Genomic DNA, 144179 nt, shown 5'->3' with positions numbered 1-144179 from the left:
GCCTTTTGTATTAAATTCGGATGCAATTTCTGTGTTTCATCGTCAATAAGAAGGTCCAAGGGATACAGTAAACCTGAAGTGATGCATCGGAATCTAAAACTGGACTCACATAGGAGGTTCAAATCATAGAAAGTTAGAGTGTCAGTCCACTTGTAATCAAGTCTTCATTGTGCCTTTTGTATTAAATTCGGATGAAAACTCTGTGTTTCATCGTCAATAAGAAGGTCCAAGGGATACAGTAAACCAGAAGTGAAGCATCGGAATCTAAAACAGGACTCACAGGACAGGTTCAAATCATAGAAAGTGAGAGTGTCAGTTCTCTTTTACTTGAGGCGCCATTGTGCCTTTTGTATTAAATTCCGATGTAATTTCTGTGTTTCATCGTCAATAAGAAGGTCCAATGGATACAGTAAACCTGAAGTGAAGCATCGGAATCTAAAACTGGACTCACAGGAGAGGTTCAAATCATGGAAAGTGAGAGTGTCAGTCCTCTTGTACTTAAGTCGGTATTGTGCCTTTCGTATTAAATTCGGATGCAATCTCTGTGTCTCATCGTGAATACGAAGGTCCAAGGGATACAGTAAACCTGAAGTGAAGCATCGGAATCTAAAACTGGACTCACAGGAGAGGTTCAAATCGTTGAAAGTTACAGTGTCAGTCCTCTTGTACTTAAGTCGGCATTGTGCCTTTTGTATTAAATTCGGATGCAATTTCTGTGTTTCATCGTCAATTCGAAAGTCCAAGGGATACAGCAAACCTTAAGTGATTCATCGGAATCTATAACTGGACTCACAGAAGAGGTTCAAATCATAGAAAGTGAGAGTGTCAGTCCTCTTGTACTTAAGTCGGCATTGTGCCTTTTGTATTAAATTCGGATGCAATTTCTGTGTTTCATCGCCAATAAGAAAGTCCAAGGGATACAGTAAACCTGAAGTGAAGCATCCGAATCTAAAACTGCACTCACAGGAGAGGTTCAAATCATAGAAAATTAGAGCGTCAGTCATCATGTGCTTAAATCGGCATTGTGCCTTTTGTATTAAATTCGGATGCAATTTCTGTGTTTCATCGTCAATAAGAAGGTCCAAGGGATACAGTAAACCTGAAGTGAAGCATCGGAATCTAAAACTGGACTCACATAGGAGGTTCAAATCATAGAAAGTTAGAGTGTCAGTCCACTTGTAATCAAGTCTTCATTGTGCCTTTTGTATTAAATTCGGATGAAAACTCTGTGTTTCATCGTCAATAAGAAGGTCTAAGGTATACAGTAAACCTAAAGTGCAGCATCGGAATGTAAAACTGGACTCACAGGAGAGGTTCAAATCTTAGAAAGTTAGAGTGTCAGTCCTCTTGTACTTAAGTCGGCATTGTGCCTTTTGAATTTAATTCGAATGCAATTTCTGTGTTTCATCGTCAATAAGAAGGTGCAAAGTATACAGCAAACCTGAAGTAGTGCATCGGAATCTATAACTGGACTCACAGGAAAGGTTCAATTCATAGAGAGTTAGAGTGTCAGTCATCTTGTACTCATGTCGGCATTGTGCCTTTTGTATTAAAATTGGATGCAATTTCTGTGTTTCATCGTCAATAAGAAGGTCCAAGGGATACAGTTAACCTGAAGTGAAGCAACGGAATCTAAAACTGACTCACAAGGGAGGTTCAAATAATAGAATGTTAGAGTGTCAATTCCCTTGTTCTTAAGTCGGCGTTGTGCAATTTGTATTAAATTCGGATGCAAACTTTGTGTTTCATCGCTAATAAGAAGGTCCAAGGGATACAGTAAACCTAAAGTGAAGCATCGGAATCTAAAACTGGACTCACAGGAGAGGTTCAAATCATAGAAAGTGAGAGTGTCAGTCCTCTTTTACTTAAGTCGGCATTGTGCCTTTTGTATTAAATTCCGATGCAATTTCTGTGTTTCATCGTCAATAAGAAGGTGCGAGGTATTCAGGAAACCTTAAGTGAAGCATCGGAATCTAAAACTGGACTCACAGGAGAGGTTCAAATAATAGAAATTTAGAGTGTCAGTCCTCTTGTACTTAAGTCGGCATTGTGCCTTTTGTATTAAATTCGGATGCAATTTCTGTGTTTCATCGTCTTTAAGAAAGTCCAAGGGATACAGTAAACCTGAAGTGAAGCATCGGAATCTAAAACTGGACTCACAGGAGAGGTTCAAATCATAGAAAGTGAGAGTGTCAGTCCGCTTGTACTTAAGTCGGCATTGTGCCTTTTGTATTAAATTCGGATGCAATTTCTGTGTCTCATCGTCAATAAGGTCCATGGTGAACAGTAAACCAGAAGTGAAGCATCGGAATGTAAAACTGGACTCACAGGAGAGGTTCAAATCGTTGAAAGTTACAGTGTCAGTCCTCTTGTACTTAAGTCGGCATTGTGCCTTTTATATTAAATTCGGATGCAATTTCTGTGTTTCATCGTCAATACGAAAGTCCAAGGGATACAGCAAACCTTAAGTGAAGCATCGGAATCTATAACTGGACTCACAGGAGAGGTTCTAATCATAGAAAATGAGAGTGTCAGTCCCCTTGTACTTACGTCGGCATTGTGACTTTTGTATTAATTTCGGACGCAATTTCTGTGTTTCATCGCCAATATGAAGGTCCAAAGGATCCAGTAAACCAGAAGTGAAGCTTCGGAATCTAAAACTGTACTCACAGGAGAGGTTCAAATCGTAGAAAGTTAGAGTGTCAGTCCTCTTGTACTTAAGTCGGCATTGTGCCTTTTGTATTAAATTCCGATGCAATTTCTGTGCTTCATCGTCAATACGAAGGTGCAAGGTATACAGTAAACCTGAAGTGAAGCATCGGAATCTAAAAGTGTACTCACAGGAGAGGTACAAATCTTAGAAAGTTAGAGTGTCAGTCCTCTTGTACTTAAGTGGGCATTGTGCCTTTTGAGTTCAATTGCGATGCAATTTCTGTGTTTCATCGTCAATAAGAGAGTCCAAGGTATACAATAAAACTGAAGTAAAGCATGAGAATCTAAAACTGGACTAACTGAAGAGGTTCAAATCATAGAAAGTGAGAGTGTCAGTCCTCTTTTACTTAAGTCGGCATTGTGCCTTTTGAATTGAATTCGGATGCAATTTCTGTGTTTCATCGTCAATAAGAAGGTCCAAGGGATACAGTAAACCTGAAGTGAAGCATCGGAATCTAAAACTGGACTCACAGGAGAGGTTCAAATCATAGAAAGTTAGAGTGTCGGTCCTCTTGTACTTCAGTCGGCATTGTGCCTTTTGTATTAAATTCGGATGCAATTTCTGTGTTTCATCGTCAATAAGAAAGTCCAAGGGATACAGTAAACCTGAAGTGAAGCATCCGAATCTAAAACTGCACTCACAGGAGAGGTTCATATCATAGAAAGTTAGAGTGTCAGTCATCTTGTGCTTAAGTCGGCATTGTGCCTTTTGTATTAAATTCGGATGCAATTTCTGTGTTTCATCGTCAATAAGAAGGTCCAAGGGATACAGTAAACCTGAAGTGATGCATCGGAATCTAAAACTGGACTCACATAGGAGGTTCAAATCATAGAAAGTTAGAGTGTCAGTCCACTTGTAATCAAGTCTTCATTGTGCCTTTTGTATTAAATTCGGATGAAAACTCTGTGTTTCATCGTCAATAAGAAGGTCCAAGGGATACAGTAAACCAGAAGTGAAGCATCGGAATCTAAAACAGGACTCACAGGACAGGTTCAAATCATAGAAAGTGAGAGTGTCAGTTCTCTTTTACTTGAGGCGCCATTGTGCCTTTTGTATTAAATTCCGATGTAATTTCTGTGTTTCATCGTCAATAAGAAGGTCCAATGGATACAGTAAACCTGAAGTGAAGCATCGGAATCTAAAACTGGACTCACAGGAGAGGTTCAAATCATAGAAAGTGAGAGTGTCAGTCCTCTTGTACTTAAGTCGGTATTGTGCCTTTCGTATTAAATTCGGATGCAATCTCTGTGTCTCATCGTGAATACGAAGGTCCAAGGGATACAGTAAACCTGAAGTGAAGCATCGGAATCTAAAACTGGACTCACAGGAGAGGTTCAAATCGTTGAAAGTTACAGTGTCAGTCCTCTTGTACTTAAGTCGGCATTGTGCCTTTTGTATTAAATTCGGATGCAATTTCTGTGTTTCATCGTCAATTCGAAAGTCCATGGGATACAGCAAACCTTAAGTGAAGCATCGGAATCTATAACTGGACTCACAGAAGAGGTTCAAATCATAGAAAGTGAGAGTGTCAGTCCTCTTGTACTTAAGTCGGCATTGTGCCTTTTGTATTAAATTCGGATGCAATTTCTGTGTTTCATCGCCAATAAGAAAGTCCAAGGGATACAGTAAACCTGAAGTGAAGCATCCGAATCTAAAACTGCACTCACAGGAGAGGTTCAAATCATAGAAAATTAGAGTGTCAGTCATCATGTGCTTAAATCGGCATTGTGCCTTTTGTATTAAATTCGGATGCAATTTCTGTGTTTCATCGTCAATAAGAAGGTCCAAGGGATACAGTAAACCTGAAGTGAAGCATCGGAATCTAAAACTGGACTCACATAGGAGGTTCAAATCATAGAAAGTTAGAGTGTCAGTCCACTTGTAATCAAGTCTTCATTGTGCCTTTTGTATTAAATTCGGATGAAAACTCTGTGTTTCATCGTCAATAAGAAGGTCTAAGGTATACAGTAAACCTAAAGTGCAGCATCGGAATGTAAAACTGGACTCACAGGAGAGGTTCAAATCTTAGAAAGTTAGAGTGTCAGTCCTCTTGTACTTAAGTCGGCATTGTGCCTTTTGAATTTAATTCGAATGCAATTTCTGTGTTTCATCGTCAATAAGAAGGTGCAAAGTATACAGTAAACCTGAAGTAGTGCATCGGAATCTATAACTGGACTCACAGGAAAGGTTCAATTCATAGAGAGTTAGAGTGTCAGTCATCTTGTACTCATGTCGGCATTGTGCCTTTTGTATTAAAATTGGATGCAATTTCTGTGTTTCATCGTCAATAAGAAGGTCCAAGGGATACAGTTAACCTGAAGTGAAGCAACGGAATCTAAAACTGACTCACAAGCGAGGTTCAAATAATAGAATGTTAGAGTGTCAATTCCCTTGTTCTTAAGTCGGCGTTGTGCAATTTGTATTAAATTCGGATGCAAACTTTGTGTTTCATCGCTAATAAGAAGGTCCAAGGGATACAGTAAACCTAAAGTGAAGCATCGGAATCTAAAACTGGACTCACAGGAGAGGTTCAAATCATAGAAAGTGAGAGTGTCAGTCCTCTTTTACTTAAGTCGGCATTGTGCCTTTTGTATTAAATTCCGATGCAATTTCTGTGTTTCATCGTCAATAAGAAGGTGCGAGGTATTCAGGAAACCTTAAGTGAAGCATCGGAATCTAAAACTGGACTCACAGGAGAGGTTCAAATAATAGAAATTTAGAGTGTCAGTCCTCTTGTACTTAAGTCGGCATTGTGCCTTTTGTATTAAATTCTGATGCAATTTCTGTGTTTCATCGTCTTTAAGAAAGTCCAAGGGATACAGTAAACCTGAAGTGAAGCATCGGAATCTAAAACTGGACTCACAGGAGAGGTTCAAATCATAGAAAGTGAGAGTGTCAGTCCGCTTGTACTTAAGTCGGCAATGTGCCTTTTGTATTAAATTCGGATGCAATTTCTGTGTCTCATCGTCAATAAGGTCCATGGTGAACAGTAAACCAGAAGTGAAGCATCGGAATGTAAAACTGGACTCACAGGAGAGGTTCAAATCGTTGAAAGTTACAGTGTCAGTCCTCTTGTACTTAAGTCGGCATTGTGCCTTTTATATTAAATTCGGATGCAATTTCTGTGTTTCATCGTCAATACGAAAGTCCAAGGGATACAGCAAACCTTATGTGAAGCATCGGAATCTATAACTGGACTCACAGGAGAGGTTCTAATCATAGAAAATGAGAGTGTCAGTCCCCTTGTACTTACGTCGGCATTGTGACTTTTGTATTAATTTCGGACGCAATTTCTGTGTTTCATCGCCAATATGAAGGTCCAAAGGATCCAGTAAACCAGAAGTGAAGCTTCGGAATCTAAAACTGTACTCACAGGAGAGGTTCAAATCGTAGAAAGTTAGAGTGTCAGTCCTCTTGTACTTAAGTCGGCATTGTGCCTTTTGTATTAAATTCGGATACAATTTCTGTGTCTCATCGTCAATAAGAAGATCCAAGGGATACAAAAAACCTGAAGTGAAGCATCGGAATCTAAAACTGGACTCACAGGAGAAGTTCAAATCATAGAAAGTTAGAGTGAAAGTCCTCTTGAACTTAAGTCTGTATTGTGCTTTTGAATTTAATTGCGTTGCAATTTCCTTGTTTCATCGTCAATAAGAAGGTCCAAGGTATACAGTAAGCCTGAAGTGAACCATCGGAATCTAAAACTGGTCTCACAGGAGAGGTTCAAATCATAGAAAGTGAGAGTGTCAGTCCTCTTGTACTTATGTCGGCATTGTGCCTTTTGTATTAAATTCGGATGCAATCTCTGTGTCTCATCGTCAATACGAAGGTCCAAGGGATACAGTAAACCTGAAGTGAAGCATCGGAATCTAAAACTGGACTCAGAGGAGAGGTTCAAATCATAGAAAGTTAGTGTGTCAGTCCTCTTGTACTTAAGTCGGCATTGTGCCTTTTGTATTAAATTCGGATGCAATTTCTGTGTTTCATCGTCTTTAAGAAAGTCCAAGGGATACAGTAAACCTGAAGTGAAGCATCGGAACCTAAAACTGGACTCACAGGAGAGGTTCAAATCATAGAAAGTGAGAGTGTCAGTCCTCTTGTACTTAAGTCGGCATTGTGCCCTTTGTATTAAATTCGGATGCAATCTTTGTGTCTCATCGTCAATACGAAGGTCAAAGGGATACAGTAAACCTGAAGTGAAGCATCGGAATCTAAAACTGGACTCACAGGAGAGATTCAAATCATAGAAAGTTAGAGTGTCAGTCCTCTTGTACTTAAGTCGGCATTGTGCCTTTTGTATTAAATTAGGATGCAATTTCTGTGTTTCATCGTCAATAAGAAGGTCTAAGGTATACAGTAAACCTAAAGTGCAGCATCGGAATCTAAAACTGGACTCACAGGAGAGGTTCAAATCTTAGAAAGTTAGAGTGTCAGTCCTCTAATACTTAAGTCGGCATGTGCCTTTTGAATTTAATTCCAATGCAATTTCTATGTTTCATCGTCAATAAGAAGGTTCAAAGTATACAGTAAACCTGAAGTGAAGCATCGGAATCTAAAACTGGACTCACAGGAGAGGTTCAAATCATAGAAAGTGAGAGTGACAGTCCTCTTTTACTTAAGTCGGCATTGTGCCTTTTATATTAAATTCCGATGCAATTTCTGTGTTTCATCGTCAATAAGAAGGTGCAAGGTATACAGTATAAAAGAAGTGAAGCATCGGAATCTGTAACTGGTCACACAGGAATGGTTCAATTCATAGAAAGTTAGAGTGTCAGTCCTCTTGTACTTAAGTCGGCATTGTGCCTTTTGTATTAAATTCCGATGCAATTTCTGTGGTTCATCGTCAAGTAGAAGGTGCAAGGTATACATTAAACCTGAAGTGAAGCATCGGAATCTAAAACTGGACTCACAGGAGAGGTTCAAATCTTGGAAAGTGAGAGTGTCAGTCCTCTTTTACTTAAGTCGGCATTGTGCCTTTTTATTAAATTCCGATGCAATTTCTGTGTTTCATCGTCAGTAAGAAGGTCCAAGGTATACAGTAAACCTGCAGTGAAGCTTCGGAATCTAAAACTGGACTCACAGGAGAGGTTCAAATCTTAGAAAGTTAGAGGGTCAGTCCTCTTTCACTTAAGTCGGCATTGTGCCTTTTTAATTTAATTCCGATGCAATTTCTGTGTTTGATCGTCAAAAAGTGGGTCCAAGGTATACAATAAACCTGAAGTGAAGCATCGGAATCTAAAACTGGACTCACAGGAGAGAATCAAATCATAGAGAGTTAGAGTGTCAGTCCTCTTGTACTTATGTGGGTATTGTACCTCTTGAATTTAATTCCGATGGAATTTCTGTGTTTCATCGTCAATAAGAACGTCCAAGGGATACAGTAAACCTGAAGTGAAGCATCGGAATCTAAAACTGACTCAGAGGAGAGGTTCAAATCATAGAAAGTTAGAGTGCCATTTCTCTTGTTCTTAAATCGGCATTGTGCCTTTTGTATTAAATTCGGATGCAAACTCTGTGTTTCATCGTCAATAAGAAGGTCCAAGGGATACAGTAAACCTGAAGTGAAGCATCGGAATCTATAACTGGACTCACAGGAGAGGTTCGAATCATAGAAAGTTAGAGTGCCAGTCCTCTTGTACTTAAGTGGGCATTGTGTCTTTTGAGTTCAATTCCGATGCAATTTCTGTGTTTCATCGTCAATAAGAAGGTCCAAAGGATACAGGAAACCTTAAGTGAAGCATCGGAATCTAAAACTGGACTCACAGGAGAAGTTCAAATAATAGAAATTTAGAGTGTCAGTCCTCTTGTACTTAAGTCGGCATTGTGCCTTTTGTATTAAATTCGGATGCGATTTCTGTGTTTCATCGTCAATACGAAAGTCCAAGGGATACAGCAAACTTTAAGTGAAGCATCGGAATCTATAACTGGACTCACAGGAGAGGTTCGAATCATAGAAAGTGAGAGTGTCAGTCCCCTTGTACTTACGTTGGCATTGTGACTTTTGTATTAATTTCGGATGCATTTTCTGTGTTTCATCGCCAATATGAAGGTTTAAAGGATCCAGGAAACCTGAAGTGAAGCTTCGGAATCTAAAACTGTACTCACAGGAGAGGTTCAAATTGTTGAAAGTTAGAGTGTCACTCCTCTTGTACTTAAGTCGGCATTGTGCCTTTTGTATTAAATTCGGATACAATTTCTGTGTTTCATCGTCAATAAGAAGGTCCAAGGGATACAGAAAACCTAAAGTGAAGCATCGGAATCTAAAACTGGACTCACAGGAGAAGTTCAAATCATAGAAAATTAGAGTGACAGTCCTCTTGAACTTAAGTCTGTATTGTGCCTTTTGAATTTAATTCCGTTGCAATTTCTGTGTTTCATCGTCAATACGAAGGTCCAAGTTATACAGTAAACATGAAGCGAACCATCGGAATCTAAAACTGGACTCACAGGAGAGGTTCTAATCATAGAAAGTGAGAGTGTCAGTGCTCTTGTACTTAAGTCGGCATTGTGCCTTTTGTATTAAATTCGGATGCAATCTCTGTGTCTCATCGTCAATACGAAGGTCCAAGGGATACAGTAAACCTGAAGAGAAGCATCGGAATCTAAAACTGGACTCACAGGAGAAGTTCAAATCATAGAAAGTTAGAATGACAGTCCTCTTGAACTTAAGTCTGTATTGTGCCATTTGAATTTAATTCCGTTGCAATTTCTGTGTTTCATCGTCAATAAGAAGGTCCAAGGTATACAGTAAGCCTGAAGTGAACCATCGGAATCTAAAACTGGTCTCACAGGAGAGGTTCAAATCATAGAAAGTGAGAGTGTCAGTCCTCTTGTACTTATGTCGGCATTGTGCCTTTTGTATTAAATTCGGATGCAATATCTGTGTTTCATCGTCAATAAGAAGGTCTAAGGTATACAGTAAACCTAAAGTGCAGCATCGGAATCTAAAACTGGACTCACAGGAGAGGTTCAAATCTTAGAAAGTTAGAGTGTCAGTCCTCTATAACTTAAGTCGGCATGTGCCTTTTGAATTTAATTCCAATGCAATTTCTGTGTTTCATCGTCAATAAGAAGGTTCAAAGTATACAGTAAACCTGAAGTGAAGCATCCGAATCTATAACTGGACTCACAGGAAAGGTTCAAATCATAGAGAGTTAGAGTGTCAGTCCTCTTGTACTTATGTCGGCATTGTGCCTTTTGTATTAAAATTGGATGCAATTTCTGTGTTTCATCGTCAATAAGAAGGTCCAAGGGATACAGTAAACCTGAAGTGAAGCAACGGAATCTAAAACTGACCCACAGGAGAGGTTCAAATCTTAGAAAGTTAGAGGGTCAGTCCTCTTTCACTTAAGTCGGCATTGTGCCTTTTTAATTTAATTCCGATGCAATTTCTGTGTTTGATCGTCAAAAAGTGGGTCCAAGGTATACAATAAACCTGAAGTGAAGCATCGGAATCTAAAACTGGACTCACAGGAGAGAATCAAATCATAGAGAGTTAGAGTGTCAGTCCTCTTGTACTTATGTGGGTATTGTACCTCTTGAATTTAATTCCGATGGAATTTCTGTGTTTCATCGTCAATAAGAACGTCCAAGGGATACAGTAAACCTGAAGTGAAGCATCGGAATCTAAAACTGACTCAGAGGAGAGGTTCAAATCATAGAAAGTTAGAGTGCCATTTCTCTTGTTCTTAAATCGGCATTGTGCCTTTTGTATTAAATTCGGATGCAAACTCTGTGTTTCATCGTCAATAAGAAGGTCCAAGGGATACAGTAAACCTGAAGTGAAGCATCGGAATCTATAACTGGACTCACAGGAGAGGTTCGAATCATAGAAAGTTAGAGTGCCAGTCCTCTTGTACTTAAGTGGGCATTGTGTCTTTTGAGTTCAATTCCGATGCAATTTCTGTGTTTCATCGTCAATAAGAAGGTCCAAAGGATACAGGAAACCTTAAGTGAAGCATCGGAATCTAAAACTGGACTCACAGGAGAAGTTCAAATAATAGAAATTTAGAGTGTCAGTCCTCTTGTACTTAAGTCGGCATTGTGCCTTTTGTATTAAATTCGGATGCGATTTCTGTGTTTCATCGTCAATACGAAAGTCCAAGGGATACAGCAAACTTTAAGTGAAGCATCGGAATCTATAACTGGACTCACAGGAGAGGTTCGAATCATAGAAAGTGAGAGTGTCAGTCCCCTTGTACTTACGTTGGCATTGTGACTTTTGTATTAATTTCGGATGCATTTTCTGTGTTTCATCGCCAATATGAAGGTTTAAAGGATCCAGGAAACCTGAAGTGAAGCTTCGGAATCTAAAACTGTACTCACAGGAGAGGTTCAAATTGTTGAAAGTTAGAGTGTCACTCCTCTTGTACTTAAGTCGGCATTGTGCCTTTTGTATTAAATTCGGATACAATTTCTGTGTTTCATCGTCAATAAGAAGGTCCAAGGGATACAGAAAACCTAAAGTGAAGCATCGGAATCTAAAACTGGACTCACAGGAGAAGTTCAAATCATAGAAAATTAGAGTGACAGTCCTCTTGAACTTAAGTCTGTATTGTGCCTTTTGAATTTAATTCCGTTGCAATTTCTGTGTTTCATCGTCAATACGAAGGTCCAAGTTATACAGTAAACATGAAGCGAACCATCGGAATCTAAAACTGGACTCACAGGAGAGGTTCTAATCATAGAAAGTGAGAGTGTCAGTGCTCTTGTACTTAAGTCGGCATTGTGCCTTTTGTATTAAATTCGGATGCAATCTCTGTGTCTCATCGTCAATACGAAGGTCCAAGGGATACAGTAAACCTGAAGAGAAGCATCGGAATCTAAAACTGGACTCACAGGAGAAGTTCAAATCATAGAAAGTTAGAATGACAGTCCTCTTGAACTTAAGTCTGTATTGTGCCATTTGAATTTAATTCCGTTGCAATTTCTGTGTTTCATCGTCAATAAGAAGGTCCAAGGTATACAGTAAGCCTGAAGTGAACCATCGGAATCTAAAACTGGTCTCACAGGAGAGGTTCAAATCATAGAAAGTGAGAGTGTCAGTCCTCTTGTACTTATGTCGGCATTGTGCCTTTTGTATTAAATTCGGATGCAATATCTGTGTTTCATCGTCAATAAGAAGGTCTAAGGTATACAGTAAACCTAAAGTGCAGCATCGGAATCTAAAACTGGACTCACAGGAGAGGTTCAAATCTTAGAAAGTTAGAGTGTCAGTCCTCTAATACTTAAGTCGGCATGTGCCTTTTGAATTTAATTCCAATGCAATTTCTGTGTTTCATCGTCAATAAGAAGGTTCAAAGTATACAGTAAACCTGAAGTGAAGCATCCGAATCTATAACTGGACTCACAGGAAAGGTTCAAATCATAGAGAGTTAGAGTGTCAGTCCTCTTGTACTTATGTCGGCATTGTGCCTTTTGTATTAAAATTGGATGCAATTTCTGTGTTTCATCGTCAATAAGAAGGTCCAAGGGATACAGTAAACCTGAAGTGAAGCAACGGAATCTAAAACTGACCCACAGGAGAGGTTCAAATCTTAGAAAGTTAGAGGGTCAGTCCTCTTTCACTTAAGTCGGCATTGTGCCTTTTTAATTTAATTCCGATGCAATTTCTGTGTTTGATCGTCAATAAGTGGGTCCAAGGTATACAATAAACCTGAAGTGAAGCATCGGAATGTAAAACTGGACTCACAGGAGAGAATCAAATCATAGAGAGTTAGAGAGTCAGTCCTCTTGTACTTATGTCGGTATTGTACCTCTTGAATTTAATTCCGATGGAATTTCTGTGTTTCATCGTCAATAAGAACGTCCAAGGGATACAGTAAACCTGAAGTGAAGCATCGGAATCTAAAACTGACTCAGAGGAGAGGTTCAAATCATAGAAAGTTAGAGTGCCATTTCTCTTGTTCTTAAATCGGCATTGTGCCTTTTGTATTAAATTCGGATGCAAACTCTGTGTTTCATCGTCAATAAGAAGGTCCAAGGGATACAGTAAACCTGAAGTGAAGCATCGGAATCTATAACTTTACTCACAGGAGAGGTTCGAATGATAGAAAGTTAGAGTGCCAGTCCTCTTGTACTTAAGTGGGCATTGTGTGTTTTGAGTTCAATTCCGATGCAATTTCTGTGTTTCATCGTCAATAAGAAGGTCCAAAGGATACAGGAAACCTTAAGTGAAGCATCGGAATCTAAAACTGGACTCACAGGAGAAGTTCAAATAATAGAAATTTAGAGTGTCAGTCCTCTTGTACTTAAGTCGGCATTGTGCCTTTTGTATTAAATTCGAATGCGATTTCTGTGTTTCATCGTTAATACGAAAGTCCAAGGGATACAGCAAACTTTAAGTGAAGCATCGGAATCTATAACTGGACTCACAGGAGAGGTTCGAATCATAGAAAGTGAGAGTGTCAGTCCCCTTGTATTTAAGTTGGCATTGTGACTTTTGTCTTAATTTCGGATGCAGTTTCTGTGTTTCATCGCCAATATGAAGGTTTAAAGGATCCAGTAAACCTGAAGTGAAGCTTCGGAATCGAAAACTGTACTCACAGGAGAGGTTCAAATCGTTGAAATTTAGAGTGTCACTCCTCTTGTACTTAAGTCGGCATTGTGCCTTTTGCATTAAATTCGGATACAATTTCTGTGTCTCATCGTCAATAAGAAGGTCCAAGGGATACAGAAAACCTAAAGTGAAGCATCGGAATCTAAAACTAACTCACAGGAGAAGTTCAAATCACAGAAAGTTAGAGTGATAGTCCTCTTGAACTTACGTCTGTATTGTGCCTTTTGAATTTAATTCCATTGCAATTTCTGTGTTTCATCGTCAATACGGAGGTCCAGGGTATACAGTAAACATGAAGTGAACCATCGGAATCTAAAACAGGACTCACAGGAGAGGTTCAAATCATAGAAAGTGAGAGTGTCAGTGCTCTTGTACTTAAGTCGGCATTGTGCCTTTTGTATTAAATTCGGATGCAATCTCTGTGTCTCATCGTCAATACGAAGGTCCAAGGGATACAGTAAACCTGAAGAGAAGCATCGGAATCTAAAACTGGACTCACAGGAGAAGTTCAAATCATAGGAAGTTAGAGTGACAGTCCTCTTGAACTTAAGTCTGTATTGTGCCTTTTGAATTTAATTCCGTTGCAATTTCTGTGTTTCATCGTCAATAAGAAGGTCCAAGGTATACAGTAAACCTGAAGTGAAGCATCGGAATCTAAAAGTGGACTCACAGGAGAGGTTCAAATCTTAGAAAGGTAGACCGTCAGTCCTCTTGTATTTAAGTGGGCATTGTGCGTTTTGAGTTCAATTGCGATGCAATTTCTGTGTTTCATCGTCAATAAGAGGGTGCAAGTTATACAATAAAACTGAAGTAAAGCATGGGAATCTAAAACTGGACTAACTGAAGAGGTTCAGATCATAGAATGAGAGAGTGTCAGGCCTCTTTTACTTAAGTCGGCATTGTGCCTTTTGAATTGAATTCGGATGCAATTTCTGTGTTTCATCGTCAATAAGAAGGTTCAAGGGATACAGTAAACCTGAAGTGAAGCATCGGAATCTAAATCTGGACTCACAGGAGAGGTTCAAATCATAGAAAGTTAGAGTGTCGGTCCTCTTGTACTTAAGTCGGCATTGTGCCTTTTGTATTGAATTCGGATGCAATTTCTGTGTTTCCTCGTCAATAAGAAAGTCCAAGGGAGACAGTAAACCTGAAGTGAAGCATCCGAATCTAAAACTGCACTCAAAGGAGAGGTCCAAATCATAGAAAGTTAGAGTGTCAGTCCTCTTGTACTTAAGTTGGCATTGTGCCTTTTGTATTAAATTCCGATGCAATTTCTGTGTTTGATCGTCAATAAGAGGGTCCAAGGTATACAAGAAACCTGAAGTGAAGCATCGGAATCTAAAACTGGACTCACAGGAGAGGTTCAAATCATAGAAAGTGAGAGTGTCAGTCCTCTTTTACTTAAGTCGGCATTGCGCCTTTTGAATTAAATTCGGATGCAATTTCTGTGTTTCATCGTCAATACGAAGGTCCTGGGGATACAGAAAACCTGAAGTGAGCATCGGAATCTAAAACTGGACTCACAGGAGAGGTTCAAATCATAGAAAGTTAGAGTGTCAGTCCTCTTGTACTTATGTCGGCATTGTACCTCTTGAATTTAATTCCGATGGAATTTCTGTGTTTCATCGCCAATAAGAACGTCCAAGGGATACAGTAAACCTGAAGTGAAGCATCGGAATCTAAAACTGACTCACAGGAGAGGTTCAAATCATAGAAAGTTAGAGTGCCAGTTCTCTTGTTCTTAAATCGGCATTGTGCCTTTTGTATTAAATTCGGATGCAAACTCTGTGTTTCATCGTCAATAAGAATGTACAAGGGATACAGTAAAACTGAAGTGAAGCATCGGAATCTATAACTGGACTCACAGGAATGGTTCCACTCATAGAGAGTTAGAGTGTCAGTCCTCTTGTACTTATGTCGACATTGTGCCTTTTGTATTAAAATTGGATGCAATTTCTGTGTTTTATCGTCAATACGAAGGTCCAAGGGATACAGAAAACCTGAAGTGAAGCATCGGTATCTAAAACTGGACTCACAGGTGAGGTTCAAATCATAGAATGTTAGAGTGTCAGTCCACTTGTGCTTAAGTCGGCATTGTCCCTGCTGTATTTAATTCGGATGCAATTTCTGTGTTTCATCGTCAATAAGAAGGTCCAAGGGATACAGTAAACCTGAAGTGAAGCATCGGTATCTAAAACTGGACTCACAGGAGAGGTTCAAATCATAGAATGTTAACGTGTCAGTCCACTTGTACTTAAGTCGGCATTGTCCCTGCTGTATTTAATTCGGATGCAATTTCTGTGTTTCATCGTCAGTAAGAAGGTCCAAGGTATACAGTAAACCTGAAGTGAAGCTTCGGAACCTAAACCTGGACTCACAGGTGAGGTTCAAAGCTTAGAAAGTTAGAGTGTCAGTCCTCTTTTACTTAAGTCGGCATTGTGCCTTTTGAATTTAATTCCGATGCAATTTCTGTGTTTCATCGTCAATACGAGGGTCCAAGGGATACAGTAAACCTGAAGCGAAGCAACGGAATCTAAAACTGACTCACAGGAGAGGTTCAAATCATAGAAAGTTAGAGTGTCAGATCTCTTGTCCTTAAGTCGGCATTGTGCAATTTGTATTAAATTCGGATGCAAACTCTGTGTTTCATCGTCAATAAGAAAGTCCAAAGGATACAGTAAACCTGAAGTGAAGCATCGGAATTTAAAACTGGACTCACAGGAGAGGTTCAAATCATAGAAAGTGAGAGTGTCAGTCCTCTTTTGCTTAAGTCCGCATTGTGCCTTTTGTATTAAATTCCGATGCAATTTCTGTGTTTCGTCGTCAGTAAGAAGGTCCAAGGGATACAGTAAACGTGAAGTGAATCATCGGAATCTAAAACTGGACTCACAGGAGAGGCCAAAATCATAGAAAGTTAGAGTGTCTGTCCTCTTGTACTTAAGTCGGCATTGTGCCTTTTGTAATAAATTCCGATGCAATTTCTGTGTTTGATCGTCATTAAGAGGGTCCAAGGTATACAATAAACCTGAAGTGAAGCATCGGAATCTAAAACTGGACTCACAGGAGCGGTCCAAATCATAGAAAGTTAGAGTGTCAGTCCTCTTGTACTTAAGTCGGCATTGTGCCTTTTGTAATAAATTCCGATGCAATTTCTGTGTTTGATCGTCAATAAGAGGGTCCAAGGTATACAATAAACCTGAAGTGAAGCATCGGAATCTAAAACTGGACTCACAGGAGAGGTTCAAATCTTAGAAAGTTAGAGTGTTAGTCCTCTTGTACTGAAGTGGGCATTGTGCATTTTGTGTTCAATTCCGATGCAATGTCTGTGTTTCATCGTCAATAAGAATGTCCAAGGGATACAGGAAACCTTAAGTGAAGCATCGGATTCTAAAACTGGACTCACAGGAGAGGTTGAAATAATAGAAATTTAGAGTGTCAGTCCTCTTGTACTTAAGTCGGCATTGTGCCTTTGTATTAAATTCGGATGCAATTTCTGTGTTTCATCGTCAATAAGAAAGTCCAAGGGATACAGTAAACCTGATGTGAAGCATCCGAATCTAAAACTGCACTCACATGAGAGGTTCAAATCATAGAAAGTTAGGGTGTCCGTCATCTTGTGCTTAAGTCGGCATTGTGCCTTTTGTATTAAATTCGGATGCAATTTCTGTGTTTCATCGTCAATAAGAAGTTCCATGGGGTACAGTAAACCAGAAGTGAAGCATCGGAATCTAAAACTGGACTCACAGGAGATGTTCAAATCGTTGAAAGTTACAGTGTCAGTCCTCTTGTACTTAAGTCGGCATTGTGCCTTTTATATTAAATTCGGATGCAATTTTTGTGTTTCATCGTCAATACGAATGTCCAAGGGACACAGCAAACCTTAAGTCAAGCATCGGAATTCTAAACTGGACTCACAGGAGAAGTTCAAATCATAGAAAGTTAGAGTGACAGTCCTCTTGAACTTAAGTCAGTATTGTGCCTTTTCAATATAATTCCGTTGCAATTTCTGTGTTTCATCGTCAATAAGAAGGTCCAAGGTATACAGTAAACCTGACGTGAACCATCGGAATCTAAAACTGGACTCACAGGAGAGGTTCAAATCATAGAAAGTGAGAGTGTCAGTCCTCTTGTACTTAAGTCGGCATTGTGCCTTTTGTATTACATTCGGATGCAATTTCTGTGTTTCATCGTCAATAACAAAGTCCAAGGGATACAGTAAACCTTAAGTGAAGCATCGGAATCTAAAACTGTACTCACAGGAGAGGTTCAAATCATAGGGAGTTAGAGTGTCAGTCCTCGTGTACATAAGTCGGCATTGTGCCTTTTCTATTGAATTCGGATGCCATTTCTGTGTTTCATCGTCAATAAGAAGGTCCAAGAGATACAGTATACCTGAAGTGAAACATCGGAATCTAAAACTGGACTTACATGAGAGGTTCAAATCATACAACGTGAGAGTGTCAGTCCTCTAGTACTTAAGTCGGCATTGTGCCTTTTGTATTACATTCGGATGCAATTTCTGTGTTTCATCGTCAATAAGAAGGTGCAAGGTATACAGTAAACCTGAAGTGAAGCATCGGAATCAAAAACTGGACTCACAGGAGAGGTCCAAATCATAGAAAGTTAGAGTGTCAGTCCTCTTGTACTTAAGTCGGCATTGTGTCTTTTTGAATTAAATTCGGATGCAATTTCTGTGTTTCATCGTCAATACGAAGGTCCTGGGGATACAGAAAACCTGAAGTGAAGCATCGGAATCTAAAACTGGACTCACAGGAGAGGTTCAAATCATAGAATGTTAGAGTGTCAGTACTCTTGTACTTATGTCGGCATTGTACCTCTTGAATTTAATTCCGATGGAATTTCTGTGTTTCATCGTCAATAAGAACGTCCAAGGGATACAGTAAACCTGAAGTGAAGCATCAGAATCTAAAACTGACTCACGGGAGAGGTTCAAATCATAGAAAGTTAGAGTGCCAGTTCTCTTGTTCTTAAATCGGCATTGTGCCTTTTGTATTAAATTCGGATGCAAACTCTGTGTTTCATCGTCAATAAGAATGTCCAAGGGATACAGTAAAACTGAAGTGAAGCATCGGAATCTAAAACTGGACTCACAGGAGAGGTACAAATCATAGAAAGTTAGAGTGTCAGTCCTCTTGTACTTAAGTCGGCATTGTGCCTTTTGTATTAAATTCCGATGCAATTTCTGTGTTTCATCGTCAAAAGAAGGTGCAAGGTATACAGTAAACTTGAAGTGAAGCATCGGAATCTAAAACTAGACTCACAGGAGAGGTTCAAATCTTAGAAAGTTAGAGTGTTAGTCCTCTTGTACTTAAGTGGGCATTGTGCCTTTTGAGTTCAATTCCGATGCAATGTCTGTGTTTCATCGTCAATAAGAAGGTCCAAGGGATACAGGAAACCTTAAGTGAAGCATCGGATTCTAAAACTGGACTCACAGGAGAGGTTGAAATAATAGAAATTTAGAGTGTCAGTCCTCTTGTACTTTAGTCGGCATTGTGCCTTTGTATTAAATTCGGATGCAATTTCTGTGTTTCATCGTCAATAAGAAAGTCCAAGGGATACAGTAAACCTGATGTGAAGCATCCGAATCTAAAACTGCACTCACATGAGAGGTTCAAATCATAGAAAGTTAGAGTGTCAGTCATCTTGTGCTTAAGTCGGCATTGTGCCTTTTGTATTAAATTCCGATGCAATTTCTGTGTTTCGTCGTCAGTAAGAAGGTCCAAGGGATACAGTAAACGTGAAGTGAATCATCGGAATCTAAAACTGGACTCACAGGAGAGGTCCAAATCATAGAAAGTTAGAGTGTCAGTCCTCTTGTACTTAAGTCATCATTGTGCCTTTTGTAATAAATTCCGATGCAATTTCTGTGTTTGATCGTCATTAAGAGGGTCCAAGGTATACAATAAACCTGAAGTGAAGCATCGGAATCTAAAACTGGACTCACAGGAGAGGTCCAAATCATAGAAAGTTAGAGTGTCAGTCCTCTTGTACTTAAGTCGGCATTGTGCCTTTTGTAATAAATTCCGATGCAATTTCTGTGTTTGATCGTCAATAAGGGGGTCCAAGGTATACAATAAACCTGAAGTGAAGCATCGGAATCTAAAACTGGACTCACAGGAGAGGTCCAAATCATAGAAAGTTAGAGTGCCAGTTCTCTTGTTTTTAAATCGGCATTGTGCCTTTTGTATTAAACTCGGATGCAAACTCTGTGTTTCATCGTCAATAAGAATGTCCAAGGGATACAGTAAAACTGAAGTGAAGCATCGGAATCTAAAACTGGACTCACAGGAGAGGTACAAATCATAGAAAGTTAGAGTGTCAGTCCTCTTGTACTTAAGTCGGCATTGTGCCTTTTGTATTAAATTCCGATGCAATTTCTGTGTTTCTCGTCAAAAGAAAGTGCAAGGTATACAGTAAACTTGAAGTGAAGCATCGGAATCTAAAACTGGACTCACAGGAGAGGTTCAAATCTTAGAAAGTTAGAGTGTTAGTCCTCTTGTACTGAAGTGGGCATTGTGCATTTTGAGTTCAATTCCGATGCAATGTCTGTGTGTCATCGTCAATAAGAATGTCCAAGGGATACAGGAAACCTTAAGTGAAGCATCGGATTCTAAAACTGGACTCACAGGAGAGGTTGAATTAATAGAAATTTAGAGTGTCAGTCCTCTTGTACTTAAGTCGGCATTGTGCCTTTGTATTAAATTCGGATGCAATTTCTGTGTTTCATCGTCAATAAGAAAGTCCAAGGGATACAGTAAACCTGATGTGAAGCATCCGAATCTAAAACTGCACTCACATGAGAGGTTCAAATCATAGAAAGTTAGAGTGTCAGTCATCTTGTTCTTAAGTCGGCATTGTGCCTTTTGTATTAAATTCGGATGCAATTTCTGTGTTTCATCGTCAATAAGAAGTTCCATGGGGTACAGTAAACCAGAAGTGAAGCATCGGAATCTAAAACTGGACTCACAGGAGAGGTTCAAATCGTTGAAAGTTACAGTGTCAGTCCTCTTGTACTTAAGTCGGCATTGTGCCTTTTATATTAAATTCGGATGCAATTTTTGTGTTTCATCGTCAATACGAATGTCCAAGGGACACAGCAAACCTTAAGTCAAGCATCGGAATTCTAAACTGGACTCACAGGAGAAGTTCAAATCATAGAAAGTTAGAGTGACAGTCCTCTTGAACTTAAGTCAGTATTGTGCCTTTTGAATATAATTCCGTTGCAATTTCTGTGTTTCATCGTCAATAAGAAGGTCCAAGGTATACAGTAAACCTGACGTGAACCATCGGAATCTAAAAATGGACTCACAGGAGAGGTTCAAATCATAGAAAGTGAGAGTGTCAGTCCTCTTGTACTTAAGTCGGCATTGTGCCTTTTGTATTACATTCGGATGCAATTTCTGTGTTTCATCGTCAATAAGAAAGTCCAAGGGATACAGTAAACCTTAAGTGAAGCATCGGAATCTAAAACTGTACTCACAGGAGAGGTTCAAATCATAGGGAGTTAGAGTGTCAGTCCTCGTGTACATAAGTCGGCATTGTGCCTTTTCTATTGAATTCGGATGCCATTTCTGTGTTTCATCGTCAATAAGAAGGTCCAAGAGATACAGTATACCTGAAGTGAAACATCGGAATCTAAAACTGGACTTACATGAGAGGTTCAAATCATAGAACGTGAGAGTGTCAGTCCTCTAGTACTTAAGTCGGCATTGTGCCTTTTGTATTACATTCGGATGCAATTTCTGTGTTTCATCGTCAATAAGAAGGTGCAAGGTATACAGTAAACCTGTAGTGAAGCATCGGAATCTAAAACTGGACTCACAGGAGAGGTCCAAATCATAGAAAGTTAGAGTGTCAGTCCTCTTGTACTTAAGTCGGCATTGTGTCTTTTTGAATTAAATTCGGATGCAATTTCTGTGTTTCATCGTCAATACGAAGGTCCTGGGGATACAGAAAACCTGAAGTGAAGCATCGGAATCTAAACCTGGACTCACAGGAGAGGTTCAAATCATAGAATGTTAGAGTGTCAGTACTCTTGTACTTATGTCGGCATTGTACCTCTTGAATTTAATTCCGATGGAATTTCTGTGTTTCATCGTCAATAAGAACGTCCAAGGGATACAGTAAACCTGAAGTGAAGCATCGGAATCTAAAACTGACTAACGGGAGAGGTTCAAATCATAGAAAGTTAGAGTGCCAGTTCTCTTGTTCTTAAATCGGCATTGCGCCTTTTGTATTAAATTCGGATGCAAACTCTGTGTTTCATCGTCAATAAGAAGGTCCAAGGTATACAGTAAACCTGAAGTGAAGCATCGGAATCAAAAACTGGACTCACAGGAGAGGTCCAAATCATAGAAAGTTAGAGTGTCAGTCCTCTTGTACTTAAGTCGGCATTGTGTCTTTTTGAATTAAATTCGGATGCAATTTCTGTGTTTCATCGTCAATACGAAGGTCCTGGGGATACAGAAAACCTGAAGTGAAGCATCGGAATCTAAAACTGTACTCACAGGAGAGGTTCAAATCATAGGGAGTTAGAGTGTCAGTCCTCGTGTACATAAGTCGGCATTGTGCCTTTTCTATTGAATTCGGATGCCATTTCTGTGTTTCATCGTCAATAAGAAGGTCCAAGAGATACAGTATACCTGAAGTGAAACATCGGAATCTAAAACTGGACTTACATGAGAGGTTCAAATCATACAACGTGAGAGTGTCAGTCCTCTAGTACTTAAGTCGGCATTGTGCCTTTTGTATTACATTCGGATGCAATTTCTGTGTTTCATCGTCAATAAGAAAGTCCAAGGGATACAGTAAACCTGAAGTGAAGCATCGGAATCTAAAACTGGACTCACAGGAGAGGTTCAAATCATAGAAAGTTAGAGTGTCAGTACTCTTGTACTTATGTCGGCATTGTACCTCTTGAATTTAATTCCGATGGAATTTCTGTGTTTCATCGTCAATAAGAACGTCCAAGGGATACAGTAAACCTGAAGTGAACCATCGGAATCTAAAACTGGACTCACAGGAGAGGTTCAAATCATAGAAAGTGAGAGTGTCAGTCCTCTTGTACTTAAGTCGGCATTGTGCCTTTTGTATTACATTCGGATGCAATTTCTGTGTTTCATCGTCAATAAGAAAGTCCAAGGGATACAGTAAACCTGATGTGAAGCATCCGAATCTAAAACTGCACTCACATGAGAGGTTCAAATCATAGAAAGTTAGAGTGTCAGTCATCTTGTGCTTAAGTCGGCATTGTGCCTTTTGTATTAAATTCCGATGCAATTTCTGTGTTTCGTCGTCAGTAAGAAGGTCCAAGGGATACAGTAAACGTGAAGTGAATCATCGGAATCTAAAACTGGACTCACAGGAGAGGTTCAAATCATAGAAAGTTAGAGTGTCAGTCCTCTTGTACTTAAGTCGGCATTGTGCCTTTTGTAATAAATTCCGATGCAATTTCTGTGTTTGATCGTCAATAAGAGGGTCCAAGGTATACAATAAACCTGAAGTGAAGCATCGGAATCTAAAACTGGACTCACAGGAGAGGTCCAAATCATAGAAAGTTAGAGTGCCAGTTCTCTTGTTCTTAAATCGGCATTGTGCCTTTTGTATTAAATTCGGATGCAAACTCTGTGTTTCATCGTCAATAAGAATGTCCAAGGGGTACAGTAAAACTGAATTGAAGCATCGGAATCTAAAACTGGACTCACAGGAGAGGTACAAATCATAGAAAGTTAGAGTGTCAGTCCTCTTGTACTTAAGTCGGCATTGTGCCTTTTGTATTAAATTCCGATGCAATTTCTGTGTTTCATCGTCAAAAGAAAGTGCAAGGTATACAGTAAACTTGAAGTGAAGCATCGGAATCTAAAACTGGACTCACAGGAGAGGTTCAAATCTTAGAAAGTTAGAGTGTTAGTCCTCTTGTACTGAAGTGGGCATTGTGCATTTTGAGTTCAATTCCGATGCAATGTCTGTGTGTCATCGTCAATAAGAATGTCCAAGGGATACAGGAAACCTTAAGTGAAGCATCGGATTCTAAAACTGGACTCACAGGAGAGGTTGAATTAATAGAAATTTAGAGTGTCAGTCCTCTTGTACTTAAGTCGGCATTGTGCCTTTGTATTAAATTCGGATGCAATTTCTGTGTTTCATCGTCAATAAGAAAGTCCAAGGGATACAGTAAACCTGATGTGAAGCATCCGAATCTAAAACTGCACTCACATGAGAGGTTCAAATCATAGAAAGTTAGAGTGTCAGTCATCTTGTGCTTAAGTCGGCATTGTGCCTTTTGTATTAAATTCGGATGCAATTTCTGTGTTTCATCGTCAATAAGAAGTTCCATGGGGTACAGTAAACCAGAAGTGAAGCATCGGAATCTAAAACTGGACTCACAGGAGAGGTTCAAATCGTTGAAAGTTACAGTGTCAGTCCTCTTGTACTTAAGTCGGCATTGTGCCTTTTATATTAAATTCGGATGCAATTTTTGTGTTTCATCGTCAATACGAATGTCCAAGGGACACAGCAAACCTTAAGTCAAGCATCGGAATTCTAAACTGGACTCACAGGAGAAGTTCAAATCATAGAAAGTTAGAGTGACAGTCCTCTTGAACTTAAGTCGGTATTGTGCCTTTTGAATATAATTCCGTTGCAATTTCTGTGTTTCATCGTCAATAAGAAGGTCCAAGGTATACAGTAAACCTGACGTGAACCATCGGAATCTAAAAATGGACTCACAGGAGAGGTTCAAATCATAGAAAGTGAGAGTGTCAGTCCTCTTGTACTTAAGTCGGCATTGTGCCTTTTGTATTACATTCGGATGCAATTTCTGTGTTTCATCGTCAATAAGAAAGTCCAAGGGATACAGTAAACCTTAAGTGAAGCATCGGAATCTAAAACTGTACTCACAGGAGAGGTTCAAATCATAGGGAGTTAGAGTGTCAGTCCTCCTGTACATAAGTCGGCATTGTGCCTTTTCTATTGAATTCGGATGCCATTTCTGTGTTTCATCGTCAATAAGAAGGTCCAAGAGATACAGTATACCTGAAGTAAAACATCGGAATCTAAATCTGGACTTACATGAGAGGTTCAAATCATAGAACGTGAGAGTGTCAGTCCTCTAGTACTTAAGTCGGCATTGTGCCTTTTGTATTACATTCGGATGCAATTTCTGTGTTTCATCGTCAATAAGAAGGTGCAAGGTATACAGTAAACCTGAAGTGAAGCATCGGAATCTAAAACTGGACTCACAGGAGAGGTCCAAATCATAGAAAGTTAGAGTGTCAGTCCTCTTGTACTTAAGTCTGCATTGTGTCTTTTTGAATTAAATTCGGATGCAATTTCTGTGTTTCATCGTCAATACGAAGGTCCTGGGGATACAGAAAACCTGAAGTGAAGCATCGGAATCTAAAACTGGACTCACAGGAGAGGTTCAAATCATAGAATGTTAGAGTGTCAGTACTCTTGTACTTATGTCGGCATTGTACCTCTTGAATTTAATTCCGATGGAATTTCTGTGTTTCATCGTCAATAAGAACGTCCAAGGGATACAGTAAACCTGAAGTGAAGCATCGGAATCTAAAACTGACTCACGGGAGAGGTTCAAATCATAGAAAGTTAGAGTGCCAGTTCTCTTGTTCTTAAATCGGCATTGTGCCTTTTGTATTAAATTCGGATGCAAACTCTGTGTTTCATCGTCAATAAGAATGTCCAAGGGATACAGTAAAACTGAAGTGAAGCATCGGAATCTAAAACTGGACTCACAGGAGAGGTACAAATCATAGAAAGTTAGAGTGTCAGTCCTCTTGTACTTAAGTCGGCATTGTGCCTTTTGTATTAAATTCCGATGCAATTTCTGTGTTTCATCGTCAAAAGAAGGTGCAAGGTATACAGTAAACTTGAAGTGAAGCATCGGAATCTAAAACTAGACTCACAGGAGAGGTTCAAATCTTAGAAAGTTAGAGTGTTAGTCCTCTTGTACTTAAGTGGGCATTGTGCCTTTTGAGTTCAATTCCGATGCAATGTCTGTGTTTCATCGTCAATAAGAAGGTCCAAGGGATACAGGAAACCTTAAGTGAAGCATCGGATTCTAAAACTGGACTCACAGGAGAGGTTGAAATAATAGAAATTTAGAGTGTCAGTCCTCTTGTACTTAAGTCGGCATTGTGCCTTATATTAAATTCGGATGCAATTTCTGTGTTTCATCGTCAATAAGAAAGTCCAAGGGATACAGTAAACCTGATGTGAAGCATCCGAATCTAAAACTGCACTCACATGAGAGGTTCAAATCATAGAAAGTTAGAGTGTCAGTCATCTTGTGCTTAAGTCGGCATTGTGCCTTTTGTATTAAATTCGGATGCAATTTCTGTGTTTCATCGTCAATAAGAAGGTCCATGGGGTACAGTAAACCAGATGTGAAGCATCGGAATCTAAAACTGGACTCACAGGAGAGGTTCAAATCGTTGAAAGTTACAGTGTCAGTCCTCTTGTACTTAAGTCGGCATTGTGCCTTTTATATTAAATTCGGATGCAATTTTTGTGTTTCATCGTCAATACGAATGTCCAAGGGATTCAGCAAACCTTAAGTCAAGCATCGGAATCTTAAACTGGACTCACAGGAGAAGTTCAAATCATAGAAAGTTAGAGTGACAGTCCTCTTGAACTTAAGTCTGTATTGTGCCTTTTGAATTTAATTCCGTTGCAATTTCTGTGTTTCATCGCCAATAAGAAGGTCCAAGGTATACAGTAAACCTGAAGTGAACCATCGGAATCTAAAACTGGACTCACAGGAGAGGTTCAAGTCATAGAAAGTGAGAGTGTCAGTCCTCTTGTACTTAAGTCGGCATTGTGCCTTTTGTATGACATTCGGATGCAATTTCTGTGTTTCATCGTCAATAAGAAAGCCCAAGGGATACAGTAAACCTTAAGTGAAGCATCGGAATCTAAAACTGTACTCACAGGAGAGGTTCAAATCATAGAGAGTTAGAGTGTCAGTCCTCGTGTACATAAGTCGGCATTGTGCCTTTTCTATTGAATTCGGATGCCATTTCTGTGTTTCATCGTCAATAAGAAGGTCCAAGAGATACAGTATACCTGAAGTGAAACATCGGAATCTAAAACTGGACTTACATGAGAGGTTCAAATCATAGAACGTGAGAGTGTCAGTCCTCTAGTGCTTAAGTCGGCATTGTGCCTTTTGTATTACATTCGGATGCAATTTCTGTGTATCATCGTCAATAAGAAGGTGCAAGGTATACAGTAAACCTGAAGTGAAGCATCGGAATCTAAAACTGGACTAACAGGAGAGGTTCAAATCATAGAGAGTTAGAGTGTCAGTCCTCTTGTAATTAAGTCGTCATTGTGCCATTTGAACTTAATTCCGATGCAATTTCTGTGTTTCGTCGTCAATAAGAAGGTGCAAGGTATGCAGTAAACCTGAAGTGAAGCATCGGAATCTAAAACTGGACTCACAGGAGAGGTTCAAATCATTCAAAGTTAGAGTGTCAGTCCTCTTGTACGTATGTCGGAATTGTGCCTTTTGTATTATATTTGGATGCATTTTCTGAGTTTCATGGTCAATAAGAAGGTGCAAGGTATACAGTAAACCTGAAGTGAAGCATCGGAATCTAAAACTGGACTCACAGGAAAGGTTTAAATCATAGGAAGTGAGAGTGTCAGTCTTCTTTTACTTAAGTCGGCATTGTGCTTCTTGTATTAATTTCGGTTGCAATTTCTGTGTTTCGTCGTCAATAAGAGGGTCCCAGGTATACAATAAAACTGAAGTGAAGCATCGGATTTTAAAACTGGATTCACAGGAGAGGTTCAAATCATAGAAAGTGAGAGTGTCAGTACTCTTTTACTTAAGTCGGATTTGTGCCTTTTGAATTAATTTCGGATGCAATTTCTGTGTTTCATCGTCAATAAGAAGGTCCAAGGGATACAGAATACCTGTAGTGAAGCATCGAAATCTAAAACTGGACTCACAGGTGAGGTTCAAATAATAGAAATTTTGAGTGTCAGTCCTCTTGTACTTAAGTCGATGTTGTGCCTTTTGTATTAAATTCGGATGCAATTTTGGTGTTTCATCGTCAATAAGAAAGTCCAAGGGATACAGTAAACCTGAAGTGAAGCATCCGAATCTAAAACTGCACTCACATGAGAGGTTCAAATTATTGAAAGTTAGAGTGTCAGTCATCTTGTGCTTAAGTCGGCATTGTGCCTCTTGTATTAAATTCGGATGCAATTTCTGTGTTTCATCGTCAATAAGAAGGTCCATGGGGTACAGTAAACCAGAAGTGAAGCATCGGAATCTAAAACTGGACTCACAGGAGAGGTTCAAATCGTTGAAAGTTACAATGTCAGCCCTCTTGTACTTACGTTGGCATTGTGCCTTTTGTATTAAATTCGGATGCAATTTCTGTGTTTCATCGTCAATAAGAAGATCCAAGAGATACAGTAAACATGAAGTGAACCATCTGAATCTAAAACTGGACTCACAGGAGAGGTTCAAATCATTGAAAGTTAGAGTGTCAGTCCTCTTGTACTTAAGTCGACATTGTGCCTTTTGTATTAAATTCGGATGCAATTTCTGTAATTCATCGCCAATATGAAGGTCCAAAGGATCCAGTAAACCAGAAGTGAAGCTTCGGAATCTAAAACTGTACTCACAGGAGAGGTTCAAATCGTAGAAAGTTAGAGTGTCAGTCCTCTTGTACTAAAGTCGGCAATGTGCCTTTTGTATTAAATTCGGGTGCCATTTCTGTGTTTCATCGTCAATAAGAAGGTCCAAGAGATACAGTAAACCTGAAGTGAAACATCGGAATCTAAAACTGGACTTACATGAGAGGTTCAAATCATAGAAAGTGAGAGTGTCAGTTCTCTAGTACTTAAGTCGGCATTGTGCCTTTTGTATTAAATTCGGATGCAATTTCTGTGTTTCATCGTCAATAAGAGGGTCCAAGTGATAAAGTAAACGTGAAGTAAAGCATCGGAATCTAAAACTGGACTCACAGGAGAGGTTCTAGTCATAGAAAGTTAGAGAGTGTCAGTCCTCTTGTACTTAAGTCGGCATTGTGCCATGTGAATTTAATTCCGATGCAATTTCTGATTTTCATCGTCAATAAGAAGGTGCAAGGTATACAGTAAACCTGAAGTGAAGCATCGGAATCTAAAACTGGACTAACACGAGAGGTTCAAATCATAGAGAGTTAGAGTGTCAGTCCTCTTGTAATTAAGTCGGCATTGTGCCATTTGAACTAAATTCCGATGCAATTTCTGTGTTTCATCGTCAATAACAAGGTGCAAGGTATACAGTAAACCTGAAGTGAAGCATCGGAATCTAAAAATGGACTCACAGGAGAGGTTCAAATCATTCAAAGTTAGAGTGTCAGTCCTCTTGTACGTATGTCGGAATTGTGCCTTTTGTATTAAATTTGGATGCATTTTCTGTGTTTCATGGTCAATAAGAAGGTGCAAGGTATACAGTAAACCTGAAGTGAAGCATCGGAATCTAAAACTGGACTCACAGGAAAGGTTTAAATCATAGAAAGTGAGAGTGTCAGTCTTCATTTACTTAAGTCGGGATTGTGCTTTTTGTATTAAATTCGGTTGCAATTTCTGTGTTTCATCGTCAATAAGAGGGTCCCAGGTATACAATAAAACTGAAGTGAAGCATCGGAATCTAAAACTGGACTCACAGGAGAGGTTCAAATCATAGAAAGTGAGAGTGTCAGTCCTTTTTTACTTAAGTCGGCATTGTGCCTTTTGAATATAATTTCGGATGCAATTTCTGTGTTTCATCGTCAATAAGAAGGTCCAAGAGATACAGAAAACCTGAAGTGAAGCATCGGAATCTAAAACTGGACTCACAGGTGAGGTTCAAATAATAGAAAGTTATAGTGTCAGTCCTCTTGTACTTAAGTCGGCGTTGTGCCTTTTGTATAAAATTTGGATGCAATTTCTGTGTTTCATCGTCAATAAGAAAGTCCAAGGGATACAGTAAACCTGAAGTGAAGCATCCGAATCTAAAACTGCACTCACATGAGAGGTTCAAATCATAGAAAGTTAGAGTGTCAGTCATGTTGTGCTTAAGTCGGCATTGTGCCTTTTGTATTAAATTCGGATGCAATTTCTGTGTTTCATCGTCAATAAGAAGGTCCATGGGGTACAGTAAACCAGAAGTGAAGCATCGGAATCTAAAACTAGACTCACAGGAGAGGTTCAAATCGTTGAAAGTTACAGTGTCAGTCCTCTTGTACTTAAGTTTTCATTGTGCCTTTTGTATTAAATTCGGATACAATTTCTGTGTCTCATCGTCAATACGAAGGTCCAAGGGATACAGTAAACCTGAAGTGAAGCATCGGAATCTAAAACTGGACTTACAGGAGAAGTTCAAATCATAGAAAGTTAGAGTGACAGTCCTCTTGAACTTAAGTCTGTATTGTGCCTTTTGAATTTAATTCCGTTGCAAATTCTGTGTTTCATCGTCAATAAGAAGGTCCAAGGTATACAGTAAACCTTAAGTGAACCATCGGAATCTAAAACTGTACTCACAGGAGAGGCGCGTAATGGGGCCCCTTAGGGAAATGGCAGCAAGAGAGGGGAAGAAAACCAATGTGCACTCCGTGTGCATACCGGGGGGAGTCATTCCAGATGTTGAAAGGGTCCTTCCGGATGCCATGAAGGGTACAGGGTGCACCCATCTGCAGGTGGTCGCTCATGTCGGCACCAATGATGTGTGTCGCTATGGATCGGAGGAAATCCTCTCTTGCCTCCGGCGGCTATCTGATTTGGTGAAGACTGCCAGTCTCGCTAGCGGGATGAAAGCAGAGCTCACCATCTGCAGCATCGTCGACAGGACTGACTGCGGACCTTTGGTACAGAGCCGAGTGGAGTGTCTGAATCAGAGGCTGAGACGGTTCTGCGACCGTGTGGGCTGCAGATTCCTCGACTTGCGCCATAGGGTGGTGGGGTTTCGGGTTCCGCTGGATAGGTCAGGAGTCCACTACACGCAACAAGCGGCTACACGGATAGCAGGGGTTGTGTGGCGTGGGCTGGGCGGTTTTTTAGGTTAGATGGCCTTGGGCAAGTACAGAAAGGGCAACAGCCTCAACGGGTGCGGGGCAAAGTCAGAACATGCGGGGAACAAGCAGCAATCGGTATTCTAATTGTCAACTGTCGAAGCTGCGTTGGTAAAGTACCGCAACTTCAAGCGCTGATAGAAAGCACCGAAGCTGAAATCGTTATAGGTACAGAAAGCTGGCTTAAGCCAGAGATAAATTCTGCCGAAATTTTTACAAAGGTACAGACGGTGTTTAGAAAGGATAGATTGCATGCAACCGGTGGTGGAGTGTTCATCGCTGTTAGTAGTAGTTTATCCTGTAGTGAAGTAGAAGTGGATAGTTCCTGTGAATTATTATGGGTGGAGGTTACACTAAACAACCGAACTAGGTTAATAATTGGCTCCTTTTACCGACCTCCCGACTCAGCAGCATTAGTGGCAGAACAACTGAGAGAAAATTTGGAATACATTTCACATAAATTTTCTCAGCATGTTATAGTCTTAGGTGGAGATTTCAATTTACCAGATATAGACTGGGACACTCAGATGTTTAGGACGGGTGGTAGGGACAGAGCATCGAGTGACATTATACTGAGTGCACTATCCGAAAATTACCTCGAGCAATTAAACAGAGAACCGACTCGTGGAGATAACATATTGGACCTACTGATAACAAACAGACCCGAACTTTTCGAATCTGTATGTACAGAGCAGGGAATCAGTGATCATAAGGCCGTTGCAGCATCCCTGAATATGGAAGTTAATAGGAATATAAAAAAAGGGAGGAAGGTTTATCTGTTTAGCAAGAGTAATAGAAGGCAGATTTCAGACTACCTAACAGATCAAAACGAAAATTTCTGTTCCGACACTGACAATGTTGAGTGTTTATGGAAAAAGTTCAAGGCAATCGTAAAATGCGTTTTAGACAGGTACGTGCCGAGTAAAACTGTGAGGGACGGGAAAAACCCACCGTGGTACAACAACAAAGTTAGGAAACTACTGCGAAAGCAAAGAGAGCTCCACTCCAAGTTTAAACGCAGCCAAAACCTCTCAGACAAAAAGAAGCTAAACGATGTCAAAGTTAGCGTAAGGAGGGCTATGCGTGAAGCGTTCATTGAATTCGAAAGTAAAATTCTATGTACCGACTTGACAGAAAATCCTAGGAAGTTCTGGTCTTACGTTAAATCAGTAAGTGGCTCGAAACAGCATATCCAGACACTACGGGATGATGATGGCATTGAAACAGAGGATGACTCGCGTAAAGCTGAAATACTAAAGACCTTTTTCCAAAGCTGTTTCACAGAGGAAGACCGCACTGCAGTTCCTTCTCTAAATCTTCGCACAAACGAAAAAATGGCTGACATCGAAATAAGTGTCCAAGGAATAGAAAAGCAACTGGAATCACTCAATAGAGGAAAGTCCACTGGACCTGACGGGATACCAATTCGATTCTACACAGAGTACGCGAAAGAACTAGCCCCCCTTCTAACAGCCGAGTACCGCAAGTCTCTAGAGGAACGGAGGGTTCCAAATGATTGGAAAAGAGCACAGATAGTCCCAGTCTTCAAGAAGGGTCGTCGAGCAGATGCTCAAAACTATAGACCTATATCTCTTACGTCGATCTCTTGTAGAATTTTAGAACATGTTTTTTGCTCGCGTATCATGTCATTTCTGGAAACCCAGAATCTATTATGTAGGAATCAACATGGATTCCGGAAACAGCGATCGTGTGAGACCCAACTCGCCTTATTTGTTCATGAGACCCAGAAAATATTAGATACAGGCTCCCAGGTAGATGCTATTTTTCTTGACTTCCGGAAGGCGTTCGATACAGTTCCGCACTGTCGCCTGATAAACAAAGTAAGAGCCTACGGCATATCAGACCAGCTGTGTGGCTGGATTGAAGAGTTTTTAGCAAACAGAACACAGCATGTTGTTATCAATGGAGAGACGTCTACAGACGTTAAAGTAACCTCTGGCGTGCCACAGGGGAGTGTTATGGGACCATTGCTTTTCACAATATATATAAATGACTTAGTAGATAGTGTCGGAAGTTCCATGCGGCTTTTCGCGGATGATGCTGTAGTATACAGAGAAGTTGCTGCATTAGAAAATTGTAGCGAAATACAGGAAGATCTGCAGAGGATAGGCACTTGGTGCAGGGAGTGGCAACTGACCCTTAACATAGACAAATGTAATGTATTGCGAATACATAGAAAGAAGGATCCTTTATTGTATGATTACATGATAGCGGAACAAACACTAGTAGCAGTTACTTCTGTAAAATATCTGGGAGTATGCGTACGGAACGATTTGAAGTGGAATGATCATATAAAACTAATTGTTGGTAAGGCGGGTACCAGGTTGAGATTCATTGGGAGAGTGCTTAGAAAATGTAGTCCATCAACAAAGGAGGTGGCTTACAAAACACTCGTTCGACCTATACTTGAGTATTCCTCATCAGTGTGGGATCCGTACCAGGTCGGGTTGACGGAGGAGATAGAGAAGATCCAAAGAAGAGCGGCGCGTTTCGTCACTGGGTTATTTGGTAACCGTGATAGCGTTACGGAGATGTTTAATAAACTCAAGTGGCAGACTCTGCAAGAGAGGCGCTCTGCATCGCGGTGTAGCTTGCTCGCCAGGTTTCGAGAGGGTGCGTTTCTGGATGAGGTATCGAATATATTTCTTCCCCCTACTTATACTTCCCGAGGAGACCACGAATGTAAAATTAGAGAGATTAGAGCGCGCACGGAGGCTTTCAGACAGTCGTTCTTCCCGCGAACCATACGCGACTGGAACAGGAAAGGGAGGTAATGACAGTGGCACGTAAAGTGCCCTCCGCCACACACCGTTGGGTGGCTTGCGGAGTATCAATGTAGATGTAGATATAGATGTAGAGGTTCAAATCATAGAAAGTGAGAGTGTCAGTCCTCTTGTACTTAAGTCGGCATTGTGCCTTTTGTATTAAATTCGGATGCAATTTCTGTGTTTCATCGTCAATAAGAAGGTCCATGGGATACAGTAAACATGAAGTGAAGCATCGGAATCTAAAACTGGACTCACAGGAGAGGTTCAAATCATTGAAAGTTAGAGTGTCAGTCCGCTTGTACTTAAGTCGACATTGTGCCTTTTGTATAAATTCGGATGCAATTTCTGTGTTTCATCGTCAATAAGAAAGTCCAAGGGATACAGTAAACCTTAAGTGAAGCATCGGAATCTAAAACTGTACTCACAGGAGAGGTTCAAATCATAGAGAGTTAGAGTGTCAGTCTTCGTGTACATAAGTCGGCATTGTGCCTTTTGTATTGAATTCGGATGCCATTTCTGTGTTTCATCGTCAATAAGAAGGTCCAAGAGATACAGTAAACCTGAAGTGAAACATCGGAATCTAAAACTGGACTTACATGAGAGGTTCAAATCATAGAAAGTGAGAGTGTCAGTCCTCTAGTACTTAAGTCGGCATTGTGCCTTTTGTATTAAATTCGGATGCAATTTCTGTGTTTCATCGTCAAGAAGAGGGTCCAAGTGATACAGTAAACGTGAAGTAAAGCATCGGAATCTAAAACTGGACACACAGGAGAGGTTCTAATCATAGAAAGTTAGAGAGTGTGAGTCCTCTTGTACTTAAGTCAGCATTGTGCCATTTGAATTTAATTCCGATGCATTTTCTGTGTTTCATCGTCAATAAGAAGGTGCAAGGTATACAGTAAACCTGAAGTGAATCATCGGAATCTAAAACTGGACTAACAGGAGAGGTTCAAATCATAGAGAGTTAGAGTGTCAGTCCTCTTGTAATTAAGTCGGCATTGTGCCATTTGAACTTAATTCTGATGCAATTTCTGTGTTTCATCGTCAATAAGAAGGTGCAAGGTATACAATAAAACTGAAGTGAAGCATCGGAATCTAAAACTGGACTCACAGCAGAGGTTCAAATCATAGAAAGTGAGAGTGTCAGTCCTCTTTTACTTAAGTCGGCATTGTGCCTTTTGAATTAATTTCGGATGCAATTTCTGTGTTTCATCGTCAATAAGAAGGTCCAAGGGATACAGAAAACCTGAAGTGAAGCATTGGAATCTAAAACTGGACTCACAGGTGAGGTTCAAATAATAGAAATTTTGAGTGTCAGTCCTCTTGTACTTAAGTCGGCGTTGTGCCTTTTGTATTAAATTCGGATGCAATTTCTGTGTTTCATCGTCAATAAGAAAGTCCAAGGGATACAGTAAACCTGAAGTGAAGCATCGGAATCTAAAACTGGACTCACAGGAGAGGTTCAAATCGTTGAAAGTTACAGTGTCAGTCCTCTTGTACTTAAGTTGGCATTGTGCCTTTTGTGTTAAATTCGGATGCAATTTCTGTGTTTCATCGTCAATAAGAAGGTCCAAGGGATACAGTAAACATGACGTGAAGCATCGGAATCTAAAACTGGACTCACAGGAGAGGTTCAAATCATTGAAAGTTAGAGTGTCAGTCCTCTTGTACTTAAGTCGACATTGTGCATTTGTATTAAATTCGGATGCAATTTCTGTGTTTCATCGTCAATACGAAAGTCCAAGGGATACAGCAAACCTTAAGTGAAGCATCGGAATCTATAACTGGACTCACAGGAGAGGTTCGAATCATAGAAAGTGAGATTGTCAGTCCCCTTGTACTTACGTCGGCATTGTGACTTTTGTATTAATTTCGGATGCAATTTCTGTAATTCATCGCCAATATGAAGGTCCAAAGGATCCAGTAAACCTGAAGTGAAGCTTCGGAATCTAAAACTGTACTCACAGGAGAGGTTCAAATCGTAGAAAGTTAGAGTGTCAGTCCCCTTGTACTTAAGTCGGCAATGTGCCTTTTGTATTAAATTCGGGTGCCATTTCTGTGTTTCATCGTCAATAAGAAGGTCCAAGAGATACAGTAAACCTGAAGTGAAACATCGGAATCTAAAGCTGGACTTACATGAGAGGTTCAAATCATAGAAAGTGAGAGTGTCAGTCCTCTAGTACTTAAGTCGGCATTGTGCCTTTTGTATTAAATTCGGATGCAATTTCTGTGTTTCATCGTCAATAAGAGGGTCCAAGTGATACAGTAAACGTGAAGTAAAGCATCGGAATCTAAAACTGGACTCACAGGAGAGGTTCTAGTCATAGAAAGTTAGAGAGTGCCAGTCCTCTTGTACTTAAGTCGGCATTGTGCCATGTGAATTTAATTATGATGCAATTTCTGTGTTTCATCGTCAATAAGAAGGTGCAAGGTATACAGTAAACCTGAAGTGAAGCATCGGAATCTAAAACTGGACTAACAGGAGAGGTTCAAATCATAGAGAGTTAGAGTGTCAGTCCTCTTGTAATTAAGTCGGCATTGTGCCATTTGAACTTAATTCCGATGCAATTTCTGTGTTTCATCGTCAATAAGAAGGTGCAAGGTATACAGTAAACCGGAAGTGAAGCATTGGACTCTAAAACTGGACTCACAGGAGAGGTTCAAATCATTCAAAGTTAGAGTGTCAGTCCTCATGTACGTATGTCGGAATTGTGCCTTTTGTATTAAATTTGGATGCATTTTCTGTGTTTCATGGTCAATAAGGAGGTGCAAGGTAGACAGTAAACTTGAAGTGAAGCATCGGAATCTAAAACTGGACTCACAGGAAAGGTTTAAATCATAGAAAGTGAGAGTGTCAGTCTTCATTTACTTAAGTCGGCATTGTGCTTTTTGTATTAATTTCGGTTGCAATTTCTGTGTTTCATCGTCAATAAGAGGGTCCCAGGTATACAATAAAACTAAAGTGAAGCATCGGAATCTAAAACTGGACTCACAGGTGAGGTTCAAATAATAGAAATTTAGAGTGTCAGTCCTCTTGTACTTAAGTCGGCGTTGTGCCTTTTGTATAAAATTCGGATGCAATTTCTGTGTTTCATCGTCAATAAGAAAGTCCAAGGGATACAGTAAACCTGAAGTGAAGCATCCGAATCTAAAACTGCACTCACATGAGAGGTTCAAATCATAGAAAGTTAGAGTGTCAGTCATCTTGTGCTTAAGTCGGCATTGTGACTTTTGTATTAATTTCGGATGCAATGTCTGTAATTCATCGCCAATATGAAGGTCCAAAGGATCCAGTAAACCTGAAGTGAAGCATTGGAATCTAAAACTGGACTCACAGGAGAGGTTCAAATCGTTGAAAGTTACAGTGTCAGTCCTCTTGTACTTAAGTTGGGATTGTGATTTTTGTATTACATTCGGATGCAATTTCTGTGTTTCATCGTCAATAAGAAGGTCCAAGGGATACAGTAAACATGAAGTGAAGCATCGGAATCTAAAACTGGACTCACAGGAGAGGTTCAAATCATTGAAAGTTAGAGTGTCAGTCCTCTTGTACTTCAGTCGACATTGTGCCTTTTGTATTATATTCGGATGCAATTTCTGTGTTTCATCGTCAATACGAAAGTCCAAGGGATACAGCAAACCTTAAGTGAAGCATCGGAATCTATAACTGGACTCACAGGAGAAGTTCAAATCATAGAAAGTTAGGGTGACAGTCCTCTTGAACTTAAGTCTGTATTGTGCCTTTTGAATTTAATTCCGGTCCAATTTCTGTGTTTGATCGTCAATAAGAAGGTCCAAGGTATACAGTAAACCTGAAGTGAACCATCGGAATCTAAAACTGGACTCACAGGAGAGGTTCAAATCATATAAAGTGAGAGTGTCAGTGCTCTTGTACTTACGTTGGCATTGTGCCTTTTGTATTAAATTCGGATGCAATTTCTGTGTTTCATCGTCAATAAGAAGGTCCAAGCGATACAGTAAACATGAAGTGAAGCATCGGAATCTAAAACTGGACTCACTGGAGAGGTTCTAATCATTGAAAGTTACAGTGTCAGTCCTCTTGTACTTAAGTCGACATTGTGCCTTTTGTATAAATTCGGATGTAATTTCTGTGTTTCATCGTCAATAAGAAGGTCCAAGGAATTCAGTAAACCTGAAGTGAATCATGGGAATCTAAAACTGGACTCACAGGAGAGGTTCAAATTATAGAAAGTTAGAGTGACAGTCCTCTTGTACTTAAGTCGGCATTGTGCCTTTTGTATTAAATGCGGATGCAATTTCTGTGTTTCATCGTCAATAAGAAAATCCAAGGTATACAGTAAACCTTAAGTGAGGCATCGGAATCTAAAACTGTACTCACAGGAGAGGTTCAAATCATAGAGAGTTAGCGCGTCAGTCCTCTTGTACATAATCGGCATTGTGCCTTTTGCATTGAATTGGGATGCCATTTCTGTGTTTCATCGTCAATAAGAAGGTCCAAGAGATACAGTAAACCTGAAGTGAAACATCGGAATCTAAAACTGGACTCACAGGAGAGGTTCAAATCATAGAAAGTGAGAGTGTCAGTCCTCTAGTACTTAAGTCGGCATTGTGAATTTTGTATTAAATTCGGATGCAATTTCTGTGTTTCATCGTCAATAAGAGGGTCCAAGTGATACAGTAAACGTGAAGTATAGCATCGGAATCTAAAACTGGACTCACAGGAGAGGTTCTAGACATAGAAAGTTAGAGAGTGTGAGTCCTCTTGTACTTAAGTCGGCATTGTGCCATTTGAATTTAATTCGGATGCCATTTCTGTGTTTCATCGTCAATAAGAAGGTCCAAGAGATACAGTTAACCTGAAGTGAAACATCGGAATCTAAAACTGGACTTACATGAGAGGTTCAAATCATAGAAAGTGAGAGTGTCAGTCCTCTAGTACTTAAGTCGGCATTGTGCCTTTTGTATTAAATTCGGATGCAATTTCTGTGTTTCATCGTCAAGAAGAGGGTCCAAGTGATACAGTGAACGTGAAGTAAAGCATCGGAATCTAAAACTGGACTCACAGGAGAGGTTCTAATCATAGAAAGTTAGAGAGTGTGAGTCCTCTTGTACTTAAGTTGGCATTGTGCCATTTGAATTTAATTCCGATGCAATTTCTGTGTTTCATCGTCAATAAGAAGGTGCAAGGTATACAGTAAACCTGAAGTGAATCATCGGAATCTAAAACTGGACTAACAGGAGAGGTTCAAATCATAGAGAGTTAGAGTGTCAGTCCTCTTGTAATTAAGTCGGCATTGTGCCATTTGAACTTAATTCCGATGCAATTTCTGTGTTTCATCGTCAATAAGAAGGTGCAAGGTATACAATAAAACTGAAGTGAAGCATCGGAATCTAAAACTGGACTCACAGGAGAGGTTCAAATCATAAAAAGTGAGAGTGTCAGTCCTCTTTTACTTAAGTCGGCATTGTGCCTTTTGAATTAATTTCGGATGCAATATCTGTGTTTCATCGTCAATAAGAAGGTCCAAGGGATACAGAAAACCTGAAGTGAAGCATTGGAATCTAAAACTGGACTCACAGGTGAGGTTCAAATAATAGAAATTTTGAGTGTCAGTCCTCTTGTACTTAAGTCGGCGTTGTGCCTTTTGTATTAAATTCGGATGCAATTTCTGTGTTTCATCGTCAATAAGAAAGTCCAAGGGATACAGTAAACCTGATGTGAAGCATCGGAATCTAAAACTGGACTCACAGGAGAGGTTCAAATCGTTGAAAGTTACAGTGTCAGTCCTCTTGTACTTAAGTCGACATTGTGCATTTGATTAAATTCGGATGCAATTTCTGTGTTTCATCGTCAATACGAAAGTCCAAGGGATACAGTAAACCTTAAGTGAAGCATCGGAATCTATAACTGGACTCACAGGAGAGGTTCGAATCATACAAAGTGAGAGTGTCAGTCCCCTTGTACTTACGTCGGCATTGTGACTTTTGTATTAATTTCGGATGCAATTTCTGTAATTCATCGCCAATATGAAGGTCCAAAGGATCCAGTAAACCTGATGTTAAGCTTCGGAATCTAAAACTGTACTCACAGGAGAGGTTCAAATCGTAGAATGTTAGAGTGTCAGTCCCCTTGTACTTAAGTCGGCAATGTGCCTTTTGTATTAAATTCGGGTGTCATTTCTGTGTTTCATCGTCAATAAGAAGGTCCAAGAGATACAGTAAACCTGAAGTGAAACATCGGAATCTAAAACTGGACTTACATGAGAGGTTCAAATCATAGAAAGTGAGAGTGTCAGTCCTCTAGTACTTAAGTCGGCATTGTGCCTTTTGTATTAAATTCGGATGCAAATTTCTGTGTTTCATCGTCAATAAGAGGGTCCAAGTGATACAGTAAACGTGAAGTAAAGCATCGGAATCTAAAACTGGACTCACAGGAGAGGTTCTAGTCATAGAAAGTTAGAGAGTGTCAGTCCTCTTGTACTTAAGTCGGAATTGTGCCATGTGAATTTAATTATGATGCAATTTCTGTGTTTCATCGTCAATAAGAAGGTGCAAGGTATACAGTAAACCTGAAGTGAAGCATCGGAATCTAAAACTGGACTAACAGGAGAGGTTCAAATCATAGAGAGTTAGAGTGTCAGTCCTCTTGTAATTAAGTCGGCATTATGACATTTGAACTTAATTCCGATGCAATTTCTGTGTTTCATCGTCAATAAGAAGGTGCAAGGTATACAGTAAACCGGAAGTGAAGCATTGGACTCTAAAACTGGACTCACAGGAGAGGTTCAAATCATTCAAAGTTAGAGTGTCAGTCCTCTTGTACGTATGTCGGAATTGTGCCTTTTGTATTAAATTTGGATGCATTTTCTGTGTTTCATGGTGAATAAGGAGGTGCAAGGTAGACAGTAAACTTGAAGTGAAGCATCGGAATCTAAAACTGGACTCACAGGAAAGGTTTAAATCATAGAAAGTGAGAGTGTCAGTCTTCATTTACTTAAGTCGGCATTGTGCTTTTTGAATTAATTTCGGTTGCAATTTCTGTGTTTCATCGTCAATAAGAGGGTCCCAGGTATACAATAAAACTGAAGTGAAGCATCGGAATCTAAAACTGGACTCACAGGAGAGGTTCAAATCATAGAAAGTGAGAGTGTCAGTCCTCTTTTACTTAAGTCGGCATTGTACCTTTTGAATTAAATTCGGATGCAATTTCTGTGTTACATCGTCAATAAGAAGGTCCAAGGGATACAGAAAACCTGAAGTGAAGCATCGGAATCTAAAACTGGACTCACAGGTGAGGTTCAAATAATAGAAATTTAGAGTGTCAGTCCTCTTGTACTTAAGTCGGCGTTGTGCCTTTTGTATAAAATTCGGATGCAATTTCTGTGTTTCATCATCAATAAGAAAGTCCAAGGGATACAGTAAACCTGAGGTGAAGCATCCGAATCTAAAACTGCCTCACAGGAGAGGTTCAAATCATAGAAAGTTAGAGTGTCAGTCATCTTGTGCTTAAGTCGGCATTGTGACTTTTGTATTAATTTCGGATGCAATGTCTGTAAATCATCGCCAATATGAAGGTCCAAAGGATCCAGTAAACCTGAAGTGAAGCATCGGAATCTAAAATTGGACTCACAGGAGAGGTTCAAATCGTTGAAAGTTACAGTGTCAGTCCTCTTGTACTTAAGTTGGGATTGTGATTTTTGTATTACATTCGGATGCAATTTCTGTGTTTCATCGTCGATAAGAAGGTCCAAGGGATACAGTAAACATGAAGTGAAGCATTGTAATCTAAAACTGGACTCACAGGAGAGGTTCAAATCATTGAAAGTTAGAGTGTCAGTCCTCTTGTACTTCAGTCGACATTGTGCCTTTTGTATTAAATTCGGATGCAATTTCTGTGTTTCATCGTCAATAAGAAGGTGCAAGGTATACAGTAAACCTGAAGTGAAGCATCGGAATCTAAAACTGGACTAACAGGAGAGGTTCAAATCATAGAGAGTTAGAGTGTCAGTCCTCTTGTAATTAAGTCGGCATTATGCCATTTGAACTTAATTCCGATGCAATTTCTGTGTTTCATCGTCAATAAGAAGGTGCAAGGTATACAGTAAACCGGAAGTGAAGCATTGGACTCTAAAACTGGACTCACAGGAGAGGTTCAAATCATTCAAAGTTAGAGTGTCAGTCCTCTTGTACGTATGTCGGAATTGTGCCTTTTGTATTAAATTTGGATGCATTTTCTGTGTTTCATGGTCAATAAGGAGGTGCAAGGTAGACAGTAAACTTGAAGTGAAGCATCGGAATCTAAAACTGGACTCACAGGAAAGGTTTAAATCATAGAAAGTGAGAGTGTCAGTCTTCATTTACTGAAGTCGGCATTGTGCTTTTTGAATTAATTTCGGTTGCAATTTCTGTGTTTCATCATCAATAAGAGGGTCCCAGGTATACAATAAAACTGAAGTGAAGCATCGGAATCTAAAACTGGACTCACAGGAGAGGTTCAAATCATAGAAAGTGAGAGTGTCAGTCCTCTTTTACTTAAGTCGGCATTGTACCTTTTGAATTAAATTCGGATGCAATTTCTGTGTTACATCGTCAATAAGAAGGTCCAAGGGATACAGAAAACCTGAAGTGAAGCATCGGAATCTAAAACTGGACTCACAGGTGAGGTTCAAATAATAGAAATTTAGAGTGTCAGTCCTCTTGTACTTAAGTCGGCATTGTGCCTTTTGTATAAAATTCGGATGCAATTTCTGTGTTTCATCGTCAATAAGAAAGTCCAAGGGATACAGTAAACCTGAGGTGAAGCATCCGAATCTAAAACTGCCTCACAGGAGATGTTCAAATCATAGAAAGTTAGAGTGTCAGTCATCTTGTGCTTAAGTCGGCATTGTGACTTTTGTATTAATTTCGGATGCAATGTCTGTAATTCATCGCCAATATGAAGGTCCAAAGGATCCAGTAAACCTGAAGTGAAGCATCGGAATCTAAAACTGGACTCACAGGAGAGGTTCAAATCGTTGAAAGTTACAGTGTCAGTCCTCTTGTACTTAAGTTGGGATTGTGATTTTTGTATTACATTCGGATGCAATTTCTGTGTTTCATCGTCAATAAGAAGGTCCAAGGGATACAGTAAACATGAAGTGAAGCATCGGAATCTAAAACTGGACTCACAGGAGAGGTTCAAATCATTGAAAGTTAGAGTGTCAGTCCTCTTGTACTTCAGTCGACATTGTGCCTTTTGTATTAAATTCGGATGCAATTTCTGTGTTTCATCGTCAATACGAAAGTCCAAGTGATACAGCAAACCTTAAGTGAAGCATCGGAATCTATAACTGGACTCACAGGAGAAGTTCAAATCATAGAAAGTTAGGGTGACAGTCCTCTTGAACTTAAGTCTGTATTGTGCCTTTTGAATTTAATTCCGGTCCAATTTCTGTGTTTGATCGTCAATAAGAAGGTCCAAGGTACACAGTAAACCTGAAGTGAACCATCGGAATCTAAAACTGGACTCACAGGAGAGGTTCAAATCATATAAAGTGAGAGTGTCAGTGCTCTTGTACTTGCGTTGGCATTGTGCCTTTTGTATTAAATTCGGATGCAATTTCTGTGTTTCATCGTCAATAAGAAGGTCCAAGCGATACAGTAAACATGAAGTGAAGCATCGGAATCTAAAACTGGACTCACTGGAGAGGTTCTAATCATTGAAAGTTACAGTGTCAGTCCTCTTGTACTTAAGTCGACATTGTGCCTTTTGTATAAATTCGGATGCAATTTCTGTGTTTCATCGTCAATAAGAAGGTCCAAGGAATACAGTAAACCTGAAGTGAATCATGGGAATCTAAAACTGGACTCACAGGAGAGGTTCAAATTATAGAAAGTTAGAGTGACAGTCCTCTTGTACTTAAGTCGGCATTGTGCCTTTTGTATTAAATGCGGATGCAATTTCTGTGTTTCATCGTCAATAAGAAAGTCCAAGGTATACAGTAAACCTTAAGTGAAGCATCGGAATCTAAAACTGTACTCACAGGAGAGGTTCAAATCATAGAGAGTTAGAGTGTCAGTCCTCTTGTACATAAGTCGGCATTGTGCCTTTTGCATTGAATTGGGATGCCATTTCTGTGTTGCATCGTCAATGAGAAGGTCCAAGAGATACAGTAAACCTAAAGTGAAACATCGGAATCTAAAACTGGACTCACAGGAGAGGTTCAAATCATAGAAAGTGAGAGTGTCAGTCCTCTAGTACTTAAGTCGGCATTGTGAATTTTGTATTAAATTCGGATGCAATTTCTGTGTTTCATCGTCAATAAGAGGGTCCAAGTGATACAGTAAACGTGAAGTATAGCATCGGAATCTAAAACTGGACTCACAGGAGAGGTTCTAATCATAGAAAGTTAGAGAGTGTCAGTCCTCTTGTACTTATGTCGGCCTTGTGCCTTTTGATTTTAATTCCGATGCAATTTCTGTGTTTCATCGTCAATGAGATGGTGCAAGGTATACAGGAAACCTGATGTGAAGCATCGGAATCTAAAACTGGACTAACAGGAGAGGTTCAAATCATAGAGAGTTAGAGTGTCAGTCCTCTTGTAATTAAGTCGGCATTGTGCCTTTTGAATTTAATTCCGATGCAATTTCTGTGTTTCATCGTCAATAAGAAGGTGCAAGGTGTACAGTAAACCTGACGTGAAGCATCGGAATCTAAAACTGGACTCACAGGAGAGGTTCAAATCATTCAACGTTAGAGTGTCAGTCCTCTTGCACGTATGTCGGCATTGTGCCTTTTGTATTAAATTTGGATGCATTTTCTGCGTTTCATCGTCAATAAGAATGTGCAAGGTATACAATAAACCGGAAGTGAAGCATCGTTATCTAAAACTGGACTCACAGGAAAGGTTCAAATCATAGAAAGTGAGAGTGTCAGTCTTCTTTTACTTAAGTCGGCATTGTGCTTTTTGTATTAAATTCGGTTGCAATTTTTGTGTTTCATCGTCAATAAGAAGGTCCAAGGGATACAGTAAACCTGAAGTGAAGCATCGGAATCTAAAACTGGACTCACAGGAGAGGTTCAAATCATAGAATGTTAGAGTGTCAGTCCTCTTCTACTTAAGTCGGCAATGTGCCATTTGTATTAAATTCGGATGCTATATCTGTGTTTCATCGTCAATAAGAAGGTGTAAGGTATACTGTAAACCAGAAGTGAAGCATCGGAATCCAAAACTAAACTCACAGGAGAGGTTCAAATCATAGAAAGTGAGAGTGTCAGTCCTCTTGTACTTAAGTCTGCATTGTGCCTTTCGTATTAAATTCGGATGCAATTTCTGTGTTTCATCGTCAATAAGGAGGTCCAAGGGATACAGTAAACCTGAAGTGAAGCATCGGAATGTAAAACTGGACTCACAGGAGAGGTTCAAATCAGAGAAAGATAGAGTGTCAGTCCTGTTGTACTTAAGTCAGCATTGTGCCTTTTCAATTTAATTCCGATGCAATTTCTGTGTTTCATCGTCAATAAGAAGGTGCAAGGTATACTGAAAACCTGAAGTGAAGCATCGGAATCTAAAACTGGACTTACAGGAGAGGTTCAAATCATAGAGAGAGTGTCAGTCCTCTTGTACATAAGTCGGCATTGTGCCTTTTGAATTTAATTCCGATGCAATTTCTGTGTTTCATCGGCAGTTAGTAGGTGCAAGGTATACAGCAAACCTGAAGTGAAGCATCGGAATCTAAAACTGGACTCACAGGAGAGGTTCAAATCATAGATAGAGAGAGTGTCAGTTCTCTTTTACTTAAGTCGGCATTGTGCCTTTTCTATTAAATTCGGATGCAATTTCTGTGTTTCATCGTCAACAAGAAGGCCCAAGGGATACAGTAAACCTGAAGTGAAACATCGGAATCTAAAACTGGACTCACAGGAGAGGTTCAAAACATAGAAAGTGAGAGTGTCAGTGCTCTTGTACATAAGTTAACATTGTGCCTTTTGTATTAAATTCGGATGCGATTTCTGTGTTTCATCGTCAATAAGATTGTCCAAGGGATACAGTAAACCTGAAGTGAAGCATCGGAATCTAAAACTGGACTCACAGGACAGGTTCAAATCATAGAAAGTGAGAGTGTCAGTCCTCTTGTACTTAAGTCGGCATTGTGCCTTTTGTTTTAAATTCGAATGCAAACTCTGTGTCTCATCGTCAATAAGAAGGTAAAAGGGATACAGTAAACCTGAAGTGAAGCATCGGAATCTAAAACTGGACTCACAGGAGAGGTTCAAATCATAGAAAGTGAGATAGTCAATCCTCTTGTCCATAAGTCGGCATTGTCCCTATTGTATTAAATTCGGAAGCAATTTCAGTTTTTCATCGTCAATAAGAAGGTCAAAGGTATACAGTAAACCTGAAGATAAGCATCGGGAACTAAAACTGGACTCACAGGAGAGGTTCAAATCTTAGAAAGTTAGAGTGTCATTCGTCTTTTACTTAAGTCGGCATTGTGAATTTTGAATTTAATTCCGATGCAGTTTCTGTGTTTCATCGTCAAAAAGAAGGTCCAAGGGATACAGTAAACCTGAAGTGAGGCATCGTAATCTAAGAAGGTCAAAGGGATACAGTAAACCTGAAGTGAGGTATCGGAATCTAAAACTGGACTCACAGGAGAGGTTCAAATCATTGAAAGTTAGAGTGTCAGTTCTCTTGTACTTATGTCGGCATAGTGCCTTTTGTATTAAATGCGGATGCAATTTCTGTGTTTCATCGTCAATAAGAAAGTCCAAGGGATACAGTAAAACTGAAGTGAAGCATCGGAATCTAAAACTGGACTCACAGGAGAGATTCAAATCATAGAATGTTAGAGTGTCAGTCCTCTTGTACATAAGTCGGCATTGTGAATTTTGTATTAAATTCGGAAGCCATTTCTGTGTTTCATCGTCAATAAGAGGGTCCAAGAGATACAGAAAACCTGAATAGAAGCATCGGAATCTAAAACTGGCCTCATAGGAGAGGTTCTAATCATAGAAAGTGAGAGTGTCAGTCCTGTTGTACTTAAGTCGGCATTGTGCCTTTTGTATTAAATTCGGTTGCAATTGCTGTGTTTCATCGTCAGTAAGGAGGTGCATGGTATACAGTAAACCTGTAGTGAACCATCGGAATCTAAAACTGGACTCACAGGAGGTGTTCAAATCATAGAAAGTGAGAGTGTCAGTCCTCTTGTACTTAAGTCGGCATTGTGCCTTTTGTATTAAATTCGGATGCAATTTCTGTGTTTCATCGTCAATAAGAAGGTCCAAGGGATACAGTAAACATGAAGTGAAGCATCGGAATCTAAAACTGGACTCACAGGAGAGGTTCAAATCATTGAAAGTTAGAGTGTCAGTCCTCTTCTACTTAAGTCGACATTGTGCCTTTTGTATAAATTCGGATGCAATTTCTGTGTTTCATCGTCAATAAGAAGGTCCAAGGGATACAGTAAACCTGAAGTGAATCATGGGAATCTAAAACTGGACTCACAGGAGAGGTCCAAATCATAGAAAATTAGAGTGTCAGTCCTCTTGTACTTAAGTCTGCATTGTGCCTTTTGTATTAAATGCGGATGCAATTTCTGTGTTTCATCGTCAATAAGAAGGTCCATGGGATACAGTAAAAATGAAGTGAAGCATCGGACTCTAAAACTGGACTCACAGGAGAGGTTCAAATCATTGAAAGTGAGAGTGTCAGTCCTCTTGTACTTAAGTCGGCATTGTGTCTTTTGTATTGAATTCTGATGCCATTTCTGTGTTTCATCGTCAATAAGAAGGTCCAAGAGATGCAGTAAACCTGAAGTGAAACATCGGAATCTAAAACTGGACTTACATGAGAGGTTCAAATCATAGAAAGTGAGAGTGTCAGTCCTCTAGTACTTAAGTCGGCATTGTGCGTTTTGTATTAAATTCGGATGCAATTTCTGTGTTTCATCTTCAATAAGAGGGTCCAAGTGATACAGTAAACGTAAAGTAAAGCATCGGATTCTAAAACTGGACTCACAGGAGAGGTTCTAATCATAGAAAGTTAGAGAGTGTCAGTCCTCTTGTACTTAAGTCGGCATTGTGCCATTTGAATTTAATTCCGATGCAATTTCTGTGTTTCATCGTCAATAAGAAGGTGCAAGGAATACAGTAAACCTGAAGTGAAGCATCGGAATCTAAAACTGGACTAACAGGAGAGGTTCAAATCAAAGAGAGTTAGAGTGTCAGTCCTCTTGTAATTAAGACGGCATTGTGCCATTTGAACTTAATTCCGATGCAATTTCTGTGTTTCATCGTCAATAAGAAGGTGCAAGATATACAGTAAACCTGAAGTGAAGCATCGGAATCTAAAACTGGACTCACAGGAGAGGTTCAAATCATTCCAAGTTAGAGTGTCAGTCCTCTTGTACGTATGTCGGAATTGTGCCATTTGTATTGAATTTGGATGCATTTTCTGTGTTTCATGGTCAATAAGAAGGTGCAAGGTATACAGTAAACCTGAAGTGAAGCATCGGAATCTAAAACTGGACTCACAGGAAAGGTTTAAATCATAGAAAGTGAGAGTGTCAGTCTTCTTTTACTTAAGTCGGCATTGTGCTTTTTGTATTAATTTCGGTTGCAATTTCTGTGTTTCATCGTCAATAAGAGGGTCCCAGGTATACAATAAAACTGAAGTGAAGCATCGGAATCCAAACCTGGACTCACTGGAGAGGTTGAAATCATAGAAAGTGAGAGTGTCAGTCCTCTTGTACTTAAGTCGGCGTTGTGCCTTTTGTATTAAATTCGGATGCAATTTCTGTGTTTCATCGTCAATAAGAAGGTCCAAGGGATACAGTTAACATGAAGTGAAGCATCGGAATCTAAAACTGGACACACAGGAGAGGTTCAAATCATTGAAAGTTAGAGTGTCAGTCCTCTTGTGCTTAAGTCGACATTGTGCCTTTTGTATTAAATTCGGATGCAATTTCTGTGTTTCATCGTCAATAAGATTGTCCAAGGGATACAGTAAACGTGGAGTGAAGCATTGGAACCTAAAACTGGACTCACAGGACAGGTTCAAATCATAGAAAGTGAGAGTGTCAGTCCTCTTGTACTTAAGCCGGCATTGTGCCTTTTGTATTAAATTCGGATGCAAACTCTGTGTCTCATCGTCAATAAAAAGGTAAAAGGGATACAGTAAACCTGAAGTGAAGCATCGGAATCTAAAACTGGACTCACAGGAGAGGTTCAAATCATAGAAAGTGAGATAGTCAGTCCTCTTGTCCATAAGTCGGGATTGTCCCTATTGTATTAAATTCGGAAGCAATTTCAGTTTTTCATCGTCAATAAGAAGGTCCAAGGTATACAGTAAACCTGAAGATAAGCATCGGAAACTAAAACTGGACTCACAGGAGAGGTTCAAAACTTAGAAAGTAAGAATGTCATTCGTCTTTTACTTAAGTCGGCATTGTGAATTTTGAATGTAATTCCGATGCAGTTTCTGTGTTTCATCGTCAATAAGAAGGTCCAAGGGATACAGTTAACCTGAAGTGAGGCATCGTAATCTAAGAAGGTCCAAGGGATACAGTAAACCTGAAGTGAGGTATCGGAATCTAAAACTGGACTCACAGGAGAGGTTCAAATCATTGAAAGTTAGGGTGTCAGTTCTCTTGTACTTATGTCGGCATAGTGCCTTTTGTATTAAATGCGGATGCAATTTCTGTGTTTCATCGTCAATAAGAAAGTCCAAGAGATACAGTAAACCTGAAGTGAAGCATCGGAATCTAAAACTGGACTCACAGGGGAGGTTCTAATCATAGAAAGTGAGAGTGTCAGTCCTCTTGTACCTAAGTCGGCATTGTGCCTTTTGTATTAAATTCGGTTGCAATTGCTGTGTTTCATCGTCAGTAAGAAGGTGGATGGTATACAGTAAACCTGAAGTGAACCATCGGAATCTAAAACTGGACTCACAGGAGGGGTTCAAATCATAGAAAGTGAGAGTGTCAGTCCTCTTGTACATAAGTCAGCATTGTGCCTTTTGTATTAAATTCGGATGCAATATCTGTGTTTCATCGTCAATAAGAAGGTCCAAGGGATACAGTAAACATGAAGTGAAGCATCGGAATCTAAAAGTGGACTTACAGGAGAGGTTGAAATCATAGAAAGTGAGAGTATCAGTCCTCTAGTACTTAAGTCGGCATTGTGCCTTTTGTATTAAATTCGGATACAATTTCTGTGTCTCATCGTCAATACGAAGGTCCAAGGGATACAGTAAACCTGAAGTGAAGCATCGGAATCTAAAACTGGACTCACAGGAGAAGTTCAAATCATAGAAAGTTAGAGTGACAGTCCTCTTGAACTTAAGTCTGTATTGTGCCTTTTGAATTTAAATCCGTTGCAATTTCTGTGTTTCATCGTCAATAAGAAGGTCCAAGGTATACAGTAAACCTGAAGTGAACCATCGGAATCTAAATCTGGACTCACAGGAGACGTTCAAATCATAGAAAGTGAGAGTGTCAGTCCTCTTGTACTTAGGTCGGCATTGTGCCTTTTGTATTAAATTCGGATGCAATTTCTGTGTTTCATCGTCAATAAGAAGGTCCATGGGATACAGTAAACATGAAGTGAAGCATCGGAATCTAAAACTGGACTCACAGGAGAGGTTCAAATCATTGAAAGTGAGAGTGTCTGTCCTCTTGTACTTAAGTCGGCATTTTGCCTTTTGTATTGAATTCGGATGCCATTTCTGTGTTTCATCGTCAATAAGAAGGTCCAAGAGATACAGTAAACCTGAAGTGAAACATCGGAATCTAAAACTGGACTTACATGAGAGGTTCAAATCATAGAAAGTGAGAGTGTCAGTCCTCTAGTACTTAAGTCGGCATTGTGCCTTTTGTATTAAATTCGGATGCAATTTCTGTGTTTCATCGTCAATAAGAGGGTCCCAGGTATACAATAACACTGAAGTGAAGCATCGGAATCTAAAACTGGAGTTACAGGAGAGGTTCAAATCATAGAAAGTGAGAGTGTCAGTCCTCTTTTACTTAAGTCGGCATTGTGCCTTTTGAATTAGTTTCGGATGCAATTTCTGTGTTTCATCGCCAATAAGAAGGTCCAAGGGATACAGAAAACCTGAAGTGAAGCATCGGAATCTAAAACTGGACTCACAGGTGAGGTTCAAATAATAGAAATTTTGAGTGTCAGTCCTCTTGTACTTAAGTCGGCGTTGTGCCTTTTGTATTAAATTCGGATGCAATTTCTGTGTTTCATCGTCAATAAGAAAGTCCAAGGGATACAGTAAACCTGAAGTGAAGCATCCGAATCTAAAACTGCACTCACATGAGAGGTTCAAATCATTGAAAGTGAGAGTGTCAGTCATCTTGTGCTTAAGTCGGCATTGTGACTTTTGTATTAAATTCGGATGCAATTTCTGTGTTTCATCGTCAATAAGAAGGTCCATGGGGTACAGTAAACCACAAGTGAAGCATCGGAATCTAAAACTGGACTCACAGGAGAGGTTCAAATCGTTGAAAGTTACAGTGTCAATCCTCTTGTACTTAAGTTGGCATTGTGCCTTTTGTATTAAATTCGGATGCAATTTCTGTGTTTCATCGTCAATAAGAAGGTCCAAGGGATACAGTAAACATGAAGTGAAGCATCGGAATCTAAAACTGGACTCACAGGAGAGGTTCAAATCATTGAAAGTTAGAGTGTCAGTCCTCTTGTACTTAAGTCGACATTGTGCCTTTTGTATTAAATTCGGATGCAATTTCTGTGTTTCATCGTCAATACGAAAGTCCAAGGGATACAGCAAACCTTAAGTGAAGCATCGGAATCTATAACTGGACTCACAGGAGAGGTTCGAATCATAGAAAGTGAGAGTGTCAGTCCCCTTGTACTTACGTCGGCATTGTGACTTTTGTATTAATTTCGGATGCAATTTCTGTAATTCATCGCCAATATAAAGGTCCAAAGGATCCAGTAAACCTGAAGTGACGCTTCGGAATCTAAAACTGTACTGACAGGAGAGGTTCATATCGTAGAAAGTTAGAGTGTCAGTCCTCTTGTACTTATGTCGGCTATGTACCTTTTGTATTAAATTCGGATGCCATTTCTGTGTTTCATCGTCAATAAGAAGGTCCAAGAGATACAGTAAACCTGAAGTGAAACATCGGAATCTAAAACTGGACTTACATGAGAGGTTCAAACCATTCAAAGTTAGAGTGTCAGTCCTCTTGTACGTATGTCGGAATTGTGTCTTTTGTATTAAATTTGGATGCATTTTCTGTGTTTCATGGTCAATAAGAAGGTGCAAGGTAAACAGTAAACCTGAAGTGAAGCATCGGAATCTAAAACTGGACTCACAGCAAAGGTTTAAATCATAGAAAGTGAGAGTGTCAGTCTTCATTTACTTAAGTCGGCATTGTGCTTTTTGTATTAATTTCGGTTGCAATTTCTGTGTTTCATCGTCAATAAGAGGGTCCCAGGTATACAATAAAACTGAAGTGAAGCATCGGAATCTAAAACTGGACTCACAGGAGAGGTTCAAATCATAGAAAGTGAGAGTGTCAGTCCTCTTTTACTTAAGTCGGCATTGTGCCTTTTGAATTAATTTCGGATGCAATTTCTGTGATTCATCGTCAATAAGAAGGTCCATGGGGTACAGTAAACCAGAAGTGAAGCATCGGAATCTAAAACTGGACTCACAGGAGAGGTTCAAATCGTTGAAAGTTACAGTGTCAGTCCTCTTGTACTTAAGTTGACATTGTGCCTTTTGTATTACATTCGGATGCAATTTCTGTGTTTCATCGTCAATAAGAGGGTCCCAGGTATACAATAAAACTGAAGTGAAGCATCGGAATCTAAAACTGGACTCACAGGAGAGGTTCAAATCATAGAAAGTGAGAGTGTCAGTCCTCTTTTACTTAAGTCGGCATTGTGCCTTTTGAATTAATTTCGGATGCAATTTCTGTGTTTCATCGTCAATACGAATGTCCAAGGGATACAGTAAACCTGAAGTGAAGCATCGGAATCTAAAACTGGACTCACAGGAGGAGTTCAAATCATAGAAAGTTAGGGTGACAGTCCTCTTGAACTTAAGTCTGTATTGTGCCTTTTTAATTTAATTCCGGTTCAATTTCTGTGTTTCATCGTCAATAAGAAGGTCCACGGTATACAGTAATCCTGAAGTGAACCATCGGAATCAAAAACTTGACTCACAGGAGAGGTTCAAATCATATAAAGTGAGAGTGTCAGTGCTCTTGTACTTAAGTTGGCATTGTGCCTTTTCTATTAAATTCTGATGCAATTTCTGTGTTTCATCGTCAACAAGAAGGTCCAAGGGATACAGTAAACCTGAAGTGAATCATGGGAATCTAAAACTGGACTCACAGGAGAGGTTCAAATCATAGAAAGTGAGAGTGTCAGTCCTCTAGTACTTAAGTCGGCATCGTGAATTTTGTATTAAATTCGGATGCAATTTCTGTGTTTCATCGTCAATAAGAGGGCTCAAGTGATACAGTAAACGTGAAGTATAGCATCGGAATCTAAAACTGGACTCACAGGAGAGGTTCTAATCATAGAGAGTTAGAGAGTGTCAGTCCTCTTGTACTTAAGTCGGCATTGTGCCTTTTGAATTTAATTCCGATGCAATTTCTGTGTTTTATCGTAAATAAGAAGGTGCAAGGTAACCAGGAAACCTGAAGTGAAGCATCGGAATCTAAAACTGGACTAACAGGAGAGGTTCAAATCATATAGAATTAGAGTGTCAGTCATCTTGTAATTAAGTCGGCATTGTGCCTTTTGAATTTAATTCCGATGCAATTTCTGTGTTTCATCGTCAATAAGAAGGTGCAAGGTATACAGTAAACCTGACGTGAAGATCGGAATCTAAAACTGGACTTACAGGAGAGGTTCAAATCATAGAGATATAGAGTGTCAGTCCTCTTGTAATTAAGTCGACATTGTGCCTTTTGAATTTAATTCCGATGCAATTTATGTGTTTCATCGTCAGCTAGTAGGTGCAAGGTATACAGCAAACCTGAAGTGAAGCATCGGAATCTAAAACTGGAGTCACAGGAGAGTTTCAAATCATAGATAGAGAGAGTGTCAGTTTTTTTTTACTTAAGTCGGCATTGTGCCTTTTCTATTAAATTCGGATGCAATTTCTGTATTCCTCGTCAATAAGATGGCCCAAGGGATACAGTAAACCTGAAGTGAAACATCGGAATCTAAAACTGGACTCACAGGAGAGGTTCAAAGCATAGAAAGTGAGAGTTTCAGTCCTCTTGTACATAAGTTAACATTGTGCCTTTTGTATTAAATTCGGATGCAATTTTTGTGTTTCATCGTCAATAAGATTGTCCAAGGGATACAGTAAACCTGAAGTGAAGCATCGGAATCTAAAACTGGACTCACAGGACAGGTTCAAATCATAGAAAGTGAGAGTGTCAGTCCTCTTGTACTTAAGTCGGCATTGTGCCTTTTGTATTGAATTCGGATGCAAACTCTGTGTCTCATCGTCAATAAATGGTAAAAGGGATACAGTAAACCTGACGTGAAGCATCGGAATCTAAAACTGGACTCACAGGAGAGGTTCAAATCATAGAAAGTGAGATAGTCAGTCCTCTTGTCCATAAGACAGCATTGTCCCTATTGTATTAAATTCGGAAGCAATTTCAGTTTTTCATCGTCAATAAGAAGGTCCAAGGTATACAGTAAACCTGAAGATATGCATCGGAATCTAAAACTGGACTCACAGGAGAGGTTCAAATCTTAGAAAGTTAGAGTGTCATTCCTCTTTTACTTAAGTCGGCATTGTGAATTTTGAATTTAATTCCGATGCAGTTTCTGTGTTTGATCGTCAATAAGAAGGTCCAAGGGATACAGTAAACCTGAAGTGAGGCATCGTAATCTAAGAAGGTCCAAGGGATACAGTAAACTTGAAGTGAGGTATCGGAATCTAAAACTGGACTCACAGGAGAGGTTCAAATCATTGAAAGTTAGAGTGTCAGTTCTCTTGTACTTAAGTCGGCTTACTGCCTTTTGTATTAAATGCGGATGCAATTTCTGTGTTTCATCGTCAATAAGAATGTCCAAGGGATACAGTAAACCTGAAGTGAAGCATCGGAATCTAAAACTGGACTCACAGGAGAGGTTCAAATCATAGAATGTTAGAGTGGCAGTCCTCTTGTACATAACTCGGCATCGTGAATTTTGTATTAAATTCGGAAGCCATTTCTGTGTTTCATCGTCAATAAGAAGGTCCAAGATATACAGAAAACCTGAAGTAAAGCATCGGAATCTAAAACTGGACTCACAGGAGAGGTTCTAATCATAGAAAGTGAGAGTGTCAGTCCTCTTGTACTTAAGTCGGCATTGTGCCTTTTGTATTAAATTCGGTTGCAATTGCTGTGTTTCATCGTCAGTAAGAAGGTGCATGGTATACAGTAAACCTGAAGTGAACCATCGGAATCTAAAACTGGACTCACAGGAGGGGTTCAAATCATAGAAAGTGAAAGTGTCAGTCCTCTCGTACTTAGGTCGGCATTGTGCCTTTTGTATTAAATTCGGATGCAATTTCTGTGTTTCATCGTCAATCACAAGGTCCAAGGGAAACAGTAAACATGAAGTGAATCATGGGAATCTAAAACTGGACTCACAGGAGAGGTCCAAATCATAGAAAATTAGAGTGTCAGTCCTCTTGTACTTAAGTCGGCATTGTGCCTTTTGTATTAAATGCGGATGCATTTTCTTTGTTTCATCGTCAATAAGAAAGTCCAAGGGATACAGTAAACCTTAAGTGAAGCATCGGAATCTAAAACTGTACTCACAGGAGGGGTTCATATCATAGAGAGTTAGAGTGTCAGTCCTCTTCTACATAAGTCGGCATTGTGCCTTTTGTATTGAATTCGGATGCCATTTCTGTGTTTCATCGTCAATAAGAAAGTCCAAGAGATACAGTAAACCTGAAGTGAAACATCGGAATCTAAAACTGGACTTACAGGAGAGATTCAAATCATAGAAAGTGAGAGAGTGTCAGTCCTCTTGTACTTAAGTCACCGTTGTGCCATTTGAATTTATTTCCGATGCAATTTCTGTGTTTCATCGTCAATAAGAAGGTGCAAGGTATACAGTAAACCTGAAGTGAAGCATAGGAATCTAAAACTGGACTAACAGGAGAGGTTCAAATCATAGAGAGTTAGAGTGTCAGTCCTCTTGTAATTAAGTCGGCATTGTGCCATTTGAACTTAATTCCGAAGCAATTTCTGTGGTTCATCGTCAATAAGAAGGTGCAAGGTATACAGTAAACCTGGAGTTTAGCATCGGAATCTAAAACTGGACTCACAGGAGAGGTTCAAATCATTCAACGTTAGAGTGTCAGTCCTCTTGCACGTATGTCGGCATTGTGCCTTTTGTATTAAATTTGGATGCATTTTCTGTGTTTCATCGTCAATAAGAAGGTGCAAGGTATACAGTAAACCGGAAGTGAAGCATCGGAATCTAAAGCTGGACTCACAGGAAAGGTTCAAATTATTGAAAGTGAGAGTGTCAGTCTTCTTTTACTTAAGTCGGCTTTGTGCTTTTAGTATTAAATTCGGTTGCAATTTTTGTGTTTCATCGTCAAAAAGAAGGTCCAAGGGATACAGTAAACCTGAAGTGAAGCATCGGAATCTAAAACTGGACACACAGGAGAGGTTCAAATCATAGAAAGTTAGAGTGTCAGTCCTCTTCTACTTAAGTCGGCAATGTGCCATTTGTATTAAATTCGGATGCTATATCTGTGTTTCATCGTCAATAAGAAGGTGTAAGGTATACTGTAAAGCTGAAGTGAAGCATCGGAATCCAAAACTGGATTCACAGGAGAGGTTCAAATCATAGAAGGTGAGAGTGTCAGTCCTCTTGTACTTAAGTCTCCATTCTGCCTTTCGTATTAAATTCGGATGCAATTTCTGTGTTTCATCGTGAAAAAGGAGGTCCAAGGGATACAGTAAACCGGAAGTAAAGCATCAGAATGTAAAACTGGACTCACAGGAGAGGTTCAAATCATAGACAGATAGGGTGTCAGTCCTGTTGTACTTAAGTCAGCATTGTGCCTTTTCGATTTAATTCCGAGGCAATTTCTGTGTTTCATCGTCAATAAGAAGGTGCAAGGTATACTGAAAACCTGAAGTGAAGTATCGGAATCTAAAACTGGACTTACAGGAGAGGTTCAAATCATAGAGAGTTAGAGGGTCAGTCCTCTTGTACATAAGTCGGCATTGTGCCTTTTGAATTTAATTCCGATGCAATTCCTGTGTTTCATCGTCAGTTAGAAGGTGCAAGGTATACAGCAAACCTGAAGTGAAGCATCGGAATCTAAAACTGGACTCACAGGATAGGTTCAAATCATAGATAGAGAGAGTGTCAGTTCTCTTTTACCTAAGTCGGCATTGTGCCTTTTCTCTAAATTCGGATGCAATTTCTGTGTTTCATCGTCAATAAGATGGCCCAACGGATCCAGTAAACCTGAAGTGAAACATCGGAATCTAAAACTGGACTCACAGGAGAGGTTTAAAACATAGAAAGTGAGAGTGTCAGTCCTCTTGTACATAAGTTAACATTGTGCCTTTTGTATTAAATTCGGATGCAATTTCTGTGTTTCATCGTCAATAAGATTGTCCAAGGAATACAGTAAACCTGAAATGAAGCATCGGAATCTAAAACTGGACTCACAGGACAGGTTCAAATCATAGAAAGTGAGAGTGTCAGTCCTCTTGTACTTAAGTCGGCATTGTGCCTTTTGTATTAAATTCGGATGCAAACTCTGTGTCTCATCGTCAATATGAAGGTAAAAGGGATACAGTAAACCTGAAGTGAAGCATCGGAATCTAAAACTGGACTCACAGGAGAGTTTCAATTCATAGAAAGTGAAATAGTCAGTCCTCTTGTCCATAAGTCGGCATTGTCCCTATTGTATTAAATTCAGAAGCAATTTCAGTTTTTCATCGTCAATAAGAAGGTCCAAGGTATACAGTAAACCTGAAGATAAGCATCGGAATCTAAAACTGGACTCACAGGAGAGGTTCAAATCTTAGAAAGTTAGAGTGTCAGTCCTCTTGTACTTAAGTCGGCATTGTGCCTTTTGTATTAAATTCGGATGCAATTTCTGTGTTTCATCGTCAATAAGAAGGTCCAAGGGATACAGTAAACCTGAAGTGAGGCATCGTAATATAAGAAGGTCCAAGGGATGCAGTAAACCTGAAGTGAGGTATCGGAATCTAAAACTGGACTCACAGGAGAGGTTCAAATCATGGAAAGTTAGAGTGTCAGTTCTCTTGTACTTAAGTCGGCATACTGCCTGTTGTATTAAATGCGGATGCAATTTCTGTGTTTCATCGTCAATAAGAAAGTCCAAGGGATCCAGTAAACCTGAAGTGAAGCATCGGAATCTAAAACTGGACTCACAGGAGAGGTTCAAATCATAGAAAGTTAGAGTGTCAGTCTTCTTGTACATAACTCGGCATTGTGAATTTTGTATTAAATTCGGAAGCCATTTCTGTGTTTCATCGTCAATAAGAAGGTCCAAGAGATACAGAAAACCTGAAGTGAAGCATCGGAATCTAAAACTGGACTCACAGGAGAGGTTCTAATCATAGAAAGTGAGAGTGTCAGTCCTCTTGTACTTAAGTCGGCAATGTGCCTTTTGTATTAAATTCGGATGCAATTTCTGTGTTTCATCGTCAATAAGAAGGTCCAAGGGATACAGTAAACATGAAGTGAATCATCGGAATCTAAAACTGGACTCACAGGAGAGGTTCAAATCATTGAAAGTTAGAGTGTCAGTCCTCTTCTACTTAAGTCGACATTGTGCTTTTTGTATAAATTCGGATGCAATTTCTGTGTTTCATCGTCAATAAGAAGATCCAAGGGATACAGTAAACCTGAAGTGAATCATGGGAATCTAAAACTGGACTCACAGGAGAGGTCCAAATCATAGAAAATTAGAGTGTCAGTCCTCTTGTACTTAAATCGGCAATGTGCCTTTTGTATAAAATGCGGATGCATTTTCTGTGTTTCATCGTCAATAAGAAAGTCCAAGGGATACAGTAAACCTTAAGTGAAGCATCGGAATCTAAAACTGTACTCACAGGAGAGGTTCAAATCATAGAGAGTTAGAGTGTCAGTCCTCTTCTACATAAGTCGGCATTGTACCTTTTGTATTGAATTCGGATGCCATTTCTGTGTTTCATCGTCAATGAGAAAGTCCAAGAGATACAGTAAACCTGAAGTGAAACATCGGAATCTAAAACTGGACTCACAGGAGAGGTTAAAATCATAGAAAGTGAGGGAGTGTCAGTCCTCTTGTACTTAAGTCGGCGTTGTGCCATTTGAACTTAATTCCGAAGCAATTTCTGTGTTTCATCGTCAATAAGAAGGTGCAAGGTATACAGTAAACCTGAAGTGAAGCATCGGAATCTAAAACTGGACTCACAGGAGAGGTTCAAATCATTCAAAGTTAGAGTGTCAGTCCTCTTGTACGTATGTCGGCATTGTGGCTTTTGTATTAAATTTGGATGAATTTTCTGTGTTTCATCGTCAATAAGAAGGTGCAAGGTGACAGTAAACCTGAAGTGAAGCATCGGAATCTAAAACTGGACTCACAGGAAAGGTTTAAATCATAGAAAGTGAGAGTGTCAGTCTTCTTTTACTTAAGTCGACATTGTGCTTTTTGTATTAATTTCGGTCTCAATTTCTGTGTTTCATCGTCAAAAAGAGGGTCCCAGATATAAAATAAAACTGAAGTGAAGCATCGGAATCTAAAACTGGACTCACTGGAGAGGTTCAAATCATAGAAAGTAAGAGTGTCAGTCCTCATGTACTTAAGTCGGCATTGTGCCTTTGGTAATAAATTCGGAATCAATTTCTGTGTTTCATCGTCAAAAAGAAGGTCCAAGGGATACAGTAAACCTGAAGTGAAGCATCGGAATCTAAAACTGGACTCACAGGAGAGGTTAAAATCATAGAAAGTGAGAGTGTAAGTCCTCTTGTACTTAAGTCGGCATTCTGCATTTTGTATTAAATTCGGATGCAATTTCTGTGTTTCATCGTCAATAAGAAGGTCCAAGGTATACAGTAAACCTGAAGTGAAGCATCGGAATCTAAAACTGGACTCACAGGAGAGGTTCAAACCTTAGAACGTGAGAGTGTCAGTCCTCTTGTACTTAAGTCGGCATTGTGCCCTTTGTATTAAATGCGGATGCAATTTCTGTGTTTCATCGGCAATAAGAAAGTCCAAGGGATACAATAAACCTTAAGTGAAGCATCGGAATCTAAAACTGTACTCACAATAGAGGTTCAAATCATAGAGAGTTAGAGTGTCAGTCCTCTTGTACATAAGTAGGCATTGTGCCTTTTGTATTGAATTCGGATGCCATTTCTGTGTTTCACGTCAATAAGAAGGTCCAAGAGATACAGTAAACCTGACGTGAAGCATCGGAATCTAAAACTGGACTCACAGGAGAGGTTCAAATCATTGAAAGTTAGAGTGTCAGTCCTCTTCTACTTAAGTCGACATTGTGCTTTTTGTATAAATTCGGATGCAATTTCTGTGTTTCATCGTCAATAAGAAGGTCCAAGGGATACAGTAAACCTGAAGTGAATCATGGGAATCTAAAACTGGACTCACAGGAGAGGTCCAAATCATAGAAAATTAGAGTGTCAGTCCTCTTGTACTTAAGTCGGCATTGTGCCTTTTGAATAAAATGCGGATGCATTTTCTGTGTTTCATCGTCAATAAGAAAGTCCAAGGGATACAGTAAACCTTAAGTGAAGCTTCGGAATCTAAAACTGTACTCACAGGAGAGGTTCAAATCATAGAGAGTTAGAGTGTCAGTCCTCTTCTACATAAGTCGGCATTGTGCCTTTTGTATTGAATTCGGATGCCATTTCTGTGTTTCATCGTCATTGAGAAAGTCCAAGAGATACAGTAAACCTGAAGTGAAACATCGGAATCTAAAACTGGACTTACAGGAGAGGATCAAATCATAGAAAGTGAGAGAGTGTCAGTCCTCTTGTACTTAAGTCGGCGTTGTGCCATTTGAATTTAGTTCCGATGCAATTTCTGTGTTTCATCGTCAATAAGAAGGTGCAAGGTATACAGTAAACCTGAATTGAAGCATCGGAATCCAAAACTGGACTAACAGGAGAGGTTCAAATAATAGAGAGTTAGAGTGTCAGTCCTCTTGTAATGAAGTCGGCATTGTGCCATTTGAACTTAATTCCGAAGCAATTTCTGTGTTTCATCGTCAATAAGAAGGTGCAAGGTATACAGTAAACCTGAAGTGAAGCATCGGAATCTAAAACTGGACTCACTGGAGAGGTTCAAATCATTCAAAGTTAGAGTGTCAGTCCTCTTGTACGTATGTCGGCATTGTGGCTTTTGTATTAAATTTGGATGACTTTTCTGTGTTTCATCGTCAATAAGAAGGTGCAAGGTGACAGTAAACCTGAAGTGAAGCATCGGAATCTAAAACTGGACTCACAGGAAAGGTTCAAATCATAGAAAGTGAGAGTGTCAGTCTTCTTTTACTTAAGTCGGCATTGTGCTTTTTGTATTAAATTCGGTTGCAATTTCAGTGTTTCATCGTCAATAAGAAGGTCCAAGGGATACAGTAAACCTGAAGTGAAGCATCGGAATCTAAAACTGGACTCACAGGAGAGGTTCAAATCATAGAATGTTAGAGTGTCAGTCCTCTTCTACTTAAGTCGGCAATGTGCCATTTGTATTAAATTCGGATGCTATATCTGTGTTTCATCGTCAATAAGAATGTGTAAGGTATACTGTAAACCTGAAGATAAGCATCGGAATCTAAAACTGGACTCACAGGAGAGGTTCAAATCCTAGAAAGTTAGAGTGTCATTCCTCTTTTACTTAAGTCGGCATTGTGAATTTTGAATTTAATTTCGATGCAGTTTCTGTGTTTCATCGTCAATAAGAAAGTCCAAGGGATACAGTAAACCTGAAGTGAAGCATCGGAATCTAAAACTGGACTCACAGGAGAGGTTCAAATCATAGAAAGTAAGAGTGTCAGTCCTCATGTACTTAAGTCGGCATTGTGCCTTTGGTAATAAATTCGGAATCAATTTCTGTGTTTCATCGTCAAAAAGAAGGTCCAAGGGATACAGTAAACCTGAAGTGAAGCATCGGAATCTAAAACTGGACTCACAGGAGAGGTTAAAATCATAGAAAGTGAGAGTGTCAGTCCTCTTGTACTTAAGTCGGCATTCTGCATTTTGTATTAAATTCGGATGCAATTTCTGTGTTTCATCGTCAATAAGAAGGTCCAAGGTATACAGTAAACCTGAAGTGAAGCATCGGAATCTAAAACTGGACTCACAGGAGAGGTTCAAACCTTAGAACGTTAGAGTGTCAGTCCTCTTGTACTTAAGTCGGCATTGTGCCCTTTGTATTAAATGCGGATGCAATTTCTGTGTTTCATCGGCAATAAGAAAGTCCAAGGGATACAGTAAACCTTAAGTGAAGCATCGGAATCTAAAACTGTACTCACAATAGAGGTTCAAATCATAGAGAGTTAGAGTGTCAGTCCTCTTGTACATAAGTCGGCATTGTGCCTTTTGTATTGAATTCGGATGCCATTTCTGTGTTTCATCGTCAATAAGAAGGTCCAAGAGATACAGTAAACCTGAAGTGAAACATCGGAATCTAAAACTGGACTCACAGGGGAGGTTCTAATCATAGAAAGTTAGAGAGTGTCAGTCCTCTTGTACTTAAGTCGGCATTCTGCATTTTGTATTAAATTCGGATGCAATTTCTGTGTTTCATCGTCAAAATGAAGGTCCAAGGGATACAGTAAACCGGAAGTGAAGCATCGGAATCTAAAACTGGACTCACAGGAAAGGGTCAAATCATAGAAAGTAAGAGTGTCAGTCTTCTTTTACTTAAGTCGGCATTGTGCTTTTTGTATTAAATTCGGTTGCAATTTCTGTGTTTCATCGTCAATAAGAAGGTCCAAGTGATACAGTAAACCTGAAGTGAAGCATCGGAATCTAAAACTGGACTCACAGGAGAGGTTCAAATCATAGAATGTTAGAGTGTCAGTCCTCTTCTACTTAAGTCGGCAATGTGCCATTTGTATTAAATTCGGATGCTATATCTGTGTTTCATCGTCAATAAGAATGTGTAAGGTATACTGTAAACCTGAAGTGAAGCATCGGAATCTAAAACTGGACTCACAGGAGAGGTTCAAATCATAGAAAGTGAGAGTGTCAGTCCTCTTGTACTTAAGTCTGCATTGTTCCTTTTGTATTAAATTCGGATGCAATATCTGTGTTTCATCGTCAATTAGAAGGTCCAAGGGATACAGTAAACCTGAAGTGAAGTATCGGAATGTAAAACTGGACTCAAAGGAGAGGTTCAAATCATAGAAAGTTAGAGTGTCAGTCCTGTTGTACTTAAGTCAGCATTGTGCCTTTTCAATTTAATTCCGATGCTATTTCTGTGTTTCATCGTCAATAAGAAGGTGCAAGGTATACTGTAAACCTGAAGTGAAGCATCGGAATCTAAAACTGTACTTACAGGAGAGGTTCAAATCATAGAGAGTTAGAGTGTCAGTCCGCTTGTACATAAGTCGGCATTGTGCCTTTTGAATTTAATTTCGATGCAATTTCTGTGTTTCATCGACAGTTACAAGGTGCAAGGTATACAGCAAACCTGAAGTGAAGCATCGGAATCTAAAACTGGACTCACAGGAGAGGTTCAAATCATAGATAGAGAGAGTGTCAGTTCACTTTTACTTAAGTCGGCATTGTGCCTTTTCTATTAAATTCGGATGCAATTTCTGTGTTTCATCGTCAATAAGAAAGCCCAAGGGATACAGTAAACCTGCAGTGAAACAACGGAATCTAAAACTGGGCTCACAGGAGAGGTTCAAAACATAGAAAGTGAGAGTGCCAGTCCTCTTGTATATAAGTTGGCATTGTGCCTTTTGTATTAAATTCGTATGCAATTTCTGTGTTTCATCGTCAATAAGAAGATCCAAGAGATACAGTAAATCTGAACTGAAGCATCGGAATCTAAAACTGGACTCACAGGAGAGGTTCAAATCATAGAAAGTGAGAGTGTCAGTCCTCTTGTACTTAAGTCGGCACTGTGCCTTTCGTATTAAATTCGGATGCAAACTCTGTGTCTCATCGTCAATAAGAAGGTCCAAGGGATACAGTAAACCTGAAGTGAAGCATCGGAATCTAAAACTGGACTCACAGGAGAGCTTCAAATCATAGAAAGTGAGATAGTCAGTCCTCTTGTCCATAAGTCGGCATTGTCCCAATTGTATTAAATTCGGAAGCAATTTCAGTGTTTCATCGTCCATAAGAAGGGCCAAGGTATACAGTAAACCTGAAGATAAGCATCGGAATCTAAAACTGGACTCACAGGAGAGGTTCAAATCTTAGAAAGTTAGAGTGTCATTCCTCTTTTACTTAAGTCGGCATTGTGAATTTTGAATTTAATTCCGATGCAGTTTCTGTGTTTCATCGTCAATAAGAAGGTCCAAGGGATACAGTAAACCTGAAGTGAGGCATCGGAATCTAAGAAGGTCCAAGGGATACAGTAAACCTGAAGTGAGGCACCGGAATCTAAAACTGGACTCACAGGAGAGGTTCAAATCATTGAAAGTTAGAGTGTCAGTCCTCTTGTACTTAAGTAGGCATAGTGCCTTTTGTATTAAATGCGGATGCAATTTCTGTGTTTCATCGTCGATAAGAAAGTCCAAGGGATACAGTAAACCTGAAGTGATGCATCGGAATCTAAAACTGGACTCACAGGAGAGGTTCAAATCATAGAAGGTTAGAATGTCAGTCCTGTTGTACATAAGTCGGCATCGTGAATTTTGTATTAAATTCGGAAGCCATTTCTGTGTTTCATCGTCAATAAGAAGGTCCAAGAGATACAGAAAACCTGAAGTGAAGCATCGGAATCTAAAACTGGACTCACAGGAGAAGTTCTAATCATAGAAAGTGAGAGTGTCAGTCCTCTTGTACTTAAGTCGGCATTGTGCCTTTTGTATTAAATTCGGTTGCAATTGCTGTGTATCATCGTCAATAAGAAGGTGCATGGTATACAGTAAACCTGAAGTGGACCATCGGAATCTAAAACTGGACTCACAGGAAAGGTTCAAATCATAGAAAGTGAGAGTGTCAGTCTTCTCTTACTTAAGTCGGCATTGTGCTTTTGTATTAAATTCCGTTGCAATTTCTGTGTTTCATCGTCAATAAGAAGGTCCAAGGGATACAGTAAACCTGAAGTGAAGCATCGGAATCTAAAACTGGACTCACAGGAGAGGTTCAAATCATAGAATGTTAGAGTGTCAGTCCTCTTCTACTTAAGTCGGCAATGTGCCATTTGTATTAAATTCGGATGCTATACCTGCGTTTCATCGTCAATAAGAAGGTGTAAGGTATACTGTAAACCTGAAGTGAAGCATCGGAATCTAAAACTGGACTCACAGGAGAGGTTCAAATCATAGAAAGTGAGAGTGTCAGTCCTCTTGTACTTAAGTCTGCATTGTGCCTTTTGTATTAAATTCGGATGCAATTTCTGTGTTTCATTGTCAATAAGAAGGTCCAAAGGATACAGTAAACCTGAAGTGAAGCATCGGAATGTAAAACTGGACTCACAGGAGAGGTTCAAATCATACAAAGTTAGAGTGTCAGTCCTGTTGTTCTTAAGTCAGCATTGTGCCTTTTCAATTTAATTCCGCTGCAATTTCTGTGTTTCATCGTCAATAAGAAGCTGCAAGGTATACTGTAAACCTGAAGTGAAGCATCGGAATCTAAAACTGGACTTACAGGAGAGGTTCAAATCATAGAGTGTTAGAGTGTCAGTCCTCTTGTACATAAGTCGGCATTATGCCTTTTGAATTTAATTCCGATGCAATTTCTGTGTTTCATCGTCAGTTACAAGGTGCAAGGTATACAGCAAACCTGAAGTGAAGCATCGGAATCTAAAACTGGACTCACAGGAGAGGTTCAAATCATAGATAGAGAGAGTGTCAGTTCACTTTTACTTAAGTCGGCATTGTGCCTTTTATATTAAATTCGGATGCAATTTCTGTGTTTCATCGTCAATAAGAAGGCCCAAGGGATACAGTAAACCTGAAGTGAAACAACGGAATCTAAAACTGGGCTCACAGGAGAGGTTCAAAACATAGAAAGTGAGAGTGCCAGTCCTCTTGTACATAAGTTGGCATTGTGCCTTTTGTATTAAATTCGGATGCAATTTCTGTGTTTCATCGTCAATAAGAAGATCCAAGAGATACAGTAAATCTGAAGTGAAGCATCGGAATCTAAAACTGTACTCACAATAGAGGTTCAAATCATAGAGAGTTAGAGTGTCAGTCCTCTTGTACATAAGTCGGCATTGTGCCTTTTGTATTGAATTCGGATGCCATTTCTGTGTTTCATCGTCAATAAGAAGGTCCAAGAGATACAGTAAACCTGAAGTGAAACATCGGAATCTAAAACTGGACTCACAGGAGAGGTTCTAATCATAGAAAGTTAGAGAGTGTCAGTCCTCTTGTAATTAAGTCGGCATTGTGCCTTTTGAATTTAATTCCGATGCAATTTCTGTGTTTCATCGTCAATATGAAGGTGCAAGGTATACAGTAAACCTGACGTGAAGCATCGGAATCTAAAACTGGACTCACAGGAGAGGTTCAAATCATTCAACGTTAGAGTGTCAGTCCTCTTGTACGTATGTCGGCATTGTGCCTTTTGTATAAAATTTGGATGCATTTTCTGTGTTTCATCGTCAATAAGAAGGTGCAAGGTATACCGTAAACCGGAAGTGAAGCATCGGAATCTAAAACTGGACTCACAGGAAAGGTTCAAATCATAGAATGTGAGAGTGTCAGTCTTCTTATACTTAAGTCGGCATTGTGCTTTTTGTATTAAATTCGGTTGCAATTTCTGTGTTTCATCGTCAATAAGAAGGTCCAAGGGATACAGTAAACCTGAAGTGAAGCATCGGAATCTATAACTGGACTCACAGGAGAGGTTCAAATCATAGAATGTTAGAGTGTCAGTCCTCTTCTACTTAAGTCGGCAACGTGCCTTTTGTATTAAATTCGGATGCAAACTCTGTGTCCCATCGTCAATAAGAAGGTCCAAGGGATACAGTAAACCTGACGTGAAGCATCTTAATCTAAAACTGGACTCACAGGAGAGTTGCAAATCATAGAAAGTGAGATAGTCAGTCCTCTTGTCCATAAGTCGGCATTGTCCCAATTGTATTAAATTCGGAAGCAATTTCAGTGTTTCATCGTCCATAAGAACGGCCAAGGTATACAGTAAACCTGAAGATAAGCATCGGAATCTAAAACTGGACTCACAGGAGAGGTTCAAATCTTAGAAAGTTAGAGTGTCATTCCTCTTTTACTTAAGTCGGCATTGTGAATTTTGAATTTAATTCCGATGCAGTTTCTGTGTTTCATCGTCAATAAGAAGGTCCAAGGGATACAGTAAACCTGAAGTGAGGCATCGGAATCTAAGAAGGTCCAAGGGATACAGTAAACCTGAAGTGAGGCATCGGAATCTAAAACTGGACTCACAGGAGAGGTTCAAATCATTGAAAGTTAGAGTGTCAGTCCTCTTGTACTTAAGTAGGCATAGTGCCTTTTGTATTAAATGCGGATGCAATTTCTGTGTTTCATCGTCGATAAGAAAGTCCAAGGGATACAGTAAACCTGAAGTGAAGCATCGGAATCTAAAACTGGACTCATAGGAGATTTTCAAATCATAGAAGGTTAGAGTGTCAGTCCTGTTGTACATAAGTCGGCATCGTGAATTTTGTATTAAATTCGGAAGCCATTTCTGTGTTTCATCGTCAATAAGAAGGTCCAAGAGATACAGAAAACCTGAAGTGAAGCATCGGAATCTAAAACTGGACTCACAGGAGAAGTTCTAATCATAGAAAGTGAGAGTGTCAGTCCTCTTGTTCTTAAGTCGGCATTGTGCCTTTTGTATTAAATTCAGTTGCAATTGCTGTGTATCATCGTCAATAAGAAGGTCTAAGGTATACAGTAAACCTAAAGTGCAGCATCGGAATCTAAAACTGGACTCACAGGAGAGGTTCAAATCATAGATAGAGAGAGTGTCAGTTCACTTTTACTTAAGTCGGCATTGTGCCTTTTCTATTAAATTCGGATGCAATTTCTGTGTTTCATCGTCAATAAGAAAGCCCAAGGGATACAGTAAACCTGCAGTGAAACAACGGAATCTAAAACTGGGCTCACAGGAGAGGTTCAAAGCATAGAAAGTGAGAGTGCCAGTCCTCTTGTATATAAGTTGGCATTGTGCCTTTTGTATTAAATTCGGATGCAATTTCTGTGTTTCATCGTCAATAAGAAGATCCAAGAGATACAGTAAATCTGAAGTGAAGCATCGGAATCTAAAACTGGACTCACAGGAGAGGTTCAAATCATAGAAAGTGAGAGTGTCAGTCCTCTTGTACTTAAGTCGGCATTGTGCCTTTTGTATTAAATTCGGATGCAAACTCTGTGTCTCATCGTCAATAAGAAGGTCCAAGGGATACAGTAAACCTGAAGTGAAGCATCGGAATCTAAAACTGGACTCACAGGAGAGTTTCAAATCATAGAAAGTGAGATAGTCAGTCCTCTTGTCCATAAGTCGGCAGTGTCCCAATTGTATTAAATTCGGAAGCAATTTCAGTCTTTCATCGTCCATAAGAAGGGCCAAGGTATACAGTAAACCTGAAGATAAGCATCGGAATCTAAAACTGGACTCACAGGAGAGGTTCAAATCTTAGAAAGTTAGAGTGTCATTCCTCTTTTACTTAAGTCGGCATTGTGAATTTTGAATTTAATTCCGATGCAGTTTCTGTGTTTCATCGTCAATAAGAAGGTCCAAGAGATACAGTAAACCTGAAGTGAGGCATCGGAATTTAAGAAGGTCCAAGGGATACAGTAAACCTGAAGTGAGGCATCGGAATCTAAAACTGGACTCACAGGAGAGGTTCAAATCATTGAAAGTTAGAGTGTCAGTCCTCTTGTACTTAAGTAGGCATAGTGCCTTTTGTATTAAATGCGGATGCAATTTCTGTGTTTCATCGTCGATAAGAAAGTCCAAGGGATACAGTAAACCTGAAGTGAAGCATCGGAATCTAAAACTGGACTCACAGGAGAGGTTCAAATCATAGAAGGTTCGAGTGTCAGTCCTGTTGTACATAAGTCGGCATCGTGAATTTTGTATTAAATTCGGAAGCCATTTCTGTGTTTCATCGTCAATAAGAAGGTCCAAGAGATACAGAAAACCTGAAGTGAAGCATCGGAATCTAAAACTGGACTCACAGGAGAAGTTCTAATCATAGAAAGTGAGAGTGTCAGTCCTCTTGTTCTTAAGTCGGCATTGTGCCTTTTGTATTAAATTCAGTTGCAATTGCTGTGTATCATCGTCAATAAGAAGGTCTAAGGTATACAGTAAACCTAAAGTGCAGCATCGGAATCTAAAACTGGACTCACAGGAGAGGTTCAAATCATAGAAAGTTAGAGTGTCAGTCCTCTAATACTTAAGTCGGCATTGTGCCTTTTGAATTTAATTCCAATGCAATTTCTGTGTTTCATCGTCAATAAGAAGGTGCAAAGTATACAGTAAACCTAAAGTGCAGCATCGGAATCTAAAACTGGACTCACAGGAAAGATTCAAATCATAGAAAGTGAGAGTGTAAGTCCTCTAATAATTAACTCGGCATTGTGCCTTATGTATTAAATTCGGATGCACTTTCTGTGCTTCATCGACAATAAGAAGGTCCAAGGGATACAGTAAACCTAAAGTGAAGCATCGGAATCTAAAACTGGACTCACAGGAGAAGTTCAAATAATAGAAAGAGTGTCAGTCCTCTTGTACTTAAGTCGGCATTATGCCTTTTGAATTTAATTCCGATGCAATTTACGTGTTTCATCGTCAATAAGATGAAGCAAGGTATACAGTAAGCCTGAAGTGAAGCATTGGAATCTAAAACTGGACTCACAGGAGAGGTTCAAATCATAGAAAGTTAGAGAGTGTCAGTCTTCTTGTACTTAAGTCGGCGTTGTGCCATTTGAATTTAATTCCGATGCAATTTCTGTGTTTCATCGTCAATAAGAAGGTGCAAGGTATACAGTAAACCTGAAGTGAAGCATCGGAATCTAAAACTGGACTCACAGGAGAGGTTCAAATCATTGAAAGTTAGAGTGTCAGTCCTCTTTTACTTAAGTCGGCATTGTGCCTTTTGAAATTAATTCCGATGCAATTTCTGTGTTTCATCGTCAATAAGATGGTCCAAGGTATACAATAAACCTGAAGAGAAGCATGGTAATCTAAAACTGGACTCACAAGAGAGGTTCAAATCATAGAAAGCGAGAGTGTCAGTCCTCTTGTACTTAAATCGGCATTGTGCCTTTTGCATGAAATTCGGATGCCATATCTGTGTTTTATCGTCAAAAAGAACGTGTAAGGTATACTGTAAACCTGAAGTGGAGCATCGGAATCTAAAACTGGACTCACAGGAGAGGTTCAAATCATAGAAAGTTAGAGTGTCAGTCCTCTTGTACTTAAGTTGGCATTGTGCCTTTTGTATAAAATTCGGATGCAATTTCTTTGTTTTACCGTCAATTAGAAGGTCAAAGGGATACAGTGAACCTGATGTGAAGCATCGGAATCTAAAAGTGGTCTCACAGGAAAGGTTCAAATCATAGAAAGTTAGAGTTTCAGTCCTCTTGTCCTTAAGTCGGCATTGTGCCTTTTGTATTAAATTCGGATGCAAACTCTGTGTTTCATTGTCAATAAGAAGGTCCAAGGGATACAGTAAACCTGAAGTGAAGCACCGGAATCTAAAACTGGACTCACAGGAGAGGTTCAAATCATAGAAAGTGAGAGTGTCAGCCCTCTTGCACTTAAGTCGGCATTGTCCCTATTGTATTAAATACGGATGCAATTTCTGTGTTTCATCGTCAATTAGAAGGTTCAAGGTATACAGTAAACCTGAAGATAAGCATCGGAATCTAAATCTGGACTCACAGGAGAGGTTCAAATATTAGAAAGTAAGAGTGTCAGTCCTCATTTACTTATGTCCTCATTGTGCCTTTTGAATTTAATTCTGATGCAATTTCTGTGTTTCATCGTGAATAAGAAGGTCCAAGGTATACAATAAAACTGAAGTGAAGAAGCGAAATCTAAAACTGGACTCACAGGAGAGGTCCAAATCATAAAATGTGAGAGTGTCAGTCCTCTTGTACTTAAGTCGGCATTGTGCCTTTTGTATTAAATTCGGATGCAATTTCTGTGTTTCATCGTCAATAAGAAGGTCCAAGGGATACAGTAAGCCTGAAGTGAAGCATCGGAATCTAAAACTGGACTCACAGGAGAGGTTCAAATCATTGAAAGTTAGAGTGTCAGTACTCTTGTACTTAAGTCGGCTTTGTGCCTTTTGTATTAAATTCGGATGCAATTCCTGGGTTTCATCGTCAATAAGAAGGTCCAAGAGATACAGTAAATCTGAAGTGAAGCTTCGGAATCTAAAACTGGACTCACAGGAGAGGTTCAAATCATAGAAAGTGAGAGTGTCAGTCCTCTTGTACTTCAGTCGGCATTGTGCTTTTTATATTAAATTCGAATGCAATTTCTGTGTTTCATCGTCAATAAGAAGGTCAAAGGGAATCACTAAACCTGATGTATGGCATCGGCATCTAAATCTGGACTCACAGGAGGGTTCAAATCATTGAAAGTTAGAGTGTCAGTCCTCTTGTACTTAAGTCGGCATTGTCCCTATTGTATTAAATTCGGATGCAATTTCTGTGTTTCATCGTCAATAAGAAGGTCCAAGGTATACAGTAAACCTGAAGTGAAGCATCGGAATTTAAAACTAGACTCACAGGAGAGGTTCAAATCTAAGAAAGTTAGAGTATCAGTCCTCGTTTACTTAAGTCGGCATTGTGCCTTTTGAAATTAATTCCGATGCAATTTCTGTGTTTCATCGTCAATAAGAAGGTCCAAGGTATACAATAAACCTGAAGAGAAGCGTCGTAATCTAAATTTGGACTCACAAGAGAGGTTCAAATCATAGAAAGCGAGAGTGTCAGTCCTCTTGAACTTAAGACGGCATTGTGCCTTTTGTATTAAATTTGGATGCCATATCTGTGTTTCATCGTCAAAAAGAACGTGTAAGGTATACTGTAAACCTGAAGTGAAGCATCGGAATCTAAAACTGGACTCACAGGAGAGGTTCAAATCATAGAAAGTTAGAGTGTCAGTCCTCTTGTACTTAAGTTGGCATTGTGCCTTTTGTATTAAATTCGGATGCAATTTCTGTGTTTTACCGTCAATTAGAAGGTCCAAGGGATACAGTGAACCTGATGTGAAGCATCGGAATCTAAAAGTGGTCTCACAGGAAAGGTTCAAATCATAGAAAGTTAGAGTTTCAGGCCTCTTGTCCTTAAGTCGGCATTGTGCCTTTTGTATTAAATTCGGATGCAAACTCTGTGTTTCATCGTCAATGAGAAGGTTCAAGGGATACAGTAAACCTGAAGTGAAGCATCGGAATCTAAAACTGGACTCAACAGGAGAGGTTCAAATCATAGAAAGTGAGAGTATCAGCCCTCTTGTACTTAAGTCGGCATTGTCCCTATTGTATTAAGTACGGATGCAATTTCTGTGTTTCATCGTCAATAAGTAGGTTCAAGGTATACAGTAAACCTGGAGATAAGCATTGGAATCTAAAACTGGACTCACAGGAGAGGTTGAAATCATAAAAAGTGAGAGTGTCAGTCCACTTTTACCTAAGTCGGCATTGTGCCTTTTGAATTAAATTTGGATGCAATTTCAGTGTTTCATCGTCAATAAGAAGGTCCATGGGATACAGTATACCTGAAGTGAATCATCGGAATCTAAAACTGGACTCACAGGAGAGGTTCAAATCATAGATTGTTAGAGAGTGTCAGCCCTCTTGTACTTAAGTCGGCATTGTGCCATTTGTTTTAAATCGGATGCAATATCTGTGTTTCATCGTCAATAAGACGGTGTAAGGTATACTGTAAACCTGAAGTGTAGCATCGGAATCTAAAACTGAACTCACAGGAGAGGTTCAAATCATAGAAAGTGAGAGTGACGGTCCTCTTATACTAAAGTCGGCATTGTGCGTTTTGTATTAAATTTGGATGCAATTTCTCTGTTTCATCGTCAATAAGAAGGTCCAAGGGATACAGTAAACCTGAAGTGAAGCATCCGAATCTATAACTGGATTCACAGGAGAGGTTCAAATCATAGAAAGTTAGAGTGTCAGTCCTCTTGTACTTAAGTCGGCATTGTGCCTTTTGAATTTAATTCCGATGCAATTTCTGTGTTTCACGTCAATAAGAAGGTCCAAGGTCTACAATAAAACTGAAGTGAAGCATCGGAATCTAAAACTGGACTCACTGGAAAGGTTCCACTCATAGAAAGTGAGAGGGTCAGTCCTCTGTTACTTTAGTCGGCATTGTGCCTTTTGAATTAAATTCGGATGCAATTTCTGTGTTTCATCGTCAATAAGAATGTCAAAAGGAAACAGTAAACCTGAAGTGAAGCATCGGAATCTAAAACTGGACTCACAGGAGGGGTTCATATCATAGAAAGTTTGAGTGTCAGTCCTCCTGTACTTAAGTCGGCATTGTGCCTTTTGTAATAAATTCGGATGCAATTTCTGTGCTTCATCGTCAATAAGAACGTCCAAGGGATACAGTAAACCTGAAGTGAAGCTTCGGTATCTAAAACTGTCCTCACAGGAGAGGTTCAAATCATAGAAAGTTAGAGTGTCAGTCCTCTTGTACTTAAGTCGGCATTGTGCATTTTGTATTAAATTCGGATACAATTTCTGTGTTTCGTAGTCAATAAGAAGGTCCAAGGTAGTCAGTAAACCTGACGTGAACCATCGGAATCTAAAACTGGACTCACAGGAGAGGTTCAAATCATAAAAAGTGAGAGTGTCAGTCCTCTTGTACTTAAGTCGGCATTGTGCCTTTTGTATTAAATTCGGATGCAATTTCTGTGTTTCATCGTCAATGAGAAGGTCTAAGGGATACAGTAAACCTGAAGTGAAGCATCGGAATCTAAAACTGGATTCACAGGAGAGGTTCAAATCATTGAAAGTTAGAGTGTCAGTACTCTCGTACTTAAGTCGGCATTGTGCCTTTTTTATTAAATTCGGATGCAATTCCTGTGTTCCATCGTCAATAAGAAGGTCCAAGAGATACAGTAAATCAGAAGTGAAGCTTCGGAATCTTAAACTGGACTCACAGGACAGGTTCAAATCATAGAAAGTGAGAGTCTCAGTCCTCTTGTACTTCAGTCGGCATTGTGCTTTTTGTATTAAATTCGAATGTAATTTCTGTGTTTCATCGTCAATAAGAGGGTCAAAGGGATACAGTAAACTTGAAGTGAAGCATCGGAATCTAAAAGTGGACTCACAGGAGAGGTTCAAATCATTGAAAGTTAGAGTGTCAGTCCACTTGTACTTAAGTCGGCATTGTCCCTATTGTATCAAATTCGGATGCAATTTTTGTGTTTCTTCGTCAATAAGAAGGTCCAAGGTATACAGTAAACCTGAAGTGAAGCATCGGTATCTAAAATTAGACTCACAGGAGAGGTTCAAATTTAAGAAAGTTAGAGTGTCAGTCTTCTTTTACTTAAGTCGGCATTGTGCCTTTTGAAATTAATTCCGATGCAATTTCTGTGTTTCATCGTCAATAAGAAGGTCCAAGGTATACAATAAACCTGAAGAGAAGCATCGTAATCTAAAACTGGACTCACAAGAGAGGTTCAAATCATAGAAAGCGAGAGTGTCAGTCCTCTTGTACTTAAGTCGGCATTGTGCCTTTTGTATTAACTTCGGATGCCATATCTGTGTTTCATCGTCAAAAAGAACGTGTAAGGTATACTGTAAACCTGAAGTGAAGCATCGGAATCTAAAACTGGACTCACAGGAGAGGTTCAAATCATAGAAAGTTAGAGTGTCAGTCCTCTTGTACTTAAGTTGACATTGTGCCTTTTGTATTAAATTCGGATGCAATTTCTGTGTTTTACCGTCAATTGGAAGGTCCATGGGATACAGTGAACCTGATGTGAAGCATCGGAATCTAAAACAGGACTCACAGGAGAGCTTCAAATCATAGAAAGTGAGAATGTCAGTCCTGTTTTACTTAAGTCGGCATTGTGCCTTTTGTGTTAAATTCCGATGCAATTTCTGTGTTTCATCGTCAATAAGAAGGAGCAAGGTATACAGTAAACCAGAAGTGAAGCATCGATATCTAAAACTGGACTCAAAGGAGGGGTTCAAATCATAGAAATTTAAAGTGTCAGTCCTCTCGTACTTAAGTCGGCATTGTGCCTATTGTATTAAATTCCGATGCAATTTCTGTGTTTCATCGTCAATAAGAAGGTCCAACGTATACAATAAAACTGAAGTGAAGCATCGGAATCTAAAACTGGACTCACAGGAGAGGTTCAAATCATAGAAAGTGAGAGTGTCAGTCCTCTTCTACTTAAGTCGGCAATGTGCCTTTTGAATTAATTTCGGATGCAATGTCTGGGTTTCATCGTCAATAAGAAGGCCCAAAGAAAACAGTAAACCTGAAGTGAAGCATCGGAATCTAAAACTGGACTCACAGGAGAGGTTCAAATCATAGAATATTTGAGTGTCTGTCCTCTTGTACTTAAGTCGGCATTGTGCCTTTTGTATTAAATTCGGATGCAACTTCTGTGCTTCATCGTCTATTAGAACGTCCAACGGATACAGTAAACCTGAAGAGAAGCATCCGAATCTAAAATTGGACTCACAGGAGAGGCTCAAATCATAGAAAGTTAGAGTGTCATTCATCTTGTGCTTAAGTCTGCATTGTGCCTTTTGAATTAAATTCGGATGCAATTTCTGTGTTTCGTCGTCAATAAGAAGGTCCAAGGGATACAGTAAACCTGAAGTGACGCATCGGAATCTAAAACTGGACTCACAGGAGAGGTTGAAATCATAGAAAGTTAGAGTGTCAGTCCTCTTGTACTTAAGTCGGCATTGTGCCTTTTGTATTAAATTCGGATGCAGTTTCTGTGTTTCATCGTCAATAATAAAGTCCAAGGGATTCAGTAAACCTTAAGTGAAGCATCGGAATCTAAAACTGGACTCACAGGAGAATTTCAACTCATAGAAAGTTTGAGTGTCAGCTCTCTTGTACTTACGTCGGCATTGAGACTTTTGTATTAAATTCGGATACAATTTCTGTGTTTCGTTGTCAATAAGAAGGTCCAAGGGATACAGTACGCTTGAAGTGATGCATCGTTATCTAAAACTGGACTCACAGGTGAGGTTCAAATCATAGAAAGTTAGAGTGTCTATCCTCTTGAACTTAAGTCGGCATTGTGCCTTTTGAATTTAATTCCGATGCAATTTCTGTGTTTCATCGTCAATAAGAAGGTCCAAGGTATTCCGTAAAACTGAAGTGAACCATCGGAATCTAAAACTGGACTCACAGGAGAGGTTCAAATCATAAAAAGTGAGAGTGTCAGTCCTCTTGAACTTTAGTCGGCATTGTGCCTTTTGTATTAAATTCGAATGCAATTTCTGTGTTTCATCGTCAATAAGAAGGTCAAAGGGATACAGTAAACCTGAAGTGAAGCATTGGAATCTAAAACTGGACTGACAGAAGAGGTAAAAATCATTGAAAGTTAGAGTGTCAGTCCACTTGTACTTAAGTCAGCAATGTCCCTATTGCATTAAATTCGGATGCAATTTCTGTATTTCATCGTCAATAAGAAGGTCCAAGGTATACAGTAAACCTGAAGTTAAGCATCGGAATCTAAAACTGGACTCACAGGAGAGGTTCAAATCATAGAAAGTTAGAGTGTGAGTCCACTTGTACTTAAGTCGGCATTGTGCGTTTTGTATTAAATTCGGATGCAATTTCTGTGTTTCATCGTCAATAAGAAGGTCCTAAAGATACAGTAAACCTGAAGTGAAGCATCGGAATCTAAAACTCGACTCACAGGAGAGGTTCAAATCATAGAAAGAGAGAGTGTCAGTCCTCTTGTACTTAAGTCGGCATTGTGCCTTTTGTATTGAATTCGGATACAAACTCATTGTTTCATCGTCAATAAGAAGGTCCAAGGGATACAGGAACACCTGAAGTGAAGCATCGGAATCTAAAACTGTACTCACAGGAGAGGTTCAAATCATAGAAAGTGGGAGCGTCAGTTCTCTTATACTTAAGTCGGCATTGTGCCTTTTGAATTAAATTCGGATGCATTTTCTGTGTTTCATCATCAATAAGAAGGTCCTAGGGATACAGGAAACCTGAAGTGAAGTATCGTAATCTAAAACTGGACTCACAGGACAGGTTCAAATCAAAGAAAGTTAGAGAGTCAGTCCTCTTGTAGTTAAGTCGGCATTGTCCATTTTGTATTAAATTCGGATGCAAACTCTGTGTTTCATCGTCAATAAGAAGGTCCAAGGGATACAGTAACCCTGAAGTGAAGCATCGGAATCCAAAACTGAACACACAGGAGAGTTTCAAATCATACAAAGTAAAAGTGTCAGTCCTCTTTTACTTAAGTCGGCATTGTGCCTTTTGTATTAAATTCCGATGCAGTCTCTGTGTTTCATCGTCAATAAGAAGGTGCAAGGTATACAGTAAACCAGCAGTGAAGCATCGGAATCTAAAACTGGACTCACAGGAGAGGTTCAAATCATAGAAAATTAGAGTGTCAGTCCTCTTGTACTTAAGACGGCATTGTGCATTTTGTGTTAAATTCTGATGCAATTTGTGTGTTTCATCGTCAATAAGAAGGTGCAAGGTATACAGTAAATAGGAAGTGGAGCATCGGAATCTAAAACTGGACTCACAGGAGCGGTTCAAATCTTAGAAAGTTAGAGTGTCAGTCCGCTTGTACATAAGTCGGCATTGTGCCTTTTGAGTTCAATTCCGATGCAATTTCCGTGTTTCATCGTCAAAAAGAAAGTCCAAGGTATACAGTAAACCTTAAGTGAAGCGTCGGAATCTAAATCTGTACTCACAGGAGAGGTTCAAATCATAGAAAGTTAGAGTGTGAGTCCACTTGTACTTAAGTCGGCATTGTGCGTTTTGTATTCAATTCGGATGCAATTTCTGTGTTTCATCGTCAATATTAAGGTCCAAGGGATTCAGTAAACCTGAAGTGAAGCTTCGGAATCTAAAACCGTACTCACAGGAGAGGATCAAATTATAGAAAGTTAGAGTGTCAGTCCTCTTGTACTTAAGTCGGCATTGTGCCTTTGGTATTAAATTCGGATACAATTTCTGTGTTTCGGCGTCAATAAGAAGGTCCAAGGGATACAGAAAACCTGAAGTGAAGCATCGGAATCTAAAACCGTACTCACAGGAGAGGTTCAAATCATAGAAAGTTAGAGTGTCAGTCCCCTTGAACTTAAGTCGGCATTGTGCCTTTTGAATTTAATTCCGATGCAATTTCTGTGTTCCATCGTCAATATGAAGGTCCAAGGTATTCAGTAAACCTGAAGTGAACCATCGGAATCCAAAACTGGACTCACAGAAGAGGTTCTAATCATAGAATCTGAGAGTGTCAAACCTCTTGTACTTACGTCGGCATTGCGCAGATAGTATTAAATTCGGATGTAATTTCTGTGTTTCATCGTCAATAAGAAGGTCCAACGGATACAGTAAACCTGATGTGAAGCATCTAAATCTAAAACTGGACTCACAGGAGAGGTTCAAATCATTGAAAGTTAGAGTGTCAGTACTCATGTACTTAACTCGGCATTGTGCCTTTTGTAGTACATTCGGATGCAATATCAGTGTTTCATCGTCAATAAGAAGGTCCATGGGATACAGTATACCTGAAGTGAATCATCGGAATCTAAAACTGGACTCACAGGAGAGGTTCAAATCATAGATAGTTAGAGAGTGTGAGCCCTCTTGTACTTAAGTCGGCATTGTGCCATTTGTATTAAATTCGGATGCAATATCTGTGTTTCATCCTCAATCAGAAAGTGTAAGGTATACTGTAAACCTGAAGTGTAGCATCGGAATCTAAAACTGAACTCACAGGAGAGGTTCAAATCATAGAAAGTGAGAGTGACAGTCCTCTTATACTTAAGTCGGTATTGTGCATTTTGTATTAAATTTGGATGCAATTTCTCTGTTTCATCGTCAATAAGAAGGTCCAAGGGATACAGTAAACCTGAAGTGAAGCATCGGAATCTATAACTGGACTCACAGGAGAGGTTCAAATCATAGAAAGTTAGAGTGTCAGTCCTCTTGTACTTAAGTCGGGATTGTGCCTTTTTTATTAAATTCGGATGCAATTTCTGTGTTTCATCGTCAATAAGAAGGTCCAAGGGATACAGTAAACCTGAAGTGAAGCATCGGAATCTAAAAGTGGACTCAAAGGAGAGGTTCAAATCATAGAAAGTTAGAGTTTCAGTCCTCTAGTACTTAAGTCGGCATTGTGCCTCTTGTATTAAATTCGTATGCATTTTCTGTGTTCCATCGTCAATAAGAAGGTCCAAGGGATACCGTAAACCTGAAGTGAAGCATCGGAAACTAAAACTGGACTCACAGGAGAGGTTCAAATCATAGAAATTTCGAGTGTCAGTCCTCTAGTCCTTAAGTCGGCATTGTGCCTTTTGTATTAAATTCGTATGCAATTTCTGTGTTTCATCGTCAATAAGAAGGTCCAAGGGGTACAGTAAACCTGAAGTGAAGCATCGGAAACTATAACTGGACTCACAGGTGGAGTTCAAATCATAGAAAGTTACAGTGTCAGTCCTCCTGTACTTAAGTCGGTATTGTGCCTTTTGTATTAAATTCGGATGATATTTCTGTGTTTCATCGTCAATAAGAAGGTCCAAGGTTACAGTAAACCTGAAGTGAAGCATCGGAAACTATAACTGGACTCACAGGAGAGTTTCAAATCATAGAAAGTTAGAGTGTTAGTCCTCTAGTACTTATGTCGGAACTGGGCCTCTTGTATTAAATGCGGATGCAATTTCTGTGTTTCATCGTCCATAAGAAGGTCCAAGGGATACAGTAAACCTGAAGTGAAGCATCGGAAACTGAAACTGGACTCACAGGAGAGGTTCAAATGATAGAAAGTGAGAGTGTCAGTCCTCTTGTACTTAAGTCGGCAATGTGCCTTTTGTATTAAATTCGGATTCCAACTCTGTGTTTCATCGTCAATAAGAAGGTCCTAGGTATACAGTAAACCTGAAGTGAAGCATCGAAATCTAAAACTGGACTCACAGGAGAGGTTCAAACCATAGAAAGTTAGAGTGTCAGTCCTCTTTTACTTAAGTCGGCATTGTAAATTTTGAATTAAATTCGGATTGCAATATCTGTGCTTCATCGTCAATAAGAAGGTCCTAGGTATACAGTAAACCTGAAGTGAAGCATCGGAATCAAAAACTGGACTCACAGGAGAGGTTAAAATCATAGAAAGTTAGAGTGTCAGTCCTCTTGTACATAAGTCTCCATTGTGCCTTTTGAATTTAATTCCGATGCAATTTTTGTGTTTCATCGTCAATAAGAAGGTCAAAGGGATACAGTAAACCTGAAGTGAAGCATCGGAATCTAAAACTGGACTCACAGGAGAGGTTCAAATCATAGAAAGTTAGAGTGTCAGTCCTCTTGTTCTTAAGTCGGCATTGTGCCTTTTGATTTTAATTCCAATGCAATTTCTGTGTTTCATCGTCAATAAGACGGTGCAAGGTATACAATAAACCTGACGTGAAGCATCGGAATCCAAAACTGGACTCACAGGAGTGGTTCAAATCATTGAAAGTGAGAGTGTCAGTCCTCTTTTACTTAAGTCGGCATTCTGCCTTTTTTATAAAATGCGGATGCAATTTCTGTGTTTCATCGACAATAAGAAGGTCCAAGGGATACAATAAACCTGAAGTGAAGCATCGGAAACTAAAACCGGACTCACAGGAGAGGTTCAAATGATAGAAAGTGAGAGTGTCAGTCCTCTTGTACTTAAGTCGGCATTGTGCCTTTTGTATTAAATTCAGATGCAAACTCTGTGTTTCATCGACAATTAGAAGGTCCAAGGGATACAGTAAACCAGAAGTGAAGCATCGGAATCTATAACTGGACTCACAGGAGAGGTTCAAACCATAGAAAGTTAGAGTGTCAGTCCTCTTTTACTTAAGGCGACATTGTGCCTTTTGTATTAAATTCCGATGCAATTTCTGTGTTTCATCGTCAATAAGAAGGTCCAAGGGATACAGTAAACCTGAAGTGAAGCATCGGAATCTAAAACTGGACTCACAGGAGAGGTTCAAATCATAGAAAGTGAGAGTGTCAGTCCTCTTGTACTTAAGTCGGCATTGTGCCTTTTGTACAAAATTCGGATGCAATTTCTGTGTTTCATCGTCAATAAGAATGTCCAAGGGATACAGTAAACCTGAAGCGAAGCATCGGAATCTTAAACTGGACTCACAGGAGAGGTTCAAATCATAGAGAATTAGAGTGTCAGTCCTCCTGTAATTAAGTCGGCATTGTGCCTTTTGTATTAAATTCGGATGCAATTTCTGTGTTTCATCGTCAATGAGAAGGTCCAAGGGATACAGTAAACCTGAAGTTAAGCATCGGAATCTAAAACTGGACTCACAGGAGGGGTTCAAATCATAGAAAGTTAGAGTATCGGTCCTCTTGTACTTAAGTCGGCATTGTGCCTTTATTATTAAATTCGGATGCAATTTCTGTGTTTCATCGTCAATAAGAAGGTCCAAGGGATACAGTAAACCTGAAGTGAAGCATCGGAATCTAAAACTGGACTCAAAGGAGTGGTTCAAATCATGGAAAGTTAGAGTTTCAGTCCTCTAGTACTTAAGTCGGCATTGTGCCTCTTGTATTAAATTCGTATGCAATTTCTGTGTTCCATCGTCAATAAGAAGGTCCAAGGGATACAGTAAACCTGAAGTGAAGCATCGGAAACTGAAACTGGACTCACAGGAGAGGTTCAAATCATAGAAAGTTAGAGTTTCAGTCCTCTTGTACTTAAGTCGGCATTGTCCCTTTTGTATTAAATTCGGATGCAATTTCTGTGTTTCATCGTCAATAAGAAGGTCCAAGGTATACAGTAAACCTCAAGTGAAGCATCGGAAACTAAAACTGGACTCACAGGATAGGTTCAAATCATAGAAAGTTAGAGTGTCAGTCCTCTTGTACTTAAGTCGGCATTGTGCCTTTGGTATTAAATTCGGATGCAAATTCTGTGTTTCATCGTCAATAAGAAGGTCCAAGGGGTACAGTAAACCTGAACTGAAGCATCGGAAACTAAAACTGGACTCACAGGAGAGGTTCAACACATAGAAAGTTACAGTGTCAGTCCTCTAGTACTTAAGTCGGCATTGTGCCTTTTGTATTACATTCGGATGCAATTTTTGTGCTTCATCGTCAATAAGAAGGTCCAAGGTATACCGTAAACCTGAAGTGAGGCATCGTAATCCAAAACTGGACTCACAGGAAGGGTTCAAATCATAGAAAATTAGAGTGTCAGTCCTCTTGTATTTAAGTCGGCCTTGTGCCTTTTGTATTAAATTCAGATGGAATTTCTGTGTTTCATCGTCAATAAGAACTTCCAAGAGATACAGTAAACCAGAAGTGAAGCATCGGAAACTAAAACTGCACTCACAGGAGAGGTTCAAATCATAGAAAGCTAGAGTGTCAGTCCTCTTGTACTTAAGTCGGCATTGCGCCTTTTGTATTAAATTCAGATGAAATTTCTGTGTTTCATCGTCAATAAGACGGACAAGGTATACAGTAAATCTGATGTGAAGCATCGGAAACTAAAACTGGACTCACAAGAGAGGTTAAAATCATAGAAAGTTAGAGTTCCAGGCCTCTTGTACTTCAGTCGGCATTGTGCCTTTTGTATTAATTTCGGATGCAATTTCTGTGTTTCATCGTCAATAAGAATGTCCAAGGTATACAGTAAACTTGAAGTGAAGCATTGGAAACTAAAACTGGACTCACAGGAGAGGTTCAAATCATAGAAAGTTAGAGTGTCAGTCCTCTTGTATTTAATTCGGCTTTGTGCATTTGTATTAAATTCGGATGAAATTCCTGTATTTCATCGTCAATATGAAGGTCCTTGGTATACAGTACACCTGAAGTGAAGCATCGGAATCTAAAACTGGAGTCACAGGAGAGGTTCAAATCATAGAAAGTTAGAGTGTCAGTCCTCTTGTACTTAAGTCGGCATTGTGCCTTTTGTATTATATTCGGATGCAATTTCTGTGTTTCATCGTCAATACGAAGGTCCAAGGGATACAGTAAACCTGAAGTGAAGCATCGGAAACTAAAACTGGACTCACAGGAGAGGTTCATATCATAGAAAGATAGAGTTTCCGTCCTCTTGTACTTAAGCCGGCATTGTGCCTTTTGTATTAAATTCGGATGCAATTCCTGTGTTTCATCGTCAATAAGAGGGTCCAAGGGATACAGTAAACTTGAAGTGAAGCTTTAGAAACTAAATCTGGACTCACAGGAGAGGTTCAAATCATAGAAAGTTAGAGTTTCAGTCCTCTAGTACTTAAGTCGGCATTGTGCCTCTTGTATTAAATTCGTATGCAATTTCTGTGTTCCATCGTCAATAAGAAGATCCAAGGGATACAGTAAACCTGAAGTGAAGCATCGGAAACTATAACTGGACTCACAGGTGAGGTTCAAATCATAGAAAGTTAGAGTGTCAGTCCTCCTGTACTTAAGTCGGCATTGTGCCTTTTGTATTAAATTCGGTTGATATTTCTGTGTTTCATCGTCAATAAGAAGGCCCAAGGTATACAGTAAACCTGAAGTGAAGCATCGGAAACTATAACTGGACTCACAGGAGAGTTTCAAATCATAGAAAGTTAGAGTGTCAGTCCTCTAGTACTTATGTCGGAATTGTGCCTCTTGTATTAAATGCGGATGCAATTTCTGTGTTTCATCGTCCATAAGAAGGTCCAAGGGATACAGTAAACCTGAAGTGAAGCATCGGAAACTGAAACTGGACTCACAGGAGAGGTTCAAATGATAGAAAGTGAGAGTGTCAGTCCTCTTGTACTTAAGTCGGCAATGTGCCTTTTGTATTAAATTCGGATTCCAACTCAGTGTTTCATCGTATAAGAAGGTCCGAGGTATACAGTAAACCTGAAGTGAAGCATCGAAACCTAAAACTGGACTCACAGGAGAGGTTCAAACCATAGAAAGTTAGAGTGTCAGTCCTCTTTTACTTAAGTCGGCATTGTAAATTTTGAATTAAATTCGGATTGCAATATCTGTGTTTCATCGTCAATAAGAAGGTCCTAGGTATACAGTAAACCTGAAGTGAAGCATCGGAATCAAAAACTGGACTCACAGGAGAGGTTAAAATCATAGAAAGTTAGAGTGTCAGTCCTCTTGTACATAAGTCTGCATTGTGCCTTCTGAATTTAATTCCGATGCAATTATTGTGTTTCATCGTCAATAAGAAGGTCAAAGGGATACAGTAAACCTGAAGTGAAGCACCGGAATCTAAAACTGGACTCACAGGAGAGGTTCAAATCATAGAAAGTTAGAGTGTCAGTCCTCTTGTTCTTAAGTCGGCATTGTGCCTTTTGATTTTAATTCCGATGCAATTTCTGTGTTTCATCGTCAATAAGACGGTGCAAGGTATACAATAAACCTGAAGTGAAGCATCGGAATCCAAAACTGGACTCACAGGAGAGGTTCAAATCATTGAAAGTGAGAGTGTCAGTCCTCTTTTACTTAAGTCGGCATTCTGCCTTTTGTATAAAATGCGGATGCAATTTCTGTGTTTCATCGACAATAAGAAGGTCCAAGGGATACAATAAACCTGAAGTGAAGCATCGGAATCTAAAACTGGACTCACAGGAGAGGTTCAAATGATAGAAAGTGAGAGTGTCAGTCCTCTTGTACTTAAGTCGGCATTGTGCCTTTTGAATTAAATTCGGATGCAAACTCTGTGTTTCATCGTCAATTAGAAGGTCCATGGGATACAGTAAACCAGAAGTGAAGCATCGGAATCTATAACTGGACTCACAGGAGAGGTTCAAATCATAGAAAGTGAGAGTGTCAGTCCTCTTTTACTGAAGGCGACATTGTGCCTTTTGTATTAAATTCCGATGCAATTTCTGTGTTTCATCGTCAATAAGAAGGTCCAAGGGATACAGTAAACCTGAAGTGAAGCATCGGAATCTAAAACTGGACTCACAGGAGAGGTTCAAATCATAGAAAGTGAAAGTGTCAGTCCTCTTGTACTTAAGTCGGCATTGTGCCTTTTGTATAAAATTCGGATGCAATTTCTGTGTTTCATCGTCAATAAGAATGTCCAAGGGATACAGTAAACCTGAAGCGAAGCATCGGAATCTTAAACTGGACTCACAGGAGAGGTTCAAATCATAGAGAATTAGAGTGTCAGTCCTCCTGTAATTAAGTCGGCATTGTGCCTTTTGTATTAAATTCGGATGCAATTTCTGTGTTTCATCGTCAATGAGAAGGTCCAAGGGATACAGTAAACCTGAAGATAAGCATCGGAATCTAAAACTGGACTCACAGGAGGGGTTCAAATCATAGAAAATTAGAGTATCGGTCCTCTTGTACTTAAGTCGGCATTGTGCCTTTATTATTAAATTCGGATGCAATTTCTGTGTTTCATCGTCAATAAGAAGGTCCAAGGGATACAGTAAACCTGAAGTGAAGCATCGGAATCTAAAACTGGACTCAAAGGAGTGGTTCAAATCATGGAAAGTTAGAGTTTCAGTCCTCTAGTACTTAAGTCGGCATTGTGCCTCTTGTATTAAATTCGTATGCAATTTCTGTGTTCCATCGTCAATAAGAAGGTCCAAGGGATACAGTAAACCTGAAGTGAAGCATCGGAAACTGAAACTGGACTCACAGGAGAGGTTCAAATCATAGAAAGTTAGAGTTTCAGTCCTCTTGTACTTAAGTCTGCATTGTCCCTTTTGTATTAAATTCGCATGCAATTTCTGTGTTTCATCGTCAATAAGAAGGTCCAAGGTATACAGTAAACCTCAAGTGAAGCATCGGAAACTAAAACTGGACTCACAGGATAGGTTCAAATCATAGAAAGTTAGGGTGTCAGTCCTCTTGTACTTAAGTCGGCATTGTGCCTTTGGTATCAAATTCGGATGCAAATTCTGTGTTTCATCGTCAATAAGAAGGTCCAAGGGGTACAGTATACCTGAACTGAAGCATCGGAAACTAAAACTGGACTCACAGGAGAGGTTCAACACATAGAAAGTTACAGTGTCAGTCCTCTAGTACTTAAGTCGGCATTGTGCCTTTTGTATTACATTCGGATGCAATATTTGTGCTTCATCGTCAATAAGAATGTCCAAGGTATACCGTAAACCTGAAGTGAGGCATCGTAATCCAAAACTGGACTCACAGGAAGGGTTCAAATCATAGAAAATTAGAGTGTCAGTCCTCTTGTATTTAAGTCGGCCTTGTGCCTTTTGTATTAAATTCAGATGGAATTTCTGTGTTTCATCGTCAATAAGCACTTCCAAGAGATACAGTAAACCAGAAGTGAAGCATCGGAAACTAAAACTGCACTCACAGGAGAGGTTCAACACATAGAAAGTTACAGTGTCAGTCCTCTAGTACTTAAGTCGGCATTGTAAATTTTGAATTAAATTCGGATTGCAATATCTGTGTTTCATCGTCCATAAGAAGGTCCAGGGTATACAATAAAACTGAAGTGAAGCATCGAAATCTAAAACTGGACTCACAGGAGAGGTTGAAACCATAGAAAGTGAGAGTGTCAGTCCTCTTTTACTTAAGTCGGCATAGTAAATTTTGAATTAAATTCGGAATGCAATATCCGTGTTTCATCGTCAATAAGAAGGTCCTAGGTAAACAGTAAACCTGAAGTGAAGCATCGGAATCTAAAACTGGACTCACAGGAGAGGTTCAAACCATAGAAAGTTAGAGTGTCAGTCCTCTTGTTCTTAAGTCTGCATTGTGCCTTCTGAATTTAATTCCGATGCAATTTTTGTGTTTCATCGTCAATAAGAAGGTCAAAGGGATACAGTAAACCTGAAGTGAAGCATCGGAATCTAAAACTGGACTCACAGGAGAGGTTCCAATCATAGAAAGTTAGAGTGTCAGTCCTCTTGTACTTAAGTCGGGATTGTGCCTTTTGATTTTAATTCCGATGCAATTTCTGTGTTTCATCGTCAATAAGACGGTGCAAGGTATACAATAAACCTGAAGTGAAGAATCGGAATCCAAAACTGGACTCACAGGAGAGGTTCAAATCATTGAAAGTGAGAGTGTCAGTCCTCTTTTACTGAAGTCGGCATTCTGCCTTTTGTATTAAATGCGGATGCAATTTCTGTGTTTCATCGACAATAAGAAGGTCCAAGGGATACAATATACCTGAAGTGAAGCATCGGAATCTAAAACCGGACTCACAGGAGAGGTTCAAATGATAGAAAGTGAGAGTGTCAGTCCTCTTGTACTTAAGTCGGCATTGTGCCTTTTGTATTAAATTCGGATGCATACTCTGTGTTTCATCGTCAATTAGAAGGTCCAAGGGATACAGTAAACCAGTAGTGAAGCATCGGAATCTATAACTGGACTCACAGGAGAGGTTCAAATCATAGAAAGTGAGAGTGTCAGTCCTCTTTTACTTAAGGCGACATTGTGCCTTTTGTATTAAATTCCGATGCAATTTCTGTGTTTCATCGTCAATAAGAAGGTCCAAGGGATACAGTAAACCTGAAGTGAAGCATCGGAATCTAAAACTGGGCTCACAGGAGAGGTTCAAATCATAGAAAGTGAGAGTGTCAGTCCTCTTGTACTTAAGTCGGCATTGTGCTTTTTGTATTAAATTCGGATGCAATTTCTGTGTTTCATCGTCAATAAGAATGTCCAAGGGATACAGTAAACCTGAAGCGAAGCATCGGAATCTAAAACTGGACTCACAGGAGAGGTTCAAATCATAGAAAGTTAGAGTGTCAGTCCTCCTGTAATTAAGTCGGCATTGTGCCTTTTGTATTAAATTCGGATGCAATTTCTGTGTTTCGTCGTCAATGAGAAGGTCCAAGGGATACAGTAAACCTGAAGTTAAGCATCGGAATCTAAAACTGGACTCTCAGGAGGGGTTCAAATCATAGAAAGTTAGAGTATCAGTCCTCTTGTACTTAAGTCGGCATTGTGCCTTTTTTACTAATTTCGGATGCAATTTCTGTGTTTCATCGTCAATAAGAAGGTCCAAGGGATACAGTAAACCTGAAGTGTAGCATCGGAATCTAAAACTGGACTCAAAGGAGAGCTTCAAATCATAGAAAGTTAGAGTTTCAGTCCTCTAGTACTTAAGTCGGCATTGTGCCTCTTGTATTAAATTCGTATGCAATTTCTGTGTTCCATCGTCAATAAGAAGGTCCAAGGGATACCGTAAACCTGAAGTGAAGCATCGGAAACTAAAACTGGACTCACAGGAGAGGTTCAAATCATTGAAAGTGAGAGTGTCAGTCCTCTTTTACTTAAGGCGACATTGTGCCTTTTGTATTAAATTCCGATGCAATTTCTGTGTTTCATCGTCAATAAGAAGGTCCAAGGGATACAGTAAACCTGAAGTGAAGCATCGGAATCTAAAACTGGACTCACAGGAGAGGTTCAAATCATAGAAAGTGAGAGTGTCAGTCCTCTTGTACTTATGTCGGCATTGTGCTTTTTGTATTAAATTCGGATGCAATTTCTGTGTTTCATCGTCAATAAGAATGTCCAAGGGATACAGTAAACCTGAAGCGAAGCATCGGAATCTAAAACTGGACTCACAGGAGAGGTTCAAATCATAGAAAGTTAGAGTGTCAGTCCTCTTGTACTTAAGTCTGCATTGTGCCTTCTGAATTTAATTCCGATGCAATTTTTGTGTTTCATCGTCACTAAGAAGGTCAAAGGGATACAGTAAACCTGAAGTGAAGCATCGGATTCTAAAACTGGACTCACAGGAGAGGTTCAAATCATAGAAAGTTAGAGTGTCAGTCCTCCTGTAATTAAGTCGGCATTGTGCTTTTTGTATTAAATTCGGATGCAATTTCTGTTTTTCATCGTCAATAAGAATGTCCAAGGGATACAGTAAACCTGAAGTGTAGCATCGGAATCTAAAACTGGACTCAAAGGAGAGGTTCAAATGATAGAAAGTGAGAGTGTCAGTCCTCTTGTACTTAAGTCGGCATTGTGCCTTTTGTATTAAATTCGGATCCAAACTCTGTGTTTCATCGTCAATTAGAAGGTCCAAGGGATACAGTAAACCAGAAGTGAAGCATCGGAATCTATAACTGGACTCACCGGAGAGGTTCAGTCATAGAAACTGAGAGTGTCAGTCCTCTTTTACTTAAGGCGACATTGTGCCTTTTGTATTAAATTCCGATGCAATTTCTGTGTTTCATCGTCAATCAGAAGGTCCAAGGGATACAGTAAAAATGAAGTGAAGCATCGGAATCTAAAACTGGACTCACAGGAGAGGTTCAAATCATAGACAGTTAGAGAGTCAGTCCTCTTGTACTTAAGTCGGCATTGTGCTTTTTGTATTAAATTCGGATGCAATTTCTGTGTTTCGTCGTCAATGAGAAGGTCCAAGGGATACAGTAAACCTGAAGTTAAGCATCGGAATCTAAAACTGGACTGTCAGGAGGGGTTCAAATCATAGAAAGTTAGAGTATCAGTCCTCTTGTACTTAAGTCGGGATTGTGCCTTTTTTATTAAATTCGGATGCAATTTCTGTGTTTCATCGTCAATAAGAAGGTCCAAGAGATACAGTAAACCTGAAGTGAAGCATCGGAATCTAAAAGTGGACTCAAAGGAGAGGTTCAAATCATAGAAAGTTTGAGTTTCAGTCCTCTAGTACTTAAGTCGGCATTGTGCCTCTTGTATTAAATTCGTATGCATTTTCTGTGTTCCATCGTCAATAAGAAGGTCCAAGGGATACCGTAAACCTGAAGTGAAGCATCGGAAACTAAAACTGGACTCACAGGAGAGGTTCAAATCATAGAAAGTTAGAGTGTTAGTCCTCTAGTACTTATGTCGGAACTGTGCCTCTTGTATTAAATGCGGATGCAATTTCTGTGTTTCATCGTCCATAAGAAGGTCCAAGGGATACAGTAAACCTGAAGTGAAGCATCGGAAACTGAAACTGGACTCACAGGAGAGGTTCAAATGATAGAAAGTGAGAGTGTCAGTCCTCTTGTACTTAAGTCGGCAATGTGCCTTTTGTATTAAATTCGGATTCCTACTCTGTGTTTCATCGTCAATAAGAAGGTCCTAGGTATACAGTAAACCTGAAGTGAAGCATCGAAATCTAAAACTGGACTCACAGGAGAGGTTCAAACCATAGAAAGTTAGAGTGTCAGTCCTCTTTTACTTAAGTCGCATTGTAAATTTTGAATTAAATTCGGATTGCAATATCTGTGTTTCATCGTCAATAAGAAGGTCCTAGGTATACAGTAAACCTGAAGTGAAGCATCGGAATCAAAAACTGGACTCACAGGAGAGGTTAAAATCATAGAAAGTTAGAGTGTCAGTCCTCTTGTACATAAGTCTCCATTGTGCCTTCTGAATTTAATTCCGATGCAATTTTTGTGTTTCATCGTCAATAAGAAGGTCAAAGGGATACAGTAAACCTGAAGTGAAGCATCGGAATCTAAAACTGGACTCACAGGAGAGGTTCAAATGATAGAAAGTTAGAGTGTCAGTCCTCTTGTTCTTAAGTCGGCATTGTGCCTTTTGATTTTAATTCCGATGCAATTTCTGTGTTTCATCGTCAATAAGACGGTGCAAGGTATACAATAAACCTGAAGTGAAGCATCGGAATCCAAAACTGGACTCACAGGAGTGGTTCAAATCATTGAAAGTGAGAGTGTCAGTCCTCTTTTACTTAAGTCGGCATTCTGCCTTTTTTATAAAATGCGGATGCAATTTCTGTGTTTCATCGACAATAAGAAGGTCCAAGGGATACAATAAACCTGAAGTGAAGCATCGGAATCTAAAACTGGACTCACAGGAGAGGTTCAAATGATAGAAAGTGAGAGTGTCAGTCCTCTTGTACTTAAGTCGGCATTGTGCCTTTTGTATTAAATTCGGATGCAAACTCTGTGTTTCATCGACAATTAGAAGGTCCAAGGGATACAGTAAACCAGAAGTGAAGCATCGGAATCTATAACTGGACTCACAGGAGAGGTTCAAATCATAGAAAGTGAGAGTGTCAGTCCTCTTTTACTTAAGGCGACATTGTGCCTTTTGTATTAAATTCCGATGCAATTTCTGTGTTTCATCGTCAATAAGAAGGTCCAAGGGATACAGTAAAACTGAAGTGAAGCATCGGAATCTAAAACTGGACTCACAGGAGAGGTTCAAATCATAGAAAGTGAGAGTGTCAGTCCTCTTGTACTTAAGTCGGCATTGTGCCTTTTGTACAAAATTCGGATGCAATTTCTGTGTTTCATCGTCAATAAGAATGTCCAAGGGATACAGTAAACCTGAAGCGAAGCATCGGAATCTTAAACTGGACTCACAGGAGAGGTTCAAATCATAGAGAATTATTGTGTCAGTCCTCCTGTAATTAAGTCGGCATTGTGCCTTTTGTATTAAATTCGGATGCAATTTCTGTGTTTCGTCGTCAATGAGAAGGTCCAAGGGATACAGTAAACCTGAAGTTAAGCATCGGAATCTAAAACTGGACTGTCAGGAGGGGTTCAAATCATAGAAAGTTAGAGTATCAGTCCTCTTGTACTTAAGTCGGGATTGTGCCTTTTTTATTAAATTCGGATGCAATTTCTGTGTTTCATCGTCAATAAGAAGGTCCAAGAGATACAGTAAACCTGAAGTGAAGCATCGGAATCTAAAAGTGGACTCAAAGGAGAGGTTCAAATCATAGAAAGTTAGAGTTTCAGTCCTCTAGTACTTAAGTCGGCATTGTGCCTCTTGTATTAAATTCGTATGCATTTTCTGTGTTCCATCGTCAATAAGAAGGTCCAAGGGATACCGTAAACCTGAAGTGAAGCATCGGAAACTAAAACTGGACTCACAGGAGAGGTTCAAATCATAGAAATTTCGAGTGTCAGTCCTCTAGTACTTAAGTCGGCATTGTGCCTTTTGTATTAAATTCGTATGCAATTTCTGTGTTTCATCGTCAATAAGAAGGTCCAAGGGGTACAGTAAACCTGAAGTGAAGCATCGGAAACTATAACTGGACTCACAGGTGGAGTTCAAATCATAGAAAGTTACAGTGTCAGTCCTCCTGTACTTAAGTCGGCATTGTGCCTTTTGTATTAAATTCGGATGATATTTCTGTGTTTCATCGTCAATAAGAAGGTCCAAGGTTACAGTAAACCTGAAGTGAAGCATCGGAAACTATAACTGGACTCACAGGAGAGTTTCAAATCATAGAAAGTTAGAGTGTTAATCCTCTAGTACTTATGTCGGAACTGTGCCTCTTGTATTAAATGCGGATGCAATTTCTGTGTTTCATCGTCCATAAGAAGGTCCAAGGGATACAGTAAACCTGAAGTGAAGCATCGGAAACTGAAACTGGACTCACAGGAGAGGTTCAAATGATAGAAAGTGAGAGTGTCAGTCCTCTTGTACTTAAGTCGGCAATGTGCCTTTTGTATTAAATTCGGATTCCTACTCTGTGTTTCATCGTCAATAAGAAGGTCCTAGGTATACAGTAAACCTGAAGTGAAGCATCGAAATCTAAAACTGGACTCACAGGAGAGGTTCAAACCATAGAAAGTTAGAGTGTCAGTCCTCTTTTACTTAAGTCGGCATTGTAAATTTTGAATTAAATTCGGATTGCAATATCTGTGTTTCATCGTCAATAAGAAGGTCCTAGGTATACAGTAAACCTGAAGTGAAGCATCGGAATCAAAAACTGGACTCACAGGAGAGGTTAAAATCATAGAAAGTTAGAGTGGCAGTCCTCTTGTACATAAGTCTCCATTGTGCCTTCTGAATTAAATTCCGATGCAATTTTTGTGTTTCATCGTCAATAAGAAGGTCAAAGGGATACAGTAAACCTGAAGTGAAGCATCGGAATCTAAAACTGGACTCACAGGAGAGGTTCAAATGATAGAAAGTTAGAGTGTCAGTCCTCTTGTTCTTAAGTCGGCATTGTGCCTTTTGATTTTAATTCCGATGCAATTTCTGTGTTTCATCGTCAATAAGACGGTGCAAGGTATACAATAAACCTGAAGTGAAGCATCGGAATCCAAAACTGGACTCACAGGAGTGGTTCAAATCATTGAAAGTGAGAGTGTCAGTCCTCTTTTACTTAAGTCGGCATTCTGCCTTTTTTATAAAATGCGGATGCAATTTCTGTGTTTCATCGACAATAAGAAGGTCCAAGGGATACAATAAACCTGAAGTGAAGCATCGGAATCTAAAACTGGACTCACAGGAGAGGTTCAAATGATAGAAAGTGAGAGTGTCAGTCCTCTTGTACTTAAGTCGGCATTGTGCCTTTTGTATTAAATTCGGATGCAAACTCTGTGTTTCATCGACAATTAGAAGGTCCAAGGGATACAGTAAACCAGAAGTGAAGCATCGGAATCTATAACTGGACTCACAGGAGAGGTTCAAATCATAGAAAGTGAGAGTGTCAGTCCTCTTTTACTTAAGGCGACATTGTGCCTTTTGTATTAAATTCCGATGCAATTTCTGTGTTTCATCGTCAATAAGAAGGTCCAAGGGATACAGTAAACCTGAAGTGAAGCATCGGAATCTAAAACTGGACTCACAGGAGAGGTTCAAATCATAGAAAGTGAGAGTGTCAGTCCTCTTGTACTTAAGTCGGCATTGTGCCTTTTGTACAAAATTCGGATGCAATTTCTGTGTTTCATCGTCAATAAGAATGTCCAAGGGATACAGTAAACCTGAAGCGAAGCATCGGAATCTTAAACTGGACTCACAGGAGAGGTTCAAATCATAGAGAATTATTGTGTCAGTCCTCCTGTAATTAAGTCGGCATTGTGCCTTTTGTATTAAATTCGGATGCAATTTCTGTGTTTCATCGTCAATGAGAAGGTCCAAGGGATACAGTAAACCTGAAGTTAAGCATCGGAATCTAAAACTGGACTCACAGGAGGGGTTCAAATCATAGAAAGTTAGAGTATCGGTCCTCTTGTACTTAAGTCGGCATTGTGCCTTTATTATTAAATTCGGATGCAATTTCTGTGTTTCATCGTCAATAAGAAGGTCCAAGGGATACAGTATACCTGAAGTGAAGCATCGGAATCTAAAACTGGACTCAAAGGAGTGGTTCAAATCATGGAAAGTTAGAGTTTCAGTCCTCTAGTACTTAAGTCGGCATTGTGCCTCTTGTATTAAATTCGTATGCAATTTCTGTGTTCCATCGTCAATAAGAAGGTCCAAGGGATACAGTAAACCTGAAGTGAAGCATCGGAAACTGAAACTGGACTCACAGGAGAGGTTCAAATCATAGAAAGTTAGAGTTTCAGTCCTCTTGTACTTAAGTCGGCATTGTCCCTTTTGTATTAAATTCGGATGCAATTTCTGTGTTTCATCGTCAATAAGAAGGTCCAAGGTATACAGTAAACCTCAAGTGAAGCATCGGAAACTAAAACTGGACTCACAGGATAGGTTCAAATCATAGAAAGTTAGAGTGTCAGTCCTCTTGTACTTAAGTCGGCATTGTGCCTTTGGTATTAAATTCGGATGCAAATTCTGTGTTTCATCGTCAATAAGAAGGTCCAAGGGGTACAGTAAACCTGAACTGAAGCATCGGAAACTAAAACTGGACTCACAGGAGAGGTTCATCACATAGAAAGTTACAGTGTCAGTCCTCTAGTACTTAAGTCGGCATTGTGCCTTTTGTATTACATTCGGATGCAATTTTTGTGCTTCATCGTCAATAAGAAGGTCCAAGGTATACCGTAAACCTGAAGTGAGGCATCGTAATCCAAAACTGGACTCACAGGAAGGGTTCAAATCATAGAAAATTAGAGTGTCAGTCCTCTTGTATTTAAGTCGGCCTTGTGCCTTTTGTATTAAATTCAGATGGAATTTCTGTGTTTCATCGTCAATAAGAACTTCCAAGAGATACAGTAAACCAGAAGTGAAGCATCGGAAACTAAAACTGCACTCACAGGAGAGGTTCAAATCATAGAAAGCTAGAGTGTCAGTCCTCTTGTACTTAAGTCGGCATTGCGCCTTTTGTATTAAATTCAGATGAAATTTCTGTGTTTCATCGTCAATAAGACGGACAAGGTATACAGTAAATCTGATGTGAAGCATCGGAAACTAAAACTGGACTCACAAGAGAGGTTAAAATCATAGAAAGTTAGAGTTCCAGGCCTCTTGTACTTCAGTCGGCATTGTGCCTTTTGTATTAATTTCGGATGCAATATCTGTGTTTCATCGTCAATAAGAATGTCCAAGGTATACAGTAAACTTGAAGTGAAGCATTGGAAACTAAAACTGGACTCACAGGAGAGGTTCAAATCATAGAAAGTTAGAGTGTCAGTCCTCTTGTACTTAATTCGGCTTTGTGCATTTGTATTAAATTCGGATGAAATTCCTGTATTTCATCGTCAATATGAAGGTCCTTGGTATACAGTACACCTGAAGTGAAGCATCGGAATCTAAAACTGGAGTCACAGGAGAGGTTCAAATCATAGAAAGTTAGAGTGTCAGTCCTCTTGTACTTAAGTCGGCATTGTGCCTTTTGTATTATATTCGGATGCAATTTCTGTGTTTCATCGTCAATACGAAGGTCCAAGGGATACAGTAAACCTGAAGTGAAGCATCGGAAACTAAAACTGGACTTACAGGAGAGGTTCATATCATAGAAAGATAGAGTTTCCGTCCTCTTGTACTTAAGCCGGCATTGTGCCTTTTGTATTAAATTCGGATGCAATTCCTGTGTTTCATCGTCAATAAGAGGGTCCAAGGGATACAGTAAACTTGAAGTGAAGCATTAGAAACTAAATCTGGACTCACAGGAGAGGTTCAAATCATAGAAAGTTAGAGTTTCAGTCCTCTAGTACTTAAGTCGGCATTGTGCCTCTTGTATTAAATTCGTATGCAATTTCTGTGTTCCATCGTCAATAAGAAGGTCCAAGGGATACAGTAAACCTGAAGTGAAGCATCGGAAACTATAACTGGACTCACAGGTTAGGTTCAAATCATAGAAAGTTAGAGTGTCAGTTCTCCTGTACTTAAGTCGGCATTGTGCCTTTTGTATTAAATTCGGTTGATATTTCTGTGTTTCATCGTCAATAAGAAGGCCCAAGTTATACAGTAAACCTAAAGTGAAGCATCGGAAACTATAACTGGACTCACAGGAGAGTTTCAAATCATAGAAAGTTAGAGTGTCAGTCCTCTAGTACTTATGTCGGAATTGTGCCTCTTGTATTAAATGCGGATGCAATTTCTGTGTTTCATCGTCCATAAGAAGGTCCAAGGGATACAGTAAACCTGAAGTGAAGCATCAGAAACTGAAACTGGACTCACAGGAGAGGTTCAAATGATAGAAAGTGAGAGTGTCAGTCCTCTTGTACTTAAGTCGGCAATGTGCCTTTTGTTTTAAATTCGGATTCCAACTCTGTGTTTCATCGTATAAGAAGGTCCTAGGTATACAGTAAACCTGAAGTGAAGCATCGAAACCTAAAACTGGACTCACAGGAGAGGTTCAAACCATAGAAAGTTAGAGTGTCAGTCCTCTTTTACTTAAGTCGGCATTGTAAATTTTGAATTAAATTCGTATGCAATTTCTGTGTTCCATCGTCAATAAGAAGGTCCAAGGTATACAGTAAACCTCAAGTGAAGCATCGGAAACTAAAACTGGACTCACAGGATAGGTTCAAATCATAGAAAGTTAGAGTGTCAGTCCTCTTGTACTTAAGTCGGCATTGTGCCTTTGGTATTAAATTCGGATGCAAATTCTGTGTTTCATCGTCAATAAGAAGGTCCAAGGGGTACAGTAAACCTGAACTGAAGCATCGGAAACTAAAACTGGACTCACAGGAGAGGTTCAACACATAGTAAGTTACAGTGTCAGTCCTCTAGTACTTAAGTCGGCATTGTGCCTTTTGTATTACATTCGGATGCAATTTTTGTGCTTCATCGTCAATAAGAAGGTCCAAGGTATACCGTAAACCTGAAGTGAGGCATCGTAATCCAAAACTGGACTCACAGGAAGGGTTCAAATCATAGAAAATTAGAGTGTCAGTCCTCTTGTATTTAAGTCGGCCTTGTGCCTTTTGTATTAAATTCAGATGGAATTTCTGTGTTTCATCGTCAATAAGAACTTCCAAGAGATACAGTAAACCAGAAGTGAAGCATCGGAAACTAAAACTGCACTCACAGGAGAGGTTCAAATCATAGAAAGCTAGAGTGTCAGTCCTCTTGTACTTAAGTCGGCATTGCGCCTTTTGTATTAAATTCAGATGAAATTTCTGTGTTTCATCGTCAATAAGACGGACAAGGTATACAGTAAATCTGATGTGAAGCATCGGAAACTAAAACTGGACTCACAAGAGAGGTTAAAATCATAGAAAGTTAGAGTTCCAGGCCTCTTGTACTTCAGTCGGCATTGTGCCTTTTGTATTAATTTCGGATGCAGTATCTGTGTTTCATCGTCAATAAGAATGTCCAAGGTATACAGTAAACTTGAAGTGAAGCATTGGAAACTAAAACTGGACTCACAGGAGAGGTTCAAATCATAGAAAGTTAGAGTGTCAGTCCTCTTGTACTTAATTCGGCTTTGTGCATTTGTATTAAATTCGGATGAAATTCCTGTATTTCATCGTCAATATGAAGGTCCTTGGTATACAGTACACCTGAAGTGAAGCATCGGAATCTAAAACTGGAGTCACAGGAGAGGTTCAAATCATAGAAAGTTAGAGTGTCAGTCCTCTTGTACTTAAGTCGGCATTGTGCCTTTTGTATTATATTCGGATGCAATTTCTGTGTTTCATCGTCAATACGAAGGTCCAAGGGATACAGTAAACCTTAAGTGAAGCATCGGAAACTAAAACTGGACTTACAGGAGAGGTTCATATCATAGAAAGATAGAGTTTCCGTCCTCTTGTACTTAAGCCGGCATTGTGCCTTTTGTATTAAATTCGGATGCAATTCCTGTGTTTCATCGTCAATAAGAGGGTCCAAGGGATACAGTAAACTTGAAGTGAAGCATTAGAAACTAAATCTGGACTCACAGGAGAGGTTCAAATCATAGAAAGTTAGAGTTTCAGTCCTCTAGTACTTAAGTCGGCATTGTGCCTCTTGTATTAAATTCGTATGCAATTTCTGTGTTCCATCGTCAATAAGAAGGTCCAAGGGATACAGTAAACCTGAAGTGAAGCATCGGAAACTATAACTGGACTCACAGGTGAGGTTCAAATCATAGAAAGTTAGAGTGTCAGTTCTCCTGTACTTAAGTCGGCATTGTGCCTTTTGTATTAAATTCGGTTGATATTTCTGTGTTTCATCGTCAATAAGAAGGCCCAAGGTATACAGTAAACCTAAAGTGAAGCATCGGAAACTATAACTGGACTCACAGGAGAGTTTCAAATCATAGAAAGTTAGAGTGTCAGTCCTCTAGTACTTATGTCGGAATTGTGCCTCTTGTATTAAATGCGGATGCAATTTCTGTGTTTCATCGTCCATAAGAAGGTCCAAGGGATACAGTAAACCTGAAGTGAAGCATCGGAAACTGAAACTGGACTCACAGGAGAGGTTCAAATGATAGAAAGTGAGAGTGTCAGTCCTCTTGTACTTAAGTCGGCAATGTGCCTTTTGTATTAAATTCGGATTCCAACTCTGTGTTTCATCGTATAAGAAGGTCCTAGGTATACAGTAAACCTGAAGTGAAGCATCGAAACCTAAAACTGGACTCACAGGAGAGGTTCAAACCATAGAAAGTTAGAGTGTCAGTCCTCTTTTACTTAAGTCGGCATTGTAAATTTTGAATTAAATTCGGATTGCAATATCTGTGTTTCATCGTCAATAAGAAGGTCCTAGGTATACAGTAAACCTGAAGTGAAGCATCGGAATCAAAAACTGGACTCACAGGAGAGGTTAAAATCATAGAAAGTTAGAGTGTCAGTCCTCTTGTACATAAGTCTGCATTGTGCCTTCTGAATTTAATTCCGATGCAATTATTGTGTTTCATCGTCAATAAGAAGGTCAAAGGGATACAGTAAACCTGAAGTGAAGCACCGGAATCTAAAACTGGACTCACAGGAGAGGTTCAAATCATAGAAAGTTAGAGTGTCAGTCCACTTGTTCTTAAGTCGGCATTGTGCCTTTTGATTTTAATTCCGATGCAATTTCTGTGTTTCATCGTCAATAAGACGGTGCAAGGTATACAATAAACCTGAAGTGAAGCATCGGAATCCAAAACTGGACTCACAGGAGAGGTTCAAATCATTGAAAATGAGAGTGTCAGTCCTCTTTTACTTAAGTCGGCATTCTGCCTTTTGTATAAAATGCGGATGCAATTTCTGTGTTTCATCGACAATAAGAATGTCCAAGGGATACAATAAACCTGAAGTGAAGCATCGGAATCTAAAACTGGACTCACAGGAGAGGTTCAAATGATAGAAAGTGAGAGTGTCAGTCCTCTTGTACTTAAGTCGGCATTGTGCCTTTTGAATTAAATTCGGATGCAAACTCTGTGTTTCATCGCCAATTAGAAGGTCCAAGGGATACAGTAAACCAGAAGTGAAGCATCGGAATCTATAACTGGACTCACAGGAGAGGTTCAAATCATAGAAAGTGAGAGTGTCAGTCCTCTTTTACTGAAGGCGACATTGTGCCTTTTGTATTAAATTCCGATGCAATTTCTGTGTTTCATCGTCAATAAGAAGGTCCAAGGGATACAGTAAACCTGAAGTGAAGCATCGGAATCTAAAACTGGACTCACAGGAGAGGTTCAAATCATAGAAAGTGAAAGTGTCAGTCCTCTTGTACTTAAGTCGGCATTGTGCCTTTTGTATAATATTCGGATGCAATTTCTGTGTTCCATCGTCAATAAGAAGGTCCAAGGGATACAGTAAACCTGAAGTGAAGCATCGGAAACTATAACTGGACTCACAGGTGAGGTTCAAATCATAGAAAGTTAGAGTGTCAGTTCTCCTGTACTTAAGTCGGCATTGTGCCTTTTGTATTAAATTCGGTTGATATTTCTGTGTTTCATCGTCAATAAGAAGGCCCAAGGTATACAGTAAACCTAAAGTGAAGCATCGGAAACTATAACTGGACTCACAGGAGAGTTTCAAATCATAGAAAGTTAGAGTGTCAGTCCTCTAGTACTTATGTCGGAATTGTGCCTCTTGTATTAAATGCGGATGCAATTTCTGTGTTTCATCGTCCATAAGAAGGTCCAAGGGATACAGTAAACCTGAAGTGAAGCATCGGAAACTGAAACTGGACTCACAGGAGAGGTTCAAATGATAGAAAGTGAGAGTGTCAGTCCTCTTGTACTTAAGTCGGCAATGCGCCTTTTGTATTAAATTCGGATTCCAACTCTGTGTTTCATCGTATAAGAAGGTCCTAGGTATACAGTAAACCTGAAGTGAAGCATCGAAACCTAAAACTGGACTCACAGGAGAGGTTCAAACCATAGAAAGTTAGAGTGTCAGTCCTCTTTTACTTAAGTCGGCATTGTAAATTTTGAATTAAATTCGGATTGCAATATCTGTGTTTCATCGTCAATAAGAAGGTCCTAGGTATACAGTAAACCTGAAGTGAAGCATCGGAATCAAAAACTGGACTCACAGGAGAGGTTAAAATCATAGAAAGTTAGAGTGTCAGTCCTCTTGTACATAAGTCTGCATTGTGCCTTCTGAATTTAATTCCGATGCAATTATTGTGTTTCATCGTCAATAAGAAGGTCAAAGGGATACAGTAAACCTGAAGTGAAGCACCGGAATCTAAAACTGGACTCACAGGAGAGGTTCAAATCATAGAAAGTTAGAGTGTCAGTCCTCTTGTTCTTAAGTCGGCATTGTGCCTTTTGATTTTAATTCCGATGCAATTTCTGTGTTTCATCGTCAATAAGACGGTGCAAGGTATACAATAAACCTGAAGTGAAGCATCGGAATCCAAAACTGGACTCACAGGAGAGGTTCAAATCATTGAAAATGAGAGTGTCAGTCCTCTTTTACTTAAGTCGGCATTCTGCCTTTTGTATAAAATGCGGATGCAATTTCTGTGTTTCATCGACAATAAGAAGGTCCAAGGGATACAATAAACCTGAAGTGAAGCATCGGAATCTAAAACTGGACTCACAGGAGAGGTTCAAATGATAGAAAGTGAGAGTGTCAGTCCTCTTGTACTTAAGTCGGCATTGTGCCTTTTGAATTAAATTCGGATGCAAACTCTGTGTTTCATCGTCAATTAGAAGGTCCAAGGGATACAGTAAACCAGAAGTGAAGCATCGGAATCTATAACTGGACTCACAGGAGAGGTTCAAATCATAGAAAGTGAGAGTGTCAGTCCTCTTTTACTGAAGGCGACATTGTGCCTTTTGTATTAAATTCCGATGCAATTTCTGTGTTTCATCGTCAATAAGAAGGTCCAAGGGATACAGTAAACCTGAAGTGAAGCATCGGAATCTAAAACTGGACTCACAGGAGAGGTTCAAATCATAGAAAGTGAAAGTGTCAGTCCTCTTGTACTTAAGTCGGCATTGTGCCTTTTGTATAATATTCGGATGCAATTTCTGTGTTTCATCGTCAATAAGAATGTCCAAGGGATACAGTAAACCTGAAGCGAAGCATCGGAATCTTAAACTGGACTCACAGGAGAGGTTCAAATCATAGAGAATTAGAGTGTCAGTCCTCCTGTAATTAAGTCGGCATTGTGCCTTTTGTATTAAATTCGGATGCAATTTCTGTGTTTCATCGTCAATGAGAAGGTCCAAGGGATACAGTAAACCTGAAGATAAGCATCGGAATCTAAAACTGGACTCACAGGAGGGGTTCAAATCATAGAAAATTAGAGTATCGGTCCTCTTGTACTTAAGTCGGCATTGTGCCTTTATTATTAAATTCGGATGCAATTTCTGTGTTTCATCGTCAATAAGAAGGTCCAAGGGATACAGTAAACCTGAAGTGAAGCATCGGAATCTAAAACTGGACTCAAAGGAGTGGTTCAAATCATGGAAAGTTAGAGTTTCAGTCCTCTAGTACTTAAGTCGGCATTGTGCCTCTTGTATTAAATTCGTATGCAATTTCTGTGTTCCATCGTCAATAAGAAGGTCCAAGGGATACAGTAAACCTGAAGTGAAGCATCGGAAACTGAAACTGGACTCACAGGAGAGGTTCAAATCATAGAAAGTTAGAGTTTCAGTCCTCTTGTACTTAAGTCTGCATTGTCCCTTTTGTATTAAATTCGCATGCAATTTCTGTGTTTCATCGTCAATAAGAAGGTCCAAGGTATACAGTAAACCTCAAGTGAAGCATCGGAAACTAAAACTGGACTCACAGGATAGGTTCAAATCATAGAAAGTTAGAGTGTCAGTCCTCTTGTACTTAAGTCGGCATTGTGCCTTTGGTATTAAATTCGGATGCAAATTCTGTGTTTCATCGTCAATAAGAAGGTCCAAGGGGTACAGTATACCTGAACTGAAGCATCGGAAACTAAAACTGGACTCACAGGAGAGGTTCAACACATAGAAAGTTACACTGTCAGTCCTCTAGTACTTAAGTTGGCATTGTGCCTTTTGTATTACATTCGGATGCAATATTTGTGCTTCATCGTCAATAAGAATGTCCAAGGTATACCGTAAACCTGAAGTGAGGCATCGTAATCCAAAACTGGACTCACAGGAAGGGTTCAAATCATAGAAAATTAGAGTGTCAGTCCTCTTGTATTTAAGTCGGCCTTGTGCCTTTTGTATTAAATTCAGATGGAATTTCTGTGTTTCATCGTCAATAAGAACTTCCAAGAGATACAGTAAACCAGAAGTGAAGCATCGGAAACTAAAACTGCACTCACAGGAGAGGTTCAACACATAGAAAATTACAGTGTCAGTCCTCTAGTACTTAAGTCGGCATTGTGCCTTTTGTATTACATTCGGATGCAATTTTTGTGCTTCATCGTCAATAAGAAGGTGCAAGGTATACCGTAAACCTGAAGTGAGGCATCGTAACCCAAAGCTGGACTCACAGGAAGGGTTCAAATCATAGAAAATTAGAGTGTCAGTCCTCTTGTATTTAAGTCGGCCTTGTGCCTTTTGTATTAAATTCAGATGGAATTTCTGTGTTTCATCGTCAATAAGAACTTCCAAGAGATACAGTAAACCAGAAGTGAAGCATCGGAAACTAAAACTGCACTCACAGGAGAGGTTCAAATCATTGAAAGCTAGAGTGTCAGTCCTCTTGTACTTAAGTCGGCATTGCGCCTTTTGTATTAAATTCAGATGAAATTTCTGTGTTTCATCGTCAATAAGACGGACAAGGTATACAGTAAATCTGATGTGAAGCATCGGAAACTAAAACTGGACTCACAGGAGAGGTTAAAATCATAGAAAGTTAGAGTTCCAGTCCGCTTGTACTTCAGTCGGCATTGTGCCTTTTGTATTAATTTCGGATGCAATGTCTGTGTTTCATCGTCAATAAGAATGTCCAAGGTATACAGTAAACCTGAAGTGAAGCATTGGAAACTAAAACTGGACTCACTGGAGAGGTTCAAATCATAGAAAGTTAGAGTGTCAGTCCTCTTGTACTTAATTCGGCTTTGTGCATTTGTATTAAATTCGGATGAAATTCCTGTGTTTCATCGTCAATATGAAGGTCATTGGTATACAGTACACCTGAAGTGAAGCATCGGAATCTAAAACTGGAGTCACAGGAGAGGTTCAAATCATAGAAAGTTAGAGTGTCAGTCCTCTTGTACTTAAGTCGGCATTGTGCCTTTTGTATTATATTCGGATCCAATTTCTGTGTTTCATCGTCAATACGAAGGTCCAAGGGATACAGTAAACCTGAAGTGAAGCATCGGAAACTAAAACTGGACTCACATGAGAGGTTCAAATCAAAGAAAGTTAGAGTTTCCGTCCTCTTGTACTTAAGCCGGCTTTGTGCCTTTTGTATTAAATTCGGATGCAATTCCTGTGTTTCATCGTCAATAAGAGGGTCCAAGGGATACTGTAAACCTGAAGTGAAGCATCGGAATCTAAAACTGGACTCACAGGAGAGGTTCAAATCATAGAAAGTTTGCGTGTATGTCATCTTGTACTTAAGCCGGCATTGTGCCTTTTGTATTAAATTCGGATGCAATTTCTGTGTTTCATCGTCAATAAGAGGGTCCAAGGGATACAGTAAACCTGAAGTGAAGCATCGGAATCTAAAACTGGACTCATCGGAGAGGTTCAAATCATAGGAAGTTAGAGTATCAGTCCTCTTGAACTGAAGTCGGCATTGTGCCTTTTGTATTAAATTCGGATGCAATTTCTGTGTTTCATCGCCAATGAGAAGGTCCAAGGGATACAGTAAACCTGAAGTTAAGCATCGGAATCTAAAACTGGACTCACAGGAGGTGTTCAAATCATAGAAAGTGAGAGTATCAGTCCTCTTGTACTTAAGTAGGCGTTCTGCCTTTTGTATAAAATGCGGATGCAATTTCTGTGTTTCATCGGCAATAAGAAGGTCCAAGGGATACAGTAAACCTGAAGTGAAGCATCGGAATCTAAAACTGGACTCACAGGAGAGGTTGAAATCAAAGAAAGTGAGAGTGTCAGTCCTCTTGTACTTAAGTCGGCATTGTGCTTTTTGTATTAAATTCGGATGCAATTTCTGTGTTTCATCGTCAATAAGAATGTCCAAGGGATACAGTAAACCTGAAGCGAAGCATCGGAATCTAAAACTGGACTCACAGGAGAGGTTCAAATCATAGAAAGTAAGAGTGTCAGTCCTCTTATAATTAAGTCGGCATTGTGCCTTTTGTATTAAATTCGGATGCAATTTCTGTGTTTCGTCGTCAATGAGAAGGTCCAAGGTATACAGTAAACGTGAAGTTAAGCATCGGAATCTAAAACTGGACTCTCAGGAGGGGTTCAAATCATAGAAAGTTAGAGTATCAGTCCTCTTGTACGTAAGTCGGCATTGTGCCTTTTTTATTAAATTCGGATGCAATTTCTGTGTTTCATCGTCAATAAGAAGGTCCAAGGGATTCAGTAAACCTGAAGTGTAGCATCGGAATCTAAAACTGGACTCAAAGGAGAGGTTCAAATCATAGAAAGTTAGAGTTTCAGTCCTCTAGTACTTAAGTCGGCATTGTGCCTCTTGTATTAAATTCGTAAGCAATTTCTGTGTTCCATCGTCAATAAGAAGGTCCAAGGGATACCGTAAACCTGAAGTGAAGCATCGGAAACTAAAACTGGACTCACAGGAGAGGTTCAAATCATAGAAATTTCGAGTGTCAGTCCTCTAGTACTTAAGACGGCATTGTGCCTTTTGTATTAAATTCGTATGCAATTTCTGTGTTTCATCGTCAATAAGAAGGTCCAAGGGATACAGTAAACCTGAAGTGAAGCATCGGAAACTATAACTGGACTCACAGGTGTGGTTCAAATCATAGAAAGTTAGAGTGTCAGTCCTCCTGTACTTAAGTCGGCATTGTGCCTTTTGTATTAAATGCGGATGCAATTTCTGTGTTTCATCGTCAATAAGAAGGTCCAAGGGATACAGTAAACCTGAAGTGAAGCATCGGAAACTGAAACTGGACTCACAGGAGAGGTTCAAATGATAGAAAGTGAGAGTGTCAGTCCTCTTGTACTTAAGTCGGCAATGTGCCTTTTGTATTAAATTCGGATTCCAACTCTGTGTTTCATCGTATAAGAAGGTCCTAGGTATACAGTAAACCTGAAGTGAAGCATCGAAATCTAAAACTGGACTCACAGGAGAGGTTCAAACCATAGAAAGTTAGAGTGTCAGTCCTCTTTTACTTAAGTCGGCATTGTAAATTTTGAATTAAATTCGGATTGCAATATCTGTGTTTCATCGTCAATAAGAAGGTCCTAGGTATACAGTAAACCTGAAGTGAAGCTTCGGAATCTAAAACTGGGCTAACAGGATAGGTTCAAATCATAGAAATTTCGAGTGTCAGTCCTCTAGTACTTAAGTCGGCATTGTGCCTTTTGATTTTAATTCCGATGCAATTTCTGTGTTTCATCGTCAATAAGACGGTGCAAGGTATACAATAAACCTGAAGTGAAGCATCGGAATCCAAAACTGGACTCACAGGAGAGGTTCAAATCATTGAAAGTGAGAGTGTCAGTCCTCTTTTACTTAAGTCGGCATTCTGCCTTTTGTATAAAATGCGGATGCAATTTCTGTGTTTCATCGACAATAAGAAGGTCCAAGGGATACAATAAACCTGAAGTGAAGCATCGGAATCTAAAACTGGACTCACAGGAGAGGTTCAAATGATAGAAAGTGAGAGTGTCAGTCCTCTTGTACTTAAGTCGGCATTGTGCCTTTTGTATTAAATTCGGATGCAAACTCTGTGTTTCATCGTTAATTAGACGGTCCAAGGGATACAGTAAACCAGAAGTGAAGCATCGGAATCTATAACTGGACTCACAGGAGAGGTTCAAATCATAGAAAGTGAGAGTGTCAGTCCACTTTTACTTAAGGCGACATTGTGCCTTTTGTATTAAATTCCGATGCAATTTCTGTGTTTCATCGTCAATAAGAATGTCCAAGGGATACAGTAAACCTGAAGTGAAGCGTCGGAATCTAAAACTGGACTCACAGGAGAGGTTCAAATCATAGAAAGTGAGAGTGTCAGTCCTCTTGTACTTAAGTCGGCATTGTGCCTTTTGTATAAAATTCGGATGCAATTTCTGTGTTTCATCGTCAATAAGAATCTCCAAGGGATACAGTAAACCTGAAGCGAAGCATCGGAATCTTAAACTGGACTCACAGAAGAGGTTCAAATCATAGAGAATTAGAGTGTCAGTCCTCCTGTAATTAAGTCGGCATTGTGCCTTTTGTATTAAATTCGGATACAATTTCTGTGCTTTCATCGTCAATGAGAAGGTCCAAAGGATACAGTAAACCTGAAGTTAAGCATCGGAATCTAAAACTGGACTCACAGGAGGGGTTCAAATCATAGAAAGTTAGAGTTTCGGTCCTCTTGTACTTAAGTCGGCATTGTGCCTTTATTATTAAATTCGGATGCAATTTCTGTGTTTCATCGTCAATAAGAAGGTCCAAGGGATACAGTAAACCTGAAGTGAAGCATCGGAATCTAAAACTGGACTCAAAGGAGTGGTTCAAATCATGGAAAGTTAGAGTTTCAGTCCTCTAGTACTTAAGTCGGCATTGTGCCTCTTGTATTAAATTCGTATGCAATTTCTGTGTTCCATCGTCAATAAGAAGGTCCAAGGGATACAGTAAACCTGAAGTGAAGCATCGGAAACTGAAACTGGACTCACAGGAGAGGTTCAAATCATAGAAAGTTAGAGTTTCAGTCCTCTTGTACTTAAGTCGGCATTGTCCCTTTTGTATTAAATTCGCATGCAATTTCTGTGTTTCATCGTCAATAAGAAGGTCCAAGGTATACAGTAAACCTCAAGTGAAGCATCGGAAACTAAAACTGGACTCACAGGATAGGTTCAAATCATAGAAAGTTAGAGTGTCAGTCCTCTTGTACTTAAGTCGGCATTGTGCCTTTGGTATTAAATTCGGATGCAAATTCTGTGTTTCATCGTCAATAAGAAGGTCCAAGGGGTACAGTAAACCTGAACTGAAGCATCGGAAACTAAAACTGGACTCACAGGAGAGGTTCAACACATAGAAAGTTACAGTGTCAGTCCTCTAGTACTTAAGTCGGCATTGTGCCTTTTGTATTACATTCGGATGCAATTTTTGTGCTTCATCGTCAATAAGAAGGTCCAAGGTATACCGTAAACCTGAAGTGAGGCATCTATATCCAAAACTGGACTCACAGGAAGGGTTCAAATCATAGAAAATTAGAGTGTCAGTCCTCTTGTATTTAAGTCGGCCTTGTGCCTTTTGTATTTAATTCAGATGGAATTTCTGTGTTTCATCGTCAATAAGAACTTCCAAGAGATACAGTAAACAAGAAGTGAAGCATCGGAAACTAAAACTGCACTCACAGGAGAGGTTCAAATCATAGAAAGCTAGAAGGTCAGTCCTCTTGTACTTAAGTCGGCATTGCGCCTTTTGTATTAAATTCAGATGAAATTTCTGTGTTTCATCGTCAATAAGACGGACAAGGTATACAGTAAATCTGATGTGAAGCATCGGAAACTAAAACTGGACTCACAGGAGAGGTTAAAATCATAGAAAGTTAGAGTTCCAGTCCTCTTGTACTTCAGTCGGCATTGTGCCTTTTGTATTAATTTCGGATGCAATTTCTGTGTTTCATCGTCAATAAGAATGTCCAAGGTATACAGTAAACCTGAAGTGAAGCATTGGAAACTAAAACTGGACTCACAGGAGAGGTTCAAATCATAGAAAGTTAGAGTTTCCGTCCTCTTGTACTTAAGCCGGCATTGTGCCTTTTGTATTAAATTCGGATGCAATTCCTGTGTTTCATCGTCAATAAGAGGGTCCAAGGGATACAGTAAACCTGAAGTGAAGCATCGGAATCTAAAACTGGACTCACAGGAGAGGTTCAAATCATAGAAAGTTTGCGTGTATGTCATCTTGTACTTAAGCCGGCATTGTGCCTTTTGTATTAAATTCGGATGCAATTTCTGTGTTTCATCGTCAATAAGAGGGTCCAAGGGATACAGTAAACCTGAAGTGAAGCATCGGAATCTAAAACTGGACTCACAGGAGAGGTTCAAATCATAGGAAGTTAGAGTATCAGTCCTCTTGAACTGAAGTCGGCATTGTGCCTTTTGTATTAAATTCGGATGCAATTTCTGTGTTTCATCGTCAATGAGAAGGTCCAAGGGATACAGTAAACCTGAAGTTAAGCATCGGAATCTAAAACTGGACTCACAGGAGGTGTTCAAATCATAGAAAGGAGAGTATCAGTCCTCTTGTACTTAAGTCGGCATTCTGCCTTTTGTATAAAATGCGGATGCAATTTCTGTGTTTCATCGACAATAAGAAGGTCCAAGGGATACAGTAAACCTAAAGTGAAGCATCGGAATCTAAAACTGGACTCACAGGAGAGGTTCAAATCATAGAAAGTGAGAGTGTCAGTCCTCTTGTACTTAAGTCGGCATTGTGCTTTTTGTATTAAATTCGGATGCAATTTCTGTGTTCCATCGTCAATAAGAAGGTCCAAGGGATACAGTAAACCTGAAGTGAAGCATCGGAAACTGAAACTGGACTCACAGGAGAGGTTCAAATCATAGAAAGTTAGAGTTTCAGTCCTCTTGTACTTAAGTCGGCATTGTCCCTTTTGTATTAAATTCGCATGCAATTTCTGTGTTTCATCGTCAATAAGAAGGTCCAAGGTATACAGTAAACCTCAAGTGAAGCATCGGAAACTAAAACTGGACTCACAGGATAGGTTCAAATCATAGAAAGTTAGAGTGTCAGTCCTCTTGTACTTAAGTCGGCATTGTGCCTTTGGTATTAAATTCGGATGCAAATTCTGTGTTTCATCGTCAATAAGAAGGTCCAAGGGGTACAGTAAACCTGAACTGAAGCATCGGAAACTAAAACTGGACTCACAGGAGAGGTTCAACACATAGAAAGTTACAGTGTCAGTCCTCTAGTACTTAAGTCGGCATTGTGCCTTTTGTATTACATTCGGATGCAATTTTTGTGCTTCATCGTCAATAAGAAGGTCCAAGGTATACCGTAAACCTGAAGTGAGGCATCTATATCCAAAACTGGACTCACAGGAAGGGTTCAAATCATAGAAAATTAGAGTGTCAGTCCTCTTGTATTTAAGTCGGCCTTGTGCCTTTTGTATTTAATTCAGATGGAATTTCTGTGTTTCATCGTCAATAAGAACTTCCAAGAGATACAGTAAACAAGAAGTGAAGCATCGGAAACTAAAACTGCACTCACAGGAGAGGTTCAAATCATAGAAAGCTAGAAGGTCAGTCCTCTTGTACTTAAGTCGGCATTGCGCCTTTTGTATTAAATTCAGATGAAATTTCTGTGTTTCATCGTCAATAAGACGGACAAGGTATACAGTAAATCTGATGTGAAGCATCGGAAACTAAAACTGGACTCACAGGAGAGGTTAAAATCATAGAAAGTTAGAGTTCCAGTCCTCTTGTACTTCAGTCGGCATTGTGCCTTTTGTATTAATTTCGGATGCAATTTCTGTGTTTCATCGTCAATAAGAATGTCCAAGGTATACAGTAAACCTGAAGTGAAGCATTGGAAACTAAAACTGGACTCACAGGAGAGGTTCAAATCATAGAAAGTTAGAGTTTCCGTCCTCTTGTACTTAAGCCGGCATTGTGCCTTTTGTATTAAATTCGGATGCAATTCCTGTGTTTCATCGTCAATAAGAGGGTCCAAGGGATACAGTAAACCTGAAGTGAAGCATCGGAATCTAAAACTGGACTCACAGGAGAGGTTCAAATCATAGAAAGTTTGCGTGTATGTCATCTTGTACTTAAGCCGGCATTGTGCCTTTTGTATTAAATTCGGATGCAATTTCTGTGTTTCATCGTCAATAAGAGGGTCCAAGGGATACAGTAAACCTGAAGTGAAGCATCGGAATCTAAACCTGGACTCACAGGAGAGGTTCAAATCATAGGAAGTTAGAGTATCAGTCCTCTTGAACTGAAGTCGGCATTGTGCCTTTTGTATTAAATTCGGATGCAATTTCTGTGTTTCATCGTCAATGAGAAGGTCCAAGGGATACAGTAAACCTGAAGTTAAGCATCGGAATCTAAAACTGGACTCACAGGAGGTGTTCAAATCATAGAAAGGAGAGTATCAGTCCTCTTGTACTTAAGTCGGCATTCTGCCTTTTGTATAAAATGCGGATGCAATTTCTGTGTTTCATCGACAATAAGAAGGTCCAAGGGATACAGTAAACCTAAAGTGAAGCATCGGAATCTAAAACTGGACTCACAGGAGAGGTTCAAATCATAGAAAGTGAGAGTGTCAGTCCTCTTGTACTTAAGTCGGCATTGTGCTTTTTGTATTAAATTCGGATGCAATTTCTGTGTTTCATCGTCAATAAGAATGTCCAAGGGATACAGTAAACCTGAAGCGAAGCATCGGAATCTAAAACTGGACTCACAGGAGAGGTTCAAATCATAGAAAGTTAGAGTGTCAGTCCTCCTGTAATTAAGTCGGCATTGTACCTTTTGTATTAAATTCGGATGCAATTTCTGTGTTTCGTCGTCAATGAGAAGGTCCAAGGTATACAGTAAACGTGAAGTTAAGCATCGGAATCTAAAACTGGACTCTGAGGAGGGGTTCAAATCATAGAAAGTTAGAGTATCAGTCCTCTTGTACGTAAGTCGGCATTGTGCCTTTTTTATTAAATTCGGATGCAATTTCTGTGTTTCATCGTCAATAAGAAGGTCCAAGGGATTCAGTAAACCTGAAGTGTAGCATCGGAATCTAAAACTGGACTCAAAGGAGAGGTTCAAATCATAGAAAGTTAGAGTTTCAGTCCACTAGTACTTAAGTCGGCAATGTGCCTCTTGTATTAAATTCGTATGCAATTTCTGTGTTCCATCGTCAATAAGAAGGTCCAAGGGATACCGTAAACCTGAAGTGAAGCTTCGGAAACTAAAACTGGACTCACAGGAGATGTTCAAATCATAGAAATTTCGAGTGTCAGTCCTCTAGTACTTAAGTCGGCATTGTGCCTTTAGTATTAAACTCGTATGCAATTTCTGTGTTCCATCGTCAATAAGAAGGTCCAAGGGATACAGTAAACCTGAAGTGAAGCATCGTAAACTAAAACTGGACTCACAGGAGAGGTTCAAATGATAGAAAGTGAGAGTGTCAGTCCTCTTGTACTTAAGTCGGCATTGTGCCTTTTGTATCAAATTCGGATTCCAACTCTGTGTTTCATCGTCAATAAGAAGGTCCTAGGTATACAGTAAACCTGAAGTGAAGCATCGGAATCTAAAACTGGACTCACAGGAGAGGTTCAAATCATAGAAAGTTAGAGTGTCAGTCCTCTTGTACTTAAGTCTGCATTGTGCCTTCTGAATTTAATTCCGATGCAATTTTTGTGTTTCATCGTCACTAAGAAGGTCAAAGGGATACAGTATACCTGAAGTGAAGCATCGGATTCTAAAACTGGACTCACAGGAGAGGTTCAAATCATAGAAAGTTAGAGTGTCAGTCCTCTTGTACTTAAGTCGGCATTGTGCCTTTTGATTTTTATTCCGATGCAATTTCTGTGTTTTATCGTCAATAAGACGGTGCAAGATATACAATAAACCTGAAGTGAAGCATCGGAATCCAAAACTGGACTCACAGGAGAGGTTCAAATCATTGAAAGTGAGAGTGTCTTTCCTCTTTTACTTAAGTCGGCATTGTGCCTTTTGTATAAAATGCGGATGCAATTTCTGTGTTTCATCGACAATAAGAAGGTCCAAGGGATACAATAAACCTGAAGTGAAGCATCGGAATCTAAAACTGGACTCACAGGAGAGGTTCAAATGATAGAAAGTGAGAGTGTCAGTCCTCTTGTAATTAAGTCGGCATTGTGCCTTTTGTATTAAATTCGGATGCAAACTCTGTGTTTCATCGTCAATTAGATGGTCCAAGGGATACAGTAAACCAGAAGTGAAGCATCGGAATCTATAACTGGACTCACAGGAGAGGTTCAAATCATAGAAAGTGTGAGTGTCAGTCCTCTTTTACTTAAGGCGACATTGTGCCTTTTGTATTAAATTCCGATGCAATTTCTGTGTTTCATCGTCAATAAGAAGGTCCAAGGGATACAGTAAAATTGAAGTGAAGCATCGGAATCTAAAACTGGACTCACAGGAGAGGTTCAAATCATAGAAAGTGAGAGTGTCAGTCCTCTTGTACTTAAGTCGGCATTGTGCTTTTTGTATTAAATTCGGATGCAATTTCTGTGTTTCATCGTCAATAAGAGGGTCCAAGGGATACAGTAAACCTGAAGTGAAGCATCGGAATCTAAAACTGGACTCACAGGAGAGGTTCAAAACATAGAAAGTTTGCGTGTATGTCATCTTGTACTTAAGCCGGCATTGTGCCTTTTGTATTAAATTCGGATGCAATTTCTGTGTTTCATCGTCAATAATAGGGTCCAAGGGATACAGTAAACCTGAAGTGAAGCATCGGAATCTAAAACTGGACTCACAGGAGAGGTTCAAATCATAGGAAGTTAGAGTATCAGTCATCTTGAACTGAAGTCGGCATTGTGCCTTTTGTATTAAATTCGGATGCAATTTCTGTGTTTCATCGTCAATGAGAAGGTCCAAGGGATACAGTAAACCAGAAGTTAAGCATCGGAATCTAGAACTGGACTCACAGGAGGTGTTCAAATCATAGAAAGTGAGAGTTTCAGTCCTCTTGTACTTAAGTCGGCATTCTGCCTTTTGTATAAAAAGCGGATGCAATTTCTGTGTTTCATCGACAATAAGAATGTCCAAGGGATACAGTAAACCTGAAGTGAAGCATCGGAATCTAAAACTGGACTCACAGGAGAGGTTCAAATCATAGAAAGTGAGAGTGTCAGTCCTCTTGTACTTAAGTCGGCATTGTGCTTTTTGTATTAAATTCGGATGCAATTTCTGTGTTACATCGTCAATAAGAATGTCGAAGGGATACAGTAAACCTGAAGCGAAGCATCGGAATCTAAAACTGGACTCACAGGAGAGGTTCAAATCATAGAAAGTTAGAGTGTCAGTCCTCCTGTAATAAAAGTCGGCATTGTGCCTTTTGTATTAAATTCGGATGCAATTTCTGTGTTTCGTCGTCAATGAGAAGGTCCAAGGTATATAGTAAACGTGAAGTTAAGCATCGGAATCTAAAACTGGACTCTCAGGAGGGGTTCAAATCATAGAAAGTTAGAGTATCAGTCCTCTTGTACGTAAGTCGGCATTGTGCCTTTTTTATTAAATTCGGATGCAATTTCTGTGTTTCATCGTCAATAAGAAGGTCCAAGGGATTCAGTAAACCTGAAGTGTAGCATCGGAATCTAAAACTGGACTCAAAGGAGAGGTTCAAATCATAGAAAGTTAGAGTTTCAGTCCTCTAGTACTTAAGTCGGCATTGTGCCTCTTGTATTAAATTCGTATGCAATTTCTGTGTTCCATCGTCAATAAGAAGGTCCAAGGGATACCGTAAACCTGAAGTGAAGCATCGGAAACTAAAACTGGACTCACAGGAGAGGTTCAAATCATAGAAATTTCGAGTGTCAGTCCTCTAGTACTTAAGTCGGCATTGTGCCTTTTGTATTAAATTCGTATGCAATTTCTGTGTTCCATCGTCAATAAGAAGGTCCAAGGGATACAGTAAACCTGAAGTGAAGCATCGGAAACTATAACTGGACTCACAGGTGAGGTTCAAATCATAGAAAAATATAGTGTCAGTCCTCTTGTTCTTAAGTCGGCATTGAGCCTTTTCTATTAAATTCGGATGAAATTTCTGTGTTTCATCGTCAATAAGAAGGTCCAAGGTATACAGTAAACCTGAAGTGAAGCATCGGTAACTATAACTGGACTCACAGGAGAGTTTCAAATAATAGAAAGTTAGAGTGTCAGTCCTCTAGTACTTATGTCGGAATTGTGCCTTTTGTATGAAATGCGGATGCAATTTCTGTGTTTCATCGTCCATAAGAAGGTCCAAGGGATACAGTAAACCTGAAGTGAAGCATCGGAAACTAAAACTGGACTCACAGGAGAGGTTCAAAGGATAGAAAGTGAGAGTGTCAGTCCTCTTGTACTTAAGTCGGCATTGTGCCTTTTGTATCAAATTTGGATTCCAACTCTGTGTTTCATCGTCAATGAGAAGGTCCTAGGTATGCAGTAAACCTGAAGTGAAGCATCGGAATCTAAAACTGGACTCACAGGGGAGGTTCAAATCATAGAAAGTTAGAGTGTCAGTCCTCTTGTACTTAAGTCGGCATTGTGCCTTTTGATTTTAATTCCGATGCAATTTCTGTGTTTCATCGTCATTAAGACGGTGCAAGATATACAGTAAACCTGAAGTGAAGCTTTGGAATCTAAAACTGGACTCAAAGGAGTGGTTCAAATCATGGAAAGTTAGAGTTTCAGTCCTCTAGTACTTAAGTCGGCATTGTGCCTCTTGTATTAAATTCGTATGCAATTTCTGTGTTCCATCGTCAATAAGAAGGTCCAAGGGATACAGTAAACCTGAAGTGAAGCATCGGAAACTGAAACTGGACTCACAGGAGAGGTTCAAATCATAGAAAGTTAGAGTTTCAGTCCTCTTGTACTTAAGTCGGCATTGTCCCTTTTGTATTAAATTCGCATGTAATTTCTGTGTTTCATCGTCAATAAGAAGGTCCAAGGTTTACAGTAAACCTCAAGTGAAGCATCGGAAACTAAAACTGGACTCACAGGATAGGTTCAAATCATAGACAGTTAGAGTGTCAGTCCTCTTGTACTTAAGTCGGCATTGTGCCTTTGGTATTAAATTCGGATGCAAATTCTGTGTTTCATCGTCAATAAGAAGGTCCAAGGGGTACAGTAAACCTGAACTGAAGCATCGGAAACTAAAACTGGACTCACAGGAGAGGTTCAACACATAGAAAGTTACAGTGTCAGTCCTCTAGTACTTAAGTCGGCATTGTGCCTTTTGTATTACATCCGGATGCTATTTTTGTGCTTCATCGTCAATAAGAAGGTCCAAGGTATACCGTAAACCTGAAGTGAGGCATCGTAATCCAAAACTGGACTCACAGGAAGGGTTCAAATCATAGAAAATTAGAGTGTCAGTCCTCTTGTATTTAAGTCGGCCTTGTGCCTTTTGTATTTAATTCAGATGGAATTTCTGTGTTTCATCGTCAATAAGAACTTCCAAGAGATACAGTAAACCAGAAGTGAAGCATCGGAAACTAAAACTGCACTCACAGGAGAGGTTCAAATCATAGAAAGCTAGAGTGTCAGTCCTCTTGTACTTAAGTCGGCATTGCGCCTTTTGTATTAAATTCAGATGAAATTTCTGTGTTTCATCGTCAATAAGACGGACAAGGTATACAGTAAATCTGATGTGAAGCATCGGAAACTAAAACTGGACTCACAGGAGAGGTTAAAATCATAGAAAGTTAGAGTTCCAGTCCTCTTGTACTTCAGTCGGCATTGTGCCTTTTGTATTAATTTCGGATGCAATTTCTGTGTTTCATCGTCAATAAGAATGTCCAAGGTATACAGTAAACCTGAAGTGAAGCATTGGAAACTAAAACTAAACTCACAGGAGAGGTTCAAATCATAGAAAGTTAGAGTTTCCGTCCTCTTGTACTTAAGCCGGCATTGTGCCTTTTGTATTAAATTCGGATGCAATTCTTGTGTTTCATCGTCAATAAGAGGGTCCAAGGGATACAGTAAACCTGAAGTGAAGCATCGGAATCTAAAACTGGACTCACAGGAGAGGTTCAAATCATAGAAAGTTTGCGTGTATGTCATCTTGTACTTAAGCCGGCATTGTGCCTTTTGTATTAAATTCGGATGCAATTTCTGTGTTTCATCGTCAATAAGAGGGTCCAAGGGATACAGTAAACCTGAAGTGAAGCATCGGAATCTAAAACTGGACTCACAGGAGAGGTTCAAATCATAGGAAGTTAGAGTATCAGTCCTCTTGAACTGAAGTCGGCATTGTGCCTTTTGTATTAAATTCGGATGCAATTTATGTGTTTCATCGTCAATGAGAAGGTCCAAGGGATACAGTAAACCTGAAGTTAAGCATCGGAATCTAAAACTGGACTCACAGGAGGTGTTCAAATCATAGAAAGTAGAGTATCAGTCCTCTTGTACTTAAGTCGGCATTCTGCCTTTTGTATAAAATGCGGAAGCAATTTCTGTGTTTCATCGACAATAAGAAGGTCCAAGGGATACAGTAAACCTGAAGTGAAGCATCGGAATCTAAAACTGGACTCACAGGAGAGGTTCAAATCATAGAAAGTGAGAGTGTCAGTCCTCTTGTACTTAAGTCGGCATTGTGCTTTTTGTATTAAATTCGTATGCAATTTCTGTGTTCCATCGTCAATAAGAAGGTCCAAGGGATACAGTAAACCTGAAGTGAAGCATCGGAAACTATAACTGGACTCACAGGTGAGGTTCAAATCATAGAAAAATAGAGTGTCAGTCCTCTAGTACTTATGTCGGAATTGTGCCTTTTGTATTAAATGCGGATGCAATTTCTGTGTTTCATCGTCCATAAGAAGGTCCAAGGGATACAGTAAACCTGAAGTGAAGCATCGGAAACTAAAACTGGACTCACAGGAGAGGTTCAAATGATAGAAAGTGAGAGTGTCAGTCCTCTTGTACTTAAGTCGGCATTGTGCCTTTTGTATCAAATTCGGATTCCAACTCTGTGTTTCATCGCGAATAAGAAGGTCCTAGGTATACATTAAACCTGAAGTGAAGCATCGGAATCTAAAACTGGACTCACAGGAGAGGTTCAAATCATAGAAAGTTAGAGTGTCAGTCCTCTTGTACTTAAGTCTGCATTGTGCCTTCTGAATTTAATTCCGATGCAATTTTTGTGTTTCATCGTCACTAAGAAGGTCAAAGGGATACAGTATACCTGAAGTGAAGCGTCGGATTCTAAAACTGGACTCACAGGAGAGGTTCAAATCATAGAAAGTTAGAGTGTCAGTCCTCTTGTACTTAAGTCGGCATTGTGCCTTTTGATTTTAATTCCGATGCAATTTCTGTGTTTCATCGTCAATAAGACGGTGCAAGATATACAATAAACCTGAAGTGAAGCATCGGAATCCAAAACTGGACTCACAGGAGAGGTTCAAATCATTGAAAGTGAGAGTGTCTGTCCTCTTTCACTTAAGTCGGCATTCTGCCTTTTGTATAAAATGCGGATGCAATTTCTGTGTTTCATCGACAATAAGAAGGTCCAAGGGATACAATAAACCTGAAGTGAAGCATCGGAATCTAAAACTGGACTCACAGGAGAGGTTCAAATGATAGAAAGTGAGAGTGTCAGTCCTCTTGTACTTAAGTCGGCATTGTGCCTTTTGTATTAAATTCGGATGCAAACTCTGTGTTTCATCGTCAATTAGAAGGTCCAAGGGATACAGTAAACCAGAAGTGAAGCATCGGAATCTATAACTGGACTCACAGGAGAGGTTCAAATCATAGAAAGTGTGAGTGTCAGTCCTCTTTTACTTAAGGCGACATTGTGCCTTTTGTATTAAATTCCGATGCAATTTCTGTGTTTCATCGTCAATAAGAAGGTCCAAGGGATACAGTAAACCTGAAGTGAAGCATCGGAATCTAAAACTGGACTCACAGGAGAGGTTCAAATCATAGAAAGTGAGAGTGTCAGTCCTCTTGTACTTAAGTCGGCATTGTGCTTTTTGTATTAAATTCGGATGCAATTTCTGTGTTTCATCGTCAATAAGAGGGTCCAAGGGATACAGTAAACCTGAAGTGAAGCATCGGAATCTAAAACTGGACTCACAGGAGAGGTTCAAATCATAGAAAGTTTGCGTGTATGTCATCTTGTACTTAAGCCGGCATTGTGCCTTTTGTATTAAATTCGGATGCAATTTCTGTGTTTCATCGTCAATAATAGGGTCCAAGGGATACAGTAAACCTGAAGTGAAGCATCGGAATCCAAAACTGGACTCACAGGAGAGGTTCAAATCATAGGAAGTTAGAGTATCAGTCCTCTTGAACTGAAGTCGGCATTGTGCCTTTTGTATTAAATTCGGATGCAATTTCTGTGTTTCATCGTCAATGAGAAGGTCCAAGGGATACAGTAAACCTGAAGTTAATCATCGGAAGCTAGAACTGGACTCACAGGAGGTGTTCAAATCATAGAAAGTGAGAGTATCAGTCCTCTTGTACTTAAGTCGGCATTCTGCCTTTTGTATAAAAAGCGGATGCAATTTCTGTGTTTCATCGACAATAAGAATGTCCAAGGGATACAGTAAACCTGAAGTGAAGCATCGGAATCTAAAACTGGACTCACAGGAGAGGTTCAAATCATAGAAAGTGAGAGTGTCAGTCCTCTTGTACTTAAGTCGGCATTGTGCTTTTTGTATTAAATTCGGATGCAATTTCTGTGTTTCATCGTCAATAAGAATGTCCAAGGGATACAGTAAACCTGAAGCGAAGCATCGGAATCTAAATCTGGACTCACAGGAGAGGTTCAAATCATAGAAAGTTAGAGTGTCAGTCCTCCTGTAATAAAAGTCGGCATTGTGCCTTTTGTATTAAATTCGGATGCAATTTCTGTGTTTCGTCGTCAATGAGAAGGTCCAAGGTATACAGTAAACGTGAAGTTAAGCATCGGAATCTAAAACTGGACTCTCAGGAGGGGTTCAAATCATAGAAAGTTAGAGTATCAGTCCTCTTGTACGTAAGTCGGCATTGTGCCTTTTTTATTAAATTCGGATGCAATTTCTGTGTTTCATCGTCAATAAGAAGGTCCAAGGGATTCAGTAAACCTGAAGTGCAGCATCGGAATCTAAAACTGGACTCAAAGGAGAGGTTCCAATCATAGAAAGTTAGAGTTTCAGTCCTCTAGTACTTAAGTCGGCATTGTGCCTCTTGTATTAAATTCGTATGCAATTTCTGTGTTCCATCGTCAATAAGAAGGTCCAAGGGATACCGTAAACCTGAAGTGAAGCATCGGAAACTATAACTGGACTCACAGGTGAGGTTCAAATCATAGAAAAATATAGTGTCAGTCCTCTTGTACTTAAGTCGGCATTGTGCCTTTTGTATTAAATTCGGATGAAATTTCTGTGTTTCATCGTCAATAAGAAGGTCCAAGGTATACAGTAAACCTGAAGTGAAGCATCGGAAACTATAACTGGACTCACAGGAGAGTTTCAAATAATAGAAAGTTAGAGTGTCAGTCCTCTAGTACTTACGTCGGAATTGTGCCTTTTGTATTAAATGCGGATGCAATTTCTGTGTTTCATCGTCCATAAGAAGGTCGAAGGGATACAGTAAACCTGAAGTGAAGCATCGGAAACTAAAACTGGACTCACAGGAGAGGTTCAAATGATAGAAAGTGAGAGTGTCAGTCCTCTTGTACTTAAGTCGGCATTGTGCCTTTTGTATCAAATTCGGATTCCAACTCTGTGTTTCATCGTCAATAAGAAGGTCCTAGGTATACAGTAAACCTGAAGTGAAGCATCGGAATCTAAAACTGGACTCACAGGGGAGGTTCAAATCATAGAAAGTTAGAGTGTCAGTCCTCTTGTACTTAAGTCTGCATTGTGCCTTCTGAATTTAATTCCGATGCAATTTTTGTGTTTCATCGTCACTAAGAAGGTCAAAGGGATACAGTAAACCTGAAGTGAAGCATCGGATTCTAAAACTAGACTCACAGGAGAGGTTCAAATCATAGAAAGTTAGAGTGTCAGTCCTCTTGTACTTAAGTCGGCATTGTGCCTTTTGATTTCAATTCCGATGCAATTTCTGTGTTTCATCGTCATTAAGACGGTGCAAGATATACAGTAAACCTGAAGTGAAGCATCGGAATCTAAAACTGGACTCAAAGGAGTGGTTCAAATCATGGAAAGTTAGAGTTTCAGTCCTCTAGTACTTAAGTCGGCATTGTGCCTCTTGTATTAAATTCGTATGCAATTTCTGTGTTCCATCGTCAATAAGAAGGCCCAAGGGATACAGTAAACCTGAAGTGAAGCATCGGAAACTGAAACTGGACTCACAGGAGAGGTTCAAATCATAGAAAGTTAGAGTTTCAGTCCTCTTGTACTTAAGTCGGCATTGTCCCTTTTGTATTAAATTCGCATGCAATTTCTGTGTTTCATCGTCAATAAGAAGGTCCAAGGTATACAGTAAACCTCAAGTGAAGCATCGGAAACTAAAACTGGACTCACAGGATAGGTTCAAATCATAGAAAGTTAGAGTGTCAGTCCTCTTGTACTTAAGTCGGCATTGTGCCTTTGGTATTAAATTCGGATGCAAATTCTGTGTTTCATCGTCAATAAGAAGGTCCAAGGGGTACAGTAAACCTGAACTGAAGCATCGGAAACTAAAACTGGACTCACAGGAGAGGTTCAACACATAGAAAGTTACAGTGTCAGTCCTCTAGTACTTAAGTCGGCATTGTGCCTTTTGTATTACATTCGGATGCAATTTTTGTGCTTCATCGTCAATAAGAAGGTCCAAGGTATACCGTAAACCTGAAGTGAGGCATCGTAATCCAAAACTGGACTCACAGGAAGGGTTCAAATCATAGAAAATTAGAGTGTCAGTCCTCTTGTATTTAAGTCGGCCTTGTGCCTTTTGTATTTAATTCAGATGGAATTTCTGTGTTTCATCGTCAATAAGAACTTCCAAGAGATACAGTAAACCAGAAGTGAAGCATCGGAAACTAAAACTGCACTCACAGGAGAGGTTCAAATCATAGAAAGCTAGAGTGTCAGTCCTCTTGTACATAAGTCGGCATTGCGCCTTTTGTATTAAATTCAGATGAAATTTCTGTGTTTCATCGTCAATAAGACGGACAAGGTATACAGTAAATCTGATGTGAAGCATCGGAAACTAAAACTGGACTCACAGGAGAGGTTAAAATCATAGAAAGTTAGAGTTCCAGTCCTCTTGTACTTCAGTCGGCATTGTGCCTTTTGTATTAATTTCGGATGCAATTTCTGTGTTTCATCGTCAATAAGAATGTCCAAGGTATACAGTAAACCTGAAGTGAAGCATCGGAATCTAAAACTGGACTCACAGGAGAGGTTCAAATCATAGAAAGTGAGAGTGTCATTCCTCTTGTACTTAAGTCGGCATTGTGCTTTTTGTATTAAATTCGGATGCAATTTCTGTGTTTCATCGTCAATAAGAATGTCCAAGGGATACAGTAAACCTGAAGCGAAGCATCGGAATCTAAAACTGGACTCACAGGAGAGGTTCAAATCATAGAAAGTTAGAGTGTCAGTCCTCCTGTAATTAAGTCGGCATTGTGCCTTTTGTATTAAATTCGGATGCAATTTCTGTGTTTCGTCGTCAATGAGAAGGTCCAAGGTATACAGTAAACGTGAAGTTAAGCATCGGAATCTAAAACTGGACTCTCAGGAGGGGTTCAAATCATAGAAAGTTAGAGTATCAGTCCTCTTGTACGTAAGTCGGCGTTGTGCCTTTTTTATTAAATTCGGATGCAATTCTGTGTTTCATCGTCAATAAGAAGGTCCAAGGGATTCAGTAAACCTGAAGTGTAGCATCGGAATCTAAAACTGGACTCAAAGGAGAGGTTCAAATCATAGAAAGTTAGAGTTTCAGTCCTCTAGTACTTAAGTCGGCATTGTGCCTCTTGTATTAAATTCGTATGCAATTTCTGTGTTCCATCGTCAATAAGAAGGTCCAAGGGATACCGTAAACCTGAAGTGAAGCATCGGAAACTAAAACTGGACTCACAGGAGAGGTTCAAATCATAGAAATTTCGAGTGTCAGTCCTCTAGTACTTAAGTCGGCATTGTGCCTTTTGTATTAAATTCGTATGCAATTTCTGTGTTCCATCGTCAATAAGAAGGTCCAAGGGATACAGTAAACCTGAAGTGAAGCATCGGAAACTATAACTGGACTCACAAGTGAGGTTCAAATCATAGAAAAATGGAGTGTCAGTCCTCTTGTACTTAAGTCGGCATTGTGCCTTTTGTATTAAATTTGGATGAAATTTCTGTGTTTCATCGTCAATAAGAAGGTCCAAGGTATACAGTAAACCTGAAGTGAAGCATCGGAAACTATAACTGGACTCACAGGAGAGTTTCAAATAATAGAAAGTTAGAGTGTCAGTCCTCTAGTACTTATGTCGGAATTGTGCCTTTTCTATTAAATGCGGATGCAATTTCTGTGTTTCATCGTCCATAAGAAGGTCCAAGGGATACAGTAAACCTGAAGTGAAGCATCGGAAACTAAAACTGGACTCACAGGAGAGGTTCAAATGATAGAAAGTGAGAGTGTCAGTCCTATTGTACTTAAGTCGGCATTGTGCCTTTTGTATCAAATTCGGATTCCAACTCTGTGTTTCATCGTCAATAAGAAGGTCCTAGGTATACAGTAAACCTGAAGTGAAGCATCGGAATCTAAAACTGGACTCACAGGAGAGGTTCAAATCAAAGAAAGTTAGAGTGTTAGTCCTCTTGTACTTAAGTCTGCATTGTGCCTATGAATTTAATTCCGATGCAATTTTTGTGTTTCATTGTCAATAAGAAGGTCAAAGGGATACAGTAAACCTGAAGTGAAGCATCGGAATCTAAAACTGGACTCACAGGAGAGGTTCAAATCATAGAAAGTTAGAGTGTCAGTCCTCTTGTACTTAAGTCGGCATTGTGCCTTTTGATTTTAATTCCGATGCAATTTCTGTGTTTCATCGTCAATAAGACGGTGCAAGGTATACAATAAACCTGAAGTGAAGCATCGGAATCCAAAACTGGACTCACAGGAGAGGTTCAAATCATTGAAAGTGAGAGTGTCAGTCCTCTAGTACTTATGTCGGAATTGTGCCTTTTGTATAAAATGCGGATGCAATTTCTGTGTTTCATCGACAATAAGAAGGTCCAAGGGATACAATAAAACTGAAGTGAAGCATCGGAATCTAAAACTGGACTCACAGGAGAGGTTCAAATGATAGAAAGTGAGAGTGTCAGTCCTCTTGTACTTAAGTCGGCATTGTGCCTTTTGTATTAAATTCGGATGCAAACTCTGTGTTTCATCGTCAATTAGAAGGTCCAAGGGATACAGTAAACCAGAAGTGAAGCATCGGAATCTATAACTGGACTCACAGGAGAGGTTCAAATCATAGAAAGAGAGAGTGTCAGTCCTCTTTTACTTAAGGCGACATTGTTCCTTTTGTATTAAATTCCGATGCAATTTCTGTGTTTCATCGTCAATAAGAAGGTCCAAGGGATACAGTAAACCTGAAGTGAAGCATCAGAATCTAAAACTGGACTCACAGGAGACTTTCAAATCATAGAAAGTGAGAGTGTCAGTCCTCTTGTACTTAAATCGGCATTGTGCCTTTTTTATTAAATTCGGATGCAATTTCTGTGTTTCATCGTCAATAAGAGTGTCCAAGGGATACAGTAAACCTGAAGCGAAGCATCGGAATCTAAAACTGGACTCACAGGAGTGGTTCAAATCATAGAAAGTTAGAGTGTCAGTCCTCCTGTAATTAAGTCGGCATTGTGCCTTTTGTATTAAATTCGGATGCAATATCTGTGTTTCGTCGTCAATGAGAAGGTCCAAGGGATACAGTAAACCTGAAGTTAAGCATCGGAATCTAAAACTGGAATCTCAGGAGGGGTTCAAATCATAGAAAGTTAGAGTATCAGTCCTCTTGTACTAAAGTCGGCATTGTGCCTTTTTTATTAAATTCGGATGCAATTTCTGTGTTTCATCGTCAATAAGAAGGTCCAAGGGATACAGTAAACCTGAAGTGAAGCATCGGAATCTAAAACTGGACTCAAAGGGAGGTTCAAATCATAGACAGTTAGAGTTTAAGTCCTCTAGTACTTAAGTCGGCATTGTGCCTCTTGTATTAAATTCGTATGCAATTTCTGTGTTCCATCGTCAATAAGAAGGTCCAAGGGATACCGTAAACCTGAAGTGAAGCATCGGAAACTAAAACTGGACTCACAGGAGAGGTTCAAATCATAGAAATTTCGAGTGTCAGTCCTCTAGTACTTAAGTCGGCATTGTGCCTTCTGTATTAAATTCGTATGCAATGTCTGTGTTTCATCGTCAATAAGAAGGTCCAAGGGATACAGTAAACCTGAAGTGAAGCATCGGAAACTATAACTGGACTCACAGGTGAGGTTCAAATCATAGAAAAATATAGTGTCAGTCCTCTTGTACTTAAGTCGGCATTGTGCCTTTTGTATTAAATTCGGATGAAATTTCTGTGTTTCATCGTCAATAAGAGGGTCCAAGGTATACAGTAAACCTGAGGTGAAGCATCGGAAACTATAACTGGACTCACAGGAGAGTTTCAAATCATAGAAAGTTAGAGTGTCAGTCCTCTAGTACTTATGTCGGATTTGTGCCTTTTGTATTAAATGCGGATGCAATGTCTGTGTTTCATCGTCCATAAGAAGGTCCAAGGGATACAGTAAACCTGAAGTGAAGCATCGGAAACTGAAACTGGACTCACAGGAGAGGTTCAAATGATAGAAAGTGAGAGTGTCAGTCCTCTTGTACTTAAGTCGGCAATGTGCCTTTTGTATTAAATTCGGATTCCAACTCTGTGTTTCATCGTCAATAAGAAGGTCCTAGGTATACTGTAAACCTGAAGTGAAGCATCGGAGTCTAAAACTGGACTCACAGGAGAGGTTCAAATCATAGAAAGTTAGAGTGTCAGTCCTCTTGGACTTAAGTCTGCATTGTGCCTTCTGAATTTAATTCCGATGCAATTTTTGTGTTTCATCGTCACTAAGAAGGTCAAAGAGATACAGTAAACCTGAAGTGAAGCATCGGATTCTAAAACTGGACTCACAGGAGAGGTTCAAATCATAGAAAGTTAGAGTGTCAGTCCTCTTGTATTTAAGTCGGCATTGTGCCTTTTGATTTTAATTCCGATGCAATTTCTGTGTTTCATCGTCAATATGACGGTGCAAGGTATACAATAAACCTGAAGTGAAGCATCGGAATCCAAAACTGGACTCACAGGAGAGGTTCAAATCAATGAAAGTGAGAGTGTCAGTCCTCTTTTACTTAAGTCGGCATTCTGCCTTTTGTATAAAATGCGGATGCAATTTCTGTGTTTCATCGACAATAAGAAGGTCGAAGGGATACAATAAACCTGAAGTGAAGCATCGGATTCTAAAACTGGACTCACAGGAGAGGTTTAAATGATAGAAAGTGAGAGTGTCAGTCCTATTTTACTTCATTCGGCATTGTACCTTTTGAATTAAATTCGGAATGCAATATCTGTGTTTCATCGTCAATAAGAAGGTCCTAGGTATACAGTAAACCTGAAGTGAAGCATCGGAATCTAAAACTGGACTCACAGGAGAGGTTCAAATCATAGAAAGTTAGAGTGTCAGTCCTCTTGTACATAAGTCTGCATTGTGCCTTCTGAATTTAATTCCGATGCAATTTTTGTGTTTCATTGTCAATAAGAAGGTCAAAGGGATACAGTAAACCTGAAGTGAAGCATCGGAATCTAAAACTGGACTCACAGGAGAGGTTCAAATCATAGAAAGTTAGAGTGTCATTCCTCTTGTACTTAAGTCGGCATTGTGCCTTTTGATTTTAATTCCGATGCAATTTCTGTGTTTCATCGTCAATAAGACGGTGCAAGGTATACAATAAACCTGAAGTGAAGCATCGGAATCCAAAACTGGACTCACAGGAGAGGTTCAAATCATTGAAAGTGAGAGTGTCAGTCCTCTTTTACTTAAGTCGCCATTCTGCCTTTTGTATAAAATACGGATGCAATTTCTGTGTTTCATCGACAATAAGAAGGTCCAAGGGATACAACAAACCTGAAGTGTGGCATCGGAATCTTAAACTGGACTCACAGGAGAGGTTCAAATGATAGAAAGTGAGAGTGTCAGTCCTCTTGTACTTAAGTCGGCATTGTGCCTTTTGTATTAAATTCGGATGCAAACTCTGTGTTTCATCGTCAATTAGAAGGTCCAAGGGATACAGTAAACCTGAAGTTAAGCATCGGAATCTGAAACTGGACTCACAGGAGGGGTTCAAATCATAGAAAGTTAGAGTAACAGTCCTCTTGTACTTAAGTCGGCATTGTGCCTTTTTTATTAATTTCGGATGCAATTTCTGTGTTTCATCGTGAATAAGGAGGTCCAAGGGATACAGTAAACCTGAAGTTAAGCATCGGAATCGAAAACTGGACTCACAGGAGTGGTTGAAATCATAGAAAATTAGAGTATCAGTCCTCTTGTACTTAAGTCGGCATTGTGCCTTTTTTATTAAATTCGGATGCAATTTCTGTGTTTCATCGTCAATAAGAAGGTCCAAGGGATACAGTAAACCTGAAGTGAAGCATCGGTTACTAAAACTGGACTTACAGGAGATGTTCAAATCATAGAAAGTTAGAGTATCAGTCCTCTAGTACTTAAGTCGGCATTGTGCCTTTTGTATTAAATTCGGATGCAATTTCTGTGTTTCATCGTCAATAAGAAGGTCCATGGGATACAGTAAACCTGAAGTGAAACATCGGAAACTAAAACTGGACTCACAGCAGAGGTTCAAATCATAGAAAGTTACAGTTTCAGTCCTCATGTACTTAAGTCGGCATTGTGCCATTTGTATTAAATTCGGATGCAATTTCTGTGTTTCATCGTCAATAAGAAGGTCCAAGGGATACAGTAAACCTGAAGTGAAGCATCGGAAACTAAAACTGGACTCACAGCAGAGGTTCAAATCATAGAAAGTTAGAGTATCAGTCCTCTTGTCCTTAAGTCGGCATTGTGCCTTTTGTATTAAATTCGGATGCAATTTCTGTGCTTCATCGTCAATAAGAAGGTCCAAGGGATACAGTAAACCTGACGTTAAGCATCGGAATCTAAAATTAGACTCACAGGAGGGGTTCAAATCTTAGAAAGTTAGAGTATCAGTCCTCTTGTACTTAAGTCGGCATTGTGCCTTTTTTATTAAATTCGGATGCAATTTCTGTGTTTCATCGTCAATAAGAAGGTCCAAGGGATACAATAAACCTGATGTGTGGCATCGGAAACTAAAACTGGACTCACAGGAGGGGTTCAAATCATAGAAAGTTAGAGTATCAGTCCTCTTGTACTTAAGTCGGCAATGTGCCTTTTTTATTAAATTCCGATGCAATTTCTGTGTTTCATCATCTATGAGAAGGTCCAAGGGATACAGTAAACCTGAAGTGAACCATCGGAATCTAAAACTAGACTCACAGGAGAGGTTCAAAACATAGAAAGAAAGAGTGTCAGTCCTCTTGTACTTAAGTCGGCATTGTGCCTTTTGAATTAAATGCGGTTGCAATTTCTGTGTTTCATCGTCAATAAGAAGGTCCAAGGGATACAGTAAACGTGAAGTGAAGCATCGGAATCTAAAACTGGACTCAAAAGAGAGGTTCAAATCATAGAAAGTTAGAGATTCAGTCCTCTAGTACTTAAGTCGGCATTGTGCCTCTTGTATTATATTCGTATGCAATTTCTGTGTTCCATCGTCAATAAGAAGGTCCAAGGGATACCGTAAACCTGAAGTGAAGCATCGGAAACTAAAACTGGACTCACAGGAGAGGTTCAAATCATAGAAACTTCGAGTGTCAGTCCTCTAGTGCTTAAGTCGGCATTGTGCCTTTTGTATTAAATTCAGATGCAATTTCTGTGTTTCATCGTCAATAAGAAGGTCCAAGGTATACAGTAAACCTGAAGTGAAGCATCGGAAACTATAACTGGACTCACAGGAGAGGTTCAAATCATAGAAAGTTAGAGTGTCGGTCCTCTTGTACTTAAGTCGGCATTGTGGTTTTTGTATTAAATTCGGATGAAATTTCTGTGTTTCATCGTCAATAAGAAGGTCCAAGGTATACAGTACACCAGAAGTGAAGCATCGGAATTTAAAACTGGTCTCACGGGAGGGGTTCAGATCGTAGAAAGTTAGAGTAACAGTCCTCTTGTACTTAAGTCAGCATTGTGCCTTTTGTATCAAATTCGTATGCAATTTCTGTGTTCCATCGTCAATAAGAAGGTCCAAGGGATACCGTAAACCTGAAGTGAAGCATCGGAATCTAAGACTAGACTCACAGGAGAGGTTCAAATCATAGAAATATAACGTGTCTGTCCTCTTGTACTTAAGTCGGCACTGTGCCTTTTGCATTAATTTCGGATGCAATTTCTGTGTTTCATCGACAATAAGAAGGTCCAAGGGATACAGTAAACCTGAAGCGAAGCATCGGAAACTAAACTTGGACTCACAGGAGAGTTTTAAATCATAGAAAGTTAGAGTGTCAGTCCTCTTGTACTTAAGTCGGCATTGTGCATTTGTATTAAATTCGGATGAAATTTCTGTGTTTCATCGTCAATAAGAAGGTCCATGGTATACAATACACCTGAAGTGAAGCATCGGAAACTAAAACTGGAGTCACAGGAGAGGTTCAAATCATAGAAAGTTAGAGTGTCAGTCCTCTTGTACTTAAGTCGAGATTGTGCCTTTTGTATTATATCCGGATGCAATTTCTGTGCTTCATCGTCAATACGAAGGATCAAGGGATACAGTAAACCTGAAGTGAAACAACGGAAACTAAAACTGGACACACAGGAGAGGTTCAAATCATAGAAAGTTAGAGTTTCAGTCCTCTTGTACTTAAGCCGGCATTGTGCCTTTTGTATTACATTCGGATACAATTTCTGTGTTTCATCGTCAATAAGAGGGTCCAAGGGATACAGAAAACCTGAAGTGAAGCATCGGAATCTAAAACTGGACTTGCAGGAGAAGTTCAAATCACAGAAAGTTTGCGTGTATGTCATCTTGTACTTAAGTCGGCATTGTGCCTTTTGTATTTAATTCGGATGCAATTTCTGTGTTCCATCGTCAATAAGAGGGCCCAAGGGATACAGTAAACCTGAAGTGAAGCATCGGAATCTAAATTTGGACTCACAGGAGAGGTTCAAATCATAGGAAGTTAGAGTATCAGTCCTCTTGTACTGAAGTCGGCATTGTGCCTATTGTATTTAATTTGGATGCAATTTCTGTGCTTCATCGTCAATGAGAAGGTCCAAGGGATACAGTAAACCTGAAGTTAAGCATCGGAATCTAAAACTGGACTCACAGGAGGGGTTCAAATCATAGAAAGTTAGAGTATCAGTCCTCTTGTACTTAAGTCGGCATTGTGCCTTTTTATTAAGTTCGGATGCAATTTCTGTGTTTCATCGTCAATAAGAAGGTCCAAGGGATACAGTAAACCTGAAGTTAAGCATCGGAATCGAAAACTGGACTCACAGGAGTGGTTGAAATCATAGAAAATTAGAGTATCAGTCCTCTTGTGCTTAAGTCGGCATTGTGCCTTTTTTATTAAATTCGGATGCAATTTCTGTGTTTCATCGTCAATAAGAAGGTCCAAGGGATACAGTAAACCTGATGTGAAGCATCGGAAACTAAAACTGGACTCACAGCAGAGGTTCAAATCATAGAAAGTTAGAGTTTCAGTCCTCTTGTACTTAAGTCGGCATTGTGCTTTTTGTATTAAATTCGGATGCAAATTTCTGTGTTTCATCGTCAATAAGAAGGTCCAAGGGATACAGTAAACCTGAAGTGAAGCATCGGAAACTAAAACTGGACTCACAGCAGAGGTTCAAATCATAGAAAGTTAGAGTTTCAGTCCCATTGTACTTATGTCGGCATTGTGCCTTTTGTATTAAAATCAGATGCAATATCTGTGTTTCATTGTCAATAAGGGGGTCCAAGGGATACAGTAAACACGAAGTAAAGCATCGGAATCTAAAACTGGACTCACAGGAGAGGTTCAAATCATAGAAAGTTAGAGTATCAGTCCTCTTGTACTTAAGTCGGCATTGTGCCTTTTGCATTAAATTCGGACGCAATTTCTGTGTTTCATCGTCAATAAGAAGGTCCAAGGGATTCAGTAAACCTGAAGTTAAGCATCGGAATCTAAAACTGGACTCACAGGAGGGGATGAAATCATAGAAAGTTAGAGTATCAGTCCTCTTGTACTGAAGTCGGCATTGTGCCTTTTTTATTAAATTCGGATGCAATTTATGTGTTTCATCGTCAATAAGAAGGTCCAAGGGATACAGTAAACCTGATGTGTGGCATCGGAAACTAAAACTGGACTCACAGGAGGGGTTCAAATCATAGAAAGTTAGAGTATCAGTCCTCTTGTACTTAAGTCGGCATTGTGCATTTTTTATTAAATTCGGATGCAATTTCTGTGTTTCATCGTCAATAAGAAGGTCCAAGGGATACAGTTAACCTGAAGTTAAGCATCGGAATCCAAAACTGGACTCACAGGAGGGGTTCAAATCATAGAAAGTTAGAGTATCAGTCCTCATGTACTTAAGTCGGCAGTGTGCCTATTTTATTAAATTCGGATGCAATTTCTGTGTTTCATCGTCAATAAGAGGGTCCAAGGGATACAGTAACCCTGAAGTGAAGCATCAGAATCTAAAACTGGACTCACTGGAGAGGTTCAAGTAATAGAAAGGTAGAGTATCAGTCGCCTTGTACTTAAGTCGGCATTGTGCCTTTTGTATAAAACTCGCATGCAATTACTGTGTTTCATCGTCAATTAGAAGGTCCAAGGGATACAGTAAACCTGAAGTGATGCATCGGAAACTTAAACTGGACTCACAGCAGAAGTTCAAATCATAGAAAGTTAGAGTATCAGTCCTCTTGTACTTAAGTCGGCATTGTGCCTTTTTTTATTTAATTCGGATGCAATTTCTGTGTTTCATCGTCAATAAGAAGGTTCAAGGGATACAGTAAACATGAAGTGAAGCATCGGAAACTAAAACTGGACTCACAGGAGTGGTTGAAATCATAGAAAATTAGAGTATCAGTCCTCTTGCACTTAAGTCGGCATTGTGCCTTTTTTATTAAATTCGGATGCAATTTCTGTGTTTCATCGTCAATAAGAAGGTCCAAGGGATACAGTAAACCTGAAGTGAAGCATCGGTTACTAAAACTGGACTTACAGGAGATGTTCAAATCATAGAAAGTTAGAGTATCAGTCCTCTAGTACTTAAGTCGGCATTGTGCCTTTTGTATTAAATTCGGATGCAATTTCTGTGTTTCATCGTCAATAAGAAGGTCCATGGGATACAGTAAACCTGAAGTGAAACATCGGAAACTAAAACTGGACTCACAGCAGAGGTTCAAATCATAGAAAGTTAGAGTTTCAGTCCTCTTGTACTTAAGTCGGCATTGTGCCATTTGTATTAAATTCGGATGCAATTTCTGTGTTTCATCGTCAATAAGAAGGTCCAAGGGATACAGTAAACCTGAAGTGAAGCATCGGAAACTAAAACTGGACTCACAGCAGAGGTTCAAATCATAGAAAGTTAGAGTATCAGTCCTCTTGTCCTTAAGTCGGCATTGTGCCCTTTGTATTAAATTCGGATGCAATTTCTGTGCTTCATCGTCAATAAGAAGGTCCAAGGGATTCAGTAAACCTGACGTTAAGCATCGGAATCTAAAATTAGACTCACAGGAGGGGTTCAAATCTTAGAAAGTTAGAGTATCAGTCCTCTTGTACTTAAGTCGGCATTGTGCCTTTTTAATTAAATTCGGATGCAATTTCTGTGTTTCATCGTCAATAAGAAGGTCCAAGGGATACAATAAACCTGATGTGTGGCATCGGAAACTAAAACTGGACTCACAGGAGGGGTTCAAATCATAGAAAGTTAGAGATTCAGTCCTCTAGTACTTAAGTCGGCATTGTGCCTCTTGTATTATATTCGTATGCAATTTCTGTGTTCCATCGTCAATAAGAAGGTCCAAGGGATACCGTAAACCTGAAGTGAAGCATCGGAAACTAAAACTGGACTCACAGGAGAGGTTCAAATCATAGAAACTTCGAGTGTCAGTCCTCTAGTGCTTAAGTCGGCATTGTGCCTTTTGTATTAAATTCGGATGCAATTTCTGTGTTTCATCGTTAATAAGAAGGTCCAAGGTATACAGTAAACCTGAAGTGAAGCATCGGAAACTATAACTGGACTCACAGGAGAGGTTCAAATCATAGAAAGTTAGAGTGTCGGTCCTCTTGTACTTAAGTCGGCATTGTGGTTTTTGTATTAAATTCGGATGAAATTTCTGTGTTTCATCGTCAATAAGAAGGTCCAAGGTATACAGTACACCAGAAGTGAAGCATCGGAATTTAAAACTGGTCTCACGGGAGGGGTTCAGATCTTAGAAAGTTAGAGTAACAGTCCTCTTGTACTTAAGTCAGCATTGTGCCTTTTGTATCAAATTCGTATGCAATTTCTGTGTTCCATCGTCAATAAGAAGGTCCAAGGGATACCGTAAACCTGAAGTGAAGCATCGGAATCAAAGACTAGACTCACAGGAGAGGTTCAAATCATAGAAATATAACGTGTCTGTCCTCTTGTACTTAAGTCGGCACTGTGCCTTTTGCATTAATTTCGGATGCAATTTCTGTGTTTCATCGACAATAAGAGGGTCCAAGGGATACAGTAAACCTGAAGCGAAGCATCGGAAACTAAACCTGGACTCACAGGAGAGTTTTAAATTATAGAAAGTTAGAGTGTCAGTCCTCTTGTACTTAAGTCGGCATTGTGCATTTGTATTAAATTCGGATGAAATTTCTGTGTTTCATCGTCAATAAGAAGGTCCATGGTATACAATACACCTGAAGTGAAGCATCGGAAACTAAAACTGTAGTCACAGGAGAGGTTCAAATCATAGAAAGTTAGAGTGTCAGTCCTCTTGTACTTAAGTCGGCATTGTGCCTTTTGTATTATATTCGGATGCAATTTCTGTGCTTCATCGTCAATACGAAGGATCAAGGGATACAGTAAACCTGAAGTGAAACAACGGAAACTAAAACTGGACTCACAGGAGAGGTTCAAATCATAGAAAGTTAGAGTTTCAGTCCTCTTGTACTTAAGCCGGCATTGATCCTTTTGTATTACATTCGGATACAATTTCTGTGTTTCATCGTCAATAAGAGGGTCCAAGGGATACAGAAAACCTGAAGTGAAGCATCGGAATCTAAAACTGGACTTGCAGGAGAAGTTCAAATCACAGAAAGTTTGCGTGTATGTCATCTTGTACTTAAGTCGGCATTGTGCCTTTTGTATTTAATTCGGATGCAATTTCTGTGTTCCATCGTCAATAAGAGGGCCCAAGGGATACAGTAAACCTGAAGTGAAGCATCGGAATCTAAATTTGGACTCACAGGAGAGGTTCAAATCATAGGAAGTTAGAGTATCAGTCCACTTGTACTGAAGTCGGCATTGTGCATTTTGTATTTAATTTGGATGCAATTTCTGTGTTTCATCGTCAATGAGAAGGTCCAAGGGATACAGTAAACCTGAAGTTAAGCATCGGAATCTAAAACTGGACTCACAGGAGGGGTTCAAATCATAGAAAGTTACAGTATCAGTCCTCTTGTACTTAAGTCGGCATTGTGCCTTTTTATTAAGTTCGGATGCAATTTCTGTGTTTCATCGTCAATAAGAAGGTCCAAGGGATACAGTAAACCCGAAGTTAAGCATCGGAATCGAAAACTGGACTCACAGGAGTGGTTGAAATCATAGAAAATTAGAGTATCAGTCCTCTTGTGCTTAAGTCGGCATTGTGCCTTTTTTATTAAATTCGGATACAATTTCTGTGTTTCATCGTCAATAAGAAGGTCCAAGGGATACAGTAAACCTGATGTGAAGCATCGGAAACTAAAACTGGACTCACAGCAGAGGTTCAAATCATAGAAAGTTAGAGTTTCAGTCCTCTTGTACTTAAGTCGGCATTGTGCCTTTTGTATTACATTCGGATGCAAATTTCTGTGTTTCATCGTCAATAAGAAGGTCCAAGGGATACAGTAAACCTGAAGTGAAGCATCGGAAACTAAAACTGGACTCACAGCAGAGGTTCAAATCATAGAAAGTTAGAGTTTCAGTCCCATTGTACTTATGTCGGCATTGTGCCTTTTGTATTAAATTCGGATGCAATATCTGTGTTTCATCGTCAAGAAGGGGGTCCAAGGGATACAGTAAACACGAAGTAAAGCATCGGAATCTAAAACTGGACTCACAGGAGAGGTTCAAATCATAGAAAGTTAGAGTATCAGTCCTCTTGTACTTAAGTCGGCATTGTGCCTTTTGCATTAAATTCGGACGCAATTTCTGTGTTTCATCGTCAATAAGAAGGTCCAAGGGATTCAGTAAACCTGAAGTTAAGCATCGGAATCTAAAACTGGACTCACAGGAGGGGATGAAATCATAGAAAGTTAGAGTATCAGTCCTCTTGTACTTAAGTCGGCATTGTGCCTTTTTTAATTAATTCGGATGCAATTTATGTGTTTCATCGTCAATAAGAAGGTCCAAGGGATACAGTAAACCTGATGTGTGGCATCGGAAACTAAAACTGGACTCACAGGAGGGGTTCAAATCATAGAAAGTTAGAGTATCAGTCCTCTTGTACTTAAGTCGGCATTGTGCATTTTTTATTACATTCGGATGCAATTTCTGTGTTTCATCGTCAATAAGAAGGTCCAAGGGATACAGTAAACCTGAAGTTAAGCATCGTAATCTAAAACTGGACTCACAGGAGGGGTTCAAATCACAGAAAGTTAGAGTATCAGTCCTCTTGTACTTAGGTCGGCATTGTGCCTTTTGTATTAAATACGGATGCAATTTCTGTGTTTCATCGTCAATAAGAAGGTCCAAGGGATACAGTTAACCTGAAGTTAAGCATCGGAATCCAAAACTGGACTCACAGGAGGGGTTCAAATCATAGAAAGTTAGAGTATCAGTCCTCATGTACTTAAGTCGGCAGTGTGCCTATTTTATTAAATTCGGATGCAATTTCTGTGTTTCATCGTCAATAAGAGGGTCCAAGGGATACAGTAACCCTGAAGTGAAGCATCAGAATCTAAAACTGGACTCACAGGAGAGGTTCAAGTCATAGAAAGTTAGAGTATCAGTCGCCTTGTACTTAAGTCGGCATTGTGCCTTTTGTATAAAACTCGCATGCAATTACTGTGTTTCATCGTCAATTAGAAGGTCCAAGGGATACAGTAAACCTGAAGTGATGCATCGGAAACTTAAACTGGACTCACAGCAGAACTTCAAATCATAGAAAGTTAGAGTATCAGTCCTCTTGTACTTAAGTCGGCATTGTGCCTTTTTTTATTTAATTCGGTTGCAATTTCTGTGTTTCATCGTCAATAAGAAGGTTCAAGGGATACAGTAAACATGAAGTGAAGCATCGGAAACTAAAACTGGACTCACAGGAGTGGTTGAAATCATAGAAAATTAGAGTATCAGTCCTCATGCACTTAAGTCGGCATTGTGCCATTTTTATTAAACTCGGATGCAATTTCTGTGTTTCATCGTCAATAAAAAGGTCCAAGGGATACAGTAAACCTGAAGTGAAGCATCGGTTAGTAAAACTGGACTTACAGGAGAGGTTAAAATCATAGAAAGTAAGAGTATCAGTCCTCTAGTACTTAAGTCGGATTTGTGCCTTTTGTATTAAATTCGGATGCAATTTCTGTGTTTCATCGTCAATAAGAAGGTCGATGGGATACAGTAAACCTGAAGTGAAACATCGGAAACTAAATCTGGACTCACAGCAGAGGTTCAAATCATAGAAAGTTAGAGTTTCAGTCCTCTTGTACTTAAGTCGGCATTGTGCCATTTGTATTAAATTCGGATGCAATTTCTGTGTTTCATCGTCAATAAGATGGTCCAAGGGATACAGTAAACCAGAAGTTAAGCATCGGAATCTAAAACTGGACTCACAGCAGAGGTTCAAATCACAGAAAGTTAGAGTTTCAGTCCTCTTGTACTTAAGTCGGCATTGTGCCTTTTGTATTAAATTCGGATGCAAATTTCTGTGTTTCATCGTCAATAAGAAGGTCCAAGGGATACAGTAAACCTGAAGTGAAGCATCGGAAACTAAAACTGGACTCACAGCAGAGGTTCAAATCATAGAAAGTTAGAGTTTCAGTCCCATTGTACTTAAGTCGGCTTTGTGCCTTTTTTATTAATTTCGGATGCAATTTCTGTGTTTCATCGTCAATAAGAAGGTCCGAGGGATACAGTAAACCTGAAGTGAAGCATCGGTTACTAAAACAGGACTTACAGGTGAGGTTCAAATCATAGAAAGTTAGAGTATCAGTCCTCTATTACTTAAGTCGGCATTGAGCCTTTTGTATTAAATTCGGACGCTATTTCTGTGTTTCATCGTCAATAAGAAGGTCCAAGGGATTCAGTAAACCTGAAGTTAAGCATCGGAATCTAAAACTGGACTCACAGGAGGGGTTCAAATCATAGAAAGTTAATCAGTCCTCTTGTACTTAAGTCGGCATTGTGCCTTTTTTATTAAATTCGGATGCAATTTCTGTGTTTCATCGTCAATAAGAAGGTCCAAGGGATACAGTAAACCTGAAGTTAAGCATCGTAATCTAAAACTGGACCCACAGGAAGGGTTCAAATCATAGAAAGTTAGAGTATCAGTCCTCTTGTACTTAAGTCGGCATTGTGCCTTTTGTATTAAATTCCGATGCAATTTCTGTGTTTCATCGTCAATAAGAAGGTCCAAGGGATACAGTAAACCTGAGGTGAAGCATCGGAAACTAAAACTGGACTCACAGCAGAGGTTCAAATCATAGAAAGTAAGAGTTTCAGTCCCATTGTACTTAAGTCGGCATTGTGCCTTTTGTATTAAATTCGGATGCAATTTCTGTGTTTCATCGTCAATAAGGGGGTCCAAGGGATACAGTAAACCCGAAGTGAAGCATCGGAATCTAAAACTGCACTCACAGGAGAGGTTCAAATCATAGAAAGTTAGAGTATCAGTCCTCTTGTACTTAAGTCGGCATTGTGCCATTTGTATTAAATTCGTACGCAATTTCTGTGTTTCATCGTCAATAAGAAGGTCCAAGGGATTCAGTAAACCTGAAGTTAAGCATCGGAATCTAAAACTGGACTCACAGGAGGGGTTCAAATCATAGAAAGTTAGAGTATCAGTCCTCTTGTACTTAAGTCGGCATTGTGCCTTTTTTATTAAATTCGGATCCAATTTCTGTGTTTCATCGTCAATAAGAAGGTCCAAGGGATACAGTAAACCTGAAGTGAAGCATCAGAATCTAAAACTGGACTCACAGGAGTGGTTCAAATCATAGAAAGTTAGAGTATCAGTCGCCTTTTACTTAAGTCGGCATTGTGCCTTTTGTATTAAATTCGGATGCAATTACTGTGTTTCATCGTCAATTAGAAGGTCCAAGGGATACAGTAAATCTGAAGTGATGCATCGGAAACTAAAACTGGACCCACAGCAGAGGTTCAAATCATAGAAAGTTAGAGTATCAGTCCTCTTGTACTTATGTCGGCATTGTGCCTTTTTTATTTAATTCGGATGCAATTTCTGTGTTTCATCGTCAACAAGAAGGTCCAAGGGATACAGTTAACCTGAAGTGAAGCATCAGAAACTAAAAGTGGACTCACAGCAGAGGTTCAAATCATTGAAAGTTAGAGTTTCAGTCCTCTTGTACTTAAGTCGGCATTGTGCCTTTTGTATTAAATTCGGATGCAATTTCTGTGTTTCATCGTCAATAAGAAGGTCCAAGGGATACAGTAAACCTGAAGTGAAGCATCGGAAACAAAAACTGGACTCACAGCAGAGGTTCAAATCATAGAAAATTAGAGTATCAGTCCTCTAGTACTTTAATCGGCTTTGTGACTTTTGTATTAAATTCGGATGCAATTTCTGTGTTTCATCGTCAATAAGAAGGTTCAAGGGATACAGTAAACATGAAGTGAAGCATCGGAAACTAAAACTGGACTCACAGCAGTGGTTCAAATCATAGAAAGTTAGAGTCTCAGTCCTCTAGTACTTAAGTCGGCATTGTGCCTTTTGTATTAAATTCGGATGCAATTTCTGTGTTTCATCGTCAATAAGAAAGTTCAAGGGATACAGTAAACCTGAAGTGAAGCATCGGAAACTAAGACTGGACTCACAGCAGAGGTTCAAATCATAGAAAGTTAAAGTTTCAGTCCTCTTGTACTTAAGTCGTCATTGTGCCTTTTTTATTATATTTGGATGCAATTTCTGTGTTTCATCGTCAATAAGAAGGTCCAAGGGATACAGTAAACCTGAAGTGAAGGATCGGAAACAAAAACTGGACTTACAGCAGAGGTTCAAATCATAGAAAGTTAGAGTTTCAGTCCTCTTGTACGTAAGTCGGCATTGTGCCTTTTGTATTAAATTCGGATGCGATTTCTGTGTTTCATCGTCTATAAGAGGGTCCAAGGGATACAGTAAACCTGAAGTGAAGCATCGGAATCTAAAACTGGACTCACAGGAGTGGTTCAAATGGTAGAAAGTTTGCGTGTCTGTCATCTTGTACTTAAGTCGGCATTGTGCCTTTTGTATTAAATTCGGATGCAATTTCTGTGTTTCATCGTCAATAACAGGGTCCAAGGGATACAGTAAACCTGAAGTGAAGCATCGGAATCTAAAACTGGACTCACAGGAGAGGTTCAAATCATAGGAAGTTAGAGTATCAGTCCTCTTGACTTAAGTCTGCATTGTGCCTTTTGTGTTAAATTCGGATGCAATTTCTGTGTTTCATCGTCAATGAGAAGGTCCAAGGGATACCGTAAACCTGAAGTTAAGCATCGGAATCTAAAACTGGACTCGCAGGCGGGGTTCAAATCACAGAAAGTTAGAGTATCAGTCCTCTTGGACTTCAGTCGGCATTGTGCCTTTTTTATTAAATTCGTACGCAATTTCTGTGTTTCATCGTCAATAAGAAGGTCCAAGGGATACAGTAAACCTGAAGTTAAGCATCGGAATCGAAAACTGGACTCACAGGAGTGGTTGAAATCATAGAAAGTTAGAGTATCAGTCCTCTTGTACTTAAGTCGGCATTGTGCCTTTTTTATTAATTTCGGATGCAATTTCTGTGTTTCATCGTCAATAAGAAGGTCCGAGGGATACAGTAAACCTGAAGTGAAGCATCGGTTACTAAAACAGGACTTAATGGTGAGGTTCAAATCACAGAAAGTTAGAGTATCAGTCCTCTATTACTTAAGTCGGCATTGAGCCTTTTGTATTAAATTCGGACGCAATTTCTGTGTTTCATCGTCAATAAGAAGGTCCATGGGATACAGTAAACCTGAAGTGAAGCATCGGAAACTAAAACTGGACTCATAGCAGAGGTTCAAATCATAGAAAGATAGAGTCTCAGTCCTCTTGTACTTAAGTCGGCATTGTGCCATTTGTATTAAATTCGGATGCAATTTCTGTGTTTCAACGTCAATAAGAAGGTCCAAGGGATACAGTTAACCAGAAGTTAAGCATCGTAATCTAAAACTGGACTCACAGGAGGGGTTCAAATCATAGAAAGTTAGAGTATCAGTCCTCTTGTACTTAAGTCGGCATTGTGCCTTCTAAATTAAATTCGGATGCAATTTCTGTGTTTCATCGTCAATAAGAAGGTCCAAGGGATACAGTAAACCTGAACTGAAGCATCGGAAACTAAAACTGGACTCACAGCAGAGGTTCAATTCATAGAAAGTTAGAGTTTCAGTCGCATTGTACTTAAGTCGGCATTGTGCTTTTTGTATTAAATTCGGATGCAATTTCTGTGTTTCATCGTCAATAAGGGGGTCCAAGAGATACAGTAAACCCGAAGTGAAGCATCGGAGTCAAAAACTGGACTCAGAGGAGAGGTTCAAATCATAGAAAGTTAGGGTATCAGTCCTCTTGTACTTAAGTCGGCATTGTGCCTTTTGTATTAAATTCGGATGCAATTTCTGCGTTTCATCGTCAATAAGAAGGTCCAAGGGATTCAGTAAACCTGAAGTTAAGCATCGGAATCTAAAACTGGACTCACAGGAGGGGTTCAAATCATAGAAAGTTAGAGTATCAGTCCTCTTGTACTTAAGTCGGCATTGTGCCTTTTTTATTAAATTCGGATGCAATTTCTGTGTTTCATCGTCAATAAGAAGGTCCAAGGGATTCAGTAAACCTGATGTGTGGCATCGGAAACTAAAACTGGACTCACAGGAGGGGTTCAAATCATAGAAAGTTAGAGTATCAGTCCTCTTGTACTTAAGTCGGCATTGTGCCTTTTTTACTAAATTCGGATGCAATATCTGTGTTTCATCGTCAATAAGAAGGTCCAAGGGATACAGTAAACCTGAAGTTAAGCATCGTAATCTAAAACTGGACCCACAGGAAGGGTTCAAATCATAGAAAGTTAGAGTATCAGTCCTCTTGTACTTAAGTCGGCATTGTGCCTTTTGTATTAAATTCCGATGCAATTTCTGTGTTTCATCGTCAATAAGAAGGTCCAAGGGATACAGTAAACCTGAAGTGAAGCATCGGAAACAAAAACTGGACTCACAGCAGAGGTTCAAATCATAGAAAATTAGAGTATCAGTCCTCTAGTACTTTAATCGGCATTGTGACTTTTGTATTAAATTCGGATGCAATTTCTGTGTTTCATCGTCAATAAGAAGGTTCAAGGGATACAGTAAACATGAAGTGAAGCATCGGAAACTAAAACTGGACTCACAGCAGAGGTTCAAATCATAGAAAGTTAGAGTTTCAGTCCTCTAGTACTTAAGTCGGCATTGTGCCTTTTGTATTAAATTCGGATGCAATTTCTGTGTTTCATCGTCAATAAGAATGTCCAAGGGATACAGTAAACCTGAAGTTAAGCATCGGAAACTAAAAGTGGACTCACAGCAGAGGTTCAAATCATAGAAAGTTAGAGTTTCAGTCCTCTTGTACGTAAGTCGGCATTGTGCCTTTTGTATTAAATTCGGATGCATTTTCTGTGTTTCATCGCCAATAAGAAGGTCCTAGGATACAGTAAACCTTAAGTGAAGCATCGGAAACTAAAACTGGACTCACAGCAGAGTTTCAAATCACAGAAAGTTAGAGTTTCAGTCCTCTTGTACTTAAGTCGTCATTGTGCCTTTTTTATTAAATTCGGATGCAATTTCTGTGTTTCATCGTCAATAAGAAGGTCCAAGGGATACAGTAAACCTTAAGTGAAGCATCGGAAACTAAAACTGGACTTACAGCAGAGGTTCAAATCATAGAAAGTTAGAGTTTCAGTCCTCTTGTACGTAAGTCGGCATTGTGTCTTTTGTATTAAATTCGGATGCAATTTCTGTGTTTCATCGTCAATAAGAAAGTTCAAGGGATACAGTAAACCTGAAGTGAAGCATCGGAAACTAAGACTGGACTCACAGCAAAGGTTCAAATCATAGAAAGTTAAAGTTTCAGTCCTCTTGTACTTAAGTCGTCATTGTGCCTTTTTTATTATATTTGGATGCAATTTCTGTGTTTCATCGTCAATAAGAAGGTCCAAGGGATACAGTAAACCTGAAGTGAAGGATCGGAAACTAAAACTGGACTTACAGCAGAGGTTCAAATCATAGAAAGTTAGAGTTTCAGTCCTCTTGTACGTAAGTCGGCATTGTGCCTTTTGTATTAAATTCGGATGCGATTTCTGTATTTCATCGTCAATAAGAGGGTCCAAGGGATACAGTAAACCTGAAGTGAAGCATCGGAATCTAAAACTGGACTCACAGGAGTGGTTCAAATGGTAGAAAGTTTGCGTGTCTGTCATCTTGTACTTAAGTCGGCATTGTGCCTTTTGTATTAAATTCGGATGCAATTTCTGTGTTTCATCGTCAGTAACAGGGTCCAAGGGATACAGTAAACCTGAAGTGAAGCATCGGAATCTAAAACTGGACTCACAGGACAGGTTCAAATCATAGGAAGTTAGAGTATCAGTCCTCTTGTACTTAAGTCTGCATTGTGCCTTTTGTGTTAAATTCGGATGCAATTTCTGTGTTTCATCGTCAATGAGAAGGTCCAAGGGATACAGTAAACCTGAAGTTAAGCATCGGAATCTAAAACTGGACTCACAGGCGGGGTTCAAATCACAGAAAGTTAGTGTATCAGTCCTCTTGGACTTCAGTCGGCATTGTGCCTTTTTTATTAAATTCGTACGCAATTTCTGTGTTTCATCGTCAATAAGAAGGTCCAAGGGATACAGTAAACCTGAAGTTAAGCATCGGAATCGAAAACTGGACTCACAGGAGTGGTTGAAATCATAGAAAGTTAGAGTATCAGTCCTCTTGTACTTAAGTCGGCATTGTGCCTTTTTTATTAATTTCGGATGCAATTTCTGTGTTTCATCGTCAATAAGAAGGTCCGAGGGATACAGTAAACCTGAAGTGAAGCATCGGTTATTAAAACAGGACTTACAGGTGAGGTTCAAATCATAGAAAGTTAGAGTATCAGTCCTCTATTACTTAAGTCGGCATTGTGCCTTTTGTATTAAATTCGGACGCAATTTCTGTGTTTCATCGTCAATAAGAAGGTCCATGGGATACAGTAAACCTGAAGTGAAGCATCGGAAACTAAAACTGGACTCATAGCAGAGGTTCAAATCATAGAAAGATAGAGTATCAGTCCTCTTGTACTTAAGTCGGCATTGTGCCATTTGTATTAAATTCGGATGCAATTTCTGTGTTTCGTCGTCAATAAGAAGGTCCAAGGGATACAGTTAACCAGAAGTTAAGCATCGTAATCTAAAACTGGACTCACAGGAGGGGTTCAAATCATAGAAAGTTAGAGTATCAGTCCTCTTGTACTTAAGTCGGCATTGTGCCTTCTAAATTAAATTCGGATGCAATTTCTGTGTTTCATCGTCAATAAGAAGGTCCAAGGGATACAGTAAACCTGAAGTGAAGCATCGGAAACTAAAACTGGACTCACAGCAGAGGTTCAATTCATAGAAAGTTAGAGTTTCAGTCGCATTGTACTTAAGTCGGCATTGTGCCTTTTGTATTAAATTCGGATGCAATTCATGTGTTCCATCGTCAATAAGGGGGTCCAAGGGATACAGTAAACACGAAGTGAAGCTTCGGAATCAAAAACTGGACTCAGAGGAGAGGTTCAAATCATAGAAAGTTAGGGTATCAGTCCTCTTGTACTTAAGTCGGCATTGTGCCTTTTGTATTAAATTCGGATGCAATTTCTGCGTTTCATCGTCAATAAGAAAGTCCAAGGGATTCAGTAAACCTGAAGTTAAGCATCGGAATCTAAAACTGGACTCACAGGAGGGGTTCAAATCATAGAAAGTTAGAGTATCAGTCCTCTTGTACTTAAGTCGGCATTGTGAATTTTTTATTAAATTCGGATGCAATTTCTGTGTTTCATCGTCAATAAGAAGGTCCAAGGGATTCAGTAAACCTGATGTGTGGCATGGGAAACTAAAACTGGACTCACAGGAGGGGTTCAAATCATAGAAAGTTAGAGTATCAGTCCTCTTGTACTTAAGTCGGCATTGTGCCTTTTTTACTAAATTCGGATGCAATATCTGTGTTTCTTCGTCAATAAGAAGGTCCAAGGGATACAGTAAACCTGAAGTTAAGCATCGTAATCTAAAACTGGACCCACAGGAGGTGTTCAAATCATAGAAAGTTAGAGTATCAGTCCTCTTGTACTTAAGTCGGCATTGTGCCTTTTGTATTAAATTCCGATGCAATTTCTGTGTTTCATCGTCAATAAGAAGGTCCAAGGGATACAATTAACCTAAAGTTAAGCATCGGAATCCAAAACTGGACTCACAGGAGGGGTTCAAATCATAGAAAATAGAGTATCAGTCCTCTTGTACTTAAGTCGGCATTGTGCCTTTTGTATTAAATTCGGATGCAATTTCTGTGTTTCATCGTCAATAAGAGGGTCCAAGGGATGCAGTAAACCTGAAGTGAAGCATCATAATCTAAAACTGGACTCACAGGATAGGTTCAAATCATAGAAAGTTGGAGTATAAGTCCACTTGTACTTAAGTTGGCATTGTGCCTTTTGTATTTAATTCGGATGCAATTTCTGTGTTTCATCGTCAATAAGAAGGTCCAAGGGATACAGTAAACCTGAAGTGAAGCATCGGAAACTAAAAGTGGACTCACAGGAGGGGTTAAAATCGTAGAAAGTTAGAGTATCAGTCATCTTGTACTTAAGTCGGCATTGTGCCATTTGTATTTAATTCGGATGCAATTTCTGTGTTTCATCGTCAATAAGAAGGTCCAAGGTATACAGTAAACCTGAAGTGAAGCATCGGAATCTAAAACTGGATTCACAGGAGGGGTTAAAATCATAGAAAGTTAGAGTATCAGTCCTCTTGTACTTAAGTCGGCATTGTGCCTTTTCTATTGAATTCGGATGCAATTTCTGTGTTTCATCGTCAATAAGAAGGTCCAAGGGATACAGACAACCTGAAGTGAAGCATCGGAAACTAAAACTG

Source organism: Schistocerca americana, chromosome 7 (assembly GCF_021461395.2).
Source record: "Schistocerca americana isolate TAMUIC-IGC-003095 chromosome 7, iqSchAmer2.1, whole genome shotgun sequence".
NCBI classification, from domain to species: domain Eukaryota; kingdom Metazoa; phylum Arthropoda; class Insecta; order Orthoptera; family Acrididae; genus Schistocerca; species Schistocerca americana.
This window is presented reverse-complemented; position numbering follows the sequence as displayed.